The sequence below is a fragment of the Rhamphochromis sp. 'chilingali' genome (genome assembly GCF_963969265.1).
Source record: "Rhamphochromis sp. 'chilingali' genome assembly, chromosome: 17".
Classification (NCBI taxonomy): domain Eukaryota; kingdom Metazoa; phylum Chordata; class Actinopteri; order Cichliformes; family Cichlidae; genus Rhamphochromis; species Rhamphochromis sp. 'chilingali'.
In genome coordinates this window covers 14,457,033-14,601,211 of record NC_137944.1, presented here as the reverse complement: position 1 = coordinate 14,601,211, position 144,179 = coordinate 14,457,033, and the positions used below count along the sequence as shown (strand labels likewise).

At 41.3% G+C, this 144,179-nt stretch overlaps 2 protein-coding genes across 4 annotated transcripts; both read left to right on the top strand.

The window, feature by feature from the left end:
* Nucleotides 1-72,325: 72,325 nt before the first annotated feature.
* Nucleotides 72,326-134,416, top strand: col8a2 (collagen, type VIII, alpha 2). Of its 2 annotated transcripts, XM_080863199.1 has the most exons (4): nt 72,326-72,598; nt 72,792-73,008; nt 115,941-116,132; nt 128,621-134,415. In XM_080863199.1, the coding sequence occupies exons 3-4, from the start codon at nt 115,970-115,972 to the stop codon at nt 130,522-130,524; spliced, it is 2,067 nt and encodes a 688-aa protein (XP_080719325.1). In that variant the 5' UTR covers nt 72,326-72,598; nt 72,792-73,008; nt 115,941-115,969; the 3' UTR covers nt 130,525-134,415. The 2 variants fall into 2 exon arrangements, with proteins under 2 accessions (XP_080719325.1, XP_080719326.1); XM_080863200.1 differs by lacking the exons at nt 72,326-72,598; nt 72,792-73,008 and adding an exon at nt 99,673-99,766 and having other exon boundaries at nt 128,621-134,416.
* On the top strand, nt 117,281-124,406 carry LOC308384656 (uncharacterized protein). 2 transcript variants are annotated; one of them, XR_013969372.1, is made up of 2 exons: nt 117,281-124,020; nt 124,268-124,406. XR_013969372.1 is itself a non-coding variant. In XM_080863198.1 (2 exons), exon 2 carries the CDS (start codon nt 117,960-117,962, stop codon nt 123,714-123,716), a length of 5,757 nt encoding a protein of 1,918 aa, XP_080719324.1. In that variant the 5' UTR covers nt 117,281-117,462; nt 117,710-117,959; the 3' UTR covers nt 123,717-124,406. The 2 variants fall into 2 exon arrangements, 1 of the variants encoding a protein (XP_080719324.1); XM_080863198.1 differs by having other exon boundaries at nt 117,281-117,462; nt 117,710-124,406.
* Nucleotides 134,417-144,179: the final 9,763 nt, after the last annotated feature.

Below are 144,179 nucleotides of genomic sequence, written 5' to 3'. Positions count from 1 at the left end.
TATCCGAGTGTAAGTGAATGCAGCATCGCTTCTGCGCTATGCGCATCACGTTAGCAAAGGTAGGAGAGCCAAGCGCGAAGGCACTGCAGGAAACAATTTTTCGGTGAAAGAAAATGAGGACAGAATAAATGTCCCGGTAAGTAATACTAAGTTTGTTGAGTTTAGTAAACTTCGTTGAAATTAGAATACCAAGGAAAAAAATAACACTTAAAGAATTATTGCAGCTGTGGAATATTTCAGACAGTATGCTACTGAGGGCAGCTAACATAAGAGTTATGAGTTATAAGATATAATCTAAGTCGTAACATTGCTGTATGGAGCTGCAAATTTGGTTGCAGGTTAACATAGCTGGACTGGCCATCGGGCATATCCCCAGTGACTTATTTTTTATTTTTTTTGTAATGGCATGAACAATGAGAGGTGGTGGATTGGCCAGATGCAGGTCGATGTGTAGAAATAACTCCGTTGTTTGGTGGTGGCTATGACGGGGCTTCCACAGAGGCAACAGGTGGATGAGGGAAGGGGAGGCAGGAGGAGAGACCCGAAGCAGCCGCCAGTCCGAGTGTCAGGTGAACTGAACTTCAGGTAAGAAGTTATGACCTACAGTCTATCTGGGTCAGATATAAACCAAGTTTAGGTGGAGTTTATTTTCATGTTGCTGACTTTTTACTGTCAGTTGCAATAACTCATACTGCGTGCTAGCCAGTTTGACGGAGTTTTTATACAGCTGGGTGGGTGCTATGATGTTACTGATAGTGAACTTTATTTTATTCATAAGGTTAGTAGAGTTGCCAACGGCTCCTTAAAAAAATGGAATGGTCCCTCATTCAGAGAAAATATTACGCGTTTCGTATTGAGCTGAGAAGAGACGCAGTTTGTCCCGGACTTTAGCTAGAATGGAAAAAAGACACAAAGCTGGATTTATTCTGTCTTTATGCTGCACAGCTGCCTCTTCTCTCATTCTCTCCCCCTCCCTCTCCTGTTGCTACTTCAATCATGAAACTGATCAATGATCAGCTGATCGGCTTTTCTCTCTTGTTTGTTTATCGCCCACTTTGCGCCAGAAAGAGGAAACCAGCAGATATTGCGCTAAACAACAGCAGCACGTTTAAGCTTGATCAGCTGTTGTTAGAATGTATTTAATATTAATTTCTAGTATCAGCTGATGTTTGCTGGAGCCACAGCTGTAAAGCTGCTGGTCATGATGTCGGTTTGGATATGTGGTGAGAGGGAAACATGAAGATGAAACCAGGAGATGTCCTTACTGAACCATCAGAGCTGAACAGGTGATGGAGAAACAGGTTTACCTTTTAGGTGACATGAATGAGTTGAAGTTATCAACTGTTTCTGAGAGATAAATAACACCAGGATCCTTTTTTATGTAGCTGACAGCTGGTAACTGTGCAGGGGCGGGTCTAGCAAAGTTTTGCCAGGGGGCCAGGTAGGGCATTAACAGGGAAAGGTGGGCACAAAGAAATACTTTTCTTTCTTATTCTCATTTAAAATACCTAGTTTTTATTAAATAATTATCTAAATCTTACAACCAAAGTTTTTATCTGATGTAAAATGTATAGAAATCATACATATACCAACAAGACTGTACATCACTGTCACAACAGGGTTTGTTTTCAGTCAAAGTCTTTATGGCTTTACTACCTGGTGGGCCGGTCTGTAGTAAAAATGCCCAATTTTTTTGTCCCAGTCCAGCCCTGCAGGTTAATACTGGCAGTGTCACCATGCCAGCTGACTGTATTTTATCATCAGCCAGTGTTGTTCTTTATCAATATTACCAAAGTTTACGATAAGGCAGCATAGAAAGTATTTACTTGCTTTCAGGTTTTATTCAAATGTTAGTCTTTTCATTTGTTTCCCCACTTTTTTCCTGTTTCAAAATCAAACACCAGTTTGTGAGAAGATTATCTTCTTTTTTTAACAGGCAGATAAAGTTTTACATTGGAACTGGCTAATTTGTCAATTGTTTGTTACAAATGTTCGTATTTTAATTTTCAAAAATGTTTTTGCCCAAAACATATGTGCACTACATGTCAGTAAAAATACTATGCAAATATTGATGTCCTTGAATGCTGAGTAAGCACTGACAAAGCACTGATTGTATCTCTTGTACTTTATCAACGCAGTATCTAAAAACTTTGCACCGTAGTGGTTAAAATCTCATTCTAATAAGAGTTAAAAGTGCATTTGGTTATTAGGTTTATAGGATTATTGAATTATGGTTAAGGGTTGGTAGAATTTTTTTTTTAAACATTATCTGCCAATTAAATCTGCCACCCTTCTCCAAATCTGTGCCCCTACCTGGCCCCCCCAACAAAAATTTTCTAGACACGCCACTGAGAATGTGGAGTGATTTGTGGTCCAGAATGTGTTTTACTTTACTCAAGATTGAGACACTTCTTGAAATTTTGTTATGTATATGATTTATATGAGACTTCCAGTTTAATTTATCATCTATAATCACACCAAGAAACTTATGTTCAAGTACTCTTTCAATTTCCACACCATCTACATGAATCTGCACTTGTGCATTTCTAAGGGAATTCCCAAATAAGATAATTTTAGTTTTACTTAGATTTAGCGATAGTTTGTTCCTGTTAAACCATTTTTTAATTTTGCACATTTCTGAAGTAATTGTATCCAGCAGCTCCTTTAGATTCCTCCCAGAACAAAAAATATTTGTGTCATCTGCAAATAATACTAATTTTAATATATCAGATGCCTTACAAATATCATTTATATAAATAATAAATAATTTTGGACCCAGTACAGAGCCTTGTGGAACACCACAAGCAATGTCCAAGCATGATGAGAAATGGACACCCAGCTTCACAAATTGTTTCCGGTCACTTAAATAATTTTTCACCCATTGCAGTACAACCCCCCTAATCCCATACCGTTCCAGTTTATTAATTAATATGTCATGATTGATTGTGTCGAATGCTTTCTTGAGATCCAGAAATACTCCAGCTGCATACTGTTTCTGATCTATAGCATTCGTAATCTCCTCAATTGATTCGATTAATGCCAGAGATGTTGATCTTTTTGATCTGAATCCATATTGACTGTCAGAGAGTAATTTATATTTATCTAAGAATTTGTCTAATCGTTTATTAAACAGGTTTTCTAGGATTTTGGAGAATTGTGGTAGTAAAGAAACAGGCCTGTAATTTGTGAAGTGGCGTCTATCCCCGGTTTTATACAGCGGCACAACTTTAGCTATTTTCATTTTGTTTGGCACTTTTCCCGTCTGAAATGATAAGTTGCAAATATATGTTAGAGGTCCTACAATTCCTTCAATGACCTTCTTGACGATTTTCATGTCAATATCATTACAATCAGTGGATGTTTTATATTTACACATGTGTACAATGTCAATTATTTCTTTTTCCTCCACTGATGTGAGGAACATTGAGTTAGGGTTCCTATCAATCAGGTTTTCACTACATTCTACTGATGGCAGTGACTCAGGAATTTGTTCTGCCAGTTTTGGTCCAATATTTAAAAAATAATGATTAAAGCTGTTGACCTTATCAGCAGTGTTTTCCATAATATTGCCATTATCGATAAAGTATTGTGGATAACTTTGTTGTCCAGAATTATTTTTAATGATACCGTTTAAAACATCCCATATTCCTTTCATATTATGTTTATTGTTGTTCAATATTTTACTATAATACTCCTTTCTACATACACGTATAATATTGGTCAACTTATTTTTGTATTTTTTATATTTATTTTCAGCATCTTTTGTTCTTTGTTTTAGGTATTCCCTATAGAGTGTATTTTTCTTTTTACATGCATTTTGTAAACCCTTAGTGAGCCATGGTCTATCTGAATATTTGTGCTTTCTGTTGTATTTTATTGTTGGACAGTTTTTATCGTACAACTCCATGAATATTCTTAAAAATATGCCATATGCAATATCAATATCAACTTAATTATCAGTCGTGTGTTCTGAGGATGTCACCACAGCATTGCTGGGATAATATTTACCCAGGTGCTGAATGTGGATTGGGAGACGTTTATAGAGCCGAGCGCTTTATGGAATCCACATCCCTCTTCAGCAAGCCCTCGCTGGGCTGCCTGCACAGTGTCTCAGAGAGGGAAAGAAAGGGAGAAAGGGAAAGATGGAGTGAGAAGGAAAGAGCAAGACATGATGATGGAGGGAGCAGAAAGAAAGTAGACACCAGATACGGACAGACACAAATAACCCAGAGTTTGACAGTTATAGTTAAATCCAGTTCTCCACAATGCTGCAAACCCATGCATTTCTAAAACAATTTGTTAGGAGGATAATCACGCTTTGGATCCAAAGCACTCAATGCTGCAGTGAAGTCGAACTTAAGAACTCTGCTAATATTCCTGCCTTTGGAATTTGGATTCCTGTGTTTTGAGACATATGCTTTATATATGAGCCTGAACGTGGCCAACACGCTGCTTTATTTTCTTAACCAGACACCCACTGGCAAGTACCATAACTGTGGTCAAAAACAGGGAGAGGCTTTAGCAGCATACAGAGCCCACCCTACCAAACGACATCCATACACGGTGCCTCGCCCCATGTGTTCAGTTCGCTCGTATGCGTCTGTAAATGTGAGAGCGGCTGAGACATTCAGGAAGGAGAATAGCAGAATTTGGGCCCTACCAGAGGGCCACCTCGGCGGCTAGGGTTACCTCCACTCATTCTTCCCTCCCTTTTTTCCACATGAACAGGAAAACCCGGCCTCTCCCTCCCTCTGAGAAGTGCTGTATAACTCAGTGTATCTATGAAAAAGAGACGGGCCAGCCTGGTTTAGCTCGGCCTTGGAAAAACCACATACTAGGGCGTACTCAGCCTTCAACATGCTCCCCGCAGAGAAACGCATATCGGGGAAGTCGTTGGCCCCTCTCATAAAATCAGCACCACGCTTTCACCTTCCCTATTCTTTTCTTTTGTTTTCTGTATTTCTCCACTCCTTGCTATGTTGTTTGCCATGCCCCCTTTCCCTTCCTTTTGAAATGTGCTAACATGTCAATGGTAATTCATGTTGATAGCAACCCTCTCTCCAAATGTTTCCACTGTAACTTTAACCCAGAAATCGGTGGTAGATCCTTTTTGATCGAGCTGTTTGCTGAGGTGGCTACTTAGCACTGCTTTCCTTGGCTAGTTGGTGGTGACCTGTTTAAATATACGCCCACTTTCTGTTTAGAGTGGCGTTTTGGATTTAAACCCTCTGCTCGCCAGTCAACGCACCTGACGGGAACAAATAGACTCAATCTGCTTAAGCTGTCAGAGTTGCTGTTGGCTCAAAGCGCAGCATGTGTGAGGGATGTGGACTCAAGGACGTTGTCCATATAACGTTCAGGTTATTTGGTTGCACAGTAATCAAGTCTTTGCACTGTGTGTGAACTTTTACAGCATGTCTGTTGTTGCCGTTGTAGCTGGGAGAGGTGTAGGCTTTGCAGCCTTAGCACAAAGCGGGATTTCCAAGTCGTTATACCGAACTTACAAGGAGGTAGTTTGTTAGTAGTGTAATCCTTCTGAGAATGTGTGCATTCTAAAACTGCATCAGGGTCAAGATTAAGGGTGTTTAAATTTGGACTCGATGGTGAAAAGAAAACTCTGATTCTTCTTTTTTTATACAGTTGTAATCATTATTTAAATGCACTCAAGAGGTCACTTGTCAGTTAAATGTAAGGATAATGTACACATACCTCACACATACCTCCTTTTTGTCTCTTTACACATATGATACCAATTACAGAATTATATACCCAGAAACACTGATGGCTTTGGGATTTCAGGGAGTCAGACCTGGATCACTTGATAGTGCGCATGCACACACACACACACACACACACACACACACACACACACACACACACACACACACACACACACACACACACACACACACACACACACACACACACACACTGCAGTGACCCCAGTAATTAGGGCTTATACAGTGTACATGAATTTAAATACTGTTTCACATAAATCATGGCCTACCTATTCCTTTAACTACACTCAGCCACAATCTGCTAATCACGTACAAACACATGCATGCCTACACACACTCTGGAGTCTTATCTGCAGCCTGTCCCAGTCCACAGATGTTCCCTCTCAGCGTGATCTCCAGGATTTGGACTGTGTTTTGAAGCACTGGGCCATCGATGCGCTGCAAAGCCTTGGAGATTTTTAGTGGCGGGCCCTAAAAGAGAATTTTGCCCCCTCTGCTGAACTCCCTAGAGAAGCTGAGCTCGATGCTAATCATGGCATGGGATCCAAAAGTGGTGCAAATAAATGTGCATGGGTTTGTGTGTGTATGAGTACAAAAACACGCATGAATTTTCAGCCTTGTGATATGGGTAGCACATGTGTAGCACAGCAGTGATGTGAGCTTTCATTCTTGAAGTCTGTAGACTTACAAAATATTGGCAACCTTCCTCCAATACATGTGTTTTCTATTTTCTAATTGGAGAGACTCCACTTTTACCTTATTTCCATCTTTTCCCCCTCCAATAGCTGATATATTTTGTACATTCTGCCTTTCAAATGTAAACACCAATGTGGAATGTTCCCAATCAAAACCCGAAAAGTCGCTCATACACAAATCTGATCCCACGTGTTTGTTTTGGTCTGTGGAACACTTTGAGCTTCTATTTTCTATTTGTTTCCTCACCAGTGGGCATGACAAAGGGTGGGCGTTGCTTTTATTGTACACGGGAGTATTAACAGGTGGTTTCAGTGGTAGTCCTTACGCACGCCTTGAGGTTCATGGATGAAAACATTTAGCCAGACAAAATTTGCACCATAATTACCATTTCAGTCTTTGTTACATCATGTCTACACATTCAAAATAATTTTGCTTGGATAGACAATGTGCATAAAATAAATAAATAAATAAATAAATAGAGTGATAAGAAAGACCAGAGTAAAACCCTAAAGCGAGTCCAGACTCAACACACGGTCACTAAAATGAGGTCGTAAAGGAAAATCTGAGAATCATTTTACAATTTATCGGAGCCCAGATTCTTATCAGTTTGTGCTTGCTATTAAGCCATTCATAGTTACTGCACAATGGGCAGTACAGCACAATTTGACCTACTTTGTCAACAACAACAAGACTCTACAGCCGTATAAGCAGCTGTATGAGGTCCAGACAAAAGGTTTATCAGAACTGGTGTGTTTAAAATCGGAGGAAATTGTTTTGATTTGCTCCACCAGAAGTGAAACGTGGTCTCTCATCAACTTTTTCCAGATACATACTGCAACCCTGAACTTTCCTAAGCATTACCTGGTGTAGGTACATGTGAGAATGGTGACTGGACACTAAACAGTCTTTAACTTGCCAGCTTTTGATATGGGATAATGTTAGAATAGTGCAGGTGAACTGCAGGTCACGAGAGGTCTCCTTCATAATCTAATCCAAGAAAATTCCTCGCCTAAAACAGGCAGAGTATTTTTAATGGCTCCCTGCCTCTTGCTGTTTAAGTGAGGAAGGAATTATGAAAAATTACAGCAGTACCCAGACCTGATTAATAGACATTCTGTAGAATGAATGCATGATAAAAAACACACGTTTGTGAATCTGACTCGAATATTAAATTATTTTAAATTGTGGTCAGAAACACCCCCTCCCCTCTGGATCTATGTTATTTTTGTGCCACTATTCTGGGCGCACGTAAAAAAAATTTGAGCGCACGTAAAAAAAAAATTGCAGTTGCAAGTGTTGCATTTTGAGGAGAAATTTATTTTGAGCGAAGAAAAGCTAAATTTGAGTGAACAAACTTCATTGCTGCGTGCAAAAAATGTATTTCAGTGTTTGCTATTATCCACACACACACACACACACACACACACACACACACACACACACACACACACACACACACACACACACACACACACACACACAATAGCAGCCCCTCTTGCTCAGTTTTTGCATTTGCGCTCGCTCGCAATGTGTTGCTCGCGCTCTCAACATTGCTGCCGGTGCGTGCTCAACTCTTTCTGTACACCGTTATATTTATGTCACAAAACCAGCCAATCACAGACTTGGATGCAAAAAAATCTGATTGGCTGTTTTGGTCTCCAATCAGCTGGAAATGACGAAATGCAATATCCCAGAATCCATTTTGTCCAAAACTCAAACGAGGCAGTGGCGGAGGAACACAGAGTGGCGGAGTTTGAAATATTACTCTTTCTGTGTCACAAGATAAACTTTTAAGATATTTTCATGCGATAATGTAGCTGTGTAAACTTCTAATATCTGCTCGATTTATCAAGACATCACATATTTCCATAAGTGCTCTAACGTTTTCTGAGATGGCTGTTACCCACCAGCTAACCCGGGTGGTCACTCGGGTTAAACATAATATATAAGGCTGAACTGACAAAAAATCACCAACTACACCACCAGGTATTATAGGAAAAACCATAAAGCCTTTGAACTAAAACAAACGCTGTTGTGACAGTGATGTACACTGTCTTGTTGGTATATATGTATGATTTGTATCACCTTCATGTTTCCCTCTCACCACGTATCCAAATCGATATCATGAGCAGCAGCTTTTACAGCTGTGGCTCCAGCAAACATCAGCTGATACTAGAAAGTAATATTAAATAAATTCTAACAACAGCTTATCAAGCTTGAACGTGCTGCTGTTGTTTAGCGCAACATCCGCTGGTTTCCTCTTTCTGGCGCAAAGTGGGTGATAAACAAACAAGAGAGATGATCAGCTGATCATTGATCAGTTTCATGATTGAAGTAGCAACAGGAGAGGGAGAATGAGACGAGAAGAGGCAGCTGACAGCGTAAAGACAGAATAACTCCAGCTTTGTGTCTTTTTTTTCTCATTCTAGCTGAAGTCCGGGACGAATCGCGTTCCTTTTCATCTCAATACAGCTGTACTGTAATTGGTCCAGCTCAGAGTTGATCATGACCAACTGGCTAATCCACCACCTTTCATTGTTTATACCGTTACAAAAACAAACAAGCAAACATAAAAATGAAAAATCACCATCGGCCCACCGGGTAAATGCTGGGTATGCCCAATGGCCAGTCCAGCTATGCGGTCAGCTGGTGGGTAACAGGCATCTCCAAAAATGTTAGAGCACTTATGCAAATATGTGATGTCTTGATAAATCGAGCAGATATTTGAAGTTTACACAGCTACATTATCGCATGAAAATATCTTAAAAGTTTATTTTGTGACCCAGAAAGAGTAACATTTCAAACTCCGCCACTCTGTGTTCCTCCGCCACTGCCTCGTTTGAGTTTTTTTTTCAAGTCTGTGATTGGCTGCTTTTGTAAGAGTTTTGTAAGAGTTTTGTAAGAGTTAAGCGCTCACAGGCAGAAATGTTGAGATCCCAAGCAAGACATTGCGAGCGAGCGCAAATGCAAAAACTGAGTGAGAGGGGCTGCTATTGTGTGTGTATGGATAACAGCAAACACTGAAATACATTTTTTGCACGCAGCAATGAATTTTGTTCACTCAAATTTAGCTTTTCTTCGCTCAAAATAAATTTCTCCTCAAAATGCAACACTTGCACCTGCAAATTCTTTTACGTGCGCTCAATTCTCTTTTTTTTTTACGTCCACTCAGAATAGTGGCACAAAAATAACGCCATATGGATCCAGCTTCATAAAGGTGAGCAGACATGTCTGTTTTTATTGAACTGAATATCTTTATTGTCATTGTCGCTTGAACAACGAGATTAACAGTTGTCTTTGATCAGCTAAAAACCTTGAAATACCAATAAAACAACAGAACATTCACATTCATTCCAATACATATGGATCAATTAGTTGCAAGTTATTCCACAGCATGGTACAGGGTACGGTTGCTAATGCTGATGTTCAAATATGATATTGCTGTTGGGTAGAAGCTGTGTTTAAGTCTGTTTGTTCTTGCTTTGTTTGTCGTATACCATCTGCCCGAGGGCAGCAGTTTCAACAGGGAATAGCCGGGGTGAGAAGTGTCTTTAATCATGTTCTGAATTTTTTTCCAAGCAATGGTTTTCATGTAAATCCTTCAGCACAGGGAGAGGGCAGCCAGTGATCTTTTGGGTGGTGTTAATGACCCCTTGGAGTGCTTTCCTCTGAGCTGCCGTACAGCTAGGGTACCAAACGCATATGCCATCAGTTAGTACACTCTCAATGGTAGCTTGATAGAAGGACACCATCAGTCTCTGTGTGATATTATTATTCCTTTCATTGTGGAGCCAGAGGAAGTTTGGCTCTCTTAAGTGTGGTGATAAAGGCATGGCATATCAGGAGGAGCCACACCTAGGACATGTTGCAAAGAACATCTTTCTTGGCTGGCTTGGCTGAGTTTAAGGAACTAGTTCAAGGAGGTGGCCAGGGAGAGGGAGGTCTGGGCATCTGTGCTTAAGCTGATGAGCAGTAGAAAATTGATGGATGGAGTACTTAGCATGCTTGCCATTTTAGGTCAGTACAAATAAGCTAATTAGCACCATAGACTGTAGCCACAGTGAAGCCACTCATTGGCTTTTTGACTCTGTAGTGTGAAACCCTAATGTTAGCATTTTGGAAACTACCACTAGTCATTAAGCGCTAACAAGCAGATGAAAGAAAACCAAAAAAAACCCCCTAATAATAATAATAAAAAATAAAAAATTCTAGCGTTTCACACACCAGAACTGAGGCAAAATCTCTTGAATGAGTAATATTATTTTGAAATAATTCCATTAAGCTTTTAAGTGCAGTGGCTTCATTTTTAGCTTTGGGGGTCTGCACCTAAATTCCTGGTCTAGTCAATGTTAATGCAAAAAGTTAACAAGTAACAACTTTGATTCACTGCTGCTGCTTTTGGTGCTAATTAAAAAGGAACATCAATAAACACACAGATATTCTCTGGGCACTATAAACAGAGAAACATGAGAAACAAACCGTCCTATAGTTTTAAGTTTGGCCCAGAGTGGCAAGTGAGACCAAAACACCACCACTGCTCCATTGCATGTCTACAATCACAATAATTACCCCAACTCTCTCTTTCTCAGCACTATCGGGTGTGTTTTGGTTGTACCCTGTCCCTAATATCCTGTTATTACCCTGTATGAGACATGTTTTGTGTCACTGTAATCCCTGTTTATGGTAAAAGCATTTCTGCTGTATTGTTGGATTTTAATCAGATGCAAGCAGGATATGGTTGTGTTCAGGCCCACTTTGAGGTTGCACAGTCTGTGGTCAGTCTGGCTTTCTTCCCTTGTGAATTGAATTGTAAATACAGATGACATTAATGATTTGATCACTCCCACCACTACCATGGAAAGGCACAAAATAAACTGCTGTTGTCCAATTCTGGCTGAATCTGCAGAGCCAAACTGGCAGTGAAGGCCTCTATCAGGCTACAATCATATCCTGCAAACTCTTTAAAAGGAGATTCTCAGGAATGATCACAGTAATGAAATGGCAAAAATATGCACAGGTTTTCTTACAGGTGAAAGGCACTGAATTTGTTTACATTTTTATTAGGACTTGAGGTAAAACTACCACAAACAGGACAACCAGGAGATTTTGGTTGCCCTGCGACTCTTTGTTTCGCAACTTTGTTATGTAAGTCTTTCTGATTCAGCAGTGCTCACTGCTGTTGAAGAATGTACACAACTCAAAGAGAGCTGGATCTGTACCGATGTTTCAATATGTTTCCATTTTGATCCTCAGAACCCACATTGGAAACAGACAGCTCCAGCCAAGACCGTTTTTGTAACAAGGACATACGACCGAATGTTACAGCTTAAAAACACGCTTTCCTTTTTTTGCGACATACAGCACGGAAAAGGAAAGAGCAGAATGCTTTAGGACTTACTACTGTCTTTAAATAGATCAACTCATTGGAAGGTTAGGCTTTGCTGTTCTTAAAAAAGGCAGAAAACAAAAACATGAATGAGGAACATTCTGCTTTTAATCTGACACAAACATCTAAGTAGACTATTTCTCAAATTTGGAATAAAAAAAAAATTAGCCAGTTCTCTTTAAAGGTTAAACACTTATTGATTTCCCTATCACACACATGATGAGGATATTGACAAGCTGGATAAATAAGTAGGCAGCATAGAACCTAACTAAATGAAAAGGCATTTCATGCATCAATGGGATATGTAAAATTAAAAGATCGATGAAGAAAACATGACTATAGCCATACTAATATGGAACGGGTAATGTGTTAGAAAAGAAAGGATGCCACATTGTTTAAGGGAAATAATAAATGTCAACCTACAGAGGGCTGAATTCAAAGACACCCTGAAAATCAAAGTGAAAAAAGGATACGGTAAATTCCATTGCAGCAGCTCAAAATGGTACTCATGCATGCCTAACAGTGTTAGGGCATCCTCCTGGGCAGTCTGATCTATAACCCGGCTGGGTTAGATGTACTGATACATAATATGTGAGAGGTTTTCTATCTAGTGGGGGCAATTCAGTGGCATCCATTCCTTCATTGTCAAGGAACTGCCTGCACCCTCCCGCCACATAAGGCTGGGGATTGTCGTTCACCACGAAGAACCCAGGATCTACTGCACCAGCGTAGGGTCTGATACTGGGTCCAACGCTTTCATCCTGATACCTGATGGCAGTTAGATTGCTGTTACCTATTCTACAGAGGTCATTTTGTATCTCAGGCAGTGTTCCTCTTTGCGTAAAGGAGCACATACTGGTCTTGCCGATGGGTTAAGGACCTTCTAACCCTCTGTTTAGTTCTCTTAATCCAAGTCCAGCTCGCTTAGACCAGCCTTCCCTGTATAACGCTTCAAAAATTGCTCATGGAAAGGCTTAAGGAGCACAATAACGCATTGGTTTACACTCCCTAGATTCCAGTCTGATCCAACAACTCAAGGAGAAAGCCTGATTCACAGAGATCCCACCGCTGCCGTCAGGGCAAAAAAAGACACCAACAGCAGTGACCTGTAATGTGAGAATCAGGTGGACCCACACAATATTAGGCAGGTGGTTTTAGTGTTGTGGCTGACCGGTGTGAAAGTTCTATTCTACCAAAAATGCCTTTGTTTTTGTGGTTCTGAAATTTTCCACTGAGTAGACATAGTGTAACCATGTCTTCAGGCCATGGTGTGCACGCGTGTCTGTGTGCTTTTAAAGGATAAGGATGGGATTCGTTGAGGTTTGAAATGGGAAACAGACTATTGGATACTCTTCCAGAAGTGATTATATCTGTGGGATAGTAGAGTCCATCCAAAATGTGTGTGGTGTCTTTGTCTTTGTCTGGTTTCCTAATGCCATTCGGGGGCGCAGATGAGTTTGAGGACCCGAGGACTCTTATGACAAATCAGTGAAAACAGCCTGGTGTGGAAGGGTTTGGTAAACTGCTATGCCAATAAGACCCATTCTTTACAGAAAAGATACTATTTGTACCTGCTAGGGGAACAGATGGAATACTACAAAGAGGCACTCCAACAAACACCATTACTTTAGGGGGACATTTTATCAGAACATGAGAACAAGAGATGATATAACAATAATATGACGAAGTATTGTGGCTGTCTGTTACTATGACACACACTACTAATAACTTCCTGTCTGTCCACATGATGCTGGTGGTCCTTCTCTGGATGCTGGAGCCTCCTTTTTGCTTGGAGTTCAGTGGAATTTTTTGTTTTGTTTTCTTGCAGATCAGAAACAGACCCTGTAACAGTTCACCCTGGCCCCTATTAGGAACACATTTAGAAACTACTTCACTTTGATTACTTCAATATGAGAGTTTGTGCCTAATTTGTGTTACCTGTTTATCAGTGGTGCATTAAGATCTCAGACACAAAAACATAAATCATTTGTTCGGGAAAAGTTGTGCCTTTTTTAAGTTAAAAAACCATGAGAGCAAGCTTTCCATTGCCTAACTGACAAAACATGATTACAAGCGATTAGAAATTGAAAAAAATATGAATCATTTCATGTTGCTTTGTGTGTGCAAATGACAGCTGGCTTTTTCCAAACAGTTTATTTAAAATGAGATGCACGCTGACTTTGTCTGACACAGCGTGGGAACAGGAATGGCCAACAAGTGAGTAAGGTTTTGTCTGAGCGTGTTAAATGTTGTGTGAGTTATTTCCCCACGGGACACAAATGTCCCTACTTTCAGGGAAGTACTGTGTTTAATAAATGAACCTGTTCGTGCACTGTTTCACCACACTGCCAGTAGTGCAGAACGCTCATGCCCTCTCAGGAGCCTCCAGCCCCACAATGCCAGTTTTTTTTTTTGGGATCGGCACACGGGTTTCTCCTTTTAGGATGCCCATGGCAGCGAATCATAATCTGAATTGCATGTCAGAGTCTTAGTTCCACTCGCTGCCATCCTCATTCCTCTGCTCTTTCATTCCAACTTCCTCTCACTCTGTCTTCCTGACCCTGCAGCTGTTTTTGAGGAATATTTCCTTTGTTTCCCCATCTTAATATCGTACCTGTTTGAAGAGGTTATGTGACGCTTATCTCTCACTCACCCTTCGCCTCGTCTTAAGACTCCCTCTTTATCTCCACTGACAAGTAATTGCGCGAAACTGTGTGTGTGAATATGTGCACGTGTGTATGTTGTACTCCATCTGTCCACTCTATGCCGCACATCTGCACCACAGCTGAACTCTGCTCCAGGCTATGTCTGCACTGTTTGGTTTTCAACATTTTGCACGAGTGTGTGCGCGCATGTGCCGGGATCTGTGTGTGTTTGTGTATTCCGTATAAGATAGGATGACCATGAACACTATAAACTATTTAGAAAAAGATAGCGTGATTTCCTTTTTTATTGTCTATCTAGGCTTTTTTTTCAACGTTATATAATCATAATTGCGTGCATGTGCATGCACATGGAGCATGTAAAAAACAGGTGTATGTCACTACTTTATGAACCCAGTAACCCCTGATCCTATACGGCTTCCATACTGTTCCCCCCAGAGCCGATATCCCGTTATATAATCAAATGTGAGAACTTTACATTGCAGGCTCTTTTTATTTTTAGCTCAAGGATCAGATCCCAGACAGTGAAGGCTTTTAGAGAACAACTCCTACACGCCGCAGCCTTACAACTCTCATGCGAGCTTTGAGTCTTTGGCAGGCTTTAAGGCCCATGTGAGCTGAGCCAGGTGATTGCCTTTTTGCCTGTGTATTTTCTTTGTATGAAGGTATAAATATTTATTATATGAAGAAACGGAACAAAAAACGTTGTTTGTGTTCACTAACTCAGACACAGATGATTTTCTTTACTCACGTGTTATGGATTTCGCTTAATAATTCCGATTTGTTAACATAACTTTAAATTGATAGTAGCCATACAGAACATGATGCTTTGATTTCTGTTTGTTCCATAGGAAATTGTGAAAAATATAATAACTTTAGGGCCGGCTTGGGATTTAGTTTTGAAAATTGTCTGGCTCATATAAATAAACACAAGTGAATTTCTGGAACGATGGGTATTTTGCTCCAGATATGCATGTTTTTTTATCTATTAGTCTCATTGTTCACACTTCTGTACTTCCTTATGAGTATTTCATAACCTGGCCTTATGTCAATGCTGCAGGTTAAAGTCTGGGAAAATGTGACAATATATGTTGTTATATGAGAAAACCATAAAAGGGACACAATCACCTGTTATCCTAAGAAGCGTTTCTTTGGATTAGGGACTACTTCACTCCAACCGGTCATGGCAGATGGCCGCCCCTCCCTGAGCCTGGTTCTGCTGGAGGTTTCTTCCTGTTAAAAGGGAGTCTTTCCTTCCCACTGTCACCAAAGCGCTCGCTCCACTCTAACTCCCAGATAGAGACAACCGGTATCATGACAGTGATTATCAACTATGTGTTAGGTGTTGTGCCAAAAGGATAGAGACATGTTTGAGACATGCTTAGTAGATTAACAAAGCCAACAAGTGACAAACCTGACATTCATTTGCCACCACCAATCATTAAAAAAAAAAAAGAAATACTGGAAATCCCTTTCTGGCTTTCTATTTCAGACTCTGCGCTCACATAAAAAGGGTGTTTTGCTGTTTTTCTGACTCTTTTTTTCCCCCCACAAAAAACGTGCAAACTAGTTTTCAGTTTCAGAATAGAGGCAAAATTAGCTAGCATCTAAGGGATTTAATAAAAAAGTGGGTCCACAAAAGTGGTAAATCTTGAAAAAAAGACAGATATTAAGTTAAGTCAAACTGTTTGTACTTAAAAACCCCAAAAAACCAAAAACCAGGCTTGGAGCTCAGAGGCTGTCTCCACAGATAAAACTGTTTTTTCCTCAAGAACAATAGCTTTAGTATCCTTAGATTTCTTTTAAAAAATGTTTGAAAATTCAATTTTCTGTTAAAGACCATTAACAACAGCCGACTGTCCCATGCAGCGAAATGTCAAACTGAGTTAGTATAAAGTTTAAAACTCCTTTATGCAGAGGTGGTTTTGTAGATGGCAGGACTTTTTTTTTTCTTTCTTTTGTTTTCTTATTTTTTTAACCAAGTGCACACTGGTTGCATGTTTTCCATCTGCAGTGCTGTCATGATTTCTAAGACATCACGTTGAGTGTTATTCCTTAAGCTAACATTTCTTGCTCCTGTTGCAAGAAAAAAAAAGCTTAGAGTCCTGGATGAAACAAAGAAAAAGGAACAAAGGAAGGAGTTTAGAAAGAAAATACATTCTGACTTTCCTGAAATAACCCCCTTTTTCTTTCTGCATGTGATTCAGAGATTAAAGGATGGAGAGCAAAGTGAATCGGTATGACTGAGTTGAATGGGATTGGTATGTCTTTACATTCAAACTGTTATTAATGGAAAGGACTTTTACTTTGTTTTCAGAGGTACAGGTACACTTCATGCACTTATCAACATACAGTTCAGAGGCTTGCATTAGAGTGCATTGGTGCTTGGGCATCTTTTATTTAGCACGGTTATACCATTGTGAAATTAGCTATAAAAACATGCTCAAGAGTCTATCATATGTTTGTCATGCAATTAAAAATTCAAAAATATATTTTTTAAATCCGTAACTTTGCAAATTAGAAGAATTGTTTTTGGACAACAAATGTGTCACATTTTAAACAGGGTTTGAATAATCAGCGCTGACATACAGACATTTATGCGCTGGGTATAACAGACATGCTTACCGTGTGAAAGGACCGCGGATGTCTTGGAGCAGAGAAACACGCTGTATTGTTGCTTTTCTCTGTTGTATAAGCAACGCCCGACTGTCAGAAACGCTCTGTGCGGGTAGCAAAGTCGGCTCCAACGCACATCCAGGCAACCGTGTGAAAGAAAGGTGTTGCTGCGGCTAGGCTCTCTGGATAGCCAGGCTTTTATTTATATTTGCATTCTGGTGCGTTAAAACTAGCAGCCTCTGTGTCCCGCTTGGATCATTAGTCCGAAAATTCAGATATTTAAATAAAATGGTGAATTGGCTAGTGATGAGGAGCCACTTAGATCCGTAAAATGAGGTTTGATTAAATTAAACTCTTATGAACAGCGATGAATTCTACCTCTCTGCTGATGTGTTCCAAACAAACTATGTTTTCTACATGGCAAAAGTGCAGGTATATTACTACTAGCCTACTTCCCGTAATAAATGAAATCATCATTTAAAAACTGCATTCTGTGTTTACTCAAGTTATCTTTGTCTAATAAAGTGTGACTTGCCTTTTGCTTTCATGAGTGTGATTTGCCTGATCTTTATTTTTTTTAACTTTGTACTTCCAAAACAACATATGCAGAATTGGGAAAGCCATTAACTAACAGATAATTAACCAGGACACCAGGAGGGTTCACTTAATTATGTGAAGATGTGTTAAGGAAAAGGTCATTCTTTTTGGATAAAACAGAGCCTTTTCATAAGTTAACATGTTCCTCATCTAAGCCATGACTGGCTGCCTGACAATGAGCCACAGTGACGTCAACTAAAACTTACTGAAAAGCTGAATTTTACATTCTGTAATTCATAAGACTGTAAAAGTGCAGGTATATTACTACTTAGGCTATCCAAACCTACCTGGTCCTGTTTGAAAAAGCCATTGTCCTTTTGTTAAATCATGAATTAACTGCAAATAACTACATTGTGTTTGAAAGCTGAGTGCAATTTCACTATCCACTGCCAGGCTTGATTACTGCCAGACCACAAATCACCTCAAAAAATCTGTCTAACAAAGTGAAGTAGGCCAAAATACTTCAAAAAGCAACATGTGACAAATAAAAAAAACAGCTGGGAAACAAAGTCAGTCTGGAAAGGGTTACAAAGCTATTTCTAAAACTTTGGGGCTCCAGTGTATCAAGGTGAAAGCCATTATCCACAAATGGAGCAAAACTTGGAACAGTGGTGAACCTTCCCAGGAACGGCCGGCCTACAAAACTACTTCAAGAGCGCATCGACGATTCAGCCAGGAGGTCACAAAGGAACCCAGAACAACATCTAAAGAACTGCAGGCCTCATTTGCCTCAGTTCAGGTCAGATTTCATGATTCAACAATAGGAAAGCGAGTGGACAAAAATGGCATCTATGGGAGAGTTCCAAGGAGAAAACCACGGCTGGGCAAAAAGATCACAAAAGCTTGTCTCACATTTGGCAAAGAAACATCATGAAGAAATCCAAGACTTTTGGGAAAATATTCTGTGGACTTAACTGAGAATTGAACTCCTTGGAAGATTTACATCCTGTTATATCTGGCATAAAACTAACAAAACATTTCATAAATAGAAAACCATATCAACAATCAAACATGGTGGTAGTTTGATGGTCTGAGGGTACTTTGCTGCTTTAGGACCTGTAAGAATAGTCACAATAGATGGACCCATTCTAGTCTCTACTAGCATCCTAAAGGAGAATGTCTGGCCATCAGTTTGTGCCTTGAAGCTCAAGAGCACTTGAATTATGCAGCAAGACAATGATTCAAAACACACCAGCAAGTCCACCTTTGAATGGCTCCAAAATAAATAAAAAAATAAATAAAAAATAAACGTTTTTGTCAACATCTGGACTTACATCAGATTGAGAGGTTTTGGCATGACCTCAAAAACTCTCCAATGATGCTGAATTATGCAACGCTTACCCAAAGAAAAGTGGGTCAGAATTCCTCCACAGTGATGTGAAGACGTATTACCATTCATCACAAATGCTAGATTCCAGCTTATTCTGTTTGGGGGGAATTATTTTTTTAAATCAGGCCAGGTGGGTGGATATGGCTGACTCTCTCGGTCATGGTATGATGTTTTTCTTTGTGAGATCTTCTACTTCACTTTTCAGACAGGTTCAGTTTAAGCGATTTATGGTCTGGCAGTAATTAGACCTGCGTGTGCCAAGTGAAATCGAACTCAGCTTTCCAAAGATGTAGTTGATCACAGTTAATTAATGATTTAATAAATGGAGAATGACTCCCCCCCCCCACACACACACAAGACCAGGTAGGTTTGGATAGTTTTCTTCCCCTTAATGAATAAATTGAAAGACTGCATTCTGTATTTACTCAGTTAATTACTGTCCAGCATTAAAATCTATGCCCATTGGACGTAGGTAGTAGGGGTGCAACGATACACAAAATTCACGGTTCGGTTCGATACTTTGGTGTCACGGTTCGATATTTTTTTGATACAAAAAAACCTTCATGCTTTTTTAATTTGTCATTTATTAAAATTATAAATATATATTTTAACTCAAAAGTACAGTTTTTAAATTTAATGTTGCTGAAACAAAGTAATAAAAAAATAAATCTATCTGATCGAGGAATCACTCATCTTTGGAAAAGAGAGTTTATTACAGAGAAATGGCTCTTTCCAAAATAAAAGCTATACTATACGCTTCTTCTGGGCTATATTCTCAGCAGCATATTAAACATATCAGGTCCCCATAAGGAGAATCATGTGCTAACGACTGTCTAAATGACTCGTGTAAAGTTTGTAGCATGCGTGCTTGTTGTTTTTGTCTGCTTCCACTTGTCTTTGCACTAGGATGATGTCGGCGTAAATGTGCAGTCATATTAATTTTGTTCCCACTAGTGCTGTCAGCGTTAATCTGAAATGACGTTAACGCCACAACACGGCAAATCTCCGTTAACGAACTACCGCGGATCGCCCCCGTGCTCAAAACCATGACATGCAAAGAATTTCTAAATTATGCGGTTTAAAATTATATATTTTAGTCACTTATAATTGTGGAAAGTCGTAGATTGTTAAATTAAATTATTAGTTTCCATGAGGGAGTTTGGCACTCACACATACAGGCTAATGCTTTTCTTTTTCCTTGTCTGTGTTTGTGTTGGTAACATGCTTCTGGGGTCAAGAAATCCATCACGAAACTCCAGAATAAAACAGATGAAAGTTTTACGAGACGGTGGGTTTACTTTTGTCGTATCAGCCCGTCCCAGTAGCCCTTGGTGTTAGGCATTCGTCACAATGAGTGACATTCACACAGAGTCTCTCACACACACACACAAACACACACATACATTCATTAAACTTTCAACGCAGCAAGTGGTCATAACATGGGAATGCAAAAGCAAATAAAAAACAACTGGGAAAACTAGCCACCAAAGCAGTAAACTGTAAGTCAATAGTGTGTTCTGGCCACTGGATGATGGATGCAGGCTGCACTGTTTGTATTTACAGGAGTATCGAATGCTGTTTATAAGAGAGATGAGATCAGAGAACGGGCGTTGCCATGGGAGCAGACAGACCATCCGGGGGCTACACGACGAAGACTCTGGGGCACTCTGTCATCACCAAGTGCAGCTCTCTACTTTGATTTCCTTTATTAGCTCCCTTATGTTTGCCTCTGTGTCTGTGTGCATGTGTGTGTCAGGGTCGATTCACTTCATGGGTGCTTGCATCCGTGATGATTAATTTAAAAGTGGAATTTTATCCATAAAAATTGAGTGACATGTTAGAGTGTTGTTACTTCTTTATTTTTTTTTAGGCACACCACTGGCTTCTTTCTGCCTTTAATCGCCCATAGTGTGGATAAAAGAATGTACAGTAGACCTGTTGTAGCTCACAGCATTTATTGCATACTTTGGTTAGTGCTTTTGATTGCTCTTTTTAGGGATTTTAAGGCAGGATGATACTATACTATGCAAGAATGTAAAGAAAAATGCAGCGAAATCTGTGGTAACCAGAAATTCCCCCCTAAACAGAAAAGTATGATGCCAGTTATTCAGTTGATACTGAGAGCTCAGCCAAATGCAAAACTAGTGAAAAAAAACTAAAGATCAGGAAGGAAAAATCTTTGAATGCAAGTTCATGCACCTGCACCCGTCTACCTCCTGAGGTTAAGGCTCTTACTTTGAAAAATCCTCAGGGTGAAATGGGTTGACCGAGAAAGTTCTTGTCAAATGTGTGCCTACTTTTGACTTAACTGATAACATTGCTGTGAATTTTTTTTCCCCATGAGAGACAACATAGTCATGATGGACAAACAATTTGTGCAATTTTTTGAGCAATTTGTTCTCAGAGCAATTTAAGATTTTGTAAAACAATTTTGAGCTCACAAGTAAAAAAATGCTGTAAAAAAACATACCGAAAGATTTAAGTAGCTGTGGAAATGAAACCCTCTGTCTCCAAATATTTTTATAGCCAGTGCTGATGGTCTGTCTTTATCATTACATCTTGCAGTTATGTCAGTTGATGTATGTTCCTCTATCATTGGCTGTGGCCTCAGTTTACTGCTAGCTGGGAGGACAACGTAAACAAGATTTTTCATCAGACTAATATAAGAAATCTGCCAAGGCCACAGAGTAATTTTAGGTCAAACAATAATTATTGTTTACTGACTTCAGCTACTGTAGTAATCTCCTGTATTACTCTGATAACGGAAAGACTGAGGTTTTGAGGCCAATGTGACAAACTCAAACAGTTTCAGTGAAGTAAAAAGTTAAAGCTCTAATATCACAGTTATGCCATTGTAAAAATTATATCTGTGCCTTTTTTCCAAGATCATCAGCACTTTGATCTCCTCACCCACTCTCTTTCTGTTTTTCAGTTAGAAAACTCACATTGAAAAGCTGTATTTCTAGTTTACCCAACCAAAAAGCTCACTTTTCCCACGTGACCAGCCTGGCCTGTCAGATGTTTGGGAAATTAAATGCCCAATCTGCTGTTTGTGCCTAAGCCCAGACAGGATATTATGATAAGCACACTTTCGCAAACAGGAAGCATTTTAACCCAAGCGTCAGTGCAGTTTATTTTGATTACGGTTTGTTTAGACCTCAGCAAAGTTTCCTTCAACAGTATTGTATGCAAATTCATTTATTTTGATACACTTACTTTCTCCTCTGGGTGATGAAACATGGAGGCTGGATCCATTTATTGCAGTGAAAGGTCTTTTATGAAGTTTGTTTATCAACCAGGCTTTGGGTTTTTCCTAGTTCATGAAAAATATGAAAAGGTTCATTGTTTTGTTGCGTGCAAATTAATAGTTTTTCTTTTCAGTTTCATCATATGAAAATATTTGGAATTCATTCTGCTAGTGTTTTCTCCAAAGCAGTAACTGGTTCAATAACGATTGTTTTAAAATGGATTACATTTGTGCCAATATTTTCCATAGTGCTTTAAAAAACATCCATGCATTTTATGCATGTTTTTGTTTCTGCTCTGCTTTGCAGCATTGCAGCTAAATTGATTTCCTCAGATTGTCTCATCACGCAGTGAGAACAGGAAGCAGGAAGTGCCTGTTGCCATGGCGCGGTGTGAGTGTTATGTTCTGACAAACACTGCCCAGTGACACTTGGCAGGGAACGCTGTTGCTGTCTGGACCGCCTTCGAATGTGCAGACGCGCGTGCGTGCATGCGTGCGTCTGAATCTGTGCACGTTTTCCTCCCTCCTTGGTCCTCTCGCAGACGGATGGCTGTCTTTGCAAAGTGGACTCAGATAAGATTTCAACTTGTCCTGCTCTGACACTTTCAACAGCCCTGTAGACCTTTACATCACCAAATACCATCCCTGCTATTAATAAAGCATTCGTGTGCACTCAAGACAGTGTCAAAAATAAGACAAATGTCCACATCTTTGGCTTGGCCAAGCATATCCTTCATGCCAAATCAGCAGTGTGGGCATATGCCTCTGCTCAACAGCCAATTAAGAACTGCATTCAGGAATATTACAGCTGCTGACTGGAGTGGCTCTGGAGACTGCAGCTGGGGGTTTCAGGGCTCGAATGATGGATGAAGTGTGGGCCCTGGCTCCCTCTCAGGGGCTCTCTCCTCCTTATCGCTGGAAGTCACCCATGGCAGAGGCCCTGCTTGTTCAATTCACATTTGCTCTTTGTCATAAAGGCAAGCAAATGATGAGATGAAGGACAGAACAAAGTGTGTGCTATGTAACAACACCACTTTGATATTTACACCCACACACACAGCTAGAAAGTGGTTGGAATGTGCAGGACCACATGTATCAGACTGTCAAAAAGTGCTTTTGATTGCACTGAGTCTGCATGTGTGTGTCAGCCACCCCAGTGTATATGTGAGAAGACTTGAGGCCCGGAGTAATCACGGTGTGTGTTTTTCTGTCTGACGAATAGGGCAGACAGACACTGGAGAAGACAAAAACATTTGAAGTCATTTATCAAATGTAATCCATGGAGTGAATTAGTATTAGCTAGACAGCATAGTGCAAAGTCTCCAAAACCATATGGAATGTGTAACAAATGTTTCGGGCCCAGTTTTTCCAGTGTTTTTACATTCCAGACATACAGCGATGAGGGTCGTTTGTGTTATGTGGTCATTTGTGTGAGCGCCTGGATGCATGCATGTTTGTGTGCAAATGAGCCCTGGGCGGAGCGCATAGGATGGGAAGGGAAGCGCATTTTGGCCGTGGGATTAGGTATAAGTGGGCGCGTTGCGAAAGACGGGGAAAACAAAGTGAGGATAGATAAAGCAGAGGGTGGAGTGAGGTGGAGAAAATTAAAGGAAAATAAATGGGAGGGTAAAAAGGCAAGTATAAGTAGAAGAGTGGAGCAGGGTGGAAAATAGTGGGAAAAAAATAAGGAGGGCAGGAGGGAGGGAGGGAGGGGTTGAAGGCCTGAGGGAGTGGCAGCGAGGGCCGTTTGAGTTGGAGCGAGTGATGAAGGGGCTTTGGAAGGGGAAAGGGAGAGAGGGACACTGTGAAATGTTGAAAAACCTCACAATTGATGGTGTTTGATTTCCACAGTAATTACCATTCCTCTGGCTCCGCGCATTCCCAATCTGGCCCTATCTTATATCCACGCCACATTCCGCAAATGATTAGCTGGCCCACTGCTTCTCCCTACTACCCACGGACCGAGTCTGTGAGGAAGATGTGAAGAGTCTGAGTTTTCAAAAAAACAAAGCACCCCCCCCCCCCAAAAAAAAAAAAAAAAAAGCTACTGATGTCTCAAAAACTTCAAAATAAAACTAAGATCTTTGGAATAAAGTGCTTACACTTTACACAAAAGGGCTGACACTATGCAACAATTCCACAGAGTATGTAGGATCCTCACCCTTAATGTTTGCACAAAAAAGAATGAAGAAGGGGGAAAAAAGACAGATGGAGGACACAAAAATTGCTGTGCCAAGCCTATTCGCTTGAACAGCTCCAACAGCAGCCTCTGCTCCTTAGCTGTGTGAAAAGCATTGCTCACATTATTTAAAATGTCCAGTTTACTTTTTGCTGGGAAAAAGTAAAAAAGAAATGTTGAAAAACTGCACAAAAATTAACATTTAATGTTGAATTTGAAAGCTTTCCCCCCCAATTATATTCTCATTATTACTGTATTCTTTTGAACTTTGCACAATTTTCATAAAAGCTGTGATAGGGCAACAAAAGATGAAAAAAGTTGCTCAATGCCAAACCCCCCCACACTTCTTATCAGATTAATTGACAACAGGTTAAAAACACGATTTGATATTAAAAGAGCATTGCATGCCGGTTTTGGACCACCCAGTCTGTCCTTGCCAAGGAAGGTCTTGCTTATTACAGCAAGATAATGCCAAACAACATTCTGCATTTATTACAACAACCTGGAGCCAAGCAACACGGATAACCTTTGTACATTTGATTCTTCGGAATTAAGTGCTGCTGGATTACCAGCTGAGGTTTCTCTTGGCACGTGTGTGTGTCTGCATGTATTTTCCAGCATACAAGCTCTTGCAGTAACTTCATGTTTTTGATGTTTGTGCGCTTGTGACCATGTGTTTGTGTGTGTGGCCGTGTAATATAAAGGTACAATATGAGAGATTTGGGGCTGCCACATACACGGGAGCAGATTGTAGATAAGTGGACCTCCAGACTGTAGAGCAGCTGGAGGTCTTAGGCTTCAGCCACTATTCTATAAGCCATGTCATCAATCACTGTCTAGTTACACAGCAGGAGATTTCACTGTGTCTCTAAAGCCGGCACAGCAATAAAGTCACTCAACTTTTCCAATACTGCACAGGGAAGCATGAGAGCAGCAACATGGTCTAAGTATAAAATCATACTCAAAGTAAGCATAAGTATTCGTGGACTGCCTTAATTCTTTTTGACATAGATTCAGCAAGGTGCTGGAAACATGCCTCAGACGTGGTCTATACTGACCTTGAATCACACAGTTTCTGCAGATTTGTTGGCTGCACATCATCCCAAAGGTTTGATATCTGCTGACTGTGGAGACAATATTAGTAGAATGAACTCATCATCATGTTTTAGGAACCAGTTTGAAATGATTTGAGCTTTGTGATATTGTGTGTTATCCTCATAAAAGACAAGATAACACAAAGATGGTTGAAAAGATGGGTATACCGTGGTTGTAAAGGAATCAACATGGTCAGCAACAATACTCAGGTTGGCTGTGGCATTTAAACAATGCTCAGCTGGTTCTAAAGGCCCCAAAGTGTGCCAAGAAAATATCCCCCAATATTACATCAGCAGCAGCCTTAACCACTGAAATACCACCACTCAAAACAGGATGGATCCATTCTTTCATTTATGGCAAATTACCAGCAATTTCAGGAACACAGACCAATGTGTGTGGCACCAATAACCATGCAACATTCAAAAATCTCTTAAATCAACTTTCTTCCCCATTCTGATGCTCTCTTTGAACTTCAGGACATTGCCTTGACCATGTCTATACACCTAACCCATTGAGTTGATATCATGTGACTGGTTGATTAGATATTTGCATTAATAAGCAGTTGAACAGTTTTGCAGTGTTTGGCTGAATCTGAGCAGAACATATAGCCCTGTACACTTTACAGTTCAGCCTGCTTCTTCTATCAGCGGTCAGATCATCAGTAATCGCTTGTGATCTGGTTCCACTGGCAGCCATACATGACATACATACATAACTACGTCTATATGAAACATTGACAGATAATATAGTATGTTTTGGATTACGAGCTGTAAAATCTGCACTTCAATCACACAAAAACTGTCTCTTTGACCAACAATTTATGGCCCTAAGTGTACAGTACTCAGATTACACATGGCAATGAAATCCAGGCCCTAAAGAATCGAATCTAATATAACCACGGTGATAGTGAGTGATTATTTAAATATCTTTTAAAAAAATTTATTTGTATTTTGGCAATCTGTAGCTGCTTGTTTTTGGACTTGGGGCAAGTTGTGACTGGGTGACAAGCACTACACGATTGCCATGCAACCCTCACTTTGAAAATGGAGATCACAGCAGACAGGAAAGAAGCTAACTCTGAGTAAGTACAGGCTTGACATGAGGCTACGTTAAAAAACAAAGCAAGCCATTTATTACGTGGCCACATAATAAATGGCAGCATGCTATGCTGTAAAAAGTCATTCAGTTTTAACTTTTACAAGGTGCTGAAATGGCTTTAGTCTTCCCTTTAAACCAAAATTGCTGCATTATCGCTGTGCCTATTATTTCACAGGGTTGCTTCACTTTGTTTCTTTTCATTTCATTTTGTCAAATACATTAAATGGGACAGTATAGGGGTTAGGATAGTCTCTTAACAACAAGAAAGCCATCATTTTTAATCTCCTGACAGGGTAAGTAAAGGGAAATAAACAGAAATAAAACTAAATATGCAGACTTCCTCTTCATGTTACCCTGTAGAGCTTCTAATACGATAGAGCAGCGGGTGGTGGTTACAGAAAAATATGCTACAATGGAATTTTATATAATTAAAAACAAGCTAGCTTTACATATAATTTAAATGTAAGGATACACATTATATGTACAACACGGTGATGCAGTAGTTAGCACTTATGCCTTATAGTAGTAAGGTCCTTGGTACAATTCCACCAACAAGCCTTTCTGTGTGAAGTCTGAATGTTCTTTAAGTGGTTGCATGGGTTCTCTCTTGGTATTCTGGCATCCTCTAACAGTCCAAAGACATGCATGTTATGTTATTTGATTCCAAGTCAACTGTAGGTGTAAATTCTTGTCTGTTTCTCTTTTTTAGCCTGTGTTGGACTGCGATGGATATTGAACCCTGGGTCTAGATTAGGTGACATTAGAAATGCCTTTGGGAATATCTTTTTCCTTTCTCTTTTGTTGTTTGTGTTTAAAGGCCTTTACACACTGGATGTAAAATGTAAAAGCCATGCAAGTATTTTGCTTCTTACAAATAATTTTCAGACTCATCTTTTCTTAATGCTGCTGTTCGCATGGGCCGTGTAATTTTGCTGGATAAATTTGCGGTATTTATCGTTTCAAACCAACCTCGATTTTTTTCAGATTTTTAGGATGTGAATCAATGAATCTGAACAATGAGACCACTGCCTACACGACAACACCGCATCTTGGAAAAACTGGAATTTCGTGTTGTTTTTTGCTCGGTGTGTAATGGCCTTAAAAGTAGTTTTTATCCAAAAACTAGACTGAATTTGATTGTAGTTGTTAAACTCTCTTTATTCAGGGTCTTTGCACAACCAAAAACCAAATAAGTCCTTGTGGTTGAAAAATAAATTGATTCATTTATCCTTGAAGAAAAAAGACCCCAAAAAACAAAGGAACACGTTTTTTCGTTGAATAAGTAAAAACACACAACTCATAGCAAAGAGCTTCGACTGGCAGTGCACTCTGCCAGTCGAAGCTCATTTCTCTGTTGTGTTTAAGTAAGATCGCCTGCACAGTTGGATAGAAACATGAATATGGATTACTTCTCCCCAGACTCTTTAAACATTTCTGCAATGACTTTGGCTTTTTCGATAATTCCTGACTAAAGATAATTGCACAATAGATCCTTTTCCAATGTGTTAAGCAAGCCTAGTTAGACCCATCGCTGTGGATTGTGTAAATAGGAAATGACGGATGAAACAGTTGTGGGGTTGCTGCCGTTGGAGAACTCTCGGGCAAATAATCAACATTTCTTCTCCTAGAGACATTGAAAATTTGGAGAAGTGACAGCTGTGTATTTTGGTAAGGATGAGAAAATTTGTTTAAGCCAAAATAGAGGAGGGAAAAATGAAAGTAAGAAAACAAACAGCGAATTTTGGTCGCACACTTCAGTTGTGCAATGATCGCAAACATGAAATCCATTTTCCTTTTATTTGTCATTCAAGGACAAGCTCTCGTGATCCCCCGCCTCGATTTCTCAGTTTTTCACTCTTTTCAAATCTTCTTTTCAACCACACAAAACAAAAAATGTTCCATCATCTCTCCCGAGAGCTAGAATAAATATTTAGCATTTCTCCGTTCCAAAACGTTGTCCCAGCGTATCATGTTTTTTTTTTCTTTCTTTTTTTCCCCTCCGCAAGTGGTCACAGGTGTGCAGCCCGCTCAGAGCTTTGGAAATGTTTTGCCTCTATGGTTTGATTGATATTTCCGGAAGAAGCTCGGAACAATTCCATGGCCTGGATTTGCGCAGGATTTTGGAATTATCTGGTGATGGTTTACAAGGGATCTGGCAAAACGCTCGACAACAGGCTTTGATCATACATGCTCAGAGAGGACAAGAGCGACATTGACCATATATGTTTTGACTGGCTCAAGTGAAGAAAAGTTGGCATGAGTATTAGAAATGCTACAGAAGAGGAGAAAATGTAAAACAGAATTTTGTCTGTGAAAGGTGTTAGAGCCTTAGGAGGACAATCTGATTTGATCCAGTCTGTGGACTTGAGGCTTTGTTAGTGTCATACAAGTTGGATGAGATCATCACCTGAGTCCATGTGCAGATGAAATGTTGGTATCATAATCTGTTTGTTCTGCTAGCCTGCTGGACTGAAGATGAACCTATTGGGGTTTTTTTCCTGACAAAAGCCACAAACGTAAAGTTTCTTGTGTAGCCAACAGTTTCTGTTGCCTATTTCTGAATATGAAAAATGTACAAATATTTTGACTCATTACTGTTTTACCCAGAGGCTTGGGAAGAGTCTTGAACTTGGAGGTGCTGAAGTGTGCATGTTTGTGCCTTTGGCAGGTTATAATAAGCCGAAGTATTCAAGTTCCAGGTTCAGGATGCTTTGGTAACACTCTAATGCAGCAATCAAAATCAAGATTACTGAGGCCCACCTAAAAAAACAGGAAATCCTATGGGGCCGACTAAACAACACAAGCTTTTGGCTATAAATTGTCATTTATGTCACTAATGCTGCAGCCAGTACCATTAATAACATAAGTATCAATGTGTGACACGTCTTCAACTGGGACACAAACTTCCATAATGGAGCAGTAAATGTAGTTCCAAGCAGCTTACCACCACTTATTGCCAGTTGTTTTGAACTTTTTATCTAAATAAATACATTTTTGTACATATATAACTGTATATGCCAGTAATTTCAAACTGAATTTCTGTTATTACTTTGGCTCACCTGCAGTACCTTGGCAGCCCACTGCAAGGCTCTGGCCCACATCACTGCTCTGATGTATTTAATACCTGGTCAAACGTCAATCATCAGTATCCCATGCACCTATTGGTAGTGACTTTAGTCGGTTGCCTGGAAGTTGAGAGAAGTTTATCTCAGGTCCTGGTAACTTATGCTAGCATTTTGTTTTGCCCATAATTGCTTGAAGTTGCTGAATGTTATTCACTTTCTGCGGTCACTGATAATGACTCACCTCCTATATGTTCATCCACCTAGTGTGCATGCAGCTTAAGCATACACAGTGCAACAATAAACTAGGTGACTTTTGAAACATACACCTGTTATATCAAACTGGATGGGAACCCATTTCCATCTTTCAGTGGAGCGACAGATGACTGTGGGAACAGTTTACCACCTGGAGATTTTGTGACTCTCATTACAATTCTCATTACAGTCTGATTACAATTCGGTTACTGTCCCCTCTGAGGTCATCTCAACTGTGTTGTGTCACATCTGTATGTCATTATGTCATCAACCATAATACTACAATAAGGACCAGCTTCCCTTCAATCCATTGCCAGGTTGTTCTGCTTGCAGAAGTAGTAGCAATGGCAGGCTCCATAGTCTAAATGTTTAGAATAATATTCATTCATTCATCCATTTTCTTCTGCTTATCTTGCCAGGTCATGGGAGCAGCAGTCTAAGCAGAGAACCCCACACCTCCCTCTCCCCAGCCACTTCCTTCAGCTCCTTCAGAACAGTGAAGTGTTCCCAAACTTGCCAAGAGATGTAATCTCTCTAGCATGTCCTGGGTATGCCCTGGGGCCTCCTCCTAGTGGGACTTGCCTAGAACAAATCACCCACAAGGCACTCAGGACGCATCCTAGTCAGATGCCTGAACTTCAACTGGCTCCTTTGGATTCAGAGGAATAATGGTTCTCCTCTGAGCCCCTATTGAATGTCACCAAGTCACTGAGAATAATATCTGTGTTTGTTATTGATAATTTGGTTTCTTGTCACAGGAACACTTTACTGTTCTGTTCGTCCATCTCACCCGGCCAGCTCCATTAACTATAACATGCTAAAACCCACAATCTCTCCGTCAACTTACCCATCTGCTCATCCTCTGAGTCAAAGATTGCAATGGGATTGACCTTGTTATTTAACTTTGAGACAAACAGCATTTTCACTCCCTATCCGCGCTTCTCAATAGATATGGTTCCTTGCAACTTGAACCTCTTCCCTAAAATTGTAATTAAAGTTGAAGGCTTGCAGTTTTGACACACTGGAAGATGTACACACTAGGAGTTTCACAGAAATTATATTATTATAGTGAGATGTGAATTGCTCCCTAAAGGCTTTTTCATTGACCTAGCCATGAGTCAAATAACAACTGCCTCTCTAATAGCCATAAACTACTGGAAAGCAGCCTAATCAAAGCTGACGAATGACTGTTTTCATTCCATTAGGTTAACACTGCATTCAGTCTATCTTTACACTATTCTGTTTCACGTTGCACATTCACCTATAATCCTTCCTTTTGCAAAAACTATCAATCATAGTCTTTTCTGTTTCATTCTTCCATGAACTATGGCAAAAATGTGTCTTTGTATTCCCTTTTTAGGAATAGGAAGGAATGTGCCCATTCCCCCCAACTCCTTTTCATTTATAAAAGAATCGGTAGTGATGAGGTGCATGTCTAGACTTCTACTTGGAGTATAGATAGGAGTCTAAATAAATCTAGAAATGCATTGGACTAGTGGAAAGTTACATTGCTGACTAGCTGTGAATTGCCCTCTTATGAAAGGAATGGACAGTGATGAAGCCGGAATGCTTGGCATTGTTGAGTGTATGGTCAGAGTTGAGAAAATAATTAAAACAATATGTTTTTCTATGAAAAATGTCATAATCCAAAGGGAACCTGTTGTCGTCACATTATTACTTGCTTGCTTGTATTAATGGACTGATCAGGCAATAATGTGCAGTGTGTGTGTGTGTGTGTGTGTGTGTGTGTGGGGGGGGGTCTATTTATCATCAGGCCTGTGGCTTACAGAGGAACTAAAAGAGCAACTTTGGTTTAAAAGGAGAGTCAGAGAGGAGATGTGTGCTATCTCTTGGTTTATTTAGCCAATGAGGAGAGAAAGGGGAAGCTTTCCAAGGAACAATGTCACCTTTGTTTTTACTGCAGGTCAAATAGAGGGCAAGGGTCAGATGCGTTTCTCGCAGAACACAGGAGAAAATTTTGAACAAAGTGAAACAGCACCGCCAGTGATCTTTTATCGCCAGATCTGCTGGCAAGATGTTTGACCTGCAGCCAAAGTGAAGGACTCTTACAGGTAATCCAGAGGACAGTTGAGGTGTTCAACTGTTAAAGACAAAGAGAAAATGTACTCTCCAGAAACCAGCTGCTCAATTTTTAAATAACGATGTGCTCAAAAGGTTTCACTGGACTTTATGTAATCCTGTGAAAACTATCCAGACAACATACAATAACTCAAAGTAATCATTTTCTCTATGACTTTATCAGTCACATCATTGTAGAGGAATTTTGGACCATATAAAAAAAAAATCTAGTTGATTTGCAGCCATTTGTTTATGTACAGCTCGTTTAAAGTTCTGCCACAGGTTTTAAGTCAGATTGAGGTCCGGACTTTGACTGCATCATTGCAACACTTTGGTTCTTTTCTTTTTCAGCCATTCTGTTGTAGATTTGTTGCTGTGCTTAGGATCACTGCCCCGCTTCGTGACCCAATTTAGGCAAAGCTTTTGCTTTCAGACACATGGCCTCACATTTGACTCTGGAATACTTTGGTATTCAGAGGAGTTCATGATTGACTCAGTGATGGCAAGGTATCCAGTAACACAGTGCAATAGTGCAAATTTGGTATTGATCTTATACCAAGTAATTACAGGGCCAGTATTGCCAATACCAATACTTCTTTTAACCTATAAAGGCAGCTTATGGAGTGGGTGGCAATGTGTCATGATTTATGAGATGAATATTAATCAATTGGCAAACTCAACACATTCTAATGACCACAAAATCACTCCGATTTTCACTCTCTAAAATAATTAGTTAATGCTACAAAATACACCTTTCAGGTTTTCATGTACTTGGGTTTCTTGGAGACCTGGGATGTAAATGTACCTGTCTCTAAAGGACCTTGGGCCAACATCTGTTGTTTAAATGTGTTATAGGCTCTAAGTAAAATAGATGAGACACTCAACACAAAAAGGTTCAGACATTTTTTATAGTCGTGACTGAAGTATGTTTTTTTCATTTACAAAAAGACCTCAGAAAAGGACAGAATCATATTTTAATGGATAGAAACAAAGCATCGATCCAGCCAAGGCAGTATCGACCTTATACCAATACTGGCTTTGGCTTGATCTACCCACCTCTAGTATCCCAGTCCAAAGACTGGTCCAAGACTTGTCTTTGCAAGGTTCAACCAAAAGTACAGAAGGGAATATACCCTGAATACAAAGGCAGCATCTGCAACATAAAGGTAAAATGAAGGTAAAGTATGGTACTTTATTTTCTGACTACATCAACTACATTCCTGTCCGGTGCTTGTAGTAACATGCTGCCATTGGTAACAAATTCCAGTCTTGCCCCCAACACGCCGATATAATCTTAGCAATTCCTCCACATTTTCAGCATTCTTTCACACCGGCATACCTCATGAAACTTTGACACAGACTGCAAGGGGAAAAGCCAAGGAGTGGTCATCCAGAGTAGGGAACTATGAGCATAATGTTTAACAGAAGTGGAGCCTCTGGATATTACTACATGATAGCATGTTGAAACACAGGTTATACAAGACCCCTGATGTGCAGACTCAGACTTATAAGTCACTTACCTCAAATAAAAGGTATAAAAATATGGACATTGTTTCAAAATGATCTAATGCCTCGCATGTAATTTTCCGCCTCTGAGCAGGAAGGTATTTGCCACAGAAAGGTTAACAGCTTATATTAGCTTTAAGGGCCTATAAAATGTGGCCTTCAGTGTATTTTACCTCCTGAGTGCCTGCGTGGATACACCTGGCTGGGCATTTAATAATAATAATAATAATAATAATAATGGATACTTTATTGATCCCCATGGGGAAATTACTTGTTTTTCTCTGCATTTGACCCATTCACTCTGTGAAGCAGTGGGCAGCCCACTAAGCAGGCGCCCGGGGAGCAGTGTGTAGGGACGGTACCTTGCTCAGGGGTACCTCAGGGTAGCCGTTTTTGCATGTCACTCTGGCAGTACGCATGCATAGTGCCTTATTTTTGTTGACTTTGCCTGTATTCAAGGGGCTGCTTGCACGGCTAAGTCGAGAAGTGTTGTCAGTTTAGTCTCAGTTTTGACATTTTGACATTAAAACTAATCACCTCTTACTGAGACCAGGCTCCAAGCCACACTTCATTAAAAGAGCATTAAAGCAAAAGCTAGTAAAACTTTACTGAAGTTCACAGGATATAGCCATTATATACCTATGGTTTAAATTTCATCTTTTCAGTGGAGCAGCTGTTACTATTGAATACTCAGAAGGGATGAAGAGTATAATTTAGTACAGAGGTTTTCAAGCTTTTTGTGACATGTCATCAGTTCTTCTTTTGATTGTATTGTCAGAGAAATGCACCTTGGAGAGCTCGTTTACTGCATCTGGACCAAGCATGATATGTCATACAATCCAGCAAATCATCTGAGCCAGTTCCCTTCTTGAGCTACTCTTCCAGCAGTAATTTTCTCTGAGAGTGGATGTTTGGTTTTTAAGTGCCTCTTTAGCTTGTTTGGCGCCATTCTAGCTTTAGCCAACTTATCCTGACAGATGGTTTTCTCTGACTTTATATTGCTGTAATGATGTCTAGTTGTCACAGAATCCCTTGGCACACTATTTGGAAACCACTGATGTAGTGTAAGTAAGCTTGAAGTTACAGCTGTTGTGTCACATGTCACATGTGTACATGTGGCTAAGTCATTGATTTTTCTGCTGCTGAGTGTTGCTGCAGGTACGTAATAAATAGCTACAAATGGCCGTTGTGTCAAAACTCCGATATGATTCATTACCAGTGAGTCTGCTGTGAACTGTAAAGTTGTATATTAAAGATATTTCATTCTTAAAAATATGTGAAATTGTACAGCAAAACAAAACTACTGTATATAAGTGAAAGGTATTTGGCAGTTTTGGGGAGGTCTCTGTGTATATCAGCTAAACTGGTTTTTCATTTTAATGTTACTGTGTGGAGAAAAAAAATAGAAAACGCTTTAAGGCTTACATGAAGTGAATTCAGACTCAGTGACACAGAGATTGCAAGACGGTGTCTTAATGACCTGTGCCTTGTCATATTCTTTTCTGTGCCTACTTTTTAATGTGATACATTCAAAATCATGCAATACTGAAATGAATATTACCAAGTAAGCTGCTGCAAATTTTAAAAGTGCATGAAACTGACAGATTCAATTATATTAAAGTAAAATCTGTTTAGTGGACCCTGACAGCATTAAAACTTTTGAGGTTATTTGTCCAAAATAACTTTTTGTTGAGAATAACTTTTTGCAATCCCCCCTTTTGCACACAATTATCACAAAATAAATTAAAAACAACAACAAAAAAAATCAATGTGACAAATCCTCGATTGATCACCCACTCATGAGCCTGTTTTTTAGTCAGAGATATGCCATTAAAGCAACAGACTGTAAAGATTCCAGTGACTCGTAACCAAGCAGAGTTAAGCCTTCTTCCAGACACAGTAATCAACTGTGGCCATAATACAGCAGTAATTTAGAAGAGAGATATAAAAAGTGAGGTTTATGACAGAATGCTGCTTGAGATGCAAATAGGATGATTCCTTTCATTTTGTTAGATTTTCATAGTTGTCTAGTTTTAGATTTCACTGGTCAAGCACTGCATGCCTTGCTTGCCTTTATGGAACAGGTGAAATCAAAACATACACAGAACATTAGGGTATCCCTAACCACAATCTGGCTTCTTGGTCATCTTTAAATAAGTGAAAAACACTAAAAAAATCTATTTGTCTTATGCAAGAAGTATAGTATTATCAGACACAGACCAAAAGACGAAGTTGGTCATGACTTATATGATCAACAGTGTATTTAGAAACCCGGTGGTTTAGGAAATGGGGAAAAGTCGGTTTTATTGTTTAGGGCTTCCAATATAAGTATTGGAAGAAGTACAATTAATTCAACAGTGGATGACCACAAACGAGAAAATCAGACAAATTTAGCAGTAAGAGAGCAAATATAAGTATAGCAAAGTCTATGACATGCGATATACCACTCTGATCCATGACTGCAATTTCCAAAGTATATATTTTCTCCTCTAAAGTAATTGATACATTGACTTGAGGTAAAGTTAAACCTTGTTTGTTGATTCTCAAAATGCCATAGAACATTTAGTCTGTCTGAAATTATATAGAATTTTTAAGAAATTGGTAAGACGTAAAACTAGATTAGCAGATATAGGAAGAATTTGACTTTAGCTCAGGAGAACAGCCCTCGAAATGAACTTCCAACATTTTACTCCCAAAGCCATCACTTCCAACTAAACTTTTTCCTATGTCAGATACTCATTGCTTGTCTTTTACCTGTTTCTGAGTTTGAGGTGGTGATGTGTGTGTCATTGAAATCTGACATGCTTGGAAATGTTTTCTCTTGCTTTTCCAAGAGCTGCTGTTTGATGAGCATCCAGCTCCATCTCTGTTGTGAGGCAATGATGTACTCCAATGGCGGATGTTTTCATTCAGCACTGGCCTTTTGCAATGACCTGACAAGCATGGAAATGAAGAGAGGATTGGAGTTTTACTTTGGACTCCAACTTTAAAATACAATCTGAAGATTTTTTTTGGTTGTTCCATTTTTGTAATAAAACACATGTATGGAAAGAGAGAGAAGGATGCATGATGACAATCCCATTTTCCTTCAATGGGATTTGGCTTCTAAAAGATCAACGAGCGTGTTTTCTTTTGCATTACTGAGGTCAAGTCAGTTGCTCTCTGATCAGGATAGACTTAACTGTCAGTCTTGGAAGCCACACATATGACTTTTATTTTCTTCTGAAAAAAGAAGACTTAAAGCAACAGAATAACACCTAAACCAATGCACCTTTGGCACTCACATTCTCTCTATTACATTTAAAATAAATTATAAGGCTTTGTCTCACCTTGCAGAGCCTGACAGTGGAAAGTCAGTTTGTCATGTGAAAATTGTGGGGTTTTTTTGATTCCCTGAAAGAGATGTGAGCAGAAGGCTGATACCACAACAAAGAGCTAGGCTTAGCTGCTGGCCTCAAACTCAAATTATGATGTCAAATGTTCTCTTTATAGCTTTTGATCACTAGATCACACTTCTACCTCCATTTTCTGCAAATTCCAGTTGTGTGACTCTAGCTCGGGTGTCTCCTTTAATATTTCCAACTGCACAGGAATGCACACCCTTTTTGTTGAACACACTTATTACAGATATATAAGTAGAAAGTATTTTGTTTGGATCATTATCATTTGCCATATATTTGCTTCACAACATATTCAGACCCTTTCACAAAGTTTATTATGTTGTAGATTTAATTTTAAATGAATAAAATTGACTTTATATTCTATCAATCTGTCTGTTTTGCATTAAAAATACACCAGAAGTAGGTCTTACCTCATCTTCGAAATTATAAATTTGTGCAGTTGATGCAGCTCCTTAAAGGGATACAAAAATCTTTGGAAGGATTCCCTACCATTACAAAATAATGCAAAATTGGACATCTCTACAACTTGTTTTACAAATAAATCTGAAATTGGAATAATGAAACATTAAAACCATTGTTGATGACAAAAAGTCAGTCTAATAGAGTTTCAGAAGCCTTTTGCAGAGATGGGAGAAATTTGGAGAAATTTGGCACAGGAAATAGACTGAAACATTTTTGTGTGCAAGGCCCGCTTGCAATTTGCTAGATGGCTAGTAAGAAAGAAGAAAACTGACTCTCTGGTCAGACGAAACAAAACCTGCACACTGGGCAGAACTTCAAGTACTATATCTTGAGAGAACCAGGCATAGCTGTTTACCTTATAAACCAACCTTACAGACTGCGCAGGGTGATGGTAGCATCATGCAGTGGGTGCCTCTCATCAGGAGGGACAGAATTATTGATCAGAGGTGATGAAAGGATGAAACCAACAAGATAGAAACAGATCTTTGGAAAGAAAACCTGATTGAGCATATGTATGACCTGAGACTAATGAAACCCAAAGACAGCAATCTCACAGAGCCTGATAGGATGTTCAAAGAAGATTGAGATAAAAATTCAGGTATGAAAAGCTTGTAGATTTTTAGTCTGAAAGAGTTAACATTGAAAAGCACCACAAAAAGTAGAGAATTCCTTAGATTTCAGTTTTTGACAACATTTTAAAACCATTATTTCTTGTCATTATACAATGTTGAGTGTAGATGAATAAAAATGAATTCTACAAAATGGGAAAAAGTGATAAAGTGAAACAGTTTGAACACTTTTCCATGTGAAATGTTGGTTCACTGTCATATATGGAAATTTCGAGGCCACATTCACATAAACTCAAGCATACAAGGCACTTTTACAGCATCTTTTCAGCACATTGTCTTTAACACTTGTTGATGTCTTTAACCTCTCCTTTGTGATTTCCCCTTAAATCTAAGCACTGAAACATCAGGAACATTCCTCAGAAACTATGAATACACAGAAGATGACAGTTTAGGCTGCAGCTGGAGGCTGTTTCTCATGCTGAGATACTGTGCAGTTCTTCGTGCGTTCCACCCACCTTTCCTTTCCTCATGTAATAGTACTCTAGTCTCACTAATGAGCTAGTTGAGAGCAACATGATGTGATGGAAGATGCTTGAGAAAAATCAGTTCTGACACCGCTATAACTATAGAATTGGGACGTTCCTATTTTGGATCACATGATATGCACTGGAATGTATGTGCACCTGTGGCTGTGTGCCTTTTTAGGCTCATTCATCTTTTTTCACTTTGTAGCTCCGCGCTTTATGTTTTGCATTTTTGTTGCGTGTGGCAAGAGCACAGATTTCTGCATGTGTTCATGTGTGGTCTACCCAAAAGCACAACATGTGGCCATGGTTAAAAGTGGATTATTTTTGCTTCTTTTAAATCAGACAATGTCTTCATTCCCTCATTCCTTCATTGCCTTCCATACCCTTCCTATTCTAGTTTCCTTCACGGAAAACAAATGAACTCTAATAGCATTCTTTGAATTCTTGGTGTGTGGAGCTGCTGTTTCTGTATTTCACGGATCTGAATGGTGTGGCCCAGGCAGCCTGGAATTTCTGGCTGCAAGATCAGAAGCCTTGATTTATCAGGATGTACTCTTTTTAAGGTGTGTGCATAGCCTGGGAACCTTGGATACACACACCTGATTACACACAAGTGTGAACCAGAGACCCTGCCGCTGACTCGGGAAGTGTCAAAATCGAGGGTTGTTGTGTCGGTGTTTGAGTAGAATGTAACAAGATTTGTCAAGCTCTTGAGAAAAAGTGCCTTTATACTTTTGGTATTTATGTCTGAATGTGCACTCTGTGCTAGGGACACCCATGGGATGGGCTTAGTGTCGGATTAAGAGGAATCATGCATTTTCATGCATTCTTAGTGGGTGTGTTATGGTTTACTTTTCTCAACCAGTATGCAGTGTTTTGGCAGCTAATATTGTTTCAAACATATGGATCGATTACTTAAACTGTAGCTTTTGAGTTGCATCTCATGTTTTCGCTGCAAAGCCACTTGCAGCCTAATACATGGCGATTGGAAAGACATGAACATGCCAGTAATATGTACTTGGATGCGTCTCTCATAGTCTCCTGCTATATAATACATCGTTCCATTGCAGTGAATTAACCATTGAGCAGTTTTTCCTGCCTTGTTCTCTGATGACCTTTAAATGTTTTTCTTCACAGGACACTGCACCCTGGGTGGATTTACACTAGGATTTAGTTGCGGCCTAAGTGCTGGCCCACCCAAACATGCTGTACATGAGCCATTCAGTGTGGTTAGCACACTTGATCTACAGGAAGGCGAATTACCCAATATGTTAAACACACACACACACACACACACACACACACACACACACACACACACACACACACACACACACACACACACACACACACACACACACACACACACACACACAAACTCACAACTTAAGGCCTCTGACTGGCCATATTATCCTCCACTATAGGTTGTTTCATAAATGTACTCTCTCTATATATATGCAGGGTAATGATGTGATTTTAGCTGATTATTTCTTGTAATTAGTTTTGCCAGATGCAGTTAATTTGAGCTAAATGCTTCCATAAGCTTACTAGCTTTGTTTTATTTTGTATATTTAAAGACTCATCTATAGCGCCACATATGGTGCCATGATAACTCAATTTACAATGTCCATATGAAGACCAGTGAAATCAGTAAAAGAAGGTTCTGGAAATGATTCCCTGAGAGAGAAATCTGATGAACACAACTGAAAGATTGTTAAAGGAGAAGACCAAAAGGTTAGATTTCCGTTGCACAAACTATTTTTTTATAAACTAATGAGCATGTCCGGAGTAAAGTGCTGAACCGCTCTGTGTCAAAACAAGTTAGTGAAAAAGGATTTTAATATTGTCTTGGAAGAGGCTACGTCAGTTACTCAAAAAGCTCTTCTTGCAGCGAGAATGTCAAATGCCATTCGTTTAGACCAGGCCAGCTTAGACATGTGTCCCACAGAGGGAATACAATCAACACTGTTATGATGCTGGGGGCAAAATTAATCACCAGGTTTTCCATACAAGAAGCCTTTCATTCGTGCATCTCATGAGGTAAATGTTGAAGGAAGGTTCTGGCTGGGTATTTTGGGAAAGAACAACCTACTAACCTTTGAGGATTGACGTAGAAGAAAATGATGAAGGTAGCAACTGTGCCGAGCTGTTATTTTGAAAAACAGTAACACTAGGGAGAAGCGTCTGGAGTGGAGTCATGAGTGCCCTGCAGAAGCTGCTTGTGTTTGCACTTAATGGCACTGACAGTTTTTGACTGTTTAATACATGCACTCTGCGATGGTTTCATTTCATTTTCAGCCTCTCGAGTTAAGCTCATGTGTGAGCGCTGAGTCATGGCTCTGAAGTGTCTCAGACTCTCCAACACACACACACACACACACACACACACACACACACACACACACACACACACACACACACACACACACACACACACACGAAATCACTTGCTCACCTGTGGCACACAGGTCTCAAACCCAGCACTTTTACTCAGTCACAACCAGGATCTCTGAAAACTCACATCAGGCCTCAGAACGTTTTTAAAATAGAGAATGAACTTGCATTAAAAGCATTATATGTAAAACAGCCTGCTGTGCTGTAGACCGGACTCGTTCCTTGAACGCCACAGTGGTAACCTGAGGCTTTTTTGAACATTTTGGTATCTTTAAGAAAAATTAAAAAGTTTGCTACTTGCCTTAAATATTCAGTAATAGTAATAACAATCAGCAGGATAAATTGGTGTGATCGGGAGCACAGGTCACCATCAAGACCTCCATGGGAGAAGACTCAGCGGTCCATCTGCATCTAAACGCCAATGTTCACATTTTGGAAAGAGAAGATAGGTGATTTGAAAGAGGAGTAAAAGAAGCCATTTATGTCCACTGTGAGCGACCATCTTTGAACAGAGGTAGTGATTTACGACACCAACTGTCTGATTTCTATAATCCAGTTTTGAGTTCCCTTCCCAGACGCCTTAACGCCCACTCACATCCTGGGCCATCTGACCTCAGGAAATCACATGATAGGGTGGGGCCAGGTTTCACAATGAGCTCACCCAAAACCCTGGCTGATTGTGACCTACACCCGTTTTCACACCTTGGCTCATGTGATTAGGTAGAGGATCATTAGGGGGTCCTTTGTTCCTTCTTTGGGGGGAAACTCTCACAGGATTTAAATCTGGGACTCTCCACCATTTGACTATAGAACTGAAGAAGCTTCTCGGATGAGAGGCGAAACATCTTCAAGCAACTTAAAGAAAGACCACCAGGACAGCATTTCATTAACTTCAACTTAATCTCCTAAGACCTGAACTCTTCCACGGCATGCATTCTCTTTGATATTTGGGCATATTGGGGCCCGATAAATGTAAAAACAAAGAATTACCAGATTTATTTTTTTTACCTTATTTTTGTTTTTAAGAAAAATAAGAGCCACATATGAGGATATTCGTTTAAAATTTCGATAGAACAGTAGCAGTATAATGTCCTCGTAAGTGGATATCAGGCCCTTGTAGAGCAAAATTGAGTATTTTGGTCTAAATAACCCAAAATGTGATGTCCACGTATGTGGATGCCAGGTAAACCCTTTTAATTTTCAGTTCCAATTTAGCTTGTCCCTAGTGAATTAGTGTGAGTGGTAACAAGATCATGAAAGCATGACATACCTGGATGCACAACAGTCACATCGAGGCCGTGCAGATTCTTTAAATTCCCCAGTGCTGAGGTAGTCTAAATGATTCAGTGGCTATTTTACACCGTGTTCCCAAGGCTACATGGAGGCAGCGTACATCACAGATCACAGTATGCCATTACATGTCTGGGCTTTCTAATGTTTTCTCATCTAAAACGTTGAGTAAATAAAGTGGATGTGAAGCCATCACTGTGTTTCTTTTCTCCTTAATGTAGAAAACTCACTTTTTTTTTAATCCAAAGTGATACGAAAAAACTAACGAAAACGATTCTCCCAATTATTGTTATTTCCCTCATCCTCTGGACTTAATTGGGTATGCAACGTTTTACAAAAACTGTCAAGGCCGGCTGTGTGGTAGCCGGAGAAAGACCCAGAAAGTAGGACATAAAATTCAAAAGCATCTTTATTGGTGAAAACATAAAAAGTAACATACTGTAACATATACCAAGAACAATTAAGTCAACGATCACTTACAGGAGAAACGCAAGGAGAGACACACACCGCTCGATGACGAACACAACAAAGGCCAAGGGAAGACAGAAACAATATATACACATGATGGGGGAAAAGGCAACCGGTGGGAACAAGGCTGAAACTAATAGCACATGACGAGACAGAGGAAGTAGAACTAGACACGATGCACAAGAGGCTAATGACACACAAAATAAAACAGGAAGTGACAAATGACATGTGAACCTGACAGAGATACAGAACATAAACAAGGAGACACAATTGAAGGATCAGAATGGGAATACAAAAGGGGATTACCAACCTGTGAACTAAAACAATCAGGGAACTAAAGGCACAGAAATAAAGATATAAAATACAACAAAGGGGACTCGTATAATGTATAGAAACAACCCATAGAGTTAGCTAAATGGCAATATAGAATACAAAACCAAAAACCCTTATCATTCTCTAAATTTAAAACCCTGGGTGTTGGACCCAAAAACCAGATGGCAGAGGTAAAGGGGCTCTGTCATGCACATTCCCAGCTACAGTTTTATTGATTGATTGATTTTTGCTACTAGACCAGCTTTCAATTACTCATAACTAAAAACGTTCTTTATTTATTCTATACAGGGGCTGTACTGCAGTCCCTCAGTTCAACTACTGTTTGACACCACCCTCTTTGAGCCAACTTTCTTCTGATTGGCTGCAAAGTCTTGTGCAGCAGGTGGGTGGGGGTAACCCTAGTAGCTATAATAAACTATGTGCTGACCTCTTTAGTTGAAATTGTTTTAGTTAGCCAAATATGAGCATAGGTACAACAGGAAAATAAAGGAAAGCATAATAGTTCCATATTAAGCACACCCTTCCCGTGGGAATACTGTGAATAAGACTCGTTTCACCTGATAGGAGGCAGCCTTTCTGCAAATTGACTGACTATTATCACTCTCAGAGGGATTGCTGAAGATTTGCAAATGAATGCGATCTGATTTGTTGATTGCCAGCATGTTGCCATCAGTCTGAATGAGTCTTTGTCAATGAGCCCAGTTCGAGGGAACTCAACAGAAATTGCTGCCAGCTGATTGTGCTCTGGGTATATTCCTGTAGAACAGGAAGGTTGCTGAGTGCAAATGTAATAGTTAAATGTGAATTTCTGTCTATATAGAAAGCAACACATATATGATGTTTGATGATTTCTCACAGTTAATTGGTTTGTTGTCTGAAACAGACTACATGCAGTTGCCAACTTGAATCTGGGCAGCAGAGTGACATTTATGGCAGACATTGTTGGTGTGCCTGACAATCATTTTAATAACTAATTTATGGTAACTTTATCTTACTGGATAAAACAGAAAGTTTGAGGACATAATTTGAAGTTGGCAAAGGGTGATAAATCACAGTATTTGTTATTGCAAAAAAAATCACTTTAAGAATATCTTATCGTGAAGTAAGTATTGTCATGATATCGTATGGTGGGGTGTCTGGTGATTCCCACTTTTACTAAACAGTGTAGCAGAGGTTAAGCTTCCTCTACATTTTGGTCATGCAAACAATATCAGTCTTGTAGATGAAGGACGGGTAAAAGAAATCTTTTTTTTTCTTCAGGATGCAGTTCATTTGACTCATTTCACCGGAAAAAAACACATTTGCTCTGATTTGTGTTGTGAGTCATGCAGTGGCACGTCCTGTTTGCACAGAAGATGCCATATTTGAGTCACAACTGAGTGAGACTCAGTGAGACCACTCAGTCCTTTCTTTGGCTCTGCCATGTCTCAAGGCTTGGTTTGACTTTACTGGAGATTTGACAGTAAATTTGTTCCTTAAAGCTTTTCACACTGAGTGCACGCTAAATGGCAAACTGAGACAAAAAACGGTAAAGAATCTATCTGGTCAGGTAAGAGAACACTATACATAGTTACCTTTGGGGACTTATGCAGCTAGAAAAAATCGTTCACAAAAATCACATAGCTTACCACCCGTACCTGGTACTGTAAGTTTATAGTACTGACCTGGGAGACAGCCATAATTAATCTAAAGGAATATGTTCTGTACTCCCACCCAAAGTGGAAACGTTTAAAACAACAGTGACTGACTGAGTTCCTTGATTTCAATCTGGAGTTCATTTTAGTCAGATGTCTTCATCAGTTAAAATCCTTTAGTTGGAAATGTTTCTGTTTCTGTTAAGCATTTCTCAGACATTTTCCAAATGTTAATATAGCTATCTGGTGAAGCTAATCTTAAATTGAGATCACATTCATGCACTAAGCATATAAAAGTATTTCTGAACACATTTTTGAATGTGACCACTGACAAGCCACACACATGCTTAAGCTCAAGTTCAGAAAAATCTCAGACAGAGCGTCTCACAGAAATCACACCATTTGACAGTCAGATATTTAGGCGGATATACACCCGCGCACGCATGCCATTCCACGAGTTAAACTCACCAGCTAAGTCAGCGATAACCTACAAAAAGCATCCTCATCATCTTTAAAACAAACGGGCATCCCTCCAAAGAGGCTAAGTGAGGTTCTGTAACGTTAAAGATACTGGTGTTTTATGGCCTGCTATTGGAGCCACATGTCAGGAATCATTTAGGAAAGAACGGACTTCTACATGTGCACCCCTGTGACTTTTTGATTGTTGCAATTACATGTGCGTTGCTCTTCCTAAGGCTTCTGGCCGTTTGTAGTTTCTGGCTGAGTACACAGGTTCAAATATTTTTTCTCCCAATTTATGGGGGAGCGGTAAAGATCGCCTCTGAGGCTTTGCCGCAGATGGTCCCAATGATCTGTAGGCCCGAGGACCCCACACTGGAATATTTGTACCCTTTGCTTTTCTTCCCCCCTTCCCTCTTGTGCTCCTTCTCTGCATTTTGTCATTGCTCCTGCCAACCAGCTCTGCTCCGCTCCCTGAAAGCTATAAAATGAGTGTTTAAACAAAAAACACTGGCATGCTTTTGCACTCCTTCAAAGTGGATTTTTCTGGCATTGGAGGCAGTACAGAGACTGGGCTCATGTCTCATTGTATACTCTCAGACACATTCTCAAATGTCAAACTCAGAGGGGTGGGCAAATCCAAGCATCACCACAAACATAAGACACATGGTGGACAGAGGCAAAAGAGCCGAGTGACAACCAATTAAAAAAAAAAAAAAAAAAAAAAACCCAAGAAAACAGCAATCTCCACTACATTATACCTGAGCTGGCCTTGAGAGTAAGCGTTCCCAGGACTCTGGCGCTGCAGTTCCCAGGAGGTTGCTCGCTCCAATCTTTCTAATGAGAGAACCTTCCAGGCTAGACATTGTGGGCTCTGGCTCCAGCTTCCAGCCCATGCTGTTCTCACCACAAAGAAACGAGCCAAGTTATTCACTGATTCCTTTCTGACATCCCTGGCCAAAATGTCTCCAATCCCATCGTCCTACGGCCACTGCTATTCACTTTCTCTCTACCACTTATCCTTTTGCTTTCTGTTAATTTTCTTTAAATTTCACTCATTTTTTTCTTTTTGAATGTGGTCAGAGTTATGGTAAATGGTAAATGGCCTGTATTTATATAGCGCTTTTCTAGTCCCTAAGGACCCCAAAGCGCTTTACATATCCAGTCATCCACCCATTCACGCACACATTCACACACTGGTGATGGTAAGCTACATTGTAGCCACAGCCACCCTGGGGCGCACTGACAGAGGCGAGGCTGCCGGACACTGGCGCCACCAGGCCCTCTGACCACCACCAGTAGGCAACGGGTGAAGTGTCTTGCCCAAGGACACAACGACCGAGACTGTCCAAGCTGGGGCTCGAACCGGCAACCTTCCGATTACAAGGCGAACTCCCAACTCTTGAGCCACGATCGCCCAGTTGTTATTATGAATCAGAGAATGCAGACGCTTCAATTAACAAAGGTATGAGCAGTACTGGGAATTAACCTTCTCCATATAACTAGTTACATGCATGTAATTACATTACTGTTTCGAATCAAAATGTTGGTTAATGTGTTGGATTCTTATGTTTTTGGAATTCCTTTGCATCCTTTTGCTGTACAGAAATATGTTCCTTTGGCATATTTCCAGACTGCACTGCAGTAAAGTGTAGTCAGCAAAGCCTTGGGATAAACTAGCATGGATGATCATCAAGAACAGGATTACTTACAAGGAGCCGTATCTGTGTCTAGAGGGAAAACATTTATGCTGACATGTTTTTGATTAGGTGTCTTATTTGAATATGGACCAGCTCTTGTTCACCAGTCAAATCAATGCACACTGCACTCAGTAACATAATGCTGTGTTCAGACCAAACATGACTCTAAGCTACCTTGTGTAGCTTAGAGTCATGGTAAAAAGAATTCTAAGGTTTTACATGTCAAAACATAATAAAAAATAACCTTATCCTCACCCAATTAGGTTCATACAACCTCAGATGGCTTACAAACTGGAAAACTCAGACATGTGTCAATGCCATGGCCCAGTCTTTCCTGGAGTTGACATCACAAAGTGTCCCTCAGGCCAGATAATATAATACTCAAAGTGTAAACAACGCCCAAGAGCAATTTTCAGCCTTAGTTAGTATATTAAAGGTTAAAAATCATGTCAATACAATTTTGGAAGGGTTGTCAAGAGAAAGCCACTTCTTTCTAAAAGGAATGTGGAAGAATGGCTTTGATTTGCAATCTTGGATCTGAGTAATTCACAGCAACCCATTTGGTAGACTGCACAAACACCTCATATCAGCTGTCAAACACGGTGGTGGAGGGATGATAATTTGGGCTTGTTTGGGCCTTCCAGCAATTGAGTCGACCATGAACTTCTCTGTATAGCAAAGTATTCCAGAATCAAATGTGAGGCCACCTGTACAGCAGCTGAAGCTTGGCTGAGACTGGATCGTACAACAGGACAATAGTTCCAAGGACAGCAGCAAATCTACAACAGGATGGTAAATGGCCTGTATTTATATAGCGCCTTACTAGTCCCTAAGGACCCCAAAGCGCTTTACATATCCAGTCATCCACCCATTCACACACAGGATGGCTGAAAAAGAATCAACATGCAATGACCCAATCCAAGTCAGGGACCTTAAGAGAGCTGTGCATGTACAACTGCCTGGAAACTTCAATAAAATGAAAAGAGAAACGAGATCTAGCAATGCTGTATAAATAGTTTGACAAGCTTTCTCTACAGTGATGTGAGAGACTCATAAATCCATACAGAAAATGATTACTTCCAATTATTGCAGCCAACGGTGGCTCCACAAGCTTCTAAATCAGGGGTGTCCAACTCCAGTCCTCGAGAGCTGCTGTCCTGCAGCTTTTAGATGCATGCTTGTTCCGACATACCTGAATCAAATGAATGGCTTGTTACTAGGCCTTTGCCAAACTTGATGGCATGCTGAAGAGGTAATCCAATCATTTGATTCAGCTGTGTTGGAGTAGGGATGCATCGAAAAGCTGCAGGACAGTAGCTCTCGAGGACTGGAGTTGGACACCCCTGTTCTAAATCAGGGGGTGTACATTTTCAAAACTTATGAGAGATTTTAGCCATCTCTCTCTTTTTTTCGTTCTGTTTTTATGTAATTAAAACATGTATGTACATTTTGATTCAGGTTAGCTGGAACTCTGTAATCTGTTAGGTGTAAGATGCACAAATAGGAAATCCGAAGGCACAACTACTACATGGACAACCACGAGGTGAACTATCACTTTCATACTTCTACAGGAGTACTGCTGTGCTTGGCGTCTTTAGTGAATGTCAGTTTTTACTCAGCATGTGATAGATCAGGTTGACAGTAGAGAGGAAATAGCATCGGTCAAAAGGTTGGCCAATTCTGAAGGAGGAGGTCCATCTGTGCAAACAGCACCTATACTGGAGTTATTAACTATCCCTCGGGGAAACCAGGGGTGAAAGCAGTGATGTAGGTCAAAATGTTGTGCATTTTTTGAAAGATATTTCCAAAGGAAGTATCAGCTACAAATTTTTAACTCATGACATGTGATAAAAGAAAAATTGCTGGAACATTTAGAGCGTCCTTCACATCAGGCAAAAGAACGTTTATTTCTCTCCTTCCTCACTGTCTACTGCCCTTAAAAATTACGAGAGAAAGGTCATTTGCTCTTTAATTCACCCCTCCACTTTGCTTTCAAGAATGTCTGCAATGCTTCCCAAGAATCCTGCCTTGTTGACTTTGGTTTGGGATAAAAGGTGCAGTCGCCTCTGTTCTCCAAGCTGATCTGAAAGGTGATTAGGCTGACCTCAACATGAGCCCCAGCATAGCCCAGCACATTGACCCAGACAGATTACTCCGTTTCTCTGCGCTCCTGTTAGTCAGGGGTCCACAGAGAAGAGATACATAAGATAAGAGGGGAACAATTAAGGAAAGAATGTGGGTATCTTGGTAGTGGTAGCGGGCACATTGTAATAAAAGGGAGGGGAATTCACATCATTATTGTCTTGAAATGATTGGATGCGGTTTTCGTCATGTGTCTTCTCCCATTTCACATTGGACAAAACCTTACCAACACCCACCAACAGCTGGCTGTTGGTTCAGTGGTGAAGAAAACTGTTCATTAAGTAAGGTGGGTGTCATGGCTTTTTGTTTAAAGATAGAAATAGGTCATATGGAGTCCTCTTTACTAAAGCTTTGTTTCATGATGTCATAGCACCTTGGCTGTCAGTGTTCCATTGTGTGTTTTTCTGTGGATGCAGGAGGTGGGGATGGAATAAATACTCTTCACAATTTAGCAAACAACACCACACTGGGAATTTCACCCAGAGAATACTGGATCAAGAGGATTCTAATCACCAAGAAGGCATTTAGGTTCGTTATACTCAATACAGAGATGTGGTGCAATGATAAAACATATTGAGAATTTATTACTAATTATTTAAAACATCATATAAAAGCACAAGCATACATACCAGTATACAAATATTCTACTGTCTAGGTTGCCCTGTCCCCCACTGCTTACCAGTGGGGGACAGGGATGCCACACACAAAAACAAAACAAAAATAACAACAACTCACCAATACACAAGTGCAGCATACTGTCACACACTCACACTAATGAACTAAAAATGCAGGTGTGTAATACTCAAAGGATCCCACCACTAAGGCACCCCTGGTCTCCTCCACGTCAGGCCCTCAGCATCTGAATAAAAAACCCCAAAGAAAATTATAATATATTCCAAAAAAACAAGCAAACAAAAAAACCTAATAGGCACATGCTTGGGTTAGCCCAACTGCAGGAACACACTGGTGATCCGCAGCTAGAAAAAGGGCCTCCTACCAGTGGTGTAACAAAAACTAAACTACAAATCAAAAGAACATAGAGCCAGACATACAGACTAAACAAAACCTTAAATCTGGAGCAGACGGAGTCACTGTATTACTCCAAATTGCCGTCCGCCCGACTACTCTAATTTAATAATCAAGTAAATCAACATGCACGCCAGCCGACTCCCGTAGCCGGCATGTATGTAGCCGCTATCCACGGCGACGTCCACTCCTAAGAGGCTGGCAGCAGCAGGGAAAAGAGAATGACAGACTACGTGACTTTCGCGCATTGCATTGTGGGTACGAGTGGCAACAAAATCAAAACACTGCATCAAGCGCTAGCATTTCCAGCACCGGTAATCATTAATTCTGCGGTTTTAATCCCTACTTGCATTTTATATGCCCCAAAACAGTTATGTACAAAATGACAGAGAACACGGCAGGCCAGTACAAAGACAGACTTGACGAAAATGCAAAAAAAAAAAACAGTAGGAGGAAAAAAATCAAAGGAGTGAAAGGGTCAGACCCATACGAGCATACAGAGTGGAGTAAGGATGTGAGCATGCTGCCCAACTTTCATCACCCACATATTTATTATTATATGGTCCTAAGTGTGTCATGCAGCCTATCTCCGCTGCAGTCCTTTGCGCTCTTCCTGGGACTTCCACGCTCGGAGCTGCACAAGCTCCCTGTCTCTTCGACGCAGCTCGGCCCGTCATCGGCTCAGTCAGCCGACGTCTTAGAGGTGCCTGCGTCTACAGCCCCGGCAACTCACGGCACAGTTACCAGGAAAAAACGACGCTCACGCCGTCGCCACCCTAAAGTTACTGAGCAAACCCTGGTGGTGAGTGTTTCTTCCATGCCACTTCCGAGCCTGACTAAATTGGACAATATTCTGTTCCTGAGTCCGCAGTTTTTCATGTCTGTAACTCATCGGAGAGGAATAATAAGTTTGAAAATGACTGTGTTTGCAAGCCTCATAACGTTTCGAAGTTCACCTCTGCACCTATTAAGCATGATGCATGCTGTTCAGGCTGAACGAAATAATTCTGACACTGTAAACTCTGTGTGCGTCATCCCAGAGGCCGTTAACTCGGTGTCTTCTGGGACAGTTAATCCAGAGCCTGCATTACAAACCCTCACGCCCGTGTTTGAGAATGACTGTTTTTCCTTTGCTCCTCCCAGGTCAGCAGTAATTAACTGATAATCTCACTTTAGAAAAGCAAAAGACTATTTTTGAGTTGCATACCTGTGAACTAAATATTAAAAACAAACAGTCCTGAGGTTCCTGTTCCTGCTGAAACCAGAGGGGACCCCCTGGAAAATGAACTGTGTGTCTTCCAACCTTTAAAGGCTGCTAATTATGACATGGACAACTTTAGTACAGCAGAGTTGCTAAGACCAGCCCGCCATAAGTCTCTGTTTGCTGAAACTGTGTTTGGCTCCACTAACTTGGTTTTCCCAGTGTCTGTTACTGCTCCTGAGCTCAGCTCTCCATCTCCAGTTCCTGTACCCAGGGCAGCGTGGGCCCAGCTTTCCCTTGCACCCGTATCAGTTCCTCGGGTGAGGGTGGCTGAGGTCCAGCTGGTCCCTGCTTCTGTCTCCAGCCTGGCAGAGGCTCCGTTCATCCCGGCACCCGTACCTGCTCCTCGGGTGGGGTTGATGGACACCCAGCTGTTGCCTGCGCCTGTTCCGGTTCCCCGGGTGAGGTCAACTGTGACCCTGCCGACTCCTGCACCTGTCTCAGTTCCTCGGGTGGGAGCGGCAGAGGTCCAGCTAGCTCCTGCACCTACACCGGCCCCCAGGGCAAAGGTAGCCAGAGCCCAGCTCGTCCCTTTTTTTTTTTTTTTTTAAATTACTCAACACTCACCCAACGTGGAGACAGACATAAAGAGACACTGTACACACAATCACACTCCCCAAGCGTACTCTAAGCCCCGGGTCTAGGTACCCTTGCCCCTGGAGGGGGAAACTGCACCCAGACCCAGGTGGTGTTACCCTTTTCCCTGCGGTGGGGAGATGCAGACCGCCCAGCTCGTCCCTGCACCGCCAGCTGAGGACTGCGTGGTACTGACAAACTTTGGACAGACTGTTTGCCCTGCACAGCCCCAGCCGTTGCATCCCAAGCCGACTGTGTGCCCTGTGCAGCTACAGTTAGCGTCCCCTCAGCCAGAAGTCTCCACACCTGCTGGCTCTGCATCTGTTCTCGCTGGGGGTTCAGGAGAACCTCTCCAGCCGCTCCTCGTCTCCGCTGGGGGTTCAAGAGAACCTCTCCAGCACCTCCTCGTCTTCGCTGGGGGCTCTGGTCAGCCCGGCCAGCACCTCCTCATCTCCGCTGGAGGGTCCAAGACGCCATCGTCTGGTCCAGCTCCGTTGCCTGTGGCTGCCACGCCACCATCTGGTCCTGCCTCGTCTGGTCCTGCCTCGTCTGGTCCTGTGCCCACCAAGCCTCGACCAGTACACCCGACGCTTGAGAGCCGCCGCCGTCTTCCACGCGGCCACTTTTCACGTGGCCGGCCCCCGGAACAGCCGAACTGTGAACTTTTGTGCTGTCGCCTCCCTGGTTGACCTTCTGACCTCTTTGGACATTGCTTCCCTGTCTTGAACTGTTTTTGTGTATTTGTGGACTCAGTTTTGGTCTCATGCTCCTTGTCTTTTGTTTGGTTTTGTTCCCTCCGTCCTGGTCCCCCGCCTCCCGCCCTGGGTGGGTTGTTTTCTGTTTTTTCTTGTGTTTTGGTTCTTGGGTTTGGGCTGTCGGGAGCCAGCCCTTGAGGGGGGGGGGGGGGGGGGGGGGGGGGCAATCCAGGCCATCCAGGCCCAGCATTCTTAGTTTTCGGGTATTTTTGCATTTTGTTCTTTATTTAGGCCATGGTTCCTCCATGGTTCCTCTCTGGGTTGCTCTGTTAAGTTGTTCCTTATTTTGATTTCCACTTGTGACTTTTTCCCCCTGTGTGTCCCTCTGTATCTGTGAGCCCTCGTCTCCCCTCCTTGTGTTTTATTCCATGTTTCCCCAGCCCGCTATGCCTGTGCTCTCTCTCCCCCTGTCTGCACCTCTGTACTTCCTGTTTTACTTTGACAGTCTCCCGTCAGTGTTGTGTTTACTACTGCCGTGTCTCGTTATGATTATCTGTGTCAGCTGTGTTCCCCGTGTGCTCCCACTTCCCTCGTTAACCCTCTGTGTATTTATGTGCAAGTCTCCCTCAGTTCAGTGTCGCGTCGCCAATGTCTCCTCCCCGAACCTGTGTGCCTTTCTGTGTTACCTCGGCCCTCTGTTAGCATTCCCAGTTTAGTTCTGTGTCTTTGTGAAGACTGCAATAAAGCAGTTTTGAGTTCAGTTCCTGTCTCCGTGAGTTTTGCGTTTGGGTCCTCATCTGCCTCCACACAGCCAGTTTATGACAAAGTGTGAGTGCATACACTCACAAAATGCTTAGTAACTTCAGATCCCTGCAGCAAGCCCAGGTCCAGTTTACTTCGGTGATTTGGACTATTCCATTTCACAGCTGTTGTTAATTTTTCCAGCATTTTGCAGGCTTGTTTTCCTACAAAACACAACAAATATTAGCCCACAAAGCCACAATAAACAAAGCAACATAGTGCAACAAATTCAATTCAAATCAATATAAGACTTATTTGTAACCTACATCAACAATTTTGTTATGATAAATTACGTAATAACTACTAGAAGATTTACCTTTGTGGAAATGCTTGGAGCACTAACATGCGAGCTGGATTGTTCTGAAACGTTATATTTGGTCTTCGAATGGCTGCAATCCAGGCCATCCGTCGGCTCTTTGTTACTTTGGAAACATGGCTTGAACAATTTCTCTTCCACGACGTAATCCGATAAAAAATAATTTCTTTACCAGTCGGCTTCCCGTGGCTGTCATGCGACCGGCTATTGCAGTTAATAATACAACAGCTTCTTGCCATTATTTGTGTTTCTTTTTATTGCTGTGTGACTGTTTTCATGTGAAAGCCTGCGTGCACTAGTACTGCTTGCCACTCGTACCTACAATCCTTTGCGGTTTTACCCCGGAAATGACGTCACATTTTCCTCCAGCATAGTGAGGATAGGCTTAAGTGCAACATACATGCTTAGGCCTACCGTTTCTTCTTTTGTCCAGTTTCCTGAATTTATTTAAGGATACATTTCACACCATACCAAACTATGCCAAGTTTTACTGTAATAGCTCTTTGGGAATTACCTTGTTGGTGCAGAAACACTATTTTATGCCTGCCAAACCGTGTTATCCTTGGCATTTTTATTAGAATCAACTAAACAATGAAACTACTCATATTGCAGTGTTTTTATCTTACAAAATCAGGGAACCTTGAGGCAACTGTTGATCTGATTTAGTAGTATATAAATAAAATTTAATTGAACTGAATTGAATTAAAGAAATGGGAACAAATTGTATTTTTGTAACATGTTGCCAGTAACACAGTTTTTAAACATATAATTTAAAATAAAGGTTATTTCCTATTGTTACTGTTGTTACTGCTTTGGCAGCATCCTGAGCGTCACCAAGTTCAACTTGGTGAGATGAATTGTTCATCACAGATCTACATCAGATCATTTGGGTATTTCAGGTTTTTCGAAATGAAGAAAATGAAGAATGCATTTTTTGCAAACACTTTAGGGTGCAGTCTATCTCCATTTGAGAAACAAACATTTCCATCATTTAATATTTGCCATTCATTCAGGTTCTCTTCTTGTGCTGTTTCATACATAGTTCAGTTGTTCTCCAGCTGGGTTTTTCCAGCCCAGTTGATGTTCACTTGCTTCTCAGCACAGTGTGTTGGGGTCGCTCTCATTTTGGAAGTGCTTAGAGGTCGTATATAGCACAAAATATGCTGCCAGTCACATTTACAGATACATATGGAAAGCATGAGCCATTATTCAGCTGGATAGAATGCTGGACTGAAAACCTCAATGCACATGAATCGGATTACTGAAATGTTGGTAGGTGCATTTATAGGTGAGAGCACAGCTCTGTTGCTGTGTTTTCAGTCTTAGTCAAGATAATTATAGGGCAGACAGAGATCTCAGTCTTCATATCTCGCTCTTGGCAAGAAAGTAAATGAGTATTTTTCTTTCAACCACAAATTGTGCTACTAATAATCATGGATCATGATAAACCTTAAAAAAGTCCATTGATGTCTGAGTGAACATGCATAAATTCATTCTTTTTCCATCTTCAGTGAAACAGTTGATCTTGGAGATGCATTTTTGTTCCTTTGCTGCTTCAGTATTCTTTTCCTTTCTACACTGTAATTACCCTCTCTTTTTCCTGCCCCTCTCCCCAAAACTACCGTCAGGAAGCTGTAAGTAAAGCTGATGTTTTGAAATAAGGACTATTTCCACATTCGCCATGCACTGATACACGGGTGAGAGAAAATCGCGATTGGCTTGCATGGGCCAACAATAATATTGTGTTTAATCTAGATATCATTACATGCAAAATGAGCAGGAGAAATTCAAGGGCACCATTGTTTCCCTCGGTCAGTTTTTCAAGGGTTCAATGATGGGGTGTTTCCTTTAGAAACCCAAACCCAGAGAGAGATGTGGAGGTGCCACAGTATTTAGACAAAATGATGAGAAAGACCTAAAATCACTGAGACAGATGGTAACGGTTGAGACAGGAAAGAAATTAGGACAATCACTGGTTGCCTTCTACTTGTTTTCTTCATACATTTAGTAAATATACTATTTGTGTTCGATGACAGCATGAATTATCTGGCACCCAATCTTGTAACCTACTTGGAAATGCATCACAGTGATTTCAATCTTTGCTGTTTTTACCCCCCCCCCCCTCCCCTTCTCTGCAAAACAAATGTCAGAACCACTGCTGTTGAATCAACAGGTCAATTGGCTTCAGTGTCATTGGGTAATGATGATTTTTTTGCTTGCTGAAATTGTACAGAATTGTGTTTCTCAAAAAAATGGACCTAATATTACAAACATTATGTTGAAAGTTTTTAAAAAATTTAATTTGACCTTTATTTAAACAGGTAAATCTCATTGGGACACAAAGTCTCATTTTCAAGAGGGACCTGTTTTAAATATCCATGCAAAATTACAACATGTTAAAACATACTATAGTCATTACTATAGTTTGACAAACTTGTGTAATTAATGCTAATTACCAAAAGTTAATAAAATCTGAAGATTAAATTTCAGCCAGCAAATTCTAAAGCTGTCAGCTAAAAAATTAGACTGAGCTTGATTTTTCTCTATTTTGGGATTTCAATTGCCAAAGGTCAGGAGTGGGAACATCAAGTGGAAACCCACTTCTACTTGGCGTTCGGATGAGGCACTGGGACAGAGGCAATCCTCTGCCGCCCCGTTTCTCATTGCCTCTCTCCAAGAGGAAGAACAAGGGCCAAGTGCAGCAGTGGAGAAACAGGAGGAGGAAACACAGGCAGAGACATCTGTAGGTTCCCCAAACTGAGCCAGAAAGACTGACGAAGACTTGTTGGAGCTTATTAGGGAGGGCACACAGTTCCAAGAAGACAGAGGAAGAGCGAGAAGAGCAGGGCAGAGATCAACTACTCATTTATTCTTTTTGGAAGAAATATAGATTTGTGCTTATTAGTTATACAAACTGGACTTGTGAGGAGAGAATTGATTTGTTACAATAAACAATAAAAAGCAGTATTTACAGCCACATCTTTATTTCATCATCAGTCATGCATTAGTGAATGTGGCTATTTTAAAAAGGCTTAACTGAGTTGGAACTCATCAAGAACATTTTCTTTCTAAAGTAGTTTTTTTCTTTACTGACTTTGTTTATATTTGGAAAATATCTGGCTTTGGAGACCCCCTGTGGTAATACCCAAAATGATACTGTAATGCCAATGCTAACAATACCCCATGTTAAAATGGCCTGTATTTGTATAGCACTTTACTTAGTCCCTATGGACCCCAAAGCACTTTACACTACATTCAGTCATCCACCCATTCACACACTGGTGATGGCAAGCTACGTTGTAGCCACAGCCACCCTGGGGCGCACTGACAAAGGCGAGGCTGCCAGACACTGGCGCCACCGGGCCCTCTGACCACCACCAGTAGGCAACGGGTGAAGTGTCTTGCCCAAGGACACAACAACCGAGACTGTCGGAGCCTGGGCTCGAACCGGCAACCTTCCAATTACAAATCAAACTGCCAGCTCTTGAGCCACGATCGCCCCAATGCACATAGAGCACTGTGCAAAAGTCCCAAGCCACCATTTAGTTTCTTAGATTTTGCTAAAATGCGAAAGAGGTGCAGTAGTTTATTGAAAAAGGTGTAAACAGACACAGAATTACAGTACAGCAGGCGAAAAAAGAGTTCGTCAACATAGCCTGAAATGTTTGGTAAAATCTTCAAGTAGTCTTCGGGAATAGTTCTCCAAGCATCTTGAATGGCATTCAAAGCTTGTTTTTGGATTTTAACTGCCTTTTGTTCTTCTCTCTCCCAAGATGATCCTTCACTGCTTCAGTAATGTTTGAAGTCTGGGCAATGGGGAAGCGAATCCATGACTAATAATGTTCCAGTATGTGTATTTCTATCAAGCTATGCTTTTACTCCAATGGAAGTGTGTGGAGATATTACCCATCAGTTTCTTTCTAGTTGGTATTACATGGGAGATCAACACAAATCACTTTTCTGTGTTCTTAATTCCACCAATTTTAACAAGATGCCCAGCACCACCGGCTGAAATGCAATCCTAAACTATGACAGAGCCGCCACGGTGTTTTACAGACAGCTGTAGATGCTCTCCGTTGTATCTCTCTCCTAATCTCTTCCTCGCTAATGATTTCAAACAAAGATTTTACATTTGGATCCATCACTCTATGAGACCTTTTGGTACCAATATTCAGTCCAGCCTTTCTCAGCCCTTTCTCCTCATATGTAAAGAATGACTTCTTAAGCCATTGAGACCATTTGATGAGGCATCAGTAAATAGAGCCATGTACATCTCTCAGGTCCTGTCTTTCAGGTCTTTTAATTTTTCCCTATTTCTTTAGAACATGACTTTCAGATACTATCCATCTGTTGTATATAGTTTTTTTTTAGGCCATGTCTCTTTAATTTCTTCAGTTTTTGTCTAATAGCTCTTTGGGAATCACATTTTTCATGCCAAAACACTATGTTATACCTGCGAAACTGTGTTATTTTTGGTATATTTTTTAACTAATTTGAAGTAAAAAAATGGGGAAAAATGTTTGTGTTACAGGCTACTGGTAACAAAGCTTACTCCTGGTATCTTTTTCATGATTGGACAGGACAAGAGGTGGACTTGAATTGTGTGAAAAAGCACCACATACACCACCACAAAGTAAAACATTGAAAGACCTTCAGAAAACACGGAGAACTATTTCTCAAGACCACTTTCACAATAACAGGAAAGTCTCACTCCTTGGAAGTGAAATACAAAGAAATGAGGGTTGGCTCAAGACTTCTGCACAACACTCTATTTTCACTGGGTTTGTACTTGTAAGATGCTTTATATTGAGTTTAACAATGTTTCACGAGCACTTACTTGGCGCACACCAAACCTGATCCCACTATCCACATTATCTTTATGAGCCATTTTTCTATAAATGGTGTAGATGAGACCAAAATTACAGACTCCCTATTTCATGTTCTGATACCTTTGCTCCCGGCTTGATCCTTGCATGCCACAGTGCAATTAGTCTCCAGTTTCGAATGAGGTTTCATTGCATTACACAAAAAGAAACCTCAGCAACAGGTTAAATATACCATGGAACGAAGAAACTTTAAAGGAAGAATTCATGATGATGGAGAGGATGAGTGGTACAGGTTCAGGGAATGAGCAACAAACAAAGTTGAATAATGTAGAAAATAAACAGGGAACAAGAAATTAGTAACCAGGAGATTAGTGATGGTGGTAAATTTGATCAGCTGGTGTGACACTCTGCTGTAAATGCTTGTTGTGGTGCTAGACATTGTTGGGAATGCGCCACTGCACTGGGTTATTATCCTGTCAGCTGCATCTGACAGATCAGTGCCAAAAACTAAGGCTCGTTGATCACTTGAGTCTGGCTTCCAAAGTGAGTCAGTCCCCACAGACCTTCGTGTTAAAATGCTGACTTTATAGTAGAAATAAACATGTTTACAGCCTGGTGCAAAAGCGGTTTTGGTTTGTATGGGAAATTTCTCTCTGCATGACAACTTTACCAGGTGATTTTTCTTTTTCTTTTTATGTTTTTGTAACTCATTACTCATTACGCTCTGAAGTTGGGTAAGGCCTAAAGTAAGACCTCCCAACTGTTTTGGAGCCGTTTTGACCATTTTATTCCAGATGATGAGAAACAGTAACTTGCATGACTAGCTAATTGTACCAACAGCCCATACAAGAGGTTTGTATTGTGTTTTTTTCTTTGTCTGTGAAATTCTAGTATAGTTTTCTTTAATGTTAGCAGTAATTAGCAAATGTTTATATCTGTGCAGATCACCCACATGATCTTTGAATCCATCTTGCTAGCAAAGCTAGCTAGCATTGGACAATAACTAAACAATCCACCACAAATAGTTTTTTCCTTCTATCATGTTTTTCTTTGTATTGCTTTATTTACCCAAATACAAAATTCATCTTTCATGAATGGATACAGCACATCAGATAAGCAGGAACATTTCCCAAACACCGGATTCAGATCAGTATCCACAATTGATTTACACTCTTAGATTGCTAGGGAAAGGAAAAGATAGGCTCAGCTAACGCTCCTGGTCTCCCAATCCCGTTCTTAATAACCCCTCAGAGACGACGAGAGGAAGATGAAGGAGGAAAAGGGAGCTCAGAGAGGGTGAGAGTGCCACGGGATGTGATTAGGCTGGACCTCCCGTTTATGATTTCTGTATTACAGGCGCTTGGTGCCAGACATTCTCTCCATGGAAGGAATGTCTTCTTAACCAGTTCCATGTGAATGGTTTAGGAGGGAACCGCAACCCACTGGTTGGGTTGAAGGCTTTATAATACACACACACCAAAGGAAGAAATATGTAAAGGATGGAGGGCAAGAGGCTGCAGCAGAGAGAACAAAAGCATTAGAAGGAGAAAGACGATGAACAAAAGATCAGAAGTAAGCCAAAGACTTTTCAAGTACAGCTGTATGTATAGGGTTTAATCCACCTTGAACCTATCATTTGTTTTCCCTACTACAACCCATGCCAGCTCTTAGTGAAATGAATGTTGAATTGCAGAACATTATGTTGAAGTGGTTATTCAAATACAGTTAGTGGCTTTAGGTTTCATATAAAACAGAGACAAATATCTTTTCCAGGATAGCATGACTTAATCTCTATAAGGCAATAAGAGAGGAAGAAAGATCAACCTCATGCAAGAAAACAAATATTTATGTAAGACATAAGATGTAGCTTGGCTTTATGTGGATGAAATTATCTATATATATGTGTGTTAGCACAATATTGGTTGAGATGTATATAAATCAGATCCAGAGTTCATGAGGTACATGTGGAAATATCATTGCCATGTAGAGTAGATATATATATATATATATATATATATATATATTATACAGCTTTCTATCATGCCCCCAAATCTAGTACAAACACTTAAAACATACTCAGACATTAAACAGCCTTGCATGCTGTGTTAAAATTTGAGACTTCATGAATTACACCAACTGTGTTAGCAGCAATTTCACGCAATTTAACTGTAATTGCAACGCTAACAATCATTAATATGCTTTTGTTCAAAATGTTCTTATTCTATTCGGCTTCTTTTCCCACGAGAAATTGGCCGGGAGCGTGCGCAGGCTCAGCTCTGTCCTTCCGCAAGTTATTTGTATTTTACCATTCAAGAATAGCACAATATTGGATGCGGAGTGTAAACTTTTTTTTCCCCCCTGGAATTTCTTCTGGACTTGATTGTGCTGGATTTTAGCCACATTAACAACACGATAACTATGGTTTTGTTGAAAATGGCTGCAGTCTCTACTCATGCTGTGCATGAAAAGGTTGCAATTACAAGCCCATTCAAACTGTTGTCAAGATTATTGATTGAATAAAGAATTATCTACCGTTTGAATAACTCCTAATTCACAGCTTCACAGCCTCGCAGGTGCTTAAATGACTATATTTAATGCCTGCTTTTGGAATGTTTATCCCCTGTTGCTTATTTTCATTCTTCTATTTTCTGTTCTTTCCTGAGCACACACATGCACAGCTGACAAAAGTCACAACCTAGTTATTATACAAGCTGCTGGCCTTAGCTCCAACAATAATGTTTATTCATCTGTCTCAGGAAAGAAAAGACACGCCTGCCGGTAGCAGCTAGTCAAAGCAGGAAATCTATGAGAGAAAATGTAGATATCCTGCACATTTTCAAGCCAACAGCTGTCACCCATAAACACTTCTAGATGTGCAGACAGACAAGACACAAGCCCGAGGAGAGATAAGCTCTCCTCAGGCCTGAGTCTGCAATGAGCAGCGGTAACTAGAGAAGATTTTCTGTGACATTCTTGGACCTGAGAATATGAAAGCATGTTATTAGACAAACTACATTCTGCTACAATCTTAGCGTTTTGTTTTCAGCACTCGGTGCCATTGTTTTACAGATTCTTTCTTCCTCTGCAAGATCAGGATGTAGAAAACATGGAGAAATTTAGGACATGATTGTGTTCCTGGCAGGTAACCTCTGGTTCTTCTTAAGAGGTAAATAAAACTGACCTCTTTAGACTGTCATCTTTCCAGTGTGTAGACATTACTGGTGGTTGCTAGGTGGCTAGATTCAGACTGCCTTCACATGCATGAGGTATTTCTTATAAACATTATATGTATGTAATTGAGTGGTATTGTAATATTATAAGATAACCTTTATTAGTCCCACACGTGGGAAATTTGTTAAACTCTGTTATACTACCCAATGTCATCCTGTTATTGTTTAGTCCCATAACACCACATTACTGCTGAAATCCCAACATTTCCTAAGGCTACAGCATGTACCTAGTAACACATTGTCTACTTTTGTGGTAAAGCATACAAATCAAAAAGAATACACAGTACATGCAAAAGTCTTGAGCCACTCCTGATCTGCTTCAAAAGAGCCAGATTTGTATTGTATCATGTATGTTTTTTAAAGTGCTCTTGCGAAACAAACTTTCTGAAGACCTTTCAAGGTTTTCTTTGGACACTGGCTGCTTTTTCACTTAGTCCAGTCCTTGTACCGGACCGTTTTTAGAAATTTTGTTTGTCAAGCCACTTAACTGCGACGAAGCATGAAAAAGGAACCTAATTCAAGACATGGACACGACTTGAAGCTAGTGATTGAGCTCATAAACTCATGGCTCAAGAGAACCAGATGGTCCTTGCTTTGAAGCCGGAGGAGTTGTCCACTGCTGGCCGTTAGAGAAAATACAGGTATAAGCCATTTCCACATTGGCCTTACTTCAGATCTTTTATATCTAATCAATGACTTTGAACTCTTTTATCCATAATCTCCTGCTTATATTGAGATAACCAGGACATGTGGGGGTCTGTGTGGAGAAGTATCTCCTTCAATAAAGACTCTTCTCGATGAATTTTAAGAGTACACTGGACTAAACTAAACTTCTTCAGTGTCTCTGACAATATGCAGTTATACTGTTTGCAATTATACTGGATAGAGTATAATCACTGGACACCCTCACACCCTTATTTTATGCATCACTACATAGTGGCACACTACTTTCAGTAGTTGCACTGAACGTTGACTATAAATTGTGAGGTGGAGAATACCCAAGGTTAACATAATTCCTGGAGATGCTGAACTGCATTATGGCGAAGCCACATGTCCATTTACTCCCCTCTCTGTGTTCCTCTTTATTACTGCAACTGTTTTGTGGCACATCTGTGTCTGCCTCTTTACCCATCCATGCATGTCATACTCTTTATCTAGTAGCACCCACATCCAAGAAACTGATTTAGGTCTTAGTGGCTCACTTGCCACCTTCATGGGTGGTCCTTGCTGCAGTTTTTCTACTGTGGTGTTTGTGCATTTCACGGGTCTTTTGTTTTTCTGGCGTGTCTTACCATGTTAACCAAAGCCGGAGGCCCGCTGCCTGTTTTCTTTTGTGTATCTACACATCTGCAGGCTTTCAAGGAGAAAGTGGGCAAAAGAGTGGAGAACAAAAGTAGGGCGGAGGATCAGCAAGGCAGAATAACAGAAATGCTTTGCATTTAAACCTAACTTGCCACATTCTCCAGTAGGTGTGTATGTGAGAGTTAGTGTAAGCCCTGTTCTTCTGACATAAACTGTGGTTTGTAGGCAAAGGCCTGGCACTAATGTTGACAGCTTCATTATTTATCCTTCATTTTGACTGCTTGTTTTGTGTAATATACACACACATATTTCCATCCTTGCTCCGCCTTGTCTTCTCTGTTTCTCAGGAATAAGTCAACATTATGAATTTTGCGTGAAAAAAATGGTCTCCCCAAAGAGTGCATTACGCATGAAACAGTCACTCAGTCACCGGTGCTTTATAGCTAATTCACCCTGATCTGAACAAGGTCATATTGTTCGCTGTTTATTCTCCCACAATGATCAAAGTTGAAAAACAATCCCTTCCGACAGTTAATATTTCTTAATGTCCCACTGAGAACCAATTTTGTGTTATTCAAACTGCTTTCCCAGATGCATTTCTCAGGACATATCACCCACTCCGAATGCGAAATTCATGATGTGATACCCACAGACTGTGCGGGAATTGACCCGTGATCCTGTAGTGCAATTTCTCTGTTTCCTTGTGTATATACGACATTGGGTGTTGGGACAGCTGTTTAGGGAGGAGGTTCCTGTAAGCGCCAAGGTCAGGACGCACTCACAAAGCCAGACAGGACGCCAGGTGAGACGGGGCACCAGTATACAGCCCATGAGTGTGAGCAAGTGTGCATGTGCAGACAAAAGCTTATTTGGCTTCTCAGGCACTGAAACACAAAAGAAACAACACTAGAAGCTCATCCAGGGTCAGCAAGTGGTCAAGTGAATAAATTAGTTTGTTATAATAGGACTAAACTTACAACAGCTTGTTTGAGGGGGCTGAGGAGACCTAAGGCATTTGCAGCAGGAGCACAGAATCTGCTTAGTGGGAGTACAGAGGCCAAAGGTCAGGGAAAAGGATTGCTGCCACTCAAGAGGTCACAACCCAGGCTGTTGTAAGGCTTGGGAAAGCAATACTTGCAAACACAGTACTGGCTGTCAGCATTGTTGTCTTATCACTGTATAAAGTTAATGTTTCTAGGTTTCTATTAGCTTCTCTTTAAACAATTCTGCTAATCCAGTAGGGATGGGAATTGATAAGAAGCTAACAATTCTGAGTCTATTATCGACATCAATTATCGGTTTGATTCCTTATCGATTCTCTTATTGATTTTCATTGGGTTCTCACTGGCTCCACATGTTTGTGCTTGTTGGAGTCGTTACTCAAAAAAAGTAATGGGTTACACATATTACACAGAACACTTGTCCTAAAAGTAATGCAGTACATTACTTCACTACTGGGGCAATCGTGGCTCAAGAGTTGGGTGTTCGTCTTGTAATCGGAAGGTTGCCGGTTCGAGCCCCGGCTTGGACAGTCTCGGTCGTTGTGTCCTTGGGCAAGACACTTCACCCGTTGCCTACTGGTGGTGGTCAGAGGACCCGGTGGCGCCAGTGTTCGGCAGCCTCGCCTCTGTCAGTGCGCCCCAGGGTGGCTGTGGCTACAATGTAGCTTGCCATCACCAGTGTGTGAATGGGTAGATGACTGGATGTGTAAAGCCCTTTGGGGTCCTTAGGGACAAGTAAAGCGCTATACAAATACAGGCCATTTTACTCTCAGGAGAAAGTAATTCTTTATACTACTCCTTATATCGGTTTAGTGTTCTCTGTAAAATGAGCTCAAATGCATTTTCTCATAATTACCATTTAACAATATACACTGATAGTCCACAGTCACACACACCAAAACAAATCCTTATCCTAATAAGGCCACATGCATGATTTTTCTCAAAGTACTTGGGTACAAACACAAAGCCAGCAACGCAAAGCAAAGATGGAAACTAGCAAAAAGCGATCACCACAGTGATTCTACTTCAGATACATGAACGTGCACAGCATGACTGCTCCTCACTGCTTTTGTTACCTGTTAAGGTTCAGGCTGTGGGTAGATGATAAAACTCTGTTTTATCATCATTCTGGTTTCTTGGCTAGCTTAGCATTAGCATGTTGTCTATGCAGGTGCTTGTAAAGAGCTGAAGTTTAATTAGTTAGATAATGCAGATGTTTCTGTTCTGGATGAACTTTACCATTGCACTCTTGTCCCTTTGCTCAGTAAAAATAAAAGTAATGTCGATATCCACCCTGTAGGCTGCACCACCATTTTCCTCTTCCCGCACACAAACTGAAATCAGCTAATTGTTACGCAAGAGTAGGCAGAACCAATAAACACAATTGATAGGCAGGCAGATGATCAATTCAAAGGAATTGAACTACCAGGAACTGGTTCTCGATTCCCATCACTAATATCCAGTATGGCTAAGAAGGGAAAGATAAAGATTTCAGCTCAATTTTCACCCTACATGTACAGTGTACCAGTGAATCCTACTTTTTAATATACTGTTGTGTGAAAAAACAAGTACATCAAACACCTTATCAGACTTTCACATCACTGTGGATGACCTTTGACCCACGTGTCTTTACGACTTGGTCAAAAGGCTTTGCATCAGTCCCTTGAGATTTATTTTCATTCGCTTATGCACAGTTCTCTTGAAGATCCACCAAAGGTTTGAGTTAGGCTGAGGTCTGAACTTTGATCAGGCCAATGCGACATTGTGATTGGTTTTTTTTTTAACGATTTTGTTGTAAATGTTCTTGCTGAACTTGCTGATCATTGTCTACTCATGTTTGACAGCAAAAATGCAAAAAAAGCAAAATCATTACCCCTCCACCACCGTGCATGACAGATGGTATCATGTGTTTGCGCTAAAATGCAATGTTTGGGTTTCATTAAACATGGTTCTGCACATTATGTTCAAACATCTTTCTTGTTCCAATCTTTGTTCAGTGGTTTGTTCAGAAGCAACTCTCTAAAGCTTCGTCGCGCTATCATGGTCATTTTATATAGAAGAGGCTTTCTACACTTTCAAACCAGCCATGCTTGTTCAGTCCTTTTCCAACTCCACTGTTATGAAGTTTAACATTTAACAAGCCAACTTAGCTACTACTTATCTTCTCAATTCCTATGGAAACGGTGAGGATAGGCTTAGTTCTTCATAGGACTGCATAGAGACATTTTCTTTTTCGCATGACTACACATTTAGGTGAGGTGAAATGAGTATCTGAATTGATGAGTAATTTTGATAACTGAATAAGTTAGTTCAATATCTTTGCATTGCTGCTCAGACAAGTAGGCTCATAGACCAAGAAGTGTTACATAGACCAGTATTACAGCAGTTTTCACTGAACTGTATATTGTGTGACAGACCAAGAACAACACTTCATCTGGGTTAAACTCTAACCCGTCTCACTGGGACAATCCTGTTTTAGTTTTCAAAGCAGGAATTCTGTAATGGTTACTTATCATATTTGTTTAGCCTGTTATCGCAAGATCACAGCTTAATTAGCTTTTTTTTCTTCCATATGAGCCTATTTTTCTGGCAAATTACTTATCTAATTATCTAGAGATAACAAATATGCATTGTGTCTTGCCAGTTATCCTGAGAAAACAGTTTAGGTTGCTATCTTGACATATCAAACACATTTTTTCTTGTAATTACAGTCTGAGTGTATCATTATGTCAAAGTAAACCGTTTATCGCACCAATAAATGTGCTCTGTGGACCTGACCCATTGGATATGGACAGTGGAAGAAGAGCAGCCGTGATTACTCAGTAACTACCAGGGCTGCCGAGCAGAAAATAACCAGACGGTACGTTCATTGTTTTGAAGTGTTTTCAATAAAGTCAAAACAAAAGCATGCTCGAGTCAGATTGAATTATTTAAGTGATCACGAGAATACGTCTAGTCAGTGTGTTTGATACTGTGATTAAAATCATGTGTGCAAACGAATGCGATTAAGAGATGCAACAACTGGCGCCACACAAGTGAAATCTTATATAACTACATAATAAGATAATCAAGTCACAGCTGTGAAACAGGTTAATCAGAGACGATTCAGATAATTCTGTTATTCTAGGAGGAAGAAGGATAACACATTCAGATTCAGCTGTCGCTTTCTCCAGTGGAAATCCTGTTTACACAGAAGACATTTGATGTTTTTTTCTTATACAAATCAATCATAGTTAGGATACCCTTCAGTGATGCTCATCCTTGACCCACAGCATTAGTGCCACATATCTAACTCGGGTGGAGTCTTTGGATGTTCTGCTGAAATCTCCAAACTCCGGCAGTCAAATTTATTTATTGTAACCTGATTGTTTGGGTTTCGTGATTCTGTTGCTCCCGCTGTAAAAAGGAAATAGCTGTCTTGCCCAATGGTTCGGAAACGGAACATGGGTTTAAAAAAATGTAATAAAACAAAAGCTAAACAGTTCTGTCTCTGTTTGATCTCAGTTCCCTCTGCCCTCTCAGGGCCGGCTGGCTGAGACGAGGGGCTGTCAACAAGCGGTAGAAAGAAAATGGCATTCTAACAGCCGACTAGCTGATAGAGTGATGAGCTTATCAGTCAAGCGCAGATCTCTGGGCGTCTTGTTTTTGCTGTTTGTGCGCAAGCATGTTGACAAAAAAGTTAGCGGGTAGGGAAATTGCCGTTTCAGAGTGTGTTTGTCTTTGGATGAACCTTTGAGATCAGTCAGTAAAAGACAAAGAATAATAATAAAGTTGGATTCTTGGACGTACAATAGCCCGATGATCTGGTGGGCTGGCTTTAACTCAAAGGGCTGCTCCTTTTGGGGCATGCACGTATCCCATGACCCTAATGTGTGGTGGATGGTGGATGTGTACAACAGCTCAGTGAGAGTTTTTTGAGATATAGCAGCACTGTTGCACTCTGGAAACAATTACCAGGCAATAATCTTCACATTCTTTCATCTCACCACCAGCTCAGCTGATTAGGATATCCACTGGTTTGCGAGGCAAACCTCAAACATGCACGTACACACTTGCTGTTTTTTTTCCCTACCCTTCCTGCTCATACAGCACAATACAGTACAGTACAGTAAATGGGCTCGCTCTTCTTTGGTTACTGACCAACTCTCTTTCCTTTCTCCCGCACACACTCACACACCTGACATCTGATTCCTGACTGATGATTAATGACCCCAGAAGTCTTTCAGCGGGGACCACCCAGGGTCAAAATAACCTGCCATAAATACAGAAGCAGTAAAATACCATTCAGTCGCCACTCTCCTATTTGCACATGCTGCAGCATCGTGTGTGTGTGTTTGTGTGTGTATACGTGTGCATGTGCACATAGGTGTGCCAAAGCTAGAAATCTGGACTTGTGACTGTGGAAACACTTAAAAATGTGCGCACACCTCTCTACCTCCAAACACCCCCTGCCTCTCCTCTTTCTGTCTCCAGTCATTTTAGTGCATGTGTGGCGCGTGTGAAGAAAGGGAGGGGAATTACTCCAACAACACCTTCCAAAATGCAGAACAATTCCTGCTATTCTCTCCTGAAACTCTTCTTGAATTTTTTTGTTCACTCTCTTCTCTTCTTTTCCCCCGGTCTTCCCTTTCCCCAGTCCAACAGACGGAAGAATTACCCCAGCTGTCCTCTAATCTCCATAGAGAGCTTTTTCCCAGGGTGGAAACACTGTCATCCTTTTTCTCTCCACTCTCTCCCCTTCCCCCTTTTTATCAGTGTCAAATGATTACCCCAGGGGGAAACTGAGCTCGGCAACAATATGTGTCAGGTGAGCCAAGAGGAGTCTAGCCACAAAAAAAAAAAAAATTCTCCTCCTCTACCCGCTCTATCCATCCACCTATCCATTCTTCTCGCTTCTCTACTCTCTTGTGCCCTCCCATAACCCCACCCACACTCTCCACCCTCATACCAACTAAGGGCAGAGCCCCAAGCCCTTCTCAGAGGAATTTCCTTGTTGAAATTCACATAAATTTCAGAGGCTTCAAGTTTTATCCACAGTGTGTGAAACTACTGAACCTCCAGTAACTCTAGCATTCACTTTCCATTCCTCCCTTGCTTCTGTATGGCACCTTCTTTAAAAGTTTCTGTCTTTTCCTTTTTGGTTATCCTCTTCGCATTAGCTTTTTAATGTTTTTTGCATCTCTGTTGTGCTGCTTTATTATTCCCTTCTTGAAATTTCCTTTTCTTATGCCTTATCCCTTCCCTTCCTCCCTCACCAGCTTTTTTCACTCATCTTAAACTGCCTTGTGCAGGCACAGCCTGGTGAATGCCAGGCATTCCTTTGTAAGGTTAGAACAGACAAAGGTGGACCACATCACCTGAGAGAAAACAGCCCTTTTGAATTGTCGCACAAGGGAAAGAGAGGCTGATAGTGAATAAAAGAGGGACTATAGAAGCACAGGAGAAAAGAGCAGGATGGAAGAGAGGAACACCTGTCCTCTGTTGTCCTTGTGTGAACCTTCAACTCTGACCTTCGCTAATGGATATCAATGGCTTGTTTGAATAAAAGGGGCTTAGCTGAAGGAAAGTGCATTAGGTGTAGGTGCTCCTAATCCTGCTATGAAAAGTGAATGAACGCTGTGAATCAGAATAATGTCTCCAAACACTCTTAACCGTTACCCATGTTAGCTTATGCTATCAACGCAGTCACTGCCATACAATACTTCACTCAGAGAGTGACCACTGAATCGAATAAACAAGGTCATATTACAACCCCAAACTTAATTTCAATCAAGCTCAAAAGCAACTCCACCCTATAACACACTCCAGCCATTCACAGGACCCACACAAGGAACACACATGCTCAGTGCACCCCCAGACAAACTCCCTCCACCCTTAACACACCACCTTTGAGAACAGACCCCCATACGTTAGTACATAGGGAGTCTATGTTTGGGCACACTAGGCGTGGTGTAGGGTGTAGTTTATCTGTGACGCCAACCTGTCCCTGATGTCTTATTTTGGGGGTTTCTGACCAACATCAAGAGCAAAGCGGGTCCGTGTGATGCAATGCAACGATTTTCCAGCCACTGTTTGTTTTTGTTCTTACTAATGGAATGGAGCGGAGGGGAAAAAGTGGAGTGAAAAAAGGCAAACTTATGACGACCAGGTGTTTTTTCCCTCTCCTCGGGAATGTTTCATCTTGTAAAAGCAAAGCGAGTGGGAGGGGGCTTTCGTACCATGCTATAGTGGTGAGTGGTGTGGGGATTTTTCAGGGGGTGAGTGTAGGCTGACCAAATGAGTGAACATAAGCGTTTGTTTTGTGTCTGTGTGAGAGTATTAGAAGGTTAGCTGAGATTTGTTGATGAGCCCGAGGTGGAATTCTTCAGTGCAACTGTACCATAACTGGAAGAGGCGGAGGCTTTCTTGTGGTTGTATGCGAGCCTCCGCCGACTGATTTTTTTTGCCCCATTGAGCTACAAACAGCGATCACTTGTGCGGCGGGGTGTGATCAACAAGCGGCACGCATGCACGCAGAAACACATACACCTGGGGAGGGGAATGAATGACAGGCCTAACTACTACACAGGGTTCCTATTGATGACATCATTACTGGGCATATGGTTACTCCACCCTTTATATGTTCAGAGGACCATTCAACTTGCACCATGGCTCTTTCAAAGGAATGACGCCTGTTGCTTTTTTTTTTTTAATTATTCAATTTGGTCGGCTCCAGTCGTGAACAGGATACTTATTTTAGCTGATCACGATGGCACTTATGGCAATTATCAGCAGTCACATTTATGACCATCCATCACTGCAGATGTCTCCTTTTTAGCCCTCTCATGCACGTCTAATCACTTTGCTATCTTGATATTTGCTCAAAAGAGTGCAAATAAAATGCATAAAACCCAATTTGCACTATAAATTTTGCCATAATGGCACCCTTCAAAAAGCAGATCCCCATTAAATATTATAATAATGATCCAAATATGCCCTTTTGAGACGCTCTCATGCAAGGAAAAGCTGACTTCAGCCCGACTTTGCTTCTAAAAGTTGGTCGATTACACAGTCTGGGGACGTTTATTACTCCTCATGTGCAAAACATGAATGAGAGAAAGTGCCGTGGGGCTGCCAACTTTTGACAACTCTCTGTTACTTGCAGAGTGACTGAAGCAATGAATCAGTGGATGCTGCCGAAATGACAGAGCCTTAAATAAACCAGTAACTGGCACAACGTCATAATGAGGGGAAGAACTTGGGCAACTCTAAAATCCTCTTTATTGTTTCTCCCTCTCTCTCTCTTTCCTCTTGGTGCGGATCTGTTTGGAATCCCAGTCTCTATCTGATCTTTAAATCAGCCAGTGGCTCTGTCCCAGTAGGTCTTTCAGGAAAAGGCTAGGCCAGCTTTCCTCCCAGTGTATCCAATCAGAAGCGTGGAACAGCATGCTCGTCAAGGTCCACTACCATAGCAAAGAGCCAGCTAGCACGCTGCCAGTTAAACACTGAATGCTAAGTCTGTTTTGATCCTACTAAGTTGCTGCTGTGTGGGAAGTAACCTGTACTAAATGATAAGGGATGGCTGTGGCTCATCCAGGTTGTTAGCAAACATCCAAAACATTACCAGTTTTCATGAGAATTTGCTTATTTTCCCGGCAATCGCCTGGCACGCTTCAAAGATGAGGAATAGTTGATACTTGTAATACGTGCCACGAATAGATGAGGCGGACTAAAGAAATGTAAAAAGATGTGATTAACCGCACTATGGTGATCAAAATGAAGAAAGTGGCACCATGTGACAACTGCACACGACCTACAGCAGGTTTTAGGTGATGGTGCAATGCCGCTTTGAGCCTTACCGTTGTCCACTGTCATGTCATCCACAGACTTTATCAATAAAGCTGCAAAAGAAATAAAGCATAAGCTGGATCTCATTTGAAAGACTGATTTGTGATCATGTTTCAAAACAGTAAAGAGGCTAAAAAGGCAGCGTGATTTCCTGGAGGTGAGTTTGGGAAGGCGAGGAGAACAGTGAGAAACAGAACATGAGACGCCTTCGAATTCCCCTCTTCTCGTGTTTTTTTGTTCCCCTTCCCTCCTCTTCATCCTACCCCACCCCTCTCTGCGCGGCTGCTACCCCACCCCATCCTGCTCACTCCCCTCCTTCTTCACTGCAGCCAGCCACAGACACTTGCTTTTTGTATCAAGGGGGCTAACCCAATGAACAATCCTGTCCGTCTTTCCCAAAATAAGCTGGTGGGAGAGGGATCGCGTAGTAAGCCAGAGAGATTGGAGCAGCGAGGTGCACAGCCCCCCCCCCCCCCCCCCCCGCCCCACCTCGGGTTATAAGTCCTTGGAGTGGGAGCACAACCTGCTTGGACCCAGATACACTGCCTCGCTGCCTGCCTGCCTGCCTGACTGACCTGAGTGACTAACTGACTGAGTTCCACTTCACTGCTACTCACTCTCTCTCCCTCTGTGTCCTGCTCCCTTGCTCCTTCCCTCCTACTTTCCACCCTGGAGAGCAAGAGCGCACAGATTGGGAAGGTGTTCCTCAGACCTGCGTCTGGACAGCTCGAAGACGACACAGAGAGGACGTTTCCCCATTCTCACCCTTTCATCACCTCTGTCACTTTTGCCACCTCTGCCCCCCCAAAAAGTACATGGATAGAACTTTTTTTCTTTCTCCCTTCCTTCCTTTTTGTTTGTTTTTGTTTTTGCTGGAAGCAGAAAATTAAAAGTTTTGCAGACAGTTATCTCAACCTGCAGTTGAAGATTTTCAGTTTTTAACTTTTGCATTTTTTTTTTTTTCCTTTTTATTGTTTGCTTGTTATTCTTGCACCTGCGAGCAGCGCTGGACCAATTCCGAGTGCCAGATCTTTGCCCAGGAGGACCCTACTTGTTAGCTGAAAACCTGATGCCATCACATCCCATGGGAGACACGAGTGGCTGAAGGAGGGAGGTAGAAGAGACCCTGAACCACCTGACGCAAACACCTAACGCTGCCCTTGCCCAGCGATCCTCCCCCCCACCCCTGCTCTCCTCCACCGAGTCTCTGAGGAAAGAAAGGTAAGCAGGTTTCCTCTGAATCCATTAGCATCCTCGTGGCCTGTCATCTCTTTTCTTTTTTGTGCCTGAGGTGGCTAAAAGCAATTAAGAGAGAGAGCGGGAAAGGAGGAAAAACAGATTCCATTTGTTAGTCATGGGACTTGCATAATTCTCCTCAGTCCTAAGCCAGCGCACAGCGTAACAACTTGCAGACTAAAAAGAACTGAGCACACCAAAAGCACACTCAAGTGTTCCACTCACACTGTGTGGACGCTGATTTTTATATAAAATTTGTAGCTGCGCACCGTCTGTTGATCTTTGAGTGTCCCGTGAGATCGATGATCTGGACTGTTGCTTTGTGTATGCGAGTTTGAGATCTGGGCTAAGACACTGTTGATGCATCCATGCCCATACATCTGGGACTTTAGTTGATGATGTTGAAGGGGGCGTGGTGTGCATTGCAAGTGTGTATCGGGGGCTCGGCTGTGCAGCAGGATATGTTCAAGGTTACAGATGTAACAAGGGTGTCCTCCATCTGGATGGATCTGTGTTTTCTGTGTAATGCAATAGCTGCTCTTAATCATATAATGATTGGTATGTGCAAGTGCAAAGGAAGATTGCAAACGCACACAAAACGCACACATGCTCTTCTCTTCTCTGCTCTGTCCATCCACTGTGATACCTCTGGCAGGCGACACTGCATTCCTTTGTAACGGCATCCTTCCATCGCAAACAGAGAGAGGACAGACAGTTGTGACTCCGAGCCCTTGGGTGTACTGCACGACAAACTAGCAGGGATAGATAGAGAAAAAATGCAAGCTCTGTTGAGGAGATACATTTTTGATCACATGTGTTTTAGTGCACCAGCAGCAGCAGCGGCGGCGGCAGTGGCTTGTGGTGGCAGCAGTAGAGTTTCTTTGCAAAGGAAGGAGGGGAGGTAGAAAAATATACAGAGTAAGAGAGGTGTAGAGAGAGAGTAAGAGACAAAAAAGTGGAGGGGGGGAGTCTGGAAAAGACAGCGGTCAGGAAATCTGAAATCCAAAAACATTTGGCAGCATCCCTCTACTTTGCTGGCCTACGGCAAGAAAAGTCTACTAAACGTGTACCTGTGTGTATGTGTGAGTGTGTGTGCTGGTATGTGTGCACACATGCTTGCCCTAATGTGACTGGATCTCCACTAGAGTGTGTAAACAGTCGTATGGGACACACACTGGAGTGTGAGCGCTCTTCTTTGTCGGTGAGCAACAACAGGAGTGTGCAGAGCTGCTGGTGTGCAGCAGTGAGCCAGCTTCCAGTCAGCTTTCCACACGTGCATGGCTTTGTTTCGATTAAAGAATTGATAGATTAAAAGATTTACATTCCTCTCAACTTCTTCAAGAATTAACGGTCTGTTTTGTGTTCAGCGCTTGACAAAACCTGGGCTAAATGGCTTTCACCGATTTGCACCCTCCAGTGGGCGGCGACTGGTCAGTTAGTGGCTGACTTGTGGTTACAAGCAGCTCAAGTGTGTGTTTTGTGTGTAGTGCATTATATAACCACAGTTACCAGACTCCAACCAGCTGCCCATGCAGGCCTTTGATACAGAGTGCCAAAAGTGTGACCAAGCATACACAAGCAACAGTCACGCTGGATACACAGCGGCACACACGGCACACTTTATGCCCCATGTAAAGCAAACACCTCCATGTGGATTTACACCTCACACACACACACACACGTTTCCAACAGATGAACATACTCGACTGTCAGCGCTGCTGCCAGACTGCCTGCTCATATACTGCTGAGCTTCTCATCCCCCACTGCATTCAGTTTATAGAGTGTGACGTTTTTACACTCCAAACTCAACACCAGCTCTTGAATTTTTTCCCCCTCAGTAGTTTAAAGGGAATTTATTTATTTTCTTCCTTAAATGTTGCAGTAAAAGGATAAAGGACATCTTTGTGGATCTGTAAACTCTTGGGCGAGCTTTCATAGCCATTACAGCGGCACAGACCAGAGACAGCCAGCAGAAAACCTGTACTCGGATGTCTCCCTCGTTACAAATACCCATCTGTTTTGCTAATGTCCTGTATTTGTGTGATCGAAGAGCAAAACAGAAGGATAATAAAAATAGAAATGTTGCTGTGCTGATGAACTGTGTCACCCTCTTGTAAAACAGTCCAAAGAGTGTGACCTCCAGGGGGCAGAATAGCAGGCAGTTTCAAAGACACCTGGCACTGTGTAGTTAAAAGCATACCTATTGTTCTCTCTGCTAATTTTCAAATGAATCTTTATTGAAACATGTTTAAGTAATCTTAAAAATATTATTCTTTTTATAAATTGCCTCACAACTCTGATAACATTCAAAGAGGTGTCCTAATTCACTGTTACAGTACAGCTGATCATGATTCATTTTCATTTTCGCTGACTTAGAGGAGGGGATATCCGCAGTCCATCACATCACTTACCAACTGTACTCAGTTTTCAGCCTCCCCTCTTGTGCTGTTAAATGATGCCAAACCACTTTTAGCAGACTGTATCAGTTTCATGTGCTAGATTGTGCTTCCTCGCAGTCCCTTTGTAGCCGTGGCTGTGTAAGCTTTTGCATGTGTGTTTGTGTTTGAGAGCGGGCAAGCACTTGTGGCTCTATTACTTTCAGTGCTAGCAGGAAATGAAGGAGAATGCCACTCATTTTCCAGCAAACGTAAACGCCCACCTTATTCCTACACACACACACACATACACAAAATCACATGAATGGACACACATACAAGTTCTCCCTGAGCCTTTTGAGTCGTGGTCTTTTTGTTTGTCTGTGGTTTTATTATATAATCCTTATTTTTACTTTGTTCTTATGTTACTGGGGATTTTTCTTCTTTCATATCTGTTCCTTCTGTGTTCCTAGCTTTTTTGTTTGTTTGTTTGTTTTTTACAAGTACTTCCTATTTTATTTTGAAACTTCTTCTACGATTTTAGTTTGCTCTAGTGGTGTGGAATACTGCAAATTCTGGTACTGCAGATACCAATACCGATGCCGATACTTTTATCTTATATAGGCAGCTGATGCAGGGTAGAGCAATGTGTAATAACTTAAGAGATAATCATCAAGAGACCTGGAATGTAAGGTCTCTAAAGCACTTCGCGTCAGCTTCTGTTGTTTAAACGTGCTATAGGCTATAAATAAAACAGACGTGACAGTCAACACAAAAAGGTTCAGACATTTTTCATAGTTTGAGATATATTTTTTTCATTTCCAAAAGAAAAATAAATTATTTAACACAAATCAGCAGGCGGCATACTGATCTCAGAGGATATTAGGCTACTATCGACTCTGATATCAATACTTAGATATTTGGATCCATCTGCCCACCTCTACTCTCCTCCTATCTTCCTGTTTCTGCCCTTGTTACTGTGTTGTTTGGGTTCACCTACGCCATATTATGCTTTTCTACCAGATGTGTGTATTTGTTAGGTTTTCTGCTTCCTTGCTCCCCTTCTGTTATTTTGTCGTCTCGTAAAGGTTAAAGATTTCCCTGCCCCCTTGTGAGCCTGGTTTAAAGTTCTTTTGTTCAGTATGCCAGCTGTTAGGTCAGCCTTAAGAACTTTCCTCCATGATTTTCCTAACATGACTCTGTGGTACACAAACAGACACAAATACTGTGCAGCACCCATTATGTGGAATGCTAACTGGTGCTGCTGATATACTGAATGAAGAATTCCAGTGAAGGATGGGGGAAACACTATACAGGTCCTGTTCTTGATCAGAGCCTGGCCCATAACATTAAAGATTAATTGGCTGGATTTGTTTTTCAGCTAATAGGGGAATTAGAAAAAGACACAGTGAAAGGCATGAACTTGTTTCCCCGTGCCGACGCATGGAGATTTGCATCCTGCCTCCTTTTGCTTCCTTTGACCTCGTGTGTTTATACTGTCTAAGCTTATTTGAACATCAACAGTAGCCATCTTGGCCCGCACATGCGAGCTGATATATGTGGAAGTCAGTTAGCTGAATGGCAGATAGTGAATCTGCGCAAACATGCGGCCCTCCAGAGTGGATGGAACAGCATGTTATTAATCAGGCCCTTGTTTTGAAGGACATTGTTTTGGCTCTCAGCTCAGAGCTAGAGGACAGAAAGACGAGGAGAGGGGGAAAAAATGCCGTTTTCTCTCATTTGAGCTCTGTTTCATGTGGATTAGAATTTTGACAGCTTTGCTTATTTAGTTTTCTATTTGAATTATTCTCTGATTCATTTACCTGTTTCCCTTTATCTGTGTTTACCGATCTCCCACTCCTATTCCCTCATAACTGTGTCTGGACCAGAGGAAGTTTTTCCACTGTGCTGGCAGCAACAAGGGGATGGAGAAAGAGAGACGGGGGGAGAGCAAGCAGTGGGGAGGCTTGGCAAATGTGTTATTTTCCCTCCGCCTCCCATTGACTCTGTCAGCAGTGGTTCAATCTTTTAAAAAAAGAAAGCGTGCAAGCTCAAAGTAGCTTGACAACATACCCTTTTCGGCTATCAGAAGAAACTTATCAGTCATACAGCAGCAGGAGGAAACTGGCGGTGGCATTACTACCCCACCCCCCAACAGCCCCCTTTCTCCTTGACTTTTATCCAGTTGTTTTAGCATCTCTCCGTTTTCCCCATTTCTTTCCATCTTATTTTACTGGTTTAGTCTACAAATCCTTTTGGACTGAACCCCAACTCTTTACTGGGCTCAAACTAAAACCCCTGTGGTAAAGCAGTGCTCTTCCCCAATGCCAAACATTGCTTTTAGTCAGTGAGGCCTGAACAAAGCGCAGTGAGGAAACAAGCCGCGGACGGAATACGTATTGAGCAACAGCTTCCCGGAGTCACATCTATGTTTTTCCCGCCTGCCTCTGAGTGTTGTGGGATGACAGCTTGTGTTTCCAAAGGGAACCCAACAGGAACAAACAGGAATGAGAGCGTTGGTGCTCATCCAGCAACAGAGATGTTTCTAGTTAATGAGATGTGACATCTGCTGTTCTGCTGATGAGGCTGAGTTTTCCTTGGTTTTAACTCTGGATGCAAGGATGTAAAAGATTCCCAGCATCTCCAGGGGAGGTGTGGAGCGATGTCACTGCTCAAAAGTCTCATAACACCGAGAGAAGCCAAAAGAAGACTGTTTGATGTGTGGGCGGCCGCGTAGCCCACGTGTTTGTACGTTCAGATAGTTAGTGCAAATGAACATGTGCGCGGAGTGCATGTGGGCAAGTCTATTTGTCTTACCTCTCATTCATTGCCCCCCTCTTGCCCCCACTTAACGTCTGGCGAGGGTTTTGTTTGGGGCTTCCAAAAGCAGGACTTTTGGCCAACTCTTAACAGGGGTCAGCTCCTCAGTATAAAACTTACATTATCCCTCTTTTCATCTTGTTGCAGACGTACTTCCCAGGCCAGCAGTTTATTTTTTATTATTTCACTTCAGATGCGGGATGGATATATCTCTCTCTGACGGGTCAATAGTGAGTAAGGGTTTGGAAACAGCTCTTCTGAGACTATTTGAAAAGCTCCAGACTTTGTTTTTGTTCAGTCTGTGCTTGATTTAGATTTGTGCGTAGGTGTTTGTAAAAAAAAAAAAAAGGAGAAAAGAGACTAGGGTTATTGTGGTGTTATGATCCCCTTGGAGCCGGATAATAAAAAGTATTTCAGAAAGCCAGATTCTCTGGTGTAGAAAGGGGGATGCTTACTAAGTGACACATGTATCACATGCTAACACAGAGTAGAGTTTTCCCAGTGACCACTTGTAGACAACAACAACGTCTGCTATCAACAAACAACCACACTGCTAAATTTGGAGCTTCTAATTTCTTTATACCACAGAAATGTGTATTAACCACACCCCTGGAGCAACAAAAGTGTCATCTATTTGACCTACGCCATCTAGTGGTCACAGGTATAGTGGCCTCAAACACACCGCAACTTAAGAAAAATGGTGCAACAACAGGAAAAAAAGCTCACCAAAACCCCTCACAAAACACAACAGAAGTATTTTTGGGAAGGCAATAACGTGACGGAACAGCAGCGGAAGTGACAAGCTAACAGTAAATGGCTAGCAGCAAACATGTATGTGCAGTATTATACGAGTCATGTGATTAAAACACACATTACCTGCATCTTTTCCTCCCTCACAACACGAAGAATCCTCCATGTCTTTTGTCTCAGAGCGACCCTTCACGTTTTGGTTTCTGTCACTTCCAGAACTGGTCGGTCACAGTAATGTCTCCGCATAAACACGTCCATTATGTTTTCTGAGATTTTGCTTTTCTGTACTTTCATTGTGTTCCATTCAAGTTCCAATATATTTCCATACTTGCACTTGCTAGTGTTTTCTTAAGTTGCAGTGCATTTAAACTATCAGGACCAACATACATAGAACTTACAGGTAATAAGGAAGAAAAGGAAGAACTCAAAATTATATGTTTGTCACTCTTCGTGTAGGTTTTTGTATATAAAGAGCCTACCTGTGCATGAACATGGAGTTCACTGGGAGAAGTGTGAAAAAATGTTTAAAAGAATAAAAAAAAAAAAATACACAAAAGCACAAGCTGTGGCTGCAAGAAACATGTTTCATTGTTCTTAACTCTCAGTTTATTTTAGCTCTTTGTATTGCTACATTAGCTTTGCTTACTTTTCTGCAGCACGCTAAGGACCAACAACAGCACAAGAAAGAGTACTTCACAGACTGGTTGTTTGTGACACTGCCCCCTGGTGCCATTAAACAGCTACAATATGTAGATGACAGTCTGCAAAGCTGTATGTGAGCAAATGCAGACAAGAATGCAATATCAAAAAAGTCACCTTTGTGCTACTGAGAGTCACTGCTGGCATGATTAAGCTGCAGTTGTCCACTATGAGGGAAGGGTTGCCGCAAGCCGGTATAAAGTTGTTATCAGATTTTTATCCTCATGTGAACGGGATCCTCCAGGATGACAATGCCCCAGTCCATATGGTTTGAGATGTCACTGAGTGGTGTGATGAGTATAAAAACCATGGACTTTCACATGGACCAGTTTTAAACTCAATTGAACTCGTGTTTGAAAGTGTTCTCAGTCTTCACAAAAACGTCAATACTTCTTAGAGGAATGGTGCTTTGTCTCTCCAGAAGATCTCAACAACCTTGGAAAATTAAAATCAGGGCATATTGGAAACATATTGGAGTCTCTGGTGACAAAACACCTCACTAAGACATTTATGTTGGTTTTTCATTTCATTTCTCACCTGTCTGTTAGGACTCAAGAGCTAAAGCTGAAATATTGCTGCTTTATTACTCTGTTCATACAAAGAAAGAAATCTGAAGAACTTTAAGTCAGTGTCTAGATGGCAGTGGTTGTGATACCTATATCACATGGGCCAATCGTACATTGGGTTCACAAGGGAAAACTTCTTTCCCTATTTCTAAATAACAATGGCTCCTTCTTGTATCCATACCAGATTTCTAATCTATATTATTACTACACTTTATAGTAATTTTATTCCAAACCACAATGTTTACCTAACCATAATGAGGTACTTGTTTTAAAATAAACCAAGATTTCTCTGGAACTTTTGTGTATCCAGATTTTAGCATTAAGTTCGTCAGTACCTCTAAAGCCAATCATTTCATCTGCAGCACTTGTTGGTCTTAAACGCTTTCAAAATATTATATGTTTTATGCTCATAAGATGGGGGAGATTTATTAACTTAAGTAACTATATTGCAATGATGATCTGCTGCTCAGCATGATATAAAATGAAAACACATTAGACTGTCAGTGTTCCTTATGTCCTTTCACTTGCAGGTGACCGCAGGTACTCACCACATGGCCACAAACATATGTAACCCATCTTTTATCCAACCTTAAAAAAACTAGCAGGGTTTGCCAGTTTCTGCCCAGATAAACACCTGAAATTTAACTTGGCTTGCAGTGTTTCTCGAGGAAGTGGGTTTAAAACAACTTATCCCTGCAGCGGACCACCCCCTCGCTTTTGAGCTGTGTCTTTTGAAAATGCTCTTATACCATACTATATTGGCATCTCAGTAGCACAAATTACACCTCTGATGGTTCATACTGTCTTTGTGTACACTTATTTATATTTACCATGGCTCCATTCCCATATGAAGCGAAAAAAATAGAAGAAAAGGAAGAAAAACTAAGCTCTTACATTATTCCCTGATTGTTCAGTGCAGGGTGCTTTTTCTCTCAGACTTTATGTTTAAATGGCTTTGGCTTAGAGACCTAATCCTTTCTGTAAAGACTTTGAGGCCATTGAGCAACATGTGTTTCATAATGCAAATGCTCAAAGGCTTTAGGCAGCATACAACACAACCAGTCCTTCAAGGCTTTTGTCTTGATCATTTCCTGTAATCAGCAGCAAAGTAGTGAAACGACAAAATGGAAAAAAAAAAGCTTTGTGCTCATTCCAGCTTGTCTGAGGTGCATGCAGTGCAAGCTTTGCTCTACTGTTCTTGTGTGTGTGTGTGTGTGTGTGTGTGTGTGTGTGTGTGTGTGTGTGTGTGTGTGTGTGTGTGTGTGTGCATGGTCCTAACTGCAGTTCTTTTGTGTTTATCCCAAAAATATATGTAATGCTTTCTGGAGTCAGACAGCAAAGGCGATGCTGTTTGGCAGCGCTTCTAAGTCCCTAAAGAAGCTGTTGTGGGAGAATTATTGTGTTTCATGCTCACAGGAAAGGTTCTGCCTATAGAAAACAATTTAGGACGGATACATGTGGAGTTGCATTTCATGGAAAACATTTGCGATGCTCCGCAGTGAAAACCAAGATAAACACCAGACTGACTGCACGACAGCCTTATCGCCTGCCTTTCCACTTTGCATACATTTACAATATGGAACTGCTGTTGGCTGTAAAGCAACGCAGACATGAAGTATTTTATTAAAAACTGAGGAAGGTCAAAGATTTACATGATCTGATTAAAATCTGGATATTTTGCAGGTGATATATTACAGAATAAGCGAACGGAAATAAAACATGCCTAACCAGACATTAACCATGCAAGTCTGTGACTGTTTGGACAGTGAACGCTACAGAAGTACAACCACTTCTGGGAAGATGTTCTTTGGCCAACCAACATAATACTTAATTAGGGAGGGCATTGAATCAATTACCACTCACCTTCATGTGGTTTACAGATGGCTGTGCACTCTCTCTCTACACTTTTCCATCTATTTCATCTGCAGGCCCTTAGTTAAAAAAAAAAGCACCCAAAAAAAAGAAAGAAAAAGAAAAAAAAAGACGTTGCCTCATTGCTAATTTGAACCAGAGGAGTGGTCATTTCCTAACAGTGGGCCCCGGCCGAACCGACAACCAGCCCAATGAGCCTCAGCTGGATTGCTCCCAAAACTGGGCAGAAACCACACAAACCCTAGTCTTCCTGACATGTGGTGAAAGTGTGATAGGGATATGGGAAACATCAGCACGAGTTAGGAAAGAGAGATGGAAACACATCTATTTGGAAGACTGAAGTTGGACAGAGTAAAACTGGGGAAGGAGAAAAGTTGAAGGGCCTGCTTTTGGAAGGAGGAGGTAGGAAGAGATGAAAGCACATGGACAGATGAAGGTAAAGAACATAATACTGAGAAAATAAGCTCAGTACGAGGGCACGTCACTTTGTAGCAACCGTGTGCCGTCTTTGATCTGGTTGAGGTTTTGAATGAGGGTCAGCAGAAACATGCAGGGTCACCTGTTTACTCCCAGATGTACATTATTTCCTTTGAATTACTAAATATGAAGTTACCTTTTTTCTATTCCAATATGTGTTCACCCACTATGCCCATTCTTCAAATTTACAATCAACATGTCATCAGTCTGAGTATTTCTTTTAAGATTTAAAAGCCACAATTGATGAATCACAGTGCTGCCTTTATATTGTATTAGTATTTAATTTAGCAACATGGTCTCATTGTGTCCTGTCATACAGGATTAATTTGTTCTACTCCAATCACTGTAACTGGATATTCTGTATCTGTCATTGTCTGGAAGGAAGAGGCAGGGATAACAAGGAGGCGGAGGAGGAAGACGAGAGGATGCAGACATGTCTGCCAGATCAATATAGTGAGACAACGTGTCCTGAATGCTGCGTCCCTGCCATATGACAGCCCGCTGATTCAAACCTTATGCTGGAAGAAGAGAGACAATGAGCAGACTCCAGTGTCAGGGGCTTGTTCACGGTTAAATTGCAAAGAAAAATTTGAGGAGGGCTTTCGCTTGTACTGAAGCCTTGTTTTTCTGAACTTTTCGATGTTACAGTCTGGAATTTGCAAAGGGCCACTTACATATAGGGACGGTGTTACAGTGAATTATTGCAGATACCCCTAGCATTGTGGACTTTTCTTTTAAGCATTGTTGGTTTTAATAATAATAGATTGGATTTATATAGCGCTTTTCAAGGCACCCAAAGCGCTTTACAATGCCACTATTCATTCACTCTCACATTCACACACTGGTGGAGGCAAGCTACGGTTGTAGCCACAGCTGCCCTGGGGCAGACTGACAGAAGCGAGGCTGCCATTTCGCGCCATCGGCCCCTCTGGCCAACACCAGTAGGCGGTAGGGTAAAGTGTCTTGCCCAAGGACACAACGACCAGGACAGAGAGCCCAGGGATCGAACCGGCGACCTTCCAGTTACAGATACGCTTCCCAACCCCCTGAGCCACGGTCGCCAACAATGCTAACACTCATCAGTGGTGTTATTAGGTGCTGCAGAAGATTCAAGCAAAAAATCAGCTAAACTAATCACGCATATTTAGTCCAGCACCTTACAGTTGGCTCATAGAGTCAGGAGAAGACAACTGGTTTGAAAGAGAAGTGAACGAGTGAAAGAGCCAGCTCTTATTCCTAATGCCATAACCCAGTGCGTCACGCAGTACTGCTAAAGAACACTTTGTGGGTAACTGACACACATTAGCAGTTTTGACAAGAACTGCATTATCTGACACACCAGAAATATAAGTATAAAGTAGCATAGAAACCACACAAATCTAGAAGTGCATGGTTAATTTAACCTGGCAGAAAGCACCTTCCCCCCATTTCCTTTTATTAAAACCAGTTTCTAATTGGCGTTGCCTCTTGCTGGGGTTACCGAGCTGCCACAATGATGTAGGTTTGACGCAATATTTTTTGGTTTCTTTTGGTCTAGAGACTGAACAGCAATACCACCTGGCAACCTCTGGTTGTGAGGGAGAAATCTTTATTCCCAGACTGGTTGCAGACGGGTGAAACTGGTCACAAGGAGAAAGCAGATGCTGCACAAAAATTCTTCTTGTGATTGCTTTGTTCACTAGTTCACTAGCAGATTGCTGCAGTTGCTCATAGTTTGCATGGTGGACACAAACTACAGAAGACTTGTCTGTAGCCACTCATTATTTACTCTTTGAGATGTTGTGACACTTGAAAAATGTGACTCAAACAGGAAACAGAGGATGTTTGCTTTCAAAGTAAAAGTTTGACTTTTCATAAACCACAGCTTTTAATTTTAAATGAATTCAAATGAATGTTTCGTGTTTCCAGTTTGTGTTGCATTTTTCACAGTTTCACTACAGCTTGGTGAGTATTGTTCATGGATAAGTCGGTGCAAACCACTGGTGACTACATCAACAGGTGACCAAAGGTATCGCAAGGAGGTTCTTGGGGCAGCATCGTATACTTTTCTGCGACCAGTTACACGTAGCGACAACAGACGACTCGCAAACCAGTTAGGGAATGCACATTTTCCTTAGCAGTGACTGCTGACAACATCGAGCAACCACTTGCCAACCAATCCCTGAATACACAGTTTTCACTACTCACTGCTAGTGACCACTGACTGGTCTCTATTCCTGCATGAATGGATTTTTAGCAATGGCGTTCACACCAACTGCCAGCAATCTTCAGCAGCCACACGCAGCCTGCGTATTCTTTGCGTGGTAGTCAAGTAGTCACAGACAAGTCTCTAGGCTAGTGTGACCGAGGCCTTAATGGTATGTTACACATTTCCTTGCTCTGATTGCTAATTCATTCTTGATTTTCATACCTCTGCAGGTGCGTCTGAGACATTCTAGACTAATAGATTTGCTCTTACTCGTTTATCTTTCAATTCCAGGCTTCTACATGAGTGACAAAACTCAAGACCTTTTAAAAAAGTCTTTTAGACATTGCCACAGGATAACAATTTCGTTAATTTTGAATATAATATAAGAATATGAAATAATAGGGGAATGTACAGTCCACTATATTGGTTGGTTCCTTTATCATTAGTTCTTCATGCTGAAACCATACCCAGGCTGCAAACATTTTCACTAAATATACATATTTCTGCCAGAATCTGTGTTTTAGCTTTGTCTTTTTTGTTTGCAGTCTGATGTCTTGTCTTGAGGTATGCTTAGGAAGCTTAGCTATGCCAGACCAGGCCATTACCTCTCACGTGGAGACAATGATAAATCCAGACCATGTCAACACTTGTTGGAAATATGCAGATGCCCGGACAGTACACTCTTATAGTGCCCTAATGAATTGTAGGGGTTTCCTTGGGGGGTCTTTATATGGGTGCATGTGATCCAAAAAACAGCTTCTCTGACATTTCTCTCTGTCTTGTGTCTCGTTTCGTTTCTGTGTATAATTCTGTTGATTGCAAATGTCTTGCTGTTTTCCCCAGAGTTTTGGTTGTTGAAAGGCGATCTCCCAGTGTGCACAAAGTGATGATGAGATTCAAATTATTCCAGACTTCTTTCCTAAGGCAAATAATGCTTCTGTTGCAGAACATTCTTGCTGCTATCCTCTTGCTGCACTAATTTGTCACACTAATTTCACAGGTTTTTTCCACGATTCAGATGGTTTTTTTGCTGGCATTTAAAGCTTTTGACTTGTGAAATTCAAAATGTATGAGTACATTGTGATAAGAACATGTAAAAAATGCATAAGCTATGATTTGCGCCAATACTAGGGTGTTACATCATGTTTTGTTATTGAGTCTATCACTTTGGAGCAGCACTCAAACCAAATACAAAGCAAAATTTCATCTCACATTACTTGTGTGAATGCAGTGGCATGAGTAAGGATGTTATCAGTGTCTTATCATCAGGAGCATCAGGTGAGAAGAGCTGATGTGTCTTTGCAATCCAGTGTAAAGCAACTTTCTGCATAAGTTTAAACATTTTTAGTTGTGCAAATGCAGATTCCCGTCTTCCCATCACTTGATGCATTGCATAGACTTTGTATGTAACTCCTAAGGAAGAGGTGTAGGTTTGATGTACTGAGGTGGAGGGTAACATCATGGAGGCTGAGGTGGAAGATGGGTGTGTAGCATTTAAATTTGAATTCAATTAAACTTATACTAATGAGTGCATTTGCAGGTTTCTATCTAACAATAACATTGTTACTGTACAGAATCTGACCTCTGTTAATATTCTTCTATTGTCAAAAAAATTCATTGGCTGTCGTCTGCCTGAAGGCCATCGCCAGATCCTCCTGTCTCAGGAAAACCCGTGCCATCACAGGTGTGCACCCCACCCACCACCAGTTTGAGCAGCTGCCCGACACCCCACCCCTGTCCACTCACCTCACCAATTTGAGCCATGGTCTGAGTAACCCTCATCACTCAGGCCACTCAAATACAGACTCTGTACTCATACTACATCTGTACTGTACTCAAACTCCTACACATACCACTACAGGCTAATTTTGCTTGTTTATTCACAAACTGGTGTGAAAGCTAAGGTAGTTAGAGCTCCACCAAGCAGAGGTTGGCATCAGTGGTTTTCTTACTGCTGCTTTACTTCTTGACCAGTGACAAATATCAAACAAATGGTAGAAGACTCCACTGAGTCTGCGTCTGTTAATCTGCTAATCTACTCCATGTGACAAAATTCTCCTGTCTTTATCCCTACACATTACACAGCTCGCAATACAGTTATTCAGAAGGGGGGGGGGGGGGGGGGGCTGTAATGCTGCCAGTGTTCAAAATTGTCCAAATAGTTCTTAGGCCTGCCAGACACAACAGCATATTCACAGTGCTTGCCTGTATATTTTATTCAGTCTTGCACATTTTGATCCTGTATTTGTGGAGTCTTTTAGCAAAATTGGCATTTTGCTTTGCTTTGCATTTTTTGACACTTCCTACATATCTCGCTTGTCTATTGTCAAGAGACACCACGGTGGCACCGTTGTCCTTGTCCATTTTCTGCAAAGTGCATGTGAGCAAGTTTCGGGTGCTCCTCAACACGTTCAGGTAAATGTCAGAGACGATATATGGCTGATCTGTAACCTCTGCTGCATCCTATGTACTCCCTGCAGCTTCTCTGTGTTTTCCCACTGGTGCATCACTCACTCCATAGAGGGCGTCTGGAATGCGTCTGCAACCACTTTCGTTGCATTTTTCAGATTCAAGACGAGAATTCAGACAGTAACACAAAGCATCTCTGGTGGGTGGGAGCATAGATACAGAGGATACAAAGTAATGGATCGTGTTGTTTGTTAGCTGAGAAAATGGTCTGATCCCCAGATATTGAAATTGAGACTGTCTAGAGCTTAACGGTTTGAAAAGTGTGTTAGAACAAAGAAACATCTTTGCTTTGCTTTCTTATTATTCTTTGGGAAACTCAGTTTTAAATGCACATGTTAAGGTTTTGTCTCCACTATCAGTCTAGACTCCATTTATTTACACATCTGTGCTTGTACGATAAGCAAATTGTAGCCATTACCGTATGAGTGTGAGAAGGCAATTGCGTTTCTTTTTTTTCGCCTCACAGTGGGGATAAATAAGCAGAGGCAGACAGGGTGTGGGGTGGGGGATGTGGGTCAGAAAAAAGTAAAAGTAAAAAACGTGCACAAACAAAAATGAGTGTGACCACTGTGGGAGATGTGGTGAACATCAAGATGGGGGGAGTGGGGTTGAGATGGGAGGGTGGGTGGTTGGGTGAAAGAAATTTGGCATCTTGGATGGAAACGAAGGCCTGGAGCCGGCACGTACTCGCACATAAACACGTGCGCATATACGCACACCAAGACTGTCCAGACACCGGCACTCATCATTCAAACGGCTTTTTAAGAGCCATTTAAGTAATTCCAATAAAAACCGCAGCCGTTATAATACCTTGTCCATGGGAGACAGAAAGAGACTAAGTTATGGCATGGGCAGGGGTAGGGGGTGAGAGGTGGTAGAAAGAAAATGCAGGAAAAGTAAGTCAGACAATGTTTGTTTTCAAGTCTGCACTTTGAATCCTTTTTTTTCACGACATTCTTACTCTCTGCTTTTCTCTGCAAGCACGAGGAAAGTTTGGCAGTCTGGAAAATAATTTGGAGATAGCAATAAGGTGCAAAGTTTTGATATAACTGCCACGCGTATCAGCAATCATTTTAATACCTCCCTTAGACAACAGTGTGATTTTTCCCACCTGGTTTTCTTTGTGTTCTTGTAGGCAATTTCAAGTACTGATCCCGTGTTGGCAACTTGGTTGCTGGGAAACATTTGACCCTGTTGCGTTTTGCTTCCGTTTGCTACCTTTCTTATATCCCCTAATGTGTGACCCATGTGTCACCCGTGTGCTACTGTTTTTTTTCATGACTGAGTCATCCCCATCTCTCTCACTGAGACCCAAGAGGACTCTCTGACAACAACCGCCTCAAATGTGAGACCAGATCAGCATGTAACAGGAAAGTAGGGGGAGTTTATCTGTCTGCTTCATGACCTTAAATCTCCATCCAAGGCCAACAACCACATATGCATCATTGCATTCCGACGACTGTTATTTTGGCACTACGTCTATTTGCACTGTTCTCAACTGAGGAGCTGTGAAAAGCCGTCTAAACACAGCTCCCTCATACCATACAAGTCTGGCCAGCGTTAGGAAAGCCGCGTGAGTGCAAATATGGTCCAGGGAAATGGAGATGTTGGATAAGCAATGCTCTGCAACTTCATGCCCTTAGCTCTTGGGTGTCTTGAGCTTTTTTTTTTTTTGCTCTACTTTTTCACTCTACTCCAGTCACATTCTGAGGCATGTATATCTCTGTGAAATCTGTAAAAGCTCGTTTAACCCAAATTACGAAACATATTTTCTCAGTTACCCTTTGCGTTGGATAACTAGGCAGATTTTTTTTTACTTGTCCATAATGCTTGTCTGGGTTTTCTGAATCAAAGTAAATGAAATTTCATAAATAGTGTTTAAAAAAGCAGATAAACAACTTCATTACAAAGGATGTGCAATTTGGACTCTAACCCTACTAAACTACAGACAGTTTTTAGTGCTTTGAAGTAATAATTTTAACTTACACAGTTAATTATGTTACTTTTTATAATACCCCAATACTTAAGAAGATTACCGCCACACCTGGAAAGCATCCTTCATTTTCTTATGATTATCCAATTCAGGGCTTTTGGCAGGTGCTGGAGCCTATCCTAGCTGTAATGGGGCAAGAGGTACACTTTGTACAATCAATTGCATGGCTAACATAGAAGGACAGACAACTATTCATGCTCATATTCCACCAATCACTACTGAACCCAACAACATGTCTTTGGACTGGAAGAGGCCAGGGTACATAGGGAATGCCATGTACCCTGGCATTCCCCAGGGTACATAGCTTTCATTGCATGTATTCATTGGTTGAAGTTATTTCAACCAATGAATGCTCATTGTTTTAAGTAACTTTGAGTTACCATTGATACGTTGATTATATTGTACAGAATGTATGTTTCCTGTTGTGTAGTTACCTCTAAACATACTGACTCAGGCTCATTTTAATGGCAATATTGCTAGCATGTCCTCCAACAAACAACAAGGTCATTAATTTCCTTCAGAGTAACCGTTTTGTCAAAATTAATAGCTAGCTGATATTCTTATTGCACCTGTAGCTCCATTGTCACGCTCCTCTGTGGGCCACCAGGTGTTACGGTGCATGTTTAGTTAGCACGTGCTTCTTAAAATTAGCATTAGCATGTCACTTTGACTATGTTTTTGTACCTTTCTACCACAAATTAAAAATAACATAAAGGCTTTCCTTGCTGCCATTTTGGTAGCTGAGCAAGACATGTGCACAGACACTCCTCAACCTCGACAGCGCCTTAGCTTCTTGACAGCAGAAGATAAAAATCAGAAACAAATCCACCTCAAATTTACAGGACATTACAAAAAGTACTGAGTATTCTGATGAGTGACTTTGTAATTGTAATGCAATCACTTCAACACTGTATAGTATACTATATAAAAAACCAATTATCAATGCAGGAAAACTCCTAGCATGCCTAGCCTTATGCTAACATGGTTGTGCTTTGCCTGCCCACTGCTACCAATTTGCTTAATTAATAACAGACACTTAAGCCACCTAATCAAACAGCTTTTCTGGATTGTCTGGATTATGACAACCACCTGACCCACAGTTGGTTGTCATGTTCAGAGTGCCCTCTGGTGGACAAACTATGCATTATCATGGTCATAACAAGGTTGAAGGGTACTTCTATCTCTCCTTTACACTCTTTACATTTTAATTTATCAACCATTATACCAATATATTGACAAATAGCTATAAATCTGCCCCTCGGATAGACTGATACATCATTCAGACTATCTGTATACTAAGTAAACACTGATTTTCAGCCAAGACTAGCCAACCAATATTAGGTAACACCTGTGATTGGCAGTTGGTTTGCACTAATAGAATCTGAGTGACACTGCTATCATAGAGTACAGGCATACATCATAGGAATCATCATGGTCCACTGTTTACCAAATTCTGGTTTCTATTGCTGAAAAATTCCAAGACAAAATAATTAAAATCTAATACACATAAAACCAAAGCCATCTAGCTATGTACAAACTAGTGATGGGTCGGTCGCGAACGAAATGGCTCTTAGAGCCGGTTCTTTGATGTGAACGACGCTAGCCGGCTCCTTATCGCGAGCCGTGGGTTGTTTTTTTTTTTCTTTCTCTCACCCTCTCTCTCGCACTTTTTTTCCGCGTCACACTGCACGCGAGCCTTGTGCTTTACGCTGGGAAGAGGGGGGAGGGGCGGTAGTTACACTCAGTAGCACAGGAACAGAGCCAGAGGGAGAGAGAGAAAGAGAGCCAGGGACAACAACGTCATATTAGAAAGTTATAGTAATCTTCCACAACTATTTTCAGTAGTGGATGATAAAGGATTCAGAGAGTTTAATTAACCTAATTAACCTGCAGGTCCATATGACAGAGAATATGCATCTTCTTTTTGTTTTCATCAGTGTTGGGAAGGTTACTTTTAAAATGTATTCCATTACAGAATACAGAATACATGCCCCAAAATGTATTCTGTAACGTATTCCGTTACGTTACTCAATGACAGTAACGTATTCTGAATACTTTGGATTACTTAATATATTATCATTCTTTTTACAACAACATGAATGTACTATTGCTGTGTGATTTATTACTATTAATGAAAGGTCCGCGACTCCGAACTGTAGTAAAGGGACCTCTGACTAATACGGCGGGGTCCCTGTCGGCTCGTAGCCGAAAAATAGCTTTACTTTGTTGTGTGGGTCAACTTTTCTTGCGAGAGACAGAGAGAGGCATTGAAAGACTGCTCCTTATTAAACTTATTGTTTTCGGAGGAAAACACGAACACGGTGTACAGTCAAGTCTTAATAGCTTACTTACAACTGGGCTCGTCAGGCTCTCTTCTTGGCTGCAGTGGTTATTATTATATTTACATGCTTCCAGCTCCCGTTTTTGCTCGATGACAACTCGTACCTTTCCACTCCCCTTTTTCTCCCTTCTCGCGCTCACAGACCCATAACGTGTATGGCAGTCCATTCTCCCTGCAGCACGGACTACACTGCCCATGAGGCTACATTCTTTAGAGCTACGCTTGTAGCATTCTGCCTGTTAGCTTAGCACAACAACAACAACAACGAAAAGGCGCTCTCTCACCCAGGAAACACGCAGTCGCAGAGAGAGCGTCGTCCTGTAACCATGGCAACCGTAACGCTGCCGCCTGGAACAACAGAACGTAGCTGTCAAACAAAACCCAAACAGTCCTGACCCGCGACAAAATGAAACAGTAAAGTACCGCAGTGTAATCCATTTATTTCAACAAAGTAACTGTATTCTGAATACCACCTTTTTAAACGGTAACTGTAACGGAATACAGTTACTCATATTTTGTATTTTAAATACGTAACGGCGGTACATGTATTCCGTTACTCCCCAACACTGGTTTTCATATTATAATTTATATTTAATTGTGTTGTGGTTTGCAGTGTTTTGTGTTGTTTCACTTTCAATTTGTAAAAGGAAAAAGCTGAAAATTTAAATAGTTAAAAGTTGAAATGTGAATAGTTGATTTTTGTATTATATAATTTATTTATTACATTTTATGTGGAGTGAATAAATAAAAGTATATTTACGGTGGCCCCTACAGACAAAGCACGTACAAACTTCAAATCACGTACCTGAAGCACGTACAAACTCAAAAACACGTAAAAACACGTACAAACTCCAAAACACGTAAAAACTCAGAAGCACATAAAAACTTTTGTTACCTAGTGGCTACACAAGCCAGCAAGTACCAACAACCGGATTTGGTGTGTGGTAATAACAGGTAAATGAACTTTTTAAAAAAATTTTATTTGACTATATATGAATACGGTGGCATGGTGGTTAGCACTGTTGCCGCACAGCAAGAAGGTCCTGAGTTCAATTCCAACACCAGGTCGGGGTCTTTCTGTGTGGAGTTTGCATGTTCTCCCCGTGTTTGCGTGGGTTCCCTCCGGGTACTCTGGCTTCCTCCCACCGTCCAAAGACATGCAGCTTGTGGGGATAGGTTAATTGGATAATCCAAATTGCCACTAGGTGTGAATGTTCGAATGAATGTGAGCACGAATGGTTGTCTGTCCCTGTGTGTTGGCCCTGCGACAGACTGGCGACCTGTCCAGGGTGTACCCTGCCTCTCGCCCTATGACAGCTGGGATAGGCTCCAGCGCCCCCCGCGACCCTGAAAAGGATAAGCGGAAGCGAATGGATGGATGGATATATGAATGCTTGTGTATAAATACACAAACAATACACATATGCTTTCATGGTTTCAATTGTGTAATTTAAGTGATCTAGGTAGCTCTGTTTTGGAAGTTCAGAGCTACCTAGATCACTTATGCTAGAAATATGTTTTGGAGTTTGTATGTGCTTTTTGGAGTTTGTACGTGTTTTGTCTCTAGGGTCCATCGCATATATTTATATATAAACATATATAAATAAAACCACTTTATTATTGTTAATAATAAATTAATTAAAGCAACAAAACAACCATGAAGAGCCGGTTCTCTAAAAAGAGCCGGAAAACCCATCAGTAGTACAAACCACTATATGTAATTGAGGAAATATGTTTGTGTGTAATTTTGCTAAACTGACACATTCCAGCCTTGCCCACTTCCTAATTCTGGTCTTCTCTCCCATTACTTCCATTACAACGTCACATCGACGTTATAATGGAAATAATGGCGTGTGGCATGTGTATCGCTATACATATACACATACACATAAAACTGCATCCATGCACACCAACATAAAACATTTTCTAAAGCTCATTCCTCATAAGATTTTTACAGACTGTTCAAAAACAATTACCAAGATCTACTGTACAGAGCTTGTTCTATCGACCAAGACAAACCGCACCCTGGAGATACATCACCTGTCACCTTCAGCCCACCTGATGTTTTCATAAACTTGAACATAGTCAGTGTCTCTTGTCCCTATCTCATGTTGTTATTGATAGAAATAAAAACACACACATGCACACACACAAAGTGTTGGGGTTTTCACTCCTAACACTCCAAACCTAAGTAAACATGCTGGTTTCCAAACCATACACAGTTGCGCTAAAGAGACGCGTCAGATGGGGTCTGGGGTTATGCTTTCTCAGCAACAGATGAGTGATTGAAAGGAAGAAAGGGGATTTGTGGGCAATTTACATATACGAGACTTTGAGTCACTTTGGGGTCGATTGCGAGGCGCAAGCAGCCATTTCTTTTTTTTTCACTACTTTGCTCCCAAAAAGCTCTCGTCATGATGGAGAGTGAGATGTGGGATGAAAGGGGGGGGGGGGGGGGGGGGGGGGGTACAGTAAATGGGCAGACAGGGGGAAGATTTTCAGATTTGGTTGATGATGCGCATATCCGCCTCCTTTTCCTCTTTGTTGCCTACTAGTACAATATTGCTTAACCGAAAAACCATAGCAGACGTTCTCCATCTGGTTGCAGTTTGGATCCTGTGCCAGTTTGAGTAGGAGTGATACAGAGACCTCCAAGAGGCTTAAAACAACAACAGCTCACAGTCAAGGGGACTGGTTGCATATTTCTAGCTACTGGAGTAATAAACATACTCTCTCTCAGATGCGCACAGACACATGTTCAAGCACAGAAATCCATGGATTCAACTCTTAAAATGATATTATGATAATTCGGAAGTCTGCTGAATTATTACATTCTGGAGAATCTCAAAATAAACAGCTATTCCGATGGCAATACAATTAAGAATTGTGTGATGTGACAGGATGAATATGATTGATAGAAAGTATAATATGTACCAAGCCCATGGCAAGCTCAGTGGTAGAATGTCCCGAAGTGTTTAACGGAGTTTGCATCTCCACACCTGTGGAACCAATAGTGAGCTACTGAAGTCAGATGTCCTGTGAAAATATTTGGTGGAATAAGTGAGGGATGGGGGGTGGGGGATCTGTTTGGAGGTTCATACCTAAAGACAGGCGTGTACTTTGGCTAAGGCGTAGGATTTCCATTAAACGTCAGGTTTGAGGAACAAGATAATATCTTCTCCAGAGTCTCTAGAAGCCCATCTTCACTTCTGTCCCTGTTACTCATAGACACACTCTGAACCGTGTGCTGGCAAATCTATCAGAAGGAAAAAGAAAAAGCACACGGTCATTCTCACAGGATGTATGTTTGTGGAAACTGCGTCACTTGCTATTGAGAGCCGTGGCCATCTGCATATTTTAAACTAAATGAAAAGTATAAATCTCTTTGTGGATTGAGAAACACATGTCTTCATTGCTTACGAAACCTGTTTTTTGTGGCAAATTGAATTGCTTAAAAAATGCTTGGCTTTCTCGCTAAAAGCAACTTTTTCTACTTTTTGCTTTTACCCAACAACTTGTGATATGCTTAAAGGTTTTATAAGGTCAGAGAGGATAAGCAGCCAGAATGTGGTATGGAAATGGGCCTGGTAGCATTAGGGGATTGGTTGAGGCTTTCCACTGATGAAAACACTCTCTCAGTTGCTCCCCACTTCTTTCTTTGAAGTCAGTGATGGTAACAGTTAACACAAATGATGATGTCCCCTTTGCCTTTGCAAGTATGGAGTGAATTGTAATGTTAAGGCTGTGAAGGTCTTTTGCAGTGCTAAGTTTGCACGTAAGCCATTAAAGTCAAATATTTCAGCAACAGTTGGATGGGTTGCACTGACATTTGGTCGAAGTTTTCATTTATGCTTGAAAGATGCCCTCATCTACAGTTGCACAATAAAAGAAATGGAGCCGTTGAGATTTTCCTGTATATTTTTGCATACATATAAACATCATCAGATTTTTACACTAGTCCTGAAACTAGATAAAGATAACCAAAACAAACAACCAAAACAAAGGTACTTTGTCATCTATTTAAAGTCAAATTTGAAGTCATTTTACTATGAGAAAGATGATTCACAAGTGGAAAACACTGAAAGACTGAAAAAGTGTGGTTTGTTTGGAAAGATTGCCAAGAGAAAATGCTTCTCTCTAAAAGAACATGGCAGCACAGCTTAGGTTTCCAAAGCTACTTCTGAACAAAAAACAAGAACAATGTTCTTTGTGGACATGTTTGGCCATAATGCATAATGCATGACTCACAGCACCACAAGACAGAATATCAGCACAAACACCTTATGCCAACTGTGAAGCACGGTGGTGGAGGTGTGATGATTTTGGCTTGTTTTGAAGCCATTGAGTCCATCATAACATCCTCTGTATACCAAAGTATTCTAGTCAAATGTGAGGGCGTTTGTCTGACAGCTAAAGCTTGGCTGAAAGTGGCTTGTGAAACAGGACAAAAATCCCAAGCACAGTAGGGTGGCAGAAAAATAAAAGAATCAAGGTGTTGCGATGGCCCAGTCAAAGTTCAGACTAGGGATGGGTATCGTTTAGGTTTTATCCGATACCGGTGCTAAACCGGTACTTTTGAAACGGTGCCGGTGCTTAAATGGTGCTCAAACCAGTGCTTAAAGAATGGAGAACAATAAATTGGTCCAAAAACCTCTCATGTTCAGCTGTTTTTTTGTAAAAAAAAGATAGCAATGTTAGCCTTTTCTGTAGCTATAGGGGATTTATGGCATCACTCTTGGCTGGAAGCAGTGCTTAATCAATGGAAAAAAACACAAACTTTGTCCAAAAACCTCTCATGTTTAACTGTTTTCCACTTTTTCTTTGGTCATTTTACCCTTTTTGGCCAGGGTGAAGGGAGTATCTGCCATCAAACAAGAAGACAGCTGCATGTAACTACGATGGTGTTTGCTAGTTCACCTTACATGCATTAATGTAATAACGTGGTTAGCCTACTCAGCGTAAATTATACACGAACAACATTAGGCTACTCACGCAGAGAAGAACGGCTGCTGCTGCCATCATCATCCGTCATCATTTCTGCTACACTGGCAGGGCTAGGGGCCAGGACTCTCCTCTTCGGGTTTTTGGGGGATGTTGCTAACTCCGGGTCGATAACAGGCACCATACCCGCAGTAGATGTGCTCGGTGTGAGGTCTCGCAGCAAGCTATCAAAAACGGCTCATTTCTCGGCTTTTTAAAAAAAAGCTATGGCATGTTTTCTTGTTGTTCATCAAAGTTGCATTTACCTTAGTTTAAGACCTGTCAAGGAACAGATCATTTCTTGTTATACCTTGAAAGCCTCAGAGCCCAGTAGGGGTGAACTTTCTTTTTGCCAAGACTTTATTTCTGTCAGAGATAAAAGTATTTGAACCTTAAGTATTAACATGTAATTTAAAGGTAAAATTAGAATCCAGTGCTTTTCATCAATGAGATGACAGATGTGAGTGTGCAGCCTTTGTTATTTAAAGCACTTGCAGTTTATCAGTGTTTTGTTTGCAACACACTAAGGAATTTCATCATGCCATAAGAAAAATTCTGACTGACTTTAGGAAAAGGGTTGTTGACGCTCATCAGACTGGAAAAGGTTACAAAACAATCTCTAAAGTGTTTGTTCTGCACTAATCCACTGTGAGACTGTACTGTACATATAAAGAAGAAAATCCAAGACCAGTGTTACCCTCCCCAGGAGTGGTCAACCAACAAAGAGGCTAGCCTGGATTCCTGGTCACAAAGGAATCCAGGGTAACTTCTAAGCAGTGAAATTCCTCTCTCAAGTTGGCTAATTTTAAGGGTCATGAATCCGTCATCAGCAGTAAAACAAAAATGGGTGTGCGTGGCAGGACAACAGCTACTGCTCTCCAGAATCAACACTGTTGACAGGCGTTTACAGTTTGCTCAAGGTCCTGTAAACAAGCCTTTTTCTTGCAACTGTATGCAGACACTCATGTTTCCCAGACAGCGTGTCCTGAAATGTTTGATCCTCACACTTTCTGTTGATCATCCACCTGAGGTTGATGTTTTTGTTCGTGACAAATGGCTCACCTTTGGTGATATCATTTGTTTACTGTGCTTTTTTTTTGTGATCAACATTTTATTGATTTAAAACAGGGTTGTGGGAAGGGGGTTGGTTCTGTGCTTTATGGCTAAATGCTACTAATAGATAATATTATTCACACAAAGCTAATTAGAGTAACACTGTGCCTAAGAAAGTGTAAAATGCCAGCCAGAGGTGTGAGGCATATCTATTTGTCTTGTGGCTTGCAACTCGTCATTTCACACTGCATTCATTCAGCCTACCTGGGGCTTTTATTTCTTCTGAAAACTTGTATGTGGATCCACAAAGACTGATTATTTTTTCTGTCTTAGCTGGAATGAGTCATACTTTTTGGACTGCTATAAAAACTGAAGATTTATTCAGTGTATCAGTAAATAAGACAGAAATATAACAGTCAAACACTAATGTTTAAGGCGATTTTAAGGAGTGATGTTATGCCTTCAAAAATACATTGAAAGCACAACATACATGAACATGGGAATTTTATCCACATTTACATTACATCAGTCACTTACATGTGTGTGCAAAGAGAAGTACCATTCTGCCTAAAGGGGGGTGTCTACAAAGTTTAGCTAAGTGACAAGGGTAACAAATGTGATCTGTAAAAGTTGCTGGCAGTGGGATGAGATTTGACCTTCTGAAGTGCTTCATAATTTCCCAGGTCATGGTGGGTCACAGGGTATGCACAGTTGGAAGTGAGGAGGCAGTGATGGTCTGGTGGCTTTTGACTGACAGGTGCTGGGCAGATGGCGGCTGATAAATGTCAAGATGGAGAATGGTCTGAAGGTTCAAAGAGAAGCTTCAACTTTGCCTCCTTTTAGAATGGTAAAGCATGACATACTCCTCCCTGACGTAGACTTTTAAAGTCTTCCAGAGAAGTTAGAGCAGAAGGTATGAACAGAAAACGGCTACATCTCGACTACAACGCTAATGCTGAGCTGTCAATTCATGTTTAATGTGTCAGGCTCGGATTAGAGGTAACAAAAGCCCCTCTTTATTTTCCTCCCGTCTTCAGTCACTAGCACGGAGCCACCAGTGGGCAGAAAGAGGGCGAATAACTCAGTGGATCAAACCCCCGTCTAAAATTGTGGCAAAGTGCCGGGCTGCCCCATACCACATAACTCTTCCCCTCACCCAGACTTTAATCTTTATTTCACTTTGATACCAAAGACAGAATCGCTAATGTGGGAGGAATGGAAGAGGAAAGGGAAGGAGGTGGAAAGAGAGGGGGAAGGGGCAGTAATGGGGGAATAATTGAGTAATATGGTTTCCAAAGCTGTATTATTTTTTCATGAAGCAGAGAAACGTATTCAAGTCTGCAGATCAAAGGAAGTGAAGCTTTTTATGTTCTCAGACCACAGTGAACGAAGGAGCTGAGGTTTCCCGCAGCGGCCTGCTCTCTGTCATCCAAAGAACTAGAGCAGCTTTCCCCCGTCTGCCTCTCTTCTTTCTCCACTGTCTGTTCAGTCCTCGCATTTAAGCCGCTGTGTCAGTTGCTGGAAGTGGTTTCTTGGCGTGGCAGAAAGCAGTTAAAGTCCTCTAATCAGCATGTAGATGATATCTTGTGTTCTGACAGTTAAAAAGGCACACTGTTAAACCTGTCAGCCCTGCAGACCTGCACTACTATCTTTTATTTCCACATGAGAAAGAATAACAAGACCGTCTTGAGAAAAGCTCCAAATAAATCACGGAAGAACTGACTCGCTCTCTTTCTGTGGCTGTTTAAGTGTCAGGTGTTTAACAGAACATAACTTCTGCTGTGTGTAAAATTTGACAGATCATTAACACGGGTGTATCCCAGAGGAAATGACACATTTTCTCATCTATGATCTCACTCACACACTTGCGCACATGAGATTGGAGGCATCTGCCCAGGCAGGGCAGGTTCACCCTAATCTGACTCACAGGACAACGCTTGGCCACTTGGACCCTACTTCACTTTGAGTGTGTTTGCAAACCGACAACTTGTAAACAAACAGGGTTTAAGAGGGTTTTCAACATCCACTTCTTCCCTCAAATCCTCTTCTTGTCCTGCCGGTTCCTTATTTTGGCAGGTCGGTCATTTAGGTTTGTTTGGAGTAAAAACATTGCATCGAGAGGTTTGGTCCACTGGAAGCACTGAACATGACTTCATGAAGGTATACCTTTCACTCTCCTTGCTTTATTAATGTTCCACATTGCGTAGAATGTGTCATACTGAACAGAAGACTCTTTGTGTTGGAATGAATGTGTGGTAATGAACCTTTCTGGAACTTCTTTAACTATTTTCATCCACTTGAGGTCAGCAATCAAAGTTGTAAACACAATGCTGTCACACCATTGCCTCTTTTGTATAGCTTATAGTTTAGAAAATTCCTTTTTTTTTAGCCTTTATAGTAGCAAAATGATGAAGTCTGAACAGGAAGTCTAGGAAAAATTGTAGCGGAAGACATGCAGTACCAGAGTCAGATTCGAACATCAGCATCTGCTTAGCAAAATTCCTGCCTATTCATGCATTATTTGAACCTTTCTTCCCCAAAGGAAGTCTCTGATTTTTCAGTTTAGTCGATAACTTTATGTGACTGCTGTTCGGCGCTGGCATGACATTATGCAGGTAGCATTTTTAGAGCTATTTTCTGCAATGATCTTCTGACAGAACAACATGTTCATCATCCAAATACTTCAAAGGTATTTTCTCAAGACGTGCACCTTGCGCTGCCTGTAAAGCCCACAGCCCCAATCTCTGTCTGTTTTGATTTATTCGGTCTGGACAGGGTCTGTTTTAGGAGCCTGGCCTCCGCCGCCTCGCTGCATCGGGCTGTCCTCCCCCGCTGCTACTCTAGTATCCAAGGATGTATCTCATTCTCATGTCTGTGGTGTAAGTTTTATTCCTCTCTAATTCTCATATTCCTCCCACCAATCCTCCCGTCCCCTCCAGCTGCCAAGTGCAGACAAAGAAGCTGCTTCAGCCCTCTTTTGGTCTGGTGATTATCTAACTGAGGGCCCATCAATCTAAACTAACTCCAGACTCGAAAGAATGTCCCCTTCTTCTTGCTGCCAGGTCTGAGATAAACACATATCTGATCTTTAGAATCAGCCCTTAATGAACCATTAATGCATGCGGACTGATGTAGCCTTTGCCTGCCTTATCATAACCTTCCAAAACGGAGCTCCATTATTGCTCGATGCACTGATACAATCTGATTAAAAGCAGCAAGCACAGATCCTACTATTCAAAACCAGAGAAAACGTGCCGAGTGTTGCTTTATTTCCTCCTAATTTCCAACCATTTGCTACACAATGCAAAACGAGACGGTTATTATTGCGTCTAGCCTCACGGTGGTTGAATGTGCTGTTTTATTGAGTCTTGGCAGCGCTGCAGGAATTCTATGAGGCAGGTGAACAAGGAAATGGAGCTCATTCAACACCACGCAATTATCTGAATGTTTGTTGTCAAATGCTTTCCCCCCCTTTCTTCCTGATGGGCAGTGCTCGAGCTTGATTCTTGGGCTCAGACCAGGCACTTTATAGTCCATGTAACCATACATTTTTTGTGCTTGCAGCAGTAACAGATTCCTAAATTAAATCAAAGTTTGCACATACAGGCCTCACATAGCATGCAAACATGATAAAAATGCTTTAACAGAGATATATAAAAGTTTGCAGATTTTTTTATCCATTCCCCTGAACTGGCCCTGACTGACAACGCCGTCTTTGATCTGCTCATTATATCTTGTCTCATCTGGAACATTCCTCTCTCCATGTGTCTGATCACCTCCTGATGATTAAGACTATGAGATAAGAGAGAAAGAATGAGGAAGGCTTGGTTTTAATATAAAAAGAAGCCCCGATGTAATCAATTGCAGGAAAGAGAACTAAACAGGGAGTCACCCTCATTGAGTTATTTGCCAAGAGAGTGGAGGGTTGTTGACAGAGCAAGGAGAAGCAGAGTACCAGAGTGAGGCTGAGTGATAAAGAGAGAGCCCACCATCTTTTTCTCTTTTTAGGTAGGAAATATTGAGTTAACCCCTGTATACTTGAGACATGTTTTCCCCTGTCCTCCTTCAAGCTTGAGTTGATTTATTTCACCTCATCCCCTCGGTCTCACACTCCATCGTCCAGCATCTCCACGTTTTATTCTGTCCCTTGTTCACCTCAGTTCAGCTCAACAGACAGGAAAATGCACAAGACATGACAGATGTTAGAGAGCACGCCAGGAGAGTTTAACTGCAACTTTTGTTGAATGCAATCGGAGTAATCTGGTGCAGTAAAGGCAAGCGAGCAAGCTGCCATTTTCAGAGGAAGTTCATTTTCCCCCAAATGTTTGCCAGGGTGAGCTGAAATGCTGCCTTGTATCTTTTTTGTTTTTTGTCTTGGCCTTATTGAAGCAAGATGCGGTTCCGCTGCCAAACTGGCGTATCTCTGTCTGTTCTCAGGTCCTTGATATTTAACAAACGCATCTGCAGAGCTGCACTTGATCACGAGGAAATTAGCAAGCTGCTCGTCTGAGCTATCTTCAGTGTGAAATCTACTATATGTCAGCTATATATAATCCAAAATGATTTGAGGTAAATAAAGGCGTTGGCTTTTTCTTTTCTTTTGGAAGTTTGTTGCCACAACATTGCCAGGTTTACATGTCGGGATATTTTGGATTGACTGAACTGGAGAGCAGTGCACATGTTCTCAGGGAAACGTCTTTAGTGTTCAAGTATGATTGAATCCGAGCCACACATCTCAAAATGCTGTATTATTTCTCTATTTAAATAAATGTATTACTGACTTTTAAAAGGTGGCACACGGATATTAAAGGCTATTTTCCCAAATAAATTACATAAAACAGGAGAGAAAAGATCAAGGATGTAACATTTACTTTACATTGTGGGATACATATAGCCCACTTTGGTCTTAGGTGGGCTGGATCAGTGGAACTCCCCTTTCTTTTCCCATTCTCCTTCTTATTTCTTTTATACATGATAAAGAAATGCCAGTATGGTAAATGAAAAAAAAAAGTGTTAGTATGACTTAAAGTCTAAGAAATAAATGTGTAAAGGTATAGAAAAAGAAAAAGAGAAAGTTTCAGTTAACTGACAGAAATTATTATTTTTTTTTTTACTTTATACCCATCATAAAAAATCTAAATAAAACAGAAATTTCTGTAGGAGATTGTAAAAAACCAGGATTTTTTCTGTCCTTTAATTGTTTATATATTACTTGATTACTTTGGTGTCACATGAACGGCCATGGGGGAAAAGTTGCAAAACATATTAAAACACAATTTAAAGTCCAAAATGTATTGCCTTCCTTTTTTTCCCCCAAAGGCATCCAGTGGGACTGATCGGACTCTTTGCTGGGCCAATTCTGACCCCCAGGCCTTATGTTTGAAACCCCTGGAATAGATGATAATAAAAGCTGATCTATAGTAAAGTATGTATTGCATAGTATGTGTTTTCCCGTGCGTTAAACGTGGCTTTCACTGTAAATTCACCAGAATGCCAGAACGTATTTGACGCTTTTTGTGGGACGACCAACACAGACTCGGTTTAATGTGGACCCCCATTGTTCAAGCTAAACACAGCTTTATGTATGTGTCGAGTACACAATGTACAGTTTGTAGGCACCTTGAGGCTTTATCTCAGTGTGAAATCACAAACTAAATCAGACATCTAGTAATACGCAGTATTGTGAAATAGGACTGGGCACAAACCCAGCTCTGCACTCTACTTGTCATCGTCTGACACTTCCCAGAGCTCCTAAAGCCGTCTAGTCTGACCCGGGCTTCTCCTGTGGCTCTTATAGCCTTCATAGGAGCTGGTGTGGGCCCACTGTACAATTACTCAAACGGGACATATCACTTGGTTTTCTTACAACTTTTACACGGCCCAGTGTGTGAGTTTCAGCCGCCAAATAACTCATTTTATGTCTTTCATACTCAAGAAGCAGACTGATTATGACTGCACAGATGTAGCCACACTAAAAATCCCACTTATCACATGCTTGCTCCGCTGACACTGATCACTCGAGTTAGACACTGGCTGGAAAGTCTAAATTCTAGAGTGAAATGGGAATTATGGCAGGATTCTAAAGTCCTTCTTGCATCCCACCCTTTTAAATTTCTTTCAATTGAACTTTAATGTCATCTTTACAACGACATACATACTCCACCCACACAAACACAGATGCTTGCGCACACAAAGCTTTGTTTATACAATCCACCAGTAGATTCGGGGAGGTGTGAGGCCAGAACTGGCAGGATCTTCTTACATAGCCAACAGTTATAGCCAGCAGCTAATAAAGACTTGCATTGATCCTGATGGGTGGGGTGGGCTTCAGCAAGGACCACAGTCAGAGGGGGCTTTATGCTGGTGGTCTGGTTCATATGCATGTGTGTGTCTGGTGTGCTTTGTGGGCTCTTTTTAGCTGGTTATGTCTGAAGCCTGAAAGAACCAGCTGGAGTCAGCGGTGTTTAAAGTGAGTGATCAATCAAACGAGGGCCAGTGAATTGTTAATGGTCCTCAACTGGGATTCAAACCGTCTAATGAATATCGATTTAAAACATGTGGGTGGCTGAACGAACAAGTGATCCTGCACAGAGGGGGATTTAACAGATTCCTCTCTGCCCTTAAATGTTTAGAGAAAAAAATGGAGGAAAAAAAGAACCAATTTGGTTCCAGGCAGCAAAACTTTCATCTTTCGCATCTATCCATCCATTTCTACTTATCTATTTAGTGCCGTAGTTGAGCTGGAGCCTATTCCAGCTGGCAAAGTACATGCTGGACAAGTCTCTAACACAGACAGCCAGAGAGCCATTCATACTCACATTCACACCTACAGCCAATTTACCAGTTAACCTAATGTGTTTAGATGTGTTTAGATCTCTGGACTGTGAGAGGAAACTGGAGTACCAAGAGAAAACTCACTCAGGGGTGGGGAGAACATCCAAATTCATCCATCGATCCATTTTCTTCTGCTTATCTGCCGCTTGTTCGTGGGGGCAGCAGTCTAGGCAAGGATCTCCAGACCTCCCTCTCCCTAGCTACCTCCTCCAACTTAGGGGAAGGATGAGGGGAAAACCAAGGTGTTTCAGATGAGATGCAATCTCTCCAGCGTGTCCACACCCACTGGGAATGAGTCCGACTTATTGCTGGCTATGCTTACCAGGCTCCTGCAATGGTTATACAGGGATTAAATGACTTGTAGCAACAGGTCAGATTGTTGTCACATGTAGATTTGTTGGGCAAACTTCCAGACACCCTCAAAATTCAATTCAATTCATTTAAATTGATATCGCCAAATCACGAAACCTTTGCGACACCAGGAAGCAAAAACTCCCTTTTAGCAGGAAGAAACTTCCGGCAGAACTAAGTTCACAGGAGAGACAGGAGGAAGAGTTTAATAATGCAAAGTGGTGTATAAACAGCCTGAGTGTGAAAACAGGTAAAGAAAGATAAAAAGTCACAAGAGAAACTGTCAGTCAGGGATCTAAACCCACAATGACTCAATAATGCAGTTTGGGTTACACGTATATTCTGTCATATTATAGACAAGAATTTACAATGTACTTTGTGTTGTATCGTGATAGTTTCACTTATAATAAGTTACTTCAAGATTCTCACCTCTAAATAAAAGTGTTAACACCACTATCATGCTAACAGCAGCAATGCTACAGTGAACAAGAATTACTTTTAGAGTTTACCGAGATATCACATATTCCCATCACCTAACACCTCCACACAGTGTGTTAGACCTTTAGGAAAATGCAACAGTTTACTTTAAAGGTTATTTCCTGTTTTTCTGTTGACTATCAAGAGGAGTTTATGTCATTGTAATCTAGGCTTCAGTCTTCAGTTTAGTCCAGGAACGTCCAGGGAGCCTGCAGTTACTCAAATGCATGTAGTCGTTTTCTTGTTTCATTTAATTTAGGGTCCCGGGCTGCATTTATTTATTTATTTAGTTTATGGCGCTATGTAGTATCGGCTTAGATTAGCAGAAAGGAAAAAGTTAAACTTGAGTACCAACCAACACTGAAAAATTCCAGTAGTTACAATCAACTACTTTAGTCTTGTTTACATGCATTTACATATACTTTACATATATTCAGGCCCTAAATAAATAAGAAATGATGAAGCTCATGCGGGCATGTGTATTTACAAACTGCAGATTCATTCTTCTATTTCTGTGTGACGCCAAACAGCAGAATTTATTTCTCCCTGTCTATTGTCTGCTTTTCGGCTGTCTGTCCGCCTGCCTGCAGAGAAGCCCATTCAGATGGAGCTCAGTCAGTCTGTAGAGCAGTAGCCTCCAGCTTAGAGGCATTTCAACTCCTTCAGGGGGATTTGACCAAGATTTCCTGCCCCTTATTAAATTATAATCTCCCTTCTGCCTCCGCTTCTCTCTCGCCCTTGCTCCATTTTCCTCCATTTTGGACAGAAAAATAGGTCTCCCTCTTTGTTTCGCTGCCAACTGATTTGTGTATTTGTGTGCGCTTGACACATGCGCGTACGTGTGAATCTGTTTCAGATGCAAGAAGAAGCAGTGTGCATCTGAAGTCGCTCAACAGGGAGCTCAAGAGCCAAACCTCTTCTTTTTTATTTCTCTTCTGCAGCTCCCTGTTTTTCAATCCGCCCCTCGTTTCTTAATGACTTCACATCTCCTTCACAGCTTCTTGTTTTCTTCTCCCCGTCTGTTGCTTCTATCTTGTTTACAGTCGAAAGACATATTATTCTTTTTCCTCGTCCCTCGATACAACCACAAGTGTAATCTTTGACAGTGTGATCTGTTGTTGCTCTCCGTTTTCGTGGAGTGTCAAACTGTGGAATCCTTTGATAGAGACAGACTACCAGAGGATTTTTCTGGGCTTTTCCTTCCTGGAAATTAGCCCCAGCTACGTGCAGCTTGGGACTTTTTCCAGTCTTGGCAAAAAAGAATGGAACAATTGATGGTTTGTGATTGTTACGGGTTTAGGCCCCTTATTTCAGGGCCCCAGAACATTTCTCACCTTCAGAGCCCCGAGTCTTAAATAGACCCATGTGCTTCTTCTCCACATGGGCTTTGAGCCCTTGCCACAGCCAGCTTTGACTCTGGATGAACTGCCACCGTGAATATTTTCTCGCATAGCAATAACAAAGCTGTATAGCAAAAACCTCACTGAGAAACTCATTAAAGGGAAATTATGAATCATCTGCAATTATAAATCATTTGAAAGGTGGCTTATTTTGAGTTCTTTTATTGGTCCCGGCTTTGTCAGTTTTCTGTGCCTTCCCTGACCTCTGTCTGCTGAACATTTTAAAGGCGCCATTATGGCAGAAGCAAAGCCACCCACCCAGTGAAGGGAACAAGGTAACAGCTACTTGGAGACACTGGCACAGAAGCAGGAGACATAACACAGACCAAACCCAGCCCATTACATTAAAGACATACAGATTACTGTGTCCAATCCTTGATCCTGAACTACACCATCCTGTCTGAACAAATACGTGTTCACTAAGCCCTTCCCCATCAGAGTGATTATACTATCCGAGTTATTCACCTTTTAAAATGTACTGTATGGGCCTATAATGAGACTAAGAATAAACCATTTTGCAGGATGCTTTTTACAGCATTTTTACAGCTTCTAGAAAACCAAAACCACACATGTACATGTACACATGTACATTTCAATTCCTTTAATTTTAAATATGTTTATATTGTCTATCCTGTAAAATAGTCAGATGTCTATTCATATTAATGTACAGAATTCACCTGCTTGCTGCTACTACTGCACATTCACCCAATGTATATTCTACATATATATATATATATATATATATATATATATATATATATATATATATATATATATATATATATATATATATATATATAATGTTTTTCCTCTACACCCCCCCCCCCCCCCAATTTTTTTTGCACATGTCGAGGAGCGTGTCAGGCTACATTTCACTGTGTGTTATACTTGTATAACTATGCATGTGACAAATAAAGAACCTTGACCTTGACCTTGACATCGTGTAAGAGATCCTAAAACATGGATTAAACATATCTTTATCTGCTGTACTGTAAGAAATTGCCTTGTTTTGATTATTTATTTATTATTTTGTCAAGTTAGGTCATGTTAGGTTGGAGGGGAAAAAAAATCAACCTAGGACTAGATAATCCACTTCACTAAAGCCAGTACATGCAAAAGTATATCAGTCATTTTACTTTATACAACCCTGTGACAGAACTCTCACTTTCAACAGGTCAGATGGAATATGAGTTTTCCTCCTGCAGGAGAAAAAAAATAGTTTGTTTGTAAATGCTGTCATTAAAGCCTCAGTGACACAGTCCTAGAGGTCTGTTGGTGACTATATGGAAACCACCGGTTGCTAGGGAAGAATGAGTATTCCCTAACCAGCTGTAAATGATTATTCACAACTCTTGACTCTTGGTAAACTCTGCATTGGTGGACTTCCCTTTCTTTGCATAGAACGAGCAATGCAAGTGGGCGCTGATGCAAAACCACAAACCTGCCTTAGATGGGGTGGAAAATTGAGCCTTGTAGCACAACTCTTACCCCCTTAGATGGCTACTTGGGGTAACCCTTGTTTTTCTTTTCTGAACTGAGTTTTTGTCATATTTCAGGCCCGTTTCCAGAACAAAATGACTGGCTGTGCATCAGAAGTTGGTGAATACGATCTCTCCTTATACACTTTGCCAGGGCTACCCTTGGAAAAACCCAGAACCTATTGAAATGGTCCGGAAACCACCCCTTTACTGCTATATACTGGGCTGACAGAATTCATTGAAGGTATGGGGGAGGCCATTTAAATGTTTCTTACCTTGTAAAAAAGTTTTTTGTTACCTAAGTTGTGTAAAAATAAAAATAAAATCATTTCTTAAAACCATAATTACTACTAACCAAAGTACTTCCTGTGATAAACAGGAAGTGAAAATTTAAATAAAGACAAATAAAAGTAAAGGTAAACTGCAGTCTCAGATGAGACTCAAACATCAACCTTTTAGTTGAATGTTATACATGAAAATAACACATGATCAGTCTCCAGCCTTCTCATATTGCCTTCTTTCAGCCTTTAAAGTGGAATCACTTTTATAGCAACAATTAGTTTGGGTGTTTGTGGTAAGACCGTTCAACCGATCCAATTGTTTTGTTGGAGAAGTTCTTGCACTAACTTTGAAATTACTCATTTCTCCAAAGCCACAGCTAGTCTGTGTGTTCAGCCAACACACACCATGGTCCTCGACTAAAAAGGGAGAAACTGCTGTTTAAGTTTGGTTTATATTTAAAAGACATTGTAAAAAAAAAAAAATCACAATAACACTTAATTGATAAAATTGCTGCTCTTTCATTGTGGACTCCCTCTGCTTTTTACTTTTACGTTCAAATAAACAGCAGGAAAAGTTCCGCCGTGCTTGCTTCTGGCAGCAAACAATATTCACACTAGCAATGAGCAGCACAGACGAGCGGCCGGAGGAAGCCGAGTTTATTCAATTCAGAGCTGCATGGCAGGGAGAGCCAGAATCATCATTTTAGTTTAAAGATTAGCTACATTACTGAGCATCCTCAATGTTTTACTTTTGAGATGAGGTCACCTGCACAGTGCTCTTATAACACCAAACCCTTTACAGTTGTTGCATTCCAAATGTGCAAATCTCTTACTTTATATCAACGTCAAATTTTTTTTCACATGATGAGAGGATTATAATGTAATGTCAGTTTTGGAGAGTTTTGAGGTGCAATTTCATTGAGCATTTACTGGTCTGGAGAGAGGGAAGCAGATTGCTTTTTATAAGATTATTATTTTTACTATTTCCTTTTGATAACCTAATCAGGTACTCATATTGAGTTGAGGTGCATTGGGCAGACGGAAAGGTGTAGCTGTCGGTGTCTGCCCCCCACCAATTCCTCCGCATACTGTAATCCGCTTCTTGGCAGGTCTGGGGTAACTCTGGGTGTTTTGCAGACTTTCAAAATCCCTCTCTCTCTCTGCTTCATCCTGATTCCAAATACTACATATAAGATGAGGTGATAGAGCATGAATTGCTAAAGCAGCATGGGGGTTAGTCTGGCTAATATGCTGGAATGGATTACTTTTCATGGGCCTGAAGCTGTTCCTGCTAGGAACTGAAGAGCATATAATGGTCCCTTGTAAAACTCCCATGCAATTGGACATGTGTGAGGTCCTGGAGCTTTATAATTCTGAAACTAATTAGCCTCACTTTCACTGCTTTAACCCTTTGTCCCTCACACAGAGACCTGTTCATGAGTACAATACATCGACTTGCAGTTTTATGATTAGCGTGTCTGCTTCTGCACTCAGATTAAGTGCCCTAGGATATTAGACGTGTTCCTCTGAGTGAAGTCATCAAGAAAAGAAAACCCTCTTTGTGACCTCTTCACTCTCCCCACAGCTCCCCACAATTTACTCGGCCTTCATTTCCTTTTATTCTCACATGTTCTCCCTCTTTAACAGTGGCGTCAACATAAACTCGTTCCCCTTTGGACATCTCACGGCTCTTGTAAATGTAAAGGGATATAAAGAGTATTTCATCCTGTAAGGTGTATATCATTGGATGATGTCTGTGAGTGAGCGCCTTTCTGAGAGCTGTTTGATTTGGTGTGCCTGGGTATTTGTAAATGTGTGGTCATGTACATATCATGTGGATCAGTATAAATAGTCTACCTCATGTCTCGACATTAGAAAGAATTATTTACTGTGTTTCCTATGGCTGCTTTATACTTAACTTATGATTCAGTGGAAACACAAATAAGAGGACATTGGGGCTTTTATTGTGGCGGGTCAAAGGGGACTTTTTTTTCCTTTTCTTTTTTCTCCTGAGAAACAACCAAACAAAACTTTTCATACATTTTTCCAGCTGCTGGTAACTAAAATAACAGATGTTAATATCTCATTATATATGCATTAGCTTAGTGGCCACCTTTATGCACACGCAGCCATGTTATGTGAACAGCCGTGCTGTTTCCCTGCTGCTTATTTGCACAATATTGAGTTATTCAAAGCCAGCAAAAATTGTGACCGCAGCTCAAATATTACGCTCGGAGCTGACACCTTAACGTGCCACCGAGGCTGTTGGAGGGATTACCTCATACTAAAGAAGGTGATTCTCGAAGAAAAACATGCTCACTTTTCTCGCCCCTTCATACACAAGCCCTTAGACTCACTACAAACTGTGTTTCGTAACTGCTGTGCAGACCTTCTCTTCTGTCTTTCAATAGACTTTGTGCATTTGTTTTTCTTGACATCTCCAGGTGCATGTATTTCAACTACAAATCCGCTAAGGGCATTAACACTCACTTGTCTAGACTGCAGATTGATTAATAAACCACAAATGTATAAACTGAATTTGAAAAATCTTCTCCCTTTTCTCTCTATTCCAGGGTTGCTATGGCCTTTGTGCCCATTTTCAGCTCCTTTCTCACTCTAAGGGAGCCAATCTTTCATCTCATTGACTTCTCCTCACAAGCAGAGGACTTGAACATGATTTGGGCTCTAGCTGTGTGCCTGAGATGACTATTTTAAGGATATCCACTCTTAACTGACATCACACAGAGCCAAAAGTGTAAAGAAGCGCCCTTGATAGTATCAGAATGTCTCCTCTTTCCAACCTTTGCTTGTTAAATTCACAAAAAAACTGGGCTGATAATGGAAGAGATCCTGGGAATAGGACCTGGGTAAGACTTGTGGGTTCATGGTTGGAGTTAGGAACGGTTATGGTAATGGCTGTGGCTACAGTTTTTCAGAATGGGATGAATCAGCTAAAATATTTGGTCAGGTTTTAAGTGCCGTTCTCCCTGCGAGGCTTGTGGTTTTAACCAAACTATTTAACCGCTATAGGCCTTGGTTGTTCTTGAACCATTTGGTGTTTTTTCTTTCTTTCTTTCTCTCTTTTTTATGAAAGCCGGCATAATGCCCTACATGATGTTAAGGTGATGAGTTCTCCACTCAGGGAGCGGCTCAAATGTTCACCACAAAAACAATCACCTCCTCTTCCCCCCATGACACAGAACCCTCACACTCAGTGTACCTACTGTAATCTGTCTGTGCCGCATGGTTTAGGAAATGTCTGGCGGTCTGGTCCTGCATATGCACAGCTTAGGGGAAATGGAAGCAGAGTACCTTGGAGCTCACCTCCTCAGCGCTGATTATATTAGAAGGTAGATGCAGCAGTAAGGGAATTGTGTCTCCTCGTCTGTCTGAGCAAGCCACTTGAGATGCTTCTGAATTTGGGTTTGGAAGATGCCGAGTCTGCTTTGGCGGCTCAGAGCCTGCGTGGATTAAGGTTTTTGGCTCGTTTTAAGTGATGTCCAATGCATGTTCAAGAAAGGTGATTACCTAAGGGAAATCTATGCTCCATTTGCAAAGCTGCGGTGAAAGAGATGCAAACAAAATGATCTTGTAATTATGACTCCATATGCTATCATCATAATCATCTGATAATATTAACACAGCTAATAATCCTCTCGTTCATACAGTTATGTGGAGAATGCGAGTACGCCCCACAGGTACTCTTGGCTTTTCTCAGAAATGATATGATGATGAGAGATGAAGTGCCCTTCCATAGAAAACCATCAGAGCATGGCTTAAAACGGCCACAGGGAGGTGCAAAGCTGCAAAAGATAGATATAAAGCAGAAGTGATGATCACTTCTGTAACAAAATGAATGAGTGGTGCCCTTTCACCGTTCATTGCGACACTCTCTTTTATTTCTTCGTTAATGTTCCTTTTGTGCTCTGTCCTTGTGTGTTTTTGGCTCTGTTGCTGTATTCTGTCTTTTTTCGGTCAGATCTGTTTTGTATAATGCGTCACCCGTCCTGCCAGACGAAGCTTTCGCGCTGTAACTTTGGATCCTGCTCGTTGTTTAATGGTTGAAAGAGGCTTTCATTCATCATGAGCCCCCTCCACTCCACGTTCAGACTTGGGGTTTGTTATGATGTGTTTTGAATGGAATGATTTCATGTGAAAGTGGGTGAAACTTAACAGGTTTTCAAGTATTTTTAAGCCACCCTGTATAACTGCTTTCTAGAAGTCTTCTGCTTTCTCATGCGTACCAAGAGTGTGTGTTCTGTTACGTGGGTGTTCTTGTGTGAGAGAGAGCTCGTATGAGTCCAGCGGTGGCCAGACAGACGGGATTGCATTTTTAACATCCACTGCAGACCTTTTCTACAAATTAAATACTTGATAAACAGATTGCAAAGGTCTCCCAAGTGCCTGTCTGTGACTTGTCCCTGTTCGTGCACAGTTTCTGTGATGCCTTGCAGAATGGTGGGCATCCAGAGCTGCCTGTTAAATTGCATCTGCACCAAAAACCGCAGACCCCCATACCAGACGAGCTCCCCTGCCAGCCAGCCAGAAAGTCGGCCAGCGACCAAACGGCGTCTTACCAACGCGGCTCTCTTTTTCTCCTGTTTATTTCTCTTAACATCTTTTTCTGCGCTTTCGTGATTTCCCATAGATTACATTTTGATTTGAACACTTATCGAGAGGTCGTTGATTCTTCCTTACAGCATAAGCAAGCATAAACCACAGACTAATCATAATTTGTAAAAGGAACCCCAAAAATTCCCAAACACTTTGATAAATTGCTCTAAAACAGGAATTGAACAATCTAGCTATGCAATTATTAAACAGTCACAAAAAAAAAAAACACACAGCAGGAGAAAAGCTGTAAAGGAGACCTGGAGTCAGCACATATGGTGGCAATAAACACACCTTTTTTTTCTGAGCATCTGTGATTTAAAAACCACTGTGAATACCCCCAATTACTCCTAATGATGCTGCCAATTAACAGCAATGTGCAATTTTCAGATTAGCAAATGTCAGTTAGTGTTGGCGTGTGCTTTCAGAGTGATCGCTCTTCTTGCTGTTGAATGCAGAGACTAACAAGCTTCAAACTCACAAAATGAACACGACAAGACAGGCATTCATAATAAAAGAAGAGATTTGTGGATGCCATTATTTATTTTTTCATGTAACTACACAGGATGCTGCTATAACACACTGACCGGGAGCCTTATATGATTCATAGTGACTGAGACCTGCTATAGCATGGCTACAGTGGTTCTGAATTCTACTTGTGCTTAAAATAATGACCCAAAGTTATCAAAGTAACTGTCAGAAATCAAACCAGCCTCCAGTGCTGCCACTAAGCCCTATTATTATTCTGTTCCCTAAATGGATGATGAGCCAGTTTAAAGAAAGCAATTCAAGGCACATAGTTTTTCATGGCTGTGCGGTGCATTGTCTTGTTCTTTCTGAGTTTTTAAGCGCGACATGGTTGGCATTTAAAAACAAGCAGCGTGAGCCTGAAATGACATTTTGCATGTCACACCATCACAAAATAACTCCTGACAGTCATCTGTTCAAAGACAGCTGATTAAAAGAGTTCACGGTGTTACACCCCGGCCTAGGCAACCGGGGTGCAACGTAGAAAAATAAAGATAAAGAAAGTAAAACCACGAAGGCTCTCCACCAAAATCCCAAAACAAAAATATCCCATAACGAAAGTATTTACAACAGACTATTTATTTATAACAAAACACCAAACACAAGACGTCAAACTATTTACAACGGGGGGAGATCGCGACCATGACATACTGAAACACAAGGCTTAAATACATAGAAGGGGCAATCAGGGAATGGACCACAGGAGGGAAACACAGCTGGGGCAAATTAGACCTGACGAGACAGGGAAACGTAAACTGAAAACACTAAGATAACACAGACTTTCAAAGTAAAACAGGAAACACATAACAGTCACGCCAAAAGCAACACACCGACAACACCAAAACGTAACAGTTCCCCCCACCCAAAAATCAAACATGTAACCCCAAGTGAAATGTTTGATCCAGACAGATGAAGCCGATGAAGGCTGGAGCGGTCCCACTGACCCTCCAGCAGACGACGAAGGCTGGAGCAGTCCCACGGACCCTCCAGCGAAGGCGGATGAAGGCTGGAGCGGTCCCACGGACCCTCCAGCGAAGGCAGACGAGCAGCTCACTAGCTGCCCACATGGACACGCAGCCCACCAGCTGCACACACGGACACGCAGCCCACCAGCTGCACACACGGACACGCAGCCCACCAGCTGCAGAAGGCTGGAGCGGTCCCACTGACCCTCCAGCGACGACAAAGGCTGGGGCGGTCCCACGGACCCTCCCCCCAGCGAAGGCGGATGAAGGCAGACGAAGCTGATGGAGGCTGGAGCGGTCCCACGGACCCTCCAGCAGACGACGAAGGCTGGTGCGGTCCCCCCGGACCCTCCAGCAGAGGCGGATGAAGGCTGGAGCGGTCCCTCGGACGCTCCAGCGAAGGCGGATGAGCAGCCCACCAGCTGCACACACGGACACGCAGCCCACCAGCTGCAGAAGGCTGGAGCGGTCCCTCGGATCCTCCAGCGAAGGCGGATGAAGGCTGGAGCGGTCCCACGGACCCTCCAACGAAGACAGAAGGCCGAAGCTGTCCCTCCTTCGGACCCTCCAGCGATCCCGGACGAGCCCCCATATGTTACACCCCGGCCTAGGCAACCGGGGTGCAACGCAGAAAAACAAAGATAAGGAAAAATAAACCACGAAAGCCCTCCACCAAAATCCCAAAACGAAAATATCCCATGACGAAAGTATTTACAACAGACTATTTATTTATAACAAAACACCAAACACAAGACGTCAAACTATTTACAACGGGGGGAGATCGCGACCATGACATACTGAAACACAAGGCTTAAATACATAGAAGGGGCAATCAGGGAATGGACCACAGGAGGGAAACACAGCTGGGGCAAATTAGACCTGACGAGACAGGGAAACGTAAACTGAAAACACTAAGATAACACAGACTTTCAAAGTAAAACAGGAAACACATAACAGTCACGCCAAAAGCAACACACCGACAACACCAAAACGTAACAACGGGAGAGTTGCAGTGGAAACAGGAGTCTTTAACACGCTGCTTGAAGCCAGCACACCTACAGTCGCTGCTGGTCAGCAGTCTGATTGTGGTTGTGAAAATGAAGAAATGAAAGTTACGCAGTTGCCAAGTGCCATCTAAACCAAACACAGCCTTAGACTATGCTGAACAAATACTATACTGTAATAACTGTATGTTATTTTTGTGCCTAAATAATGTGTTTGCTCATGCTTCAGAAACCTGAAGTAAATTCATTTAACAGCCATTACCAATAAATGTACACTCACGGAGCTAAATTCTCGCATCACTTAAGTGATTTTCTGAATGTCTGGCATTGTAAAATGTTCAGTAAGATGGACCAAAGAGTGAAAGTGGGTTTTATTTTTCTGTGTCCTCTCTCTGTTCCCTTCAGTTCTTTGCGTGTGACACCTAAAGCCTGGGATGCTGTTGACCATGCTGCTGGCTCCTGTCTCTGTGCTACTGATGCTTGTGGTGCCTGCTTTTGCCGGAGGGTACGCCCCCATACCCCACATGAAGTACATTCAGCCCATGATGAAGGGGCCTATTGGACCTCCGTTTCGCGAGGGCAAAGGACATTATGTTGGTGAGTAGTTCCTGTGAGTATGTCATATGTAGCCCTTTTATGTCTCATTTGGTCCTCTAAAAGCAGTCTAATAGGTCCCCTCACACTTTACTGATTGGTCATTTAGGTCATTGGAAAACGCTGATAACTGCCATTTTACAACCTCCGTTCCAAAAAAGTTGCAACACTGTATAAAATGTAAATCAAAAAAACAGATTGTACAGATTTGTAAAACTCATAAAGTTGTAAAGAAAAGCGTCTGGACTTCTTTAAGTTGCTTGAAGACGTTTCACCTCTCATCCGAGAAGCTTCTTCAGTTCTAAGGTCAAATGGTGGAGAGTCCCAGATATAAACCTAGTGGGAGTGTCCCCCCACAGAGGGACAAAAGGACCCCCTGATGATCCTCTAATCGCCTGAGACAAGGTGTGAAACTGGGTGTGGGTTCCAATCAGCCAGGGTTTCGGGTGAGTTCATTGTGAAACCTGGCCCCACCTTATCATGCGAATTCCTGAGGTCAGATGGCCCAGGATGTGAGTGGGCGTTAAGGCGTCTGGGAAGGGATCTCAAAACTGGATTATAGATGGCAGACAGTTGGTGTCGTAAACCCCCGCCTCTGTTCAAAGATGGTCGCTCACAGTGGACATAGATGGCTTCTTTCACTCCTCTTTCAAACCATCTGTCCTCTCTGTCCAAAATGTGAACATTGGCATCCTCGAAAGAGTGTCCTTTATCCTTAAGATGCAGATGGACAGCTGAGCCTTGTCCTGTGGAGGTGGCTCTTCTGTGTTGTGCCATGCGCTTGTGAAGTGGCTGTTTGGTCTCTCCAATGTAGAGGTCTGGACATTCCTCGCTGCACTGTACAGCATACACCACATTGTTAAGTCTGTGTTTTGGAGTTTTGTCTTTCGGGTGAACCAGTTTTTGACACAACAACATTGTCATCCCCTATGTAGCCGGTGTATCAGAAAAACTCAGATTAATGCTCATCGTGCAAAGAACTCAACATGGTCCAGAAATGCTGCCGACTTCTCTGGACCAAAGCTCATTTAAAAGGGACTGAGGCAAAGTGGGAAACTGTTTTTTGTTAAAACAAATCAGAAAAATTAATGTGTTTTTAGAAAACATGCATCCTCTGCACTAAAGAGGAGAGGGACTATCCTTGTTATGACATGCATAGGTTCTTTCTCTTCAGCACCCTCTGCTGGTCATAGTGGAAATACTCACCAGCTTTTATTTTGGTGGGGTTTTTCTGTGTTCCTGTGGGTAGAGGAAACAGGAAGCTGGTCGCTTGTTAGCCTGCAGAATATGTTGTTGCTCTTTAAAACGTTTCTGCCTTGGAGAGTTATTGCTTGTGAGTATTAATGTACAACATGTTTACAAGTTTATTTGGTGCATTTCTATTACATAGATTTGTTTAGAAACCAGTTATTTCATGTGCTATGTTTATCTTTGAGGAAGCTAAACTTGCTAAGTTGTATTGTGATCAATACTGAGTCGCTGTTGATTACACATACTATATAACAGTATAGTTCATATCCTAGAAGTGTGTGTAAAGAGGAAAAGACATCTTGTGACATTTACTTTGTGTTTGTTTTTAGTTTTACGGGAAGAAAAGGATGTCAATCATTGAACTACTGACGAAGTAAAAAGCCTTAAACTTACTTCCGCCTCCAATGTTCATTGAAACCGTTAGCTGTCTGTCAAGTTGGGCAAAGGGACGCACAATAAGGACAGAACAGTAAAAAAGCAGCTTCTCAGCGAGCAGAGATAATCAAAGACAGCAACTTCGTCTGCCAGCACGTCTCATCTCTACTACTGCTTACGCTTGCCACACAGCAGCATTGTGGGATGGAGGACACACAAGCCACAAAAGAAATAACGCAGCTGTCGGCTCTAGAGACCAGGTCAGTGGCCTCTATAGCATCGAGTGGATCATCAGCCAGTCGAGCCGCTGCTGCAGCTCGTGCTAAACTGGAGGCAGCTCGCGCACGAGCCGATTATGCCAAAATAGAGTCAGAAATGATGATTGAAAAGGCTCGCATAGAAGCCAAATTGAACACTTTACAGTATGAAAAGGAGGTAGCAGCAGCTATGGCTGAAGCCAGCATCCTTGAGGTTGCAGCAGAGGAGTCTGTCAAAACTGAAAGGAAACCAGCCTTTGAAGAGACTGCTGAAAGGACACGGCAGTATGTGGAGCAGCATCTACAGCCAACCGAGAGTGCTAAACCAGAGGAAGAGCATAGAGAGTCAACTGTTCATGAGCTGAAGCCCACGATTCAACCCAGGCAAAGCTTTGGTACTCCATATGTTGAATCTCACTTGTTCAAAATGAGAAACAAAGCCATTCCAACATCAGGGCTATCTCAGGAACCAAAGTCTGGTATTTATCTCCACTCAACACCGCACCCACCAGAGAGCACAAGGGAAAGGTCGCCTGATCAAGTCACACCTCAACTCCTACCAGATGGCGGTGCTCAGGTGGGTGATATAGCAAGGTACTTGGCACGGAGGGATCTTATTAATGCTGGTCTCACAAAGTTTGATGACTGCCCTGAAAATTACTGGGCGTGGAAATCCTCCTTTCTGAATGCAATCAGTGGACTAAAACTCAGCCCCAGTGAAGAGTTGGACCTCCTTATTAAGTGGCTAGGGCACGACTCAGCACGGCATGTGAAAAGAATAAAGACGGTGCATGTCTGTCGTCCTGAAGTTGGACTGGACAAAGCCTGGGAGCGCTTGGAGGAATGTTTTGGCTCTCCAGAGATAATTGAAAAAACACTGTTCGACAGGCTTACAAACTTCCCAAAGGTCAGTAGCAAAGATCCTGTTAAGCTGAGAGAGCTTAGTGACCTGCTGCAAGAGGTTGAGGCAGCAAAATCAGAGGGTTATCTCCCAGGGCTAAGCTATCTTGACACTGCACGTGGTGTCGCTCCAATTGTGGACAAGTTACCACACAATATCCAGGAAAAGTGGCTCTCTCAGGGTTTTAGGTATAAAGTTGACCATAGTGTCATTTTTCCGCCATTTTCCTTTCTCTGTGACTTTGTCTGCAGAGAGGCACAAGCCCGCAATGATCCAGGCTTCAGGCTCTTAGCATCTACAACAGACCACTTTAGATCAGATACTACAGTGAGGAAGACCTATAAGGGTTTGGTCTCTGCTCACAAGACGGAAATATCACAGGGGAAAGCTGGCCAAGACAGCGTGAGAGAGCAAACCTGTGATGTGGAAAGGCAGTGCCCTATTCATAAAAAGCCACATCCCCTCAAGCGCTGCAGAGGGTTTCGCAATAAACCCATTGAGGAGCGTAAGACCTTCCTCAAGGACAATGGTATCTGTTTTAGATGCTGTTCTTCCACTAGTCACATGGCCAAGAACTGTAGCACAACAATCAAGTGTACAGAATGTGAAAGCAGGAATCATATCTCTGCCCTTCATCCAGGACCACCTCCTGCAACTCTCTTTGGTCATGGCGGGGAGGGCACAGAAGAGACAACTCAGCCTGCTATAACATCGACTTGTACCGAAGTATGTGGAGAAGCTCAGAGAGGAAGATCCTGTTCTAAGATCTGCTTGGTAAAGGTTTTCCCAAAAGCGCAGCCAGAGCGAGTGACAAAGGCTTATGTCGTGCTCGATGATCAGAGTAATCGGTCACTTGCCAGGTCAGAGTTTTTTGATGTTTATGGCATAGAGGGGTCAGAGTCTCCATTCACACTTCGTACATGTGCGGGAACAACAGAAATGATGGGTAGAAGAGCTACAGGCTTTGTAGTGGAGTCACTAGACGGCGCCACATCAGTCGCGCTGCCGACAATAATTGAATGTAATAACATTCCGAGTAACAGAGCTGAGATACCTACCCCTGAGGTGGCAGCAGAACATGCTCATCTAAGGCCAATAGCCCATCTCATCCCACCACTCGATCACAAAGCTGAGATCCTCCTTTTACTTGGACGTGACCTACTTAGTGTCCACAAAGCGAGGCAGCATAGAAACGGTCCTCACAATGCCCCATATGCACAGAAACTGGACCTGGGATGGGTCATCATTGGTGACGTCTGTTTAGGTGATGCTCATAAGCCTGCAGCTGTGGATGCCTATCACACTAATGTGCTTGAGAACAATCGCCCATCCTATTTCAGACCATGTCCAAATATGGTTCATATCAAAGAGAATTATGGGTCCAAGTCTGAGCGTAAAGCCTTCCCTACCACCAAAACACCTATAGTTAAGGCATGCACTCTTGGAAGCACCATCTTTGATACATCCGAGGACGATAACAAAATCGGCCTTTCTATTGAAGACAAACTGTTCCTAGAGGTCATGAAGAGAGAGATGTTCATAGATGACAGCAACAGCTGGGTGGCGCCACTTCCATTTAAGGGACCTCGCCAGTGGCTGCCCAACAATCGCGACCAGGCCGTCAAACGCTTATCCTCTCTTCAGCGCACCCTTGAAAAAAGGCCTGAAATGAAGAAGCATTTCTTTGCTTTCATGCAGAACATATTTGATCGTGACCATGCTGAACTGGCTACTCCACTTGAGGTGGACAAGGAGTGCTGGTACTTACCTACGTTTGGGGTGTACCATCCTCAGAAGCCGGATCAGATCAGGGTTGTGTTTGACTCAAGTGCAAAGTGCCATGGCGTCTCTCTCAATGATGTTCTCCTCTCTGGACCTGACCTCAATAATAGCTTATTGGGAGTATTGTTGAGGTTCAGACGTGAAACTGTTGCAGTAACCGCTGACATTGAACAGATGTTTCACAGTTTCATTGTAAGAGAGGACCATCGAAACTATTTGCGCTTCCTCTGGCATGAAGACAACAATCCTGCCAATGACATCTGTGAGTATCAAATGAAGGTTCACGTGTTTGGCAACAGCCCCTCACCATCCGTAGCTATATACGGCCTTCGATGTGCAGCAGCTCATGGTGAAGAGGAATTCGGATCAGATGCACGACGCTTCATTGAGAGGGAGTTCTACGTTGACGATGCGCTTATGTCAAGGCCCACAGCCAGTGAATCTATTGATCTAATGAAGAGAGCACAGGAAATGCTTGCCACATCTAACCTTCGCCTGCATAAAATAGCATCAAACAGCTCTGAGGTTCTTGATGCGTTTTCTCCAGATGACCGTGCAAAGGGGCTTAAAGAGCTAAATCTGGAGACTGATGTGACACCTACACAGCGAAGTCTTGGTCTGATATGGGACCTAAAGAAAGACGCCTTTACCTTTCGAGTAGCAGAGACAGTGAAGCCCTTTACAAAGCGAGGTGTCTTAGCTACAATCAATGGTCTTTTTGATCCCTTAGGATTTGCTTCACCGGTTACAATCCAGGGAAAGATGCTGCTGAGAGAACTTTCAAGTGAGGCCCTAGACTGGGACACTCCACTGCCTAGAGAAAGGGAGGCCGAGTGGGATACATGGAAAGAATCTCTTGTCGATCTCAAGAATGTACATATTCCAAGGACCTACGCTTCTGCTACGATGTCAACAGCAATCAGAAAAGAGTTACACATCTTTTCAGATGCCTCCACTAAAGCCATTGCAGCAGTTGCTTTCCTAAAGACCACTGGCGAAAATCAGAACCATAAGGTGGGCTTCGTTCTAGGGAAAGCAAAATTGGCCCCACAATCTGCTCATACAATTCCAAGACTGGAATTGGGAGCTGCTGTTTTAGCTGCAGAGCTTGCTGAAGTCATCACAAGTGAACTGGACCTAAATCTTGAGGCAGTTGAATTCTACACAGACAGTCGTGTGGTTTTAGGTTATATAAGCAACCAGACGAAGAGGTTCTATGTATATGTTGGCAACAGGGTGCAGCGAATCAGGAGGATTTCAGAACCAAAACAATGGCACTATGTCCCTACGAGCTCTAACCCTGCTGACATAGGCACACGCTCGGTGCCTGCCGCCATGCTTGGTGACAGTGCCTGGCTTAAAGGACCTGCCTTCTTGTTACAAGCTAGTGTTACAAGAGAAGCTGAAACCTATGACCTTGTGGACCCCGAGTTGGATGATGAAATACGCAGCTTTGTCACTCACACGAGTAATGATGGGTCTCTGCTTGGATCGCAAAGGTTCAGACGTTTTTCCTCTTTGAAGAAACTCCTCAAGGCCCTTAGTTTGCTCATTCATATTGCAAAGGTCTTCAAGAGCAAAGATGAAGGTCCCTCTTGCAGTTCATGGCATCATTGCAAACAGTCTCGCACAGCAGAGGAACTGACAAAGGCTGAGATTGTCGTCATCAAAAGTGTGCAGAAGGAAATGTTTGAGGAGGAACTTGCCTGTATTGCTAATGGTAAAGACATACCAAAACACAGCTCTTTACAAAAACTCAGTCCCTACTGTGATGATCAAGGACTCTTGAGGATAGGTGGAAGGCTCAAACACGCCAACATCGACTACAAGGAGAAACATCCTCTCATTATTCCAGGTGGTAGCCATGTTGCCAAGTTGATAGTAGAACACCATCACCAGCGAGTAATGCATCAGGGACGGGTGTTCACAGAAGGTGCAGTCCGTACTGCTGGATATTGGATTACAGGAGCAAGGAGGCTAATCAAACAGATTATCCACAACTGTATCACCTGCAACAGACTTAGGAAGAAAGCAACTGAGCAAAGAATGGCAGATCTGCCTTCTGATCGTATCAGCACCGAACCTCCTTTCACCTTCGTGGGTTTGGATGTATTTGGCCCTTGGTCTGTGGTCACAAGGCGCACAAGAGGAGGCCAGGCAAATAGCAGAAGGTGGGCTGTTCTTTTTACGTGTCTTAGCACACGTGCTGTGCACATTGAACTGATTGAGTCGATGGACGCATCAAGTTTCATCAATTCCCTGCGTCGATTCTTCAGTTTGAGAGGGCCTGTTAAGCAGATTCGATCCGATTGTGGGACTAATTTCGTTGGTGCTTGCCGGGAGCTAGGTTTCACACTGACAGATCCCGACGTGTCAAGCATTAAAACATACCTGGGAGAAGAGGGATGCACCTGGATCTTTAATCCACCTCACTCTTCTCATATGGGAGGAAGCTGGGAACGTATGATAGGATTGTCCCGACGTATCCTGGATGCAATGCTTCTCCAAACCCCGCACTCTCACTTGACACATGAGGTGCTTTCTACTCTAATGGCAGAGGTAACAGCCATCATTAATGCTAGACCTTTGTCTCCTATCACAACAGATCCTGACACACCCTTCCTGTTGACACCTTCCATGCTTCTCACTCAGAAGGTGTGCACTCCTCTTCCCCCTCCGGGAAGTTTTATTGAGAAGGATCTCCATCGACAGCAGTGGAGGCAAGTTCAACACCTTGCAAACACATTTTGGACCAGATGGAGACGGGAGTACTTAGGGACACTGCAAAGCCGGAACAAGTGGCAACGTAACCATACAAACCTCAAGGTGGGAGATTTGGTGCTCATCAAAGACGCACAAGCGAGGCGGAATGAATGGCCAATGGGACTTGTCAACCAGATCTTCCCGGATAAGGATGGCAGGGTCAGGAAGATTGAAGTGAGGGTCTCGAGAAATGGAACTATTAATACTTACCTGAGACCTGTGTCAGAGACAGTGTTATTGATGTCCCCAAAGGACTGAGAAGTATGTGTGTCATGATGGTAAACATTGTATTCAGATATAATCTGTAAAATCTTGCAGTTTATGATGTTTCAGTTGGTTCATAATGGTATTTTACAATACCAGACGGGGAGTGTTATGACATGCATAGGTTCTTTCTCTTCAGCACCCTCTGCTGGTCATAGTGGAAATACTCACCAGCTTTTATTTTGGTGGGGTTTTTCTGTGTTCCTGTGGGTAGAGGAAACAGGAAGCTGGTCGCTTGTTAGCCTGCAGAATATGTTGTTGCTCTTTAAAACGTTTCTGCCTTGGAGAGTTATTGCTTGTGAGTATTAATGTACAACATGTTTACAAGTTTATTTGGTGCATTTCTATTACATAGATTTGTTTAGAAACCAGTTATTTCATGTGCTATGTTTATCTTTGAGGAAGCTAAACTTGCTAAGTTGTATTGTGATCAATACTGAGTCGCTGTTGATTACACATACTATATAACAGTATAGTTCATATCCTAGAAGTGTGTGTAAAGAGGAAAAGACATCTTGTGACATTTACTTTGTGTTTGTTTTTAGTTTTACGGGAAGAAAAGGATGTCAATCATTGAACTACTGACGAAGTAAAAAGCCTTAAACTTACTTCCGCCTCCAATGTTCATTGAAACCGTTAGCTGTCTGTCAAGTTGGGCAAAGGGACGCACAATAAGGACAGAACAATCCTGCTTGTTATCAGTGATCAGTTTAATGGCCTGCATCTCTGTTGGTATGGGGGTGCATTAACACCTATGGAACTAGCAGCTTGCACGATGCTCGATGCTGAAAGTAAAATACAGGTTTTAGAGAAACACACAGTATGCGCCCGTCTTGATGACGTCTTTTTCAGGGAAGGCCTTGAATATTTGAGAAAGACAATGTTGAACTGCATACTGCATCTGTTACAACAGCGCAGCTTTGTAGTAGAAGAGTGCGGATTCTAAACTGGCCTGCCTTCTGTCCAGACCACCTTAACAAAAAACACAACAAAAACCCAGGACTGTTAAACAGCTAGAATCCTCTATCAGGCAAGAATGGGACAACATTCCTTTCCCAAAAGTCCAGCGGTTGGTCTCCTCAGTTCTAACTCATTTATAGATGGTTGTTTAAAGAAGAGAGGATGCTATACAATGAGAAACACTGCGCTGTCCCAACATTTATGAAACGTTTACCTGACATCAAATTCAAAATATGACCTTAGTATTTTCTTAAGATGGTACATTTTCTCGGTTTATACATTTGATGTTTTCTAAAAGTTTTTTTTTTAAATTTAAATAAAATATGGGGTTTTGAGATTTGCATATGATTGCATTCAGTGTTTTATAAAACACACATTTTACATTTTACACAGCATCCCACCCGTTTTTGAAACTGGGGTTATGAACTACCTCCATAAAATGTAGCCTTATGTCTAAAGCACCAAATCACATGAAGCTCTGATTGCACATTGTGTGCTAAAATCGCTCGTCTTACCAACTGGATATCACCATTTATTACATATCCCCCAGGAGAGAATGTAAAAAAAAAAATCTAGAAAAGATTAAATCAGTTCTAATCTAACTCGAACTACACCATTCGCAAGGCCAGTGGCACCATAATTAAAAGATATAGGGCATAATAGAGCATCAAATTGGAATATGTCATTGGTCTTTGCTGGAATTCACCTTTCAGTAGGTGTCACCAGAACCACGTTTTTGCACTTGGTCTGACAGACAGGCTAATAAGATGACAACTGTCCCAGTCATGGCAGACAAAAAAAATCAAAGACCTATACAAGGAGTGTATCTCAGCTAAAGGCATGCTTTGTATAAATAGAATTGAAAAGAATGTGGCAGAAGTTGGATTTCTGATATATGTGGTACATTGAATATGAGCTTGCTGCCACTGTGTGGTAATGTGTCCACACTGCATTACTAATGAAATTATTCAGTCCTCTAATGGAGCAGCTGACTGCCTCTTTTCCACAGTCGGCTAAGACAGCCTGACTTTTTGGGTTGGCTTAATATCTCAAAAAATAATGCCATATCATTATCTCTGGTTTGAGGCACCTAATTTTTCTTCTGTGTGTGCTATATTAACGGTGCTGTAAAATGTTATATGTTCAAGTTTTTCCCAACAACCTAATCTTCTGACTGCTTGTGCTCCCCATCCTATCAGAGGGACTGCATTTATTTAAATGTAAACATTCATAAATGTACAATACTACAGTGTGCACAGTGCATAGCATGCTTTTACTACTTTGTTTTAGATTTTATAGCTTTTCTCAGTTTTGTTGGCTCACTTCTCAAACAAACAACAGTTGAAGTTAGCAAAAAATAATTAGAGAAAGTCTTGAATGAATGAAATGAAAGAGAAACAGTGAGAGCATTTAGCATTCTCAGCACAGCTCCCTACAGTGTGAACAGGTTTTGGCTGTTTAACACTTTTTGAAGTAGGTTGTGTCTCAGTTGAACAGCTTTATTCTCCAGAATTATTTCTGTGAGTCATCTGATGCTGTGTAATAAATTTAGTTGTTTTTTTTTAACTCTGCGATCCCACAGTTGATTAGTGAGAAGTGACTTGAGCACATCAGAGTTATGAAAATGTGTCAACATGAAGGACCAGGTACTCAGGTAAACATTTTACAGAGGAAAGAGGATGCCCATAGATAAGACATATGGAGGGATAAGCCCCTGTGTGAGGTTACTGAGAAGCTGTGGCACTGTGGACTAGTTCTGTTCTGTGCACTGCTCTATAAATTGTCTGTGTTTTTTTTCTCTTTACTTTGTTGTGTGACCACTGCAGGAAAAATAAAATCGCTCTCTAAAAGTACATGCAAATGTAAGTGCTCTTTTGCATTACAAAGCAGCATGTAAAGCCTCTTGTGCTGTTTATATCAGCGTAGTATAGCATTCACTTTGATACACAACAGAAGTCAGTTACCCCAGAAAATAATAGTCTGGTACGGTGCAGTTCTTCTGAATTATTTTGGCATATTTGTCTTAACATTTTTGAAATTTCTTTTTTTTTTTTTCATTTCACATAACAGCTCATACATGTAGCAAAACAACCCACAAACAGCTGCATCTCATCCCAAACATTAAATTATGTGTCAAAATTAGGGAGCTGTCAGTAAGTAAGTTTTAGCCACTATGTAAATTATAGTGGTCAAAATGTTTACACACTTTGTCAGATTCTGAAATGCTGAAATCCTCATCTTCTAATTTCCTAAAAGTCTTTTCATGCAAGCTGTCACAGCAAATTCTTACTGTACCAAACCATTTCCTCCTATGGTCACACAATACACTAAACTACAGTAAAAACAAACAAACAAACAAAAAAACCTTAATATACACAACACTATACAGAACAAAATATGTAGCATAACAATAGCAAAAAAGAAAATATTATCCTGCTATGTGCAGGAAGAAAACAGCTCTGTGGATCACTATGCAGCCTGTCAGTCCTTTTTCTTTGGCCTCATATTTTCACAGACCTCACACATTATGCTATCCCTTGCAGTAAAACAGCAATTGTGCTAAGTCATTTGCAAACACTAGCAATGATCTTTCTGGTGTGCTCAATAGCAAACTGCTTGAAAATTTCAGCTGTCTGTAGGGGGCAATATTGGTCCATGGTTCCATTAGGAATGCCATGAACTATTTCTGGAAAGTGTTCAAAGGCCTGGCAAGGGTGACATTCTAGGGATGAACAGGATGCAGCAAACAGGAAACCACATCAACCTTAAACCAAGGTTTAAGAATAACAATTCATATGACTAAAGGACTGAATGGATCAGATAGGGCAAGCTCATCAAGTAATAGACATTTTGCAATCAACCTCAGTTCTATTTGACAAAGATCTCCTTGTTATTAGCTAACATTCACCATTTAATCAGACTTGGAGTGCAATAGACAGGAACTGTGTTGCTAAGTAACTGTGTTATTTGTTTTTTTTTCCTGTTTAAGCCTGGCTGTGTTGCACTCCACTGTTATAGGAAAGATTAATGACAGAGTTTACAACCTGTGGCACACTTTTAATGCTGTTTTCCTCTATGGTTCAAAATCAAAAGTAAACTCCAATAACCTTAACAGGAACTCCAACTGAGTCAGTTAGGACAACATCAAAGGTAACTCAGTGACAAGTGTTTGTCACTTGTGATTACATAACAAGTGATGGACTGGTGACCTTTCCAGAATTTAGTCTAATAGAGTACCTTCAGACTGGGTAATATTCAGCCACTCACAGCACTGATAAAGTAAAAGAAAATGAAATGGAAATGAATTATGCCACTGATTAAGATATGACTTTTCAGTCTCTAAACTCATACTGAAGTATGCAAAGTATTAATTTCTTAGATAATAATCATGTAATATATTTTGTGTATTTCTCGAATTTTCAGTGTTTCTTGTATGTAGATAATTAATTCTTTGATTTCACAACAGAAGAACACAACCAGCCTGGTTTTATGCCTTCTCTTTGTAGTACTAGTTAAACTCTTATTTAAAAAATTACCCAGTATTTTTACAAATGAAAAATTTCTTCAATAAAAAATATCTTTTGATTCAAACAGTTCTTTAATGATAAACTCACAGACACTTGTTGATTGAAAAGATGGATAGTCTGTCAGTTTCCATAACAGCTAAGTACAAAGTAGTATAAAGTAGTCTAGAGAATCTTATCTATTCTTCTCAAAGAATTCAACTAATTGTATTACAGATAGTTATTAAAATCCAGTCACCATAGTAGTGTGGATTGAGATGACATCTTTTCTCTCGGACATCAGCAATTTAAAAAAATACTTACTTAAAGTACTTAATAATAATGATGATGATGATGATGATGATGATGATGATGATGATGATAATAATAATACCTGTAACAGTAGTCCTAACAACCTGTACATATTTTTTCTAGATATGCCACCCATGATGGAAGTGAAGGGGGAACCCGGCCCCCAAGGGAAACCAGGACCAAGAGGTCCCCCTGGACAACCAGGCGTTCCAGGGAAACCTGGACTGGGAAAGCCTGGTTCCCAAGGCCCACCAGGTCCTCAGGGACCTTCAGGCTTTACGGGAATTGGTAAGCCTGGACTTCCGGGACTCCCAGGAAAGATTGGGCCAAAGGGGATGCCTGGGGTTAATGGTGAGGTAGGCCCTCGTGGTGAACCAGGTCTCCGTGGTCCTCCCGGGCATCCTGGGCTTCCTGGCCCAGCTGGACTGTCCTTGAATGGGAAACCTGGGCTTCCAGGTATGAGAGGCCCCCCTGGGGTCCATGGCGAGCCAGGAATAAAGGGTATAGCTGGCCCACCAGGTGATCGTGGGCCTAAGGGCGAGAATGGAAATGGGAATCCAGGGCTTCCAGGTCTAAGGGGTTCTCCTGGCCCAAAAGGGAGTATTGGACCACCTGGTCCTTCAGGTATTGGCACACCAGGACTAAAAGGTTTGCCTGGAGTACCTGGTCCTAAAGGTGATAATGGACTCCCAGGTGATCAAGGACTCCCAGGAGAGGCAGGGCCCCCGGGACTACAAGGTTTGCCAGGGCCAGTTGGGTTGGGGAAGCCTGGGCTAGATGGACTTCCTGGAGCACCAGGTCCACAAGGTCCAAAAGGTGAATCTGGGGCCAGGGGTACTCCTGGAATGCCTGGAACTAATGGCTATGGAAAACCTGGTCCAAATGGACTAAAAGGAGAAAAGGGACATGGTGGATTTCCAGGTCTCCCGGGGGATAAAGGAGAACAAGGACCAACTGGACTAGTTGGGAAGCCAGGACTTGATGGACAACCAGGACCATCAGGACTTCAAGGTCCAATGGGATTGCCAGGAAAACATGGAATACCAGGACAGAAGGGAGAGCTCGGGCCCCGGGGTCCTCCTGGACTGCCTGGCCTTCGAGGTGACCAAGGCCCCAATGGACACTCTGGAAAACCTGGTATGCCTGGGGAAAAGGGCATCCCTGGGCCCAATGGTCCTATCGGAAAACCTGGACCTAAAGGTGAGGCTGGGCATATTGGCCCCCCTGGGAATCCTGGTATAACAGGTGCCCCGGGGCCTAAAGGGGAGTCAGGGTTTATGGGAATTCCAGGCCCCAGGGGCCAGTCGGGCATTCCTGGTCTTCAGGGGCCCATGGGTCCCATGGGTCCACAGGGTCCCCCTGGCCTAAAGGGTGAACAAGGACTTCCAGGGCCTCCAGGGCTGGGCAAGTTGGGTGAGAAAGGTCCTATAGGTCCCCAGGGTCCTCCAGGGAAACAAGGCTCCCCTGGACTTAATGGCATACCTGGGCCTCCTGGCCCTCCAGGACCCCCTGGCCCTCCAGGAAATGGCCATACAGTTGTTGCAGGGCCAGAGAGTTCAAAGTTAGATGGGGGAGAAATTCCAGATGACAGAAAAGGCCCTGCATATAGTCAAGTTCCATTGTCCGCCTCTGTGGCACCAGCCTTCACAGCTGTCCTTACCACACCATTCCCTCCTTCAGGCATGCCAATCAAATTTGACAGGACCCTCTACAATGGGCAAAATGCCTACAGCTCTTCTACTGGCATATTCACTGCTCCTTTATCTGGTATATACTACTTTGCATACCACATGCATGTAAAGGGAACTAGCCTGTGGGTAGCATTGTATAAGAACAATGTACCAGCCACTTACACATATGATGAATACAAGAAAGGCTACATGGACCAGGCATCTGGTAGTGCAGTCTTAGAGCTGAAGGAGGGTGACCAGGTATGGGTCCAGATGCCTTCAGATCAGGCAAATGGCCTATATTCTACAGAGTACATCCATTCTTCCTTCTCAGGATTCTTGCTCTGTCCCACATAACCCTATCTTTTCCTTAAAAGATGTTGCTAGATTGGCACCTCAGTGCAGCCCTTAACCTAAAATACCTGCAGCCATTATAGAAACACAAAACCCATAAAATACTCAATATTATTGCCATAGTCTTTATCTGTCTCGCCCTCAACAGCACAAGCAAAACAAAAACTTTGTGAATGAAGTGAGTTTTTAAAGGCAGGGGAAGGAATTTCATACTGTGTTCTTTATTTCAGTGTCCTTCAAATGTGTGTTTTAATTGTGTTTTATGTTTGTGTTTTTTTAAGCTTTTAGCTTATTTTAATTATTATATTGTCATAATTTTATTGTTATTATTTGGTCCATGTCATCATTGTTGTTGTTGTTGTTTATTGGATTCAGACTATTTAGTGCCTTACTTTTTAATGTGCTAGAAACCTTCCCGTGTGACTGCACAACCTGCCCACATGCTCTGACACAAGGACGACATCACCAAACTCTGATGGGGGGAGGGGGAGGTCATCGCTGCAGTCATGTTGCCCTGGTGTGTTATTTAAATCATGAATTGCTAGAATTATATTGAAAAGCCAAAATACAACACAATAAATATAGGCATACATTACAATACCAAAACGAAGTATTTGGTGTGGTGTGTTACTATTAAGTTTTACTGAAATTTTTAGGATTTTAAATTGTTGCTACATAAAAATAAGTTGTGATTGAACTCAGCAACAGTTGGTTTTAGGGTGAGATATATTTAATGATAGTGAACATATGCACCTGTTCAGGGAGTTTCTCTGCTTCACTATGCATTTAGTAACCTACAAATTTCAAATAATAGGTCTTCCTCTTTCTTGTAATTTAGTTTACATGCAGTTCAGAACAATTAATTCTACAAATAAACATGACCTCACATTTAACGAGGTAGACACCATTAAATTGCCCTTTAAATAGATCAGCACCACCAAGCAAGACCCCTGCATCACCCCCCACCATCATTCTTTAGGACATTGTTAAAAATGTACACAGTCAGTGTTCACAGGCCAGAAAATAGATAGTGTCTATGGACAAATGGACAGTAAGGACACACATACTGCTGATTCAATGGCCTGTTTCCTTCTGTTTTCCTTCTGTTGATCTGGTTTCATCACTATCCCAGGCATCCTGTTCACACATTCTAACCATCACATCACTGATTTCTAATGTCATTAAAAACCCTTTCCCTGATTCCAAGGGAACCGTCTGCACTGCCACATTAGAAAAAAAATATAATCCTTTAACAACATGATGCAAAATCCACAAAGATTTTGAAAACCTGAGTCTGCTGAGAAAACAAGGAGGCAAAAGGATAAGTAAACAACAACAACAATTCAATTACGTCCTTCACTGCCAGTTTCTGTGTTGTTTGTGATAGATGTCAGGCAAATAAGAGCAATTTTTAATCATTTGTAGCTCTGAATGACAGGATTTTCTAGTTATTTCTAAATCAAATGTGTCAAAAATTGCTTAACTGCTGAGCTTAGTGTAACATCTGTGGCCAGGATGTTTCAGAACCGGATAATGTCAAAGTGCACGGCTGGAAATGAGAATCAATTTGCCTTTAGTCCATAAATAAGTGAAAGGGTCTGACTGGGGCCTGAAGATTGTGAAATGCAGGTTGTGTAACATTTTAACAAAACCACGCCAGATTTCTGGGAGAGGTGGTAGGTCAGAGGTGTGTTTATTCATTTCTGTTGGATGAAGTATTAAAGATCCACTCTGTGCATGCGTGCACTTGTATGCTTAGTAGGTATACCCTTCAGCCCGTCACTGTGTCACTGCGTGCGTTTATGTGTGCGGATTTGTCACAATGTTCCCTTGGCGTTCAGGTCCCGAAAACGTTAGCGAGGATAATAATAAACTAAAATTAAGTTACAAAACTGTAGGAACGGCTTACAGTCCCATCAATGTTCCACCAGAAGATTTTGAGTTGTGTTTTTTGTTTTAAAGAGAATCTTGTAGAAGATTTACTTTACAACACTCTAAAGATGAAAGGTGTAAAGGCGTGCAATAACTACTTTGTGCCAAGTCACGAACCAGCAATTTTTTTTTTTAAAAAGACATAAAAAAAGACATACTATGAAATGTACAAAATGTTTATTCACCAGTTGTAGTTACGAATCACAAAAGATAATAAAATCTAGGCAAAACAAAACAAAGGTTGGTGCTTCTATCTAACTTGTGCCGCCCTGACGCTCGTAAACACTGAATTATGACTACCTTACATCATGATGGAAGAATGTCAATGTACACGAGCATGGTGCCAAACATTTAGCCTTCCCATTAGAATGAATGTATAATGTTTGACTGTTTTATGGTGGGTCACAGTGCATAAACAGTAACTCTTCACGTCGCTTTGGAAAATTAGTGTGAGGATAAGGCTTAATCAGTATTTCTATTTCTATGTAATGCACTTACTCTTAGCCCTTTCTGTCTCATAACATGAACACATCGACAACTGCTATGTATCATTGTTGCTATGTGAGTCTACAAAGCAGTCTCGTTATGTACTGTATGTTGCCTTTTATTTTTTTTGAATCACCTCCTCTTTTTCGACACACGGTGAAACGGTGATGAGAGTTACATGCGGCTGTTACGCTCTGTCCTCATATTTTCTTAGACAATGTCACTTGCTTGCTGAGTTTGCTCTGTGTGCAAATCATTTAACAAGTGTCACTGAGATCCATGTACCGCAAATGTTTTGTTTTTCTTTATTAGGAAAAAAAAGAAAAAAAATCACAAAAGCCTTGCTTCGGTTCTTAAGGGATATATGTTTGTTTTAGTTTCAGTATACAAACGGCCATTCCCATTTGCACATGAAATTAATGAAGATGTATTTATACATTTATGATAATTTAATAGGGATGCCAAAACTGACCACCGAAGCCTGGGACATATAAATGGTATTTAACAGCATCGATGAGTTAAGAGCATTTACAACTTGTAGTTAGCATTCTAGAGTTGTTTGTGAAGGATTATTTGTATTATTTTCTATTTGTGTAATGTACAATGTATCAACGTATAGTTTTTTTTTTGTCTTACAAGGCTATTGTGTGCACTATGCAATAGAATTTGGGTATAAAATGCACTCCTTTTTGATTGAAAATGTTTGTCTGCTTATACAAAATCTACAGTACTTGATTGTATTGATACCACGTCAATAAAAACAAAGAAAAAAATGCCTTGGATGCTGGCGTGAAACTTCATTGACTTTCTGTTGTATGGTTATGTAACAAAGAAAATATATATTAACTGGAATACAGAGGCTACTACTACATCTTAAAAAAAATCAGTAACGGAGCAATCTGTTGCACGTAAAAGAACTGACACTAGAGGGAGATATACAATTATAAACAGCGTTTCAGGCCTCAGAGAGATGGGTGATTGCATAGTAAGTTTAGGACTGAAAAGAGGAACAGGTAGACTTTTCCTTTTCAGGTCAGCTCGCTGGATGTAGATGGAAGCAACACATATCTTTGCATAAATATTTTGCATGTTGAATATATGGGTTATCACGTAAGCAGAAGAGTATAAATGGATGGATAGATAACTACATTAAATGTGGATAAACAAACATATGAATGAGCTGGCTTTTAATTAAAACAACTAAACTAACTCTGATGCGTGACTGGAGGCGATTCAACAGTCTGTACTTTTCGAAACAAAACGGTTCTTGTAGCCAATCCAAAATGTGCTTAGATAAGAATAAAATCTATTTTTAAAAAACAGCCCATGAGTTCAGGGATAATATGGTGCTATTACTTGCTGGAACTGTCGTCACCATGGTGAGCTGTCATCAGTCAACCGGATTCTTCTTACGTCGTGCTGACGTCAGACCATCCATGCTGCATTCGAGAGATCCCGGTAATTCTGGCGCAGTGACCGCAGATACAACCTGATGCACATACATGTGCTGTTATAGAGAGAAGTAATAGAAGATATGAAAAGTTACCTACACTAAAGCAAAGTGAGGAACGACCTTGAAGCTAATCCCTTCAGACGTTGCCATGCATGTCACTTAAACTTTATTCCAGTTTCCGCTTCCTGATAGTTAAATTGGTGACGAGGAAACACTCAAACAAACAAGAAAAAAAAATGCTAGGATGATCTGGGATACACGCGTCTGTCGTTTAAAGTTTTCCGAGGTTTGCAGATTTCTCAGGTGGCCCTCATTTTGTTGACTATTAATTCGCACTGCCTGGTCGACATTTTTCCGACGGTCCCTGAAGGTCTTGTACAAACTGAGGAGGAGGCTCCTCCCCGACAACAGTTCCCGACCTCCGACGAGATCTCAGGCTGCCACACTAAAGAGGAACAAAAAGGCGATCTGACAGCGCTTTCTGCACTCCCTCCACTTTCTCCGGGGTAGTCACGGGATTTCAATGTTCAGCTTGCTCTTTGTAAGTACTCAATGACTAAAAGATCTCAGCAAACCTCTGGGAACTTCTTTCTGCGTTGATTGAATGTAATTCTAGTGCTATAGATCCGCTAGAGCCCACTGAAAAGTTGAGTTCCATATGTTAGGTGATCGCCACACTGCCGGGCAGCCAAAGTAAGTTGCATGAGGAGTCGTCCGAGAATAGTGTCCAGTATGTAGCCACGTTAATGGTAGCTCGCAGAGCAAAGCTTAAGACGGTTTAATCGTGTGCTACAATCGGTGTTGAAAATCCCGTTAAAGGTATGAATGTTCATTCTCACTGCCTCAGACATCCGTGATATCCACACTTGAGTCAATTACCTTTGTCTTGATTGTTGCAGTGCTGCTGGTCTAAAAGATTGCTGCTAAAAGCAAAGTGCGTTAGCTAGCCCGCTAGCTAACATAGCTGCGCTAGCTTGCTATCGCGGCTATGGCTTTTTCCCTAAAGAAGAAAATCGCTGACTAGCATTAGGACTACTAACACGACTATGTCATAGCTTGTGTTTTTCTTTTAGAACAGGATACGTTTAGTTGTATTCATAACGTGGTGTTTTCTAAACTGACCGTCGTTCGGAATACCACAAGTGCTAGCGCTACCTTAGCGCTACACGGTGCAAGGGTGTACAGGTTACCGTAGAATTTCTTCTGAACAACGTGTGTCATATTGGCAATGAATACTTGTGTTAACGTTAACAATTGTGCTGGCTAGTAGTGCTACTGTTATGTGTATAAGATGCTTGAGTTATTTGTAGTTGTGGAAAGCTGCGTGGTAACTATATGGCGACTAAGCTAGCCAGCTGCCTTCCGCCCTTTGTGACAAAATCTTGACCTGCAGTATAGTTCACCCATATGCTAAAGGCCAATTGCCAGGCTGACGGGTTGATTTTTTTTTTCTTAAACCGACAAACGATTTGTCATGTCTGTTTGTTTGTCGTCGCGGCTACTGGACTGGACTGTCGTGCTCCTTGTCTTTATTGCTTGCTGTCTGGTTGGAGTCGGAAAATTTGCTCGGTTTCGACGAAAAAAGGAGAGAAAAAAATGGCCAACACTGGAGTTAGGTGGGTCTATAATTTAGCCTCGTCTGGTTTCCTAAAACAGCAAGCGCCCAACCATTTAGCCATGTGGGTTGAAGTGAAATGAGGAAATGCATTTCGGGAGGAAGTTGACTAGAGCAGCTGTGACACTAAAGGCCGCGGCACATTCCCATGCCTCTCAGTTTTCAATTTATGACCTTCCACTGATTTGAGGCTCCCCTCTGGTAGTAAATTCTAGTGGGCGGCTAATACAAGTGAATAGCCATCCTACCAACAGGGCGGATGAGTCAATCAGTAACTGGTGTAACAGGTAAGCTAATTATATACTCCCGATTACGAGTCACTGCAAGGTGACCTGGTTTGCCTGTTGATAGGATGAGATGAGTGGTTGCATTCAGGACAAAAAGCTAAGGGAATGTTGGGACACTACAACAGAAATAATAGAAAGTTGCAGTGAGTAATGTAATCAATAATGTCTATACTCTTGCTTCATAAAAGGTTAGACTTTCACAACTTCAGTATTGTAATGCTTTGCAGTCTTCAGACTCCACTGGCATTTTATTCTTTGTGGAAGTAGGTCGTTTGAACAGATGACCCGCTTTATTTTGTAGCTAATTGACACATGATGCTCTGGCCAATCTAGAAATAGCAACTCTCACTCAATCTGCTTATATAGCACATCCCTCAGCTAAAGTCAGCCCTATACTGCTTGGGTGGGCACTCATTTTTGTGATCCGACTCTGCAAGGCAAACTTCTATTACCTGTAACTTTTGTAAGCCAAACTTGAATTATCCTTATTTGAGTTTTGCTATTTTCTCAGCTAAATCAAACTTGTTGTTTAAAGACTTAATATGCTGGTTGGTTGCTAATTTATGCCTACTAGGAGCAAAGAAAATGCCCTGTGACAAGATGGGAAGTTCTCAGCCTTGGTTACTGTAACTGTGAAAGGTGAACCCAGTGTGCAGTAACTTGATATCAGCCTACAAAGGAGTGTTACTGGGGGAGAAGAACACCTATGTTGTAGCCTGCTGGCTTTCAGCCCATCAAGCCACAGGGGGGTGACTGAGTGTTGAAAGGTAGAGCAGAGGAGGCCATTCCATACTGACTGCTTAAACACATTTTAAAATTTAGCTACTCTCCCTATCTGTGGTGGGAATGGAACACGACGTTTTTGGTTTTACAATGGGCTCACTCCTATCTTTGGCTGCAGTAGAAGTTGTTTTGAAATTGGTATAAAGTGGCAAGCTAAGATTAGTTGGCCACTGTTTGTGCTACCTCTTTTCAAAGCGATTAAGTGAAGCCCATATGTAGTTACGCATTAGTGGGCACCTTTTTGTGAGTAGCTCGTTTATTGCAAAGTGTGTGGATTAATGAATCATGCAGTGATCGGCACAGTGTTTACTGTTGTTGCCACAGTGTTGGGGTAAAGCAAAGGCGCAGGCTCAGTGGCACTGGCAGTGTTTCACAGATTGACACCTCTCCTAGATTGCTGTTGCAGGGGTTCCCGCTGAAACTATAGCAACAGGTAGGAATAGGATCCTCCTTTGTTTTTTGTGTTTACACCTGCCTTGTTTAGCTACAGCTGTCAGAGCTGCAGTTAACAGGGGAACACGGAGTTCTGTGCCAGAACATGCAATAGTAATATGTGTTATTGTTGTTTGAGCAGCTGTGTGTAGGTGCTTGCTTTCTCAGATTTTAAAAACGGTGCTATTTTTGAAGCAGACAACAAACCCTCTGTTTGCCCATTGCCTAGGTTTTTTTTTTTTTTTTTTTTTTTTTTTTTTTTTTGGTGTGTGTGTTACTGGCACCCCCACCCCGTGAGTGCCTCTCGCAAACTAGTGTGTTCATTGTGGCTATAATCTCAAAAAAAGATGGATTTGCTACCATGAGCTAAATTGAGATCATAAGGTGATTTATGGTTCTGTTAGGGGCTGTTGGTTTTTAGTTGAGAAAAAAAAGTTCCTTGATGACAGCATATAAACAAGCGTTAATTCTCATTATTGCTGCACTCTTAGGTCTTCTTTAGCTTTACTTTGTGAGCATTTACTAAGCACCATTGCTCCTTTTTGATTTCTTATCAAGAGACACCATATTCCCCGCAGGAGCACTTGTTGCTACCACAGGGATAATTGTTGATATGGCAACAGGCATCCCCCGATGCTGCTGTCAGAAGGCAGTTGGTTTCCAAATGTCAGAAGAATTGATGTTGTGGTGGGATCAGCACCTCCCGGCAAAAATGCGAGCAGACATTCTCTTTACTGGCTCGGTCTGTTGCTGAGCGTTGGTCTCGGCACAGAAATGGACTTCTAGACAGTCCTGGAAGTTTACTTTTCTTAATGTTGGGTTATTTTCTATTTTTATTTTTTTAAATTGTAAATCTGTCATGAATTGACTCTTGCACATATCAATTATAGCTAAATGAACCCATAAGCCTGGCACACTTGTAAACAAGAACCATTGTGCCTTTAAACAACAAGGCAGTTAACTTCTACAGGAGCAGCTGTCAGTTATTTGCTAGAGTGGAAGTAATTGTTAGCTGGAATGTTGAAGGAACACCTTGTATTTTAACTTGCCTGTTCTTAAGGATGCACCAATTGTGAAAGTCTGTTATTTGTTTACCCATATATGCTAGAGGGGGAAAAAAATCATCACAATCAAAATGAAATGAAGATTTTTTTTATCTGTATTTTTCCAAGTCTGTATTAGCTCTTATTTTGGAACTCTGTATAATGAATTGACTGGAACTAGAAGCTTTCACTGTTCTTGGCAGTCTTAGAGTTCTACTTACTGTTGGTTATTCTAGCAAATGTTTTTAATCGGTCTTTGGTTACTGTCACATTAAGCAATAAAATTAATAAGAAATGCATTATTGTGAATATTTATGGCCTTCCAAATTTCCAGAAAAGGAAGTAAAAAGTGTGTGTGTAGATAGATAGATAGATTTGTAGATTTAGAAATGGTCAGCACAAAACAGCCTCACTATTTGTGGACCAACAATTAGGGAGGCCAGTGGCAGCTTATACTTATTAATAGCTACATGTTCTGCATACTAGCTGTGTGGCCAGTATGCAGAAGATGTGACCACAGCAAATGTTCAGAACTTTGTCCAGCAAGAAGGGGTAGATGTTTTTAATCATTAAAAAAGTCACTATAGAAATAATTTGGTATTGATTGTTGTAATTGCTGTGCTGTGATTTTTTTTTTTTTTTTTTTTTTTTTTTTTTTTTTTTTTTTTTAATTTTATTTATTTAATTTTTTGGCACCCTCCAGTGATCCCTCAGAGAAAATGAGTCAACATTTTGCTTCTGATACACGGCAAAAATTTGCCAAATTGAGTGACAGTGTTGCTCAATTAGGAACAGTGAGGTAAATGAGACTGTTTACTGCATCACGATTCTAAATTAAAGGAAGTAGTGATGAGATTAGGTTTCTGTGTGTTTAAAAGAGAGAGGAAAAAAAAAAAAGGTGAACAATTGAATTCCAGAATTGAAAACCGAACAAATACTTAAAAAATAATTCCATGAATAGTTGACTCTTTGGCTACAGCACTTTAGATTTCTTGTTAAAATGCATCTTTATGCTGACTTTCAGTGCGTAATTCACATGTTAGCATGCAGGTCAAGGTGTGTCTCGTTGCTGCTTTGTGTTCTGTCTGTGTTGAGAAATGTCATCCTGGAGCAGATTTAGGATTGTGAGATGAGATTATAACTTATCAAAGGCGCTCAGATGGCTCAATATAGTCCAGCGACCCATATTCCAGATCAAGCCAGAAAACTACTGCCTTGTCTTTGGAGTCATATTTGGTAATGGCAACTATTACACACATTATTATTATATACTATGTAAATAGAACCGTAAAGGTACTGAAGGTTTAGAGTTTTCTTGTAAACAAATGTGATTTTTGTATTTGGAATTGGTTATTGCTCCTCAAGTTTTCTGCAACCAAGACTCCACAATTTAACTTTAAAATGCAGGAGTCAAAGTGCAGATGGTGACGTCAGCCTGATGAATGCTGAACTTTGTAATCAGCATCTGAGTTGTTATGAATGGATGAGTTTTAAAAGTCTTCCAGTGGTCATTTAAAACTTCGGGAAAATGTGTAACGAATTTGGGTACAAACGGTTTAAAGTTTTCTGATCTGTAACTGGAACTCCCCACTAACGTTTTTTGCTAGTTCATCTCTGTATGCACACCATAAAAATTTGCTGTATTTTTTTTAGATCCGCAGCATCCAAGCATTGGAGATTTTGTAAGTAGAAATCTCTGCGGTACCTCATTGTTGTTATTTACTATTTTTCAAACCATGGATTTTTCAGTTGGTGAGCTGGTCCACAATCTCAGAAGTAGATTTGGTGCTCCTGCCATTTGTATCTCAATCTTGTATCATTTGGTAACTTGCCCAGCCTTTGTTGACGCACGCAATTGGCACAAACACTTTATATTACCACCTTTTGTCTCTTTTATTAGTTTCCTTTGTGTATTTGCACTTTTGATTCTCACTGAAATCGCAGGGAAAAAGTGTTTTTTGTTTAATATATAATTGGGCAGTCTTTTTTTTTTTTTTTTTTTTTTTTTCTTTTCCTATTTTGTGAAAACTGATTAAAAGTGGACGTAGGCCAATTATGTGAGGGTAGAACAGACCTTTGTTTAAATGTTTTCAACCTTTTCATTCCCATTTCTAAGGTGCTGAGCCCTGGTCTCTTTCAGTGTATTCCAGAGATGGATCAGTCTTTGCCCTCCCCCTCTAAGCTCTATCAGAAGCCTTTGATCGTTACACTGTTTATCTGTGCTCACTCAGAGGCAGCAAAGCAGTGTGATAAGTGGGCTTTGCCATGTGCAAGTGCATGTGTTGTGGGTGTTCGTCTGTTCATGGACATAGAGGGTGGGGGTTACATGTTCCCATACCTCCCTCTCTCAAACCCAGTTTACACAGACAAAAAAAAGGCAGTACAGCAAGTTCCCTGCAGGAAGATTACCTCTTGTGCTTTAGGGCTACAGAGAGCTAACCTGCTGTTCTGAATAGGGATTGGAAAGAGACTGCCCATTTATGACAATGTCAGCAAAATAAGCTTGGCATTTAAAAGCAACACTGACAATTACACTTATATTTTTATTCAAATATCTTAAAACTCTTATACTTTCAGAAATATAAATGAGGAAATGTTCTTGTAAAAATAATTCATATAGACTTGTACACCACAAGCTCTAAGGGCTATTGCACAGCAGTTATAATAAGCTCTGTCAAAAGTTACACCCGCTCACAACATAACATACTTGGCTGCCAGTAAGTAGATCTAATCAAGATGCAAAATAAGTAGACATGGCAGCTGCATTTGACATCCTCTTTTTTTCTTCTTCTAACTTTTGCTGTCACTGTTCTGAAAAATCACGAGTGTATTCTTTGTGTGATTTGCAAGTTTTAAGAAGTAAAAATGCTTCCCCTTTTTATAAAGGTCAGCAGTATTAGCGCTATTCTATACTAGAGTACCAAGGTTTACCAAGGTCCATGGTTTGTCAAGAGACACTTAATAAATGTGCCTAAGTTACTCCCAGCCATTAAAAATGTTTTAGTCAGTATTTATGAGGATTAGATCAGAGTTGCTTTGGAAACCAGTCCATTTGACCAGTTAAGCAAATTTGTCGCTTGCCAGTTTAATCTGTTATAGCTTATCAGTAGTGATTTTTGTGATGTAATTACAAAGAGGAATTAGCTGTCTTGGTACCGTGAGTAAACAATGCAGCTTCTGTTCTACAGTATGTACGTCTAACCAGGTGTTTCTGAAGAAGACTGCTCTACGATTGGAAAATATTCCAGGATCACGGATTGTTTATGGTTCAGACAGACCAGCAGAATCGTGAGTTGTGCTTATGGAAATGATCTAGCTGTTAACCTGCAACCAGTCATCTTTCAGTTAACCAGTTCAGGGTTGCAGGGGGTGGGGGCATGGATTAAAGCCTGAAAATGGTTGGACAGCATCAGTGTCTGACTGGTCTACTTTCAGTGGTTATTGTTGGGATAAATAGAAAAGTGCTGCCACAGTTTGAATGAGGTTAGATGGGCAGTTCTTGGAAAATGTGTAGTGACAGGTGATTATGATGTGAAGTCCCATGACTTACCTACATCAGTGTTGTTGTTCTTGTTGTTTTCTATAATTATTAAGTCCTAACAATGCATTTGTCTTTAAACATTACTTACTGGAAAATGCCTTGCCTAACCAGTATATCACCTTTCCCTAAAGGCTTAAATAAGAGACATACCAAAGCGCTTTTAACCACTCCAACTGTAACAGGAAAACACCATCCTGTTTACCACCTTAGCATGATAATTATTTACAAACAAAGCAAATGCACTCTTTTAAAATGTATTTTCTAGATGTTTGTCACAATCATTTAAAAACGTACTGCTGCACTACTGCTATTATGCTAATGTTGCATCATGTCACCCAATTATGGTGTATGATTTTTTTTTTCTGTTTTTATTTTACTGTAAGGACTGTGTGTGAATGAGGAAACTATCCCAATCCTGAGTCATTTTCATCTCCCCAGAGTATTTGTCAGCGTTTATATTAACTACGCATTAGTCCAGTGATGAAATGAATCCATGCCATAACCATTTTATATGGATGCTTGAATAAAACTACTGATTCTACAGTTAAGAAGCATTGCTATAGAGTGATTAAATGAATGCATGTCACAGTCATCTTTTTTTAATTTGAGGTCCAGTATGAGCAGCTTTTGATGAATAGAATCTATTAATATTATAACAGTGCCTTAGCAATTGCATGATGATTAGCTACAGTACTAAAATATTAAGACAGATCTCTGATATTTATTTTTTGTCTAAATGGGTTTTATTGAGTAATTTAAAAATATAATTAAGCAATCGATCCTAGACTTGAGTTATACAAGGTATACGTGGAGCCATATCAACCGCTATACAATTTAAAGGCCTAGTTAGCACGTGCTAATGGGGCGAAAGCTGTAATATTTGAAGCATGCTCAGATAAGGAAATGCAAATGTATCAGAGTAACTGAGCTTCAAATATTTATGGCGATCAAGTGGCCTCTGATTTTAAAAAAGAGGGGTTGGGGGGAGAAACTCAAGTATGAACCTAACCATGGTTTTGGAGTCTTGTTACACCCCTTATGATGATTGATGAAAGCAGCCATATCAAAGGCGAACCAGTTAGAATGGGTGCATCCTGAATGGGCACAGAACTAGTTTTTATATAATGATCATCTATACCGGAGAGGTGCATTTTATTTTTATTTTTTTAATTTATTTATTTATTTATTTTTTCTGGGACAGTTGCTACACAGGTGCTAGACCTTTTGGCAGTTCATGTATTTTCAATACTGTTTGAAAATTAAAAGCATGTAAGCAAGTTTAGTGAGTTTCAGTGAGTCTATAAACCCTTTAAAGAGGGTCTGCTGTGGATTGAGGAGTCCAGCTGCTGGGCAGTCCTGAGGATATATGCGTATCGGCTGGCTGACAGATTCATAGAGGGCCATTCTTTAACCCAACCTATTTGTAGCCTGATGAAACCGTGGCAATCCACACACAGGTTTTAACAACAGGAATGTTTTCCTTTCCACTTGCTGTTAGCACTTTTACTTTTTGATGGAGAGAGGGAGAGCAGGTGCCTTTCCCTGAGGTTTAGTCTGGTTTTTAAAATACCCATCTTTGCTTTTTTTATTTTTTTTTTTCAAACTAAACACACCACAGGTCTTTGTCACAATGTCTGTGCAGTGCCACCTTGACACAGGTAAACACAGACATGACCGGCTGTGATTCACATCCTGATTATAAGGATTCAAGGGCCGGCGATGTCTCAATCAGCCTGAAAACAACAAATGTTTTGTCCTGTTATTCTATCAATTCTCATGACGTATAATACCTCAGTGTTTTATTTACATCATTGTATTGTTTGTGTTATTACTTCTCAGTTGGTCAATTCAATTGATTAATTTCTAATTCACTTTCCCATTGATTTCACCAAGTTGGTTAACTTTAACACCAGAATATCCTTAAGTGTTTTTCAACTAATGACACGTATTGTCCTATCAATATTTTGCTCTGCACTTGTGCTGGTAGTACTAGGAAAAATGGCTTACGCATTGCTGTATAATCCAGCTTTGATACTCCAACCTCAACCCGCATGGCAGGTGAAGAAATGTTTTTCCTGTTCTCAGA

What these genes read in the sequence shown, in the direction of transcription:
- col8a2 (XM_080863200.1), top strand. Translation starts at nt 115,970, where the DNA reads ATGCTGTTGACCATGCTGCTGGCTCCTGTCTCTGTGCTACTGATGCTT. An exon ending in GGGCAAAGGACATTATGTTG is followed by an intron (nt 116,133 to 128,620) that starts GTGAGTAGTTCC and finishes TATTTTTTCTAG; the next exon opens with ATATGCCACCCATGATGGAA.
- LOC308384656 (XM_080863198.1), top strand. Translation starts at nt 117,960, where the DNA reads ATGGAGGACACACAAGCCACAAAAGAAATAACGCAGCTGTCGGCTCTA.